Below are 132,105 nucleotides of genomic sequence, written 5' to 3'. Positions count from 1 at the left end.
GTAGGAGAAGTACTCAGATCTTGTACTTGAGTGAAGTAGAAGCACCAGATTGTAGGAATATGTTACAAGTAAAAGTCCTGCATTCAAATATAATTTTATATTTTTAGAATCAAAATATACTTAAAATACCAATAGTCGTTGTGCAGAGTGGTCCATTTCAGAATAATATATGTTTTATAATGATTGATCATTAAAGTGTTCTCAAAGCTGGTAAAGGTGCAGCTAATTTGTATACTGCAGGGTAGCTTGTGAATATTACTCCAGGTGGAACTAAAGTCTGATTTAACACTTGATTATATTTCGCATCATTCATCCACATCTGTGAAGTAACTAAAGGTATTAAATAAATGTAGTAAAAGTACACCATGTACCTCTGAATTGAAGTGGAGTAGAAGTACAACGTAGTATAACATGGAAATACTCAAGTAAAGTCTCAAGTAGGCTAGTACAGTACTTGAGTAGTACACTTACCACCTCTGCTAAAACAAGGTACCCCGTCATTGTAATGTTATTTGTCATGCTGCAAAGTCGGATTAAACTGCGTGTTAAATGTCAATATGGCTGCGAACGTCATAGCTTTTACGCGCACTTATTTGCTTAAAAGCCAGCTCATTTTCTTGCTGCGTGATGTTTGGAAACGCAGCACCAATTTGCTAGGGAGGGAAACAAGAATACTGCCTCCCTGCTGCTGCTATTGCGCAAACACACACACACACACACACACACACACACACACACACACACACACACACACACACACACACACACACACACACACACACGCACACGCACACACACGCACGCACACACAAACATCTGTGTGTTTTGAGGCTATGACACAGAGTTCAAACAGTGTAATTCTGGCCACAGATCCAGTCTCCTGCGGCAGGAAGAGGAATCGCTCCCAACTGCAGTACATTGTAAGTGGCTCTTCCGGAGATGCCGACTCTCAGACTGGAGGAAGCATCAGCTGATGTAAAAAGGATGGCAGACATCTGACTCAGCATCTGGTGAAGTTACACGTCGATAAGAGGAAACTATTTTGATTGTCATTCTCAGCCTGATTGACATATGGCAGCCTCAAACGTTACGCAATCAGTACTGGCTTTGCTTCTGTCGCACTCTCGAAGCCCAAACATGTATCAACACATCAATAGATCTGTCATCGTGTTGACCAGCCTCAGCTTAGTATGACGCAGATGCAGTGCTAGTAACATTTCAATATCCCAACCCAAGATAATAACACTTACCATTCCTTAACAAACCACTGAAGTACCAATTAGGTTTGCTAATGAATCGCTACGTCGATCGACTTTCAATTAACTGACAATTTCATCATCAATACGTTTTCACTAATTCAACGAAAGCTTATATTTATTTACGCATAAAGGGGAACATTTGAAGTCATATTAACGTAAGTCCAATTCAGCTCTCATGTTGCTCTGTTTTGGTCTCCTCCACCCAATGTATGTCTCTTTGCAGCTTCCCTACTTTCCCCACTGTCTTGTCGGACGTGGGTTTTTAGAGAATTTAGTTTCTGCTAAATCAAGGTTATTGAGAGAAGTGATTCAAAACAGTGACGAGAAGGAGTTAAAATAAGCTAAAAACTAAGAGGAACTGCGGAGATGGGTTTTAATTTCCTATGAGTGTCACATTTCAATCACACAGTAGTACACGGCTGCTTCCATAGTAATCGAGGAGGTGCAATACGTGGTATGGGCTTTAGGATCGGGAACAACATTATGTAACAGCCCAACAATGACCCACTAGGGAATAATGGACAATAACAAGCCAGTGTTTCTAAGAATTAGACTCTTAAACCGCGGCATTTTCTCAGTAAACTTCAACTAAACGAAATGGGGTTCAGGGAAGTGATATTAACACCGTGTTGGAAGCTGGTTCCTGTTTCAGTAGACACTTTGCGTCACCTGTGAATTGAAACCTCACCACATCTGTCTTTTCCTTTTGGTGTGGCAATCTTACCAAATGCGCTTTCTCTGAATTAGCTTTCATTCCCCGGTAAACGAATCGACATCCTTGCACCGTGGCAAGTACACCATGAGCTTTGCGGTCCTCCAGCCCTTACATTATAAGGACATTTGCAATAATCCTGCTGTGTTTGGCCTTATTAGCCGAGAACAAATCCATCCGTCTCTTGAAGTGAACTTTCAGAGCTCTAAAGCTGTCGTTTCCGCCTCTAAGGAGCACTGGTTGGCAAACCTATGGGCGAGGAATTCCACCAATGAGCCTGGACCTCAGATTAGTGACGTACGTGTGTGTGTGTGTGTGTGTGTGTGTGTGTGTGTGTGTGTGTGTGTGTGTGTGTGTGTGTGTGTGTGTGTGTGTGTGTGTGTGTGTGTGTGTGTGTGTGTGTGTGTGTGTACTAGCATTACTATACTTGTGGGGACCTACATCTGTTTACATAGTCACGTGTGGGGACTCGCCTCCCTTATGGGGACAAATTGGAGGTCCCCATAAGGGGGGTCATTAATTTTAGGGTGAAGGTTAGGTTTAGGGTTAGGCATGTGTTGGTTATGATTAAGGTCAGGATAAGTCTCCAGGAAATGCATGTAAGTCAATGTAATGTCCCCTGAAGTGATGTATACATGGTGTGTGTGTGTGTGTGTGTGTGTGTGTGTGTGTGTGTCTCATCTGCGTCACAGGCTGCTCGTGAGTCCGTCAGATGTTTGTGCTCACCTCCTCTCATCAAATAGATTTAATTTGAGTATAAAAGTGTGTGTTAATTACTTTCTCGTATTCATTTTCCTTTCATCTTCCCAATGTATGCAGCTAGACCAGTCTATGAGCTAGACCTGTGTTCTCAATTCAATTCAAAAAGCTTTATTGGCATGACCATCATGACACACAGTATTACTTAAGCTTTGTTCAATTATGATATCTATACATAAATATTCATAAACATTTTTGAACAAAAACAGAAAATGAAAATATTCTGTACAAGAATTAGAAAAATATTTTAATAATAATAAAAAAATAATCATATAGTACAATAATAAGAACATAGAAATAAAATGACGATGTAACAGCACTGCTACAGAAACGTTTTATTATTTGTCCTAAGGTATTACGCCCATTATTCTCTGGTCTGCGTTTGCTGAATAATTGAAGTAAACGGTGCATTAACTTTCTTCCTGTCGGTGAATGATCCGCCTTAACGTGAGCTCAAAACAACCAGCTGTGGAAGTTGTATTTCCGCTGTCTGAATGTGGTCATAGCAGCTCCCATGTGACTGTGGCGCTTGTTTTTCTGTGAGAGCTTGTGTTTACATGACAGCCGACCAGGAAGGGAAGTGACGCAGGAAGGAGGCTGCAGACATTGTACCGCTGCAGAGAGAAAGACACAGAGAGAGAGGGAGGAGGGGGGAGGAGGGGGAGGATAACCACAGACAGATAAAGAGTAGAAACTAATGAGCGATCACTTTCTCCGTTTCGCAGCCAGAATCCACCAGAAACCGACGGGGAACAATGAGTCAGTGTCTGCGTAGGTTGGGCTTTGGTGCGCATTTCATTATGAAATGTGTTCACCCTCAGCTCGCTGTTAAAGTGGCGACACAGGCTTTTGTTTGTCCAGAGCTTTGCCCGTTCCAGCTCTGCCTGGTTGCTGTCCTCACACTGCGGCACACTCAAACTTTCTTGGCTCGTTGCACGACTTTCGTAAAAGCTTCGGTAATGGACACTGCTCGAATATTTTCCTGTGGTAAATACTTCCTCGATGCAGTTGTGGGATGTAGTGAAGTACATTTAATCAATTGTCATACTTAAGTACGTTTCCAGGGTACTTGTACATTTTCTGCTACTATATACTTCTACTGTACTCCACTACAATTTGGAAGATAATATTGTCGTTTTAACTCCATTTATTTTACTTTATTTTACTGCAGCACCTCTTTTCACCCTCTGTCTGAAACCAGAGCCCAGTCTGCTCTGATTGGTTAGCTGGACGGCTCTATTGTGATTAGTCAACCGATTAGAGATGTCCCGCCCCTTAGCCTGTCAAGTGAGATTCAGATTCAGATTATTAGCTAAAACCAAATATGAAATAACTAATAAATAAACTATGATATATACTGATTACGATATCCAGCTGCAGTAGATATGGTAAAAATCCAGTAATTTAATATGATTATAAAATGGAATAATATGCACAATAAGTACTTTAAGTATATGTTGATGACCTACTGTATATACTTGTTACAGAGTATTTTTATTCTGTATTATTTCTACTTAAATATCTGAGTGCTTCTTGCGCCTAAGGGAAAGTGGGCATTGGAAGAGGGTTCAGAAAGCAGCTCATGAAAGGCCAAATCAGGGGAAGTGGTGAAGGGAAAACCTGCCCAAAAAAATCAGTTGACTCAACGATTAGGTCGAGAGTGCGGTCGCCTTCGCTGGCTGACATTAACGATGTTGAAACTGGACTCCTCTGTGGCGGCCTAACGTAGCACTGGAAAGCCCTGCAATGGTCACTACAAACAAAGGACATGAATACTATTTGGCTTTCAATAGAGCCTCGCCATTCATGCTCAAATATGTCCACCTTTGGATCATGAATGTGATGCATTAATTCAATGGCAATCTGCCCAGTTAGAGGATGAGATATATCATGCAAGAGCTGACTTTTTGACCTACAGTTAAGTCTCATTCAAACTTATTTCACAAATATGTTTTCTATGACAGCTATTGCAAAGAGCAAAGTGAACAGTTAGGACTGAAATACTGAAAGGAAGTGTCCACCGCGGGCATGAATTCTTAAGTATTTAGGCGAGATATCATGTGTCTGATGTGGCTATTTTGTCCCGTGATACGACAGGGACAAAGAACTTATCCTCTAGGAAGTTGCTTAATACATGTCATGGCTGTCAACGATGCTTTAAAGGACAACTCAAATAAGAATATGAGGCAGTTTAGTGTACTTCTACCGTTTGACACACCCATCCATTACATGCTGTGTAATCTGAAGGCCTTCCCATGGTTCCTAATGCTTCTAAAGTCGTTCAATGCATTGTGTGCCGTCTCCGAGGCGCTGTGATGAAACTGTGAATGGAGCCGGTCTGGACGGCAGATTGCTTTGTTCAGCAGTCTGTGGGATGGAGAGGTTTGGCACTGAGAGGTTTGGCATATACAGACGGCCTGGGGAGGACGGGAAGTGAAACGTCAGCAGGGTAATGGGAGAGAAAACTTCCCACGTCTTTATTAGTGTTGAAATAATTAAGATAGGATAGCAGGATTTGTCCTTTTGTTGTTATTGTCTTGTATCTCATTTGATTGAGCTGAGGCCTGTACTACGAATCCAGTTCAACAGACCCTGGATATGTTTGAGTTATCTGGCTAACGCGATCTCGCTAAGCGGTCCTACGACGCTGGTATCAACTCAAGCCAGGGTTTCTCTGAGTGCACGTTCACATGAAAGGGGCGGGGTTAGCAACATTTGACCAATCACAAACATGGACAAGCGCACTGACAGCGCAGCGTCATACTTCCTGAATGAAAAGAGAACTATAATATTAGACAAATATGAAGAAGTTAAACTTTAAACATCCATGACTTAAGGTGGGGTAGGTCATTTTGGAGAAACCAAAAAGGAGACACATGTCAACGGGTAGAAAAAGGTGTTTATTTGCACAAACAATCCAAATTAAGTACCGTCTATACTCACCAGACCCAGGTGCCCTGAGTCACTGCAATCACTGGAGCCAATGCAGCTCAGACAGAACAGCCACACCCTCTCCACTGATGAACCCACAGGGGCATCACAGCCCCCCCCCCTTAAGACGGGGCCACAAAGGGGTCCACGACACGCCTTGCCTTCACTTTTTTCCTTTCCTTCTTAGGACTGGAGGACGCTCCTCCTCCGCCGCTGTCTTTGAACTCTTGCGATTTCGTACTGCTTCTTCGCCTCCACTGCCTTTATGTCCCACTCCTCCTTGGGTTGCCTGGCGTTGAGCCACAGCTCATTGGCCTCGCCGACCTCCTCTTTTTCGGCCTCCTCTTCTTCTCAGTCTCGATCTCAAAGTCCAAGGACCGTGTTGGACCACTTTTCTACACTCCGAAACAGGTAGGTCAGGAGACATCCTACGGCTCTGCGCAAGCGTAACAGTATAAACTGGAAACACACTTGGAAATGGCAAACCGCTCTCACCTGGCTCCACAGATGCCAACAGCCTGGACACCACCACGGGCGGTGGCACACCCGCCCACACAGCACTACCAGCAAGATCGTTGCCCAAAATCATCTGTACCCCATCAAGTGGCAACGCGGGACGCACGCCGACAGACACAACTCCCCGTACCAGCTCACAATCCAGCCGTATGACGTCGCACAGGAATCAAGCCCATCTCAAAGTGAAAGTGAAAACTTGGCACCACCGCGGGAATAGCCACCATCTTCTCCAATCACCCGAGAACACTTCTCAGTAAAACTGCCCTTATGCGTCAACACAAAATCATCCGCTAATTCAGCAGCTCCAAGCGCGGTGGAAGGTTTCTGCTCATTTACATAAGTGGCCACAGGCTGAGGGATGACATCTTTAAATTGTTCCAATACATTGAGTTCACAAAGACCGTCAAAACTGGCAACCTATGCTGCTGCGCACCACCGCTGAAAATGAGAAGTCAAATCACGGATAAACTCCACGTGTCTGCTTATCTCCCTTGATGATACGCTTCAGGAACCAGTTCGTATGATTTTAACACTGCTGATTTTACTCTGGCATAGTCCAAAGCATGTTCACCACAAACAGCTGAATAGGCTTCCTGTGCTCGCCCAGTGAGTACACACTGAAGTAACAGCACTCTTATCTCTGCTATGCGTTCAAATAGAGTAAAAAAAAATGTCAGGGTCACGCTCATTAAACTTTGGCACTAACCGCAAGTAAGAGATAATATCGCCACTGCCTGATGCCGACCTATCAGAACCATCCCCCACCGAAGGAAGCTTGCCCTCTCCAATCAGCCGTAATCTAGCATGTTCCACCTCACATTTCATCTTTTCCACCTCCAGCACCTTCTCCACCTCTAAACGCTTCTCCGCCTCCTGCTGCTGCTGACCCCTCAACCTCTCCAACCTCAACCTCTCCTGATCAAACTGCATGGTCAAACCAGCTGTCTGAACCACTACCGGCACGACCCCTGCCGCACCAGACTCGCTCTTCTGCAACACCCCCTGCTCAAACAAAGATGACCGCTTTAATCTCATGTTTCCGCTTGCTCCCTACAACAGCAATTTCATAACGATCTGCTATTTCGACCAACTGCGCCTTCCGGCAATCTAAGAAGGACACTGAGGGCGCATCCACAAACGCCGACAAAGAAGCCATAATATATTACCTATACCCAATCAGAAAGCAAAGTATTAAACCGTCAACACGCCTGGGCAGACCCAACAGAGAATGTTCCCTCTAACTGCCTAACCAAAATCGTACTAATCTCCCCTAGTCTTCATGTGGTTGCGGCGGGTAACTACGCACTGGAACCCGGCGGAGTTATGGAGCGACCTGCACGGCAACACTAAGAACTCACGCGGATGTGCCCCCGAGACAGCTGACAGTAACCACAACACTATGGGGAAAACAACCGGACGCAACCCAAGGGCACTGACGCCTAGCGGGGAAAACTCTTTACAAAAGCGTAACAAGCAGCAACATCTTACCTTCTGATTGGCACACAAAGCCTGGCGACACTAAAGCTTCCTGAAACCCAAGAAACATGACGTGTCCCCCAAATAGCAGCGCCGAGCCAGCACACAGCTGGACCACATCAACTACTCAGCTGCGCAATGACGCCATGTGCTCTGAGCACGACACAAACTTTCTAAAAATAACCCGTGGGACGAGCCCCCATGTGTTGCGACCTGGCTCAAAAGGCCACAACAAAAAGGAGATGTCAACGGGTAGAAAAAGGTGTTTATTTGCACAAATCCAAATGAAGTACTGTGTATACTCATGAGAGCCGGGTGGCTGCAGGAGAAAGCAGAGAGAGGCACAGAGAGGCTCTAAATAGCTGCAGGGCACCAGACCCAGGTGCCCTGAGTCACTGGAGCCAATGCAGCACAGACAGAACAGCCACACCCTCTCCGCTGATGGACCCACAGGGGCATCACAAAGCACTTCAGATATTCATTGCTATCGGGATGTTAAGAGCATTCCATGGAATATAACAAAAAGTGTATCTCGAGCCGGTTTCTCAAACGTACCTACCCCACCTTTAAACGCTTTATCCAGGATAAAAGCAACACCGGCAAGGTGAATACAGCTGTTTTGAATGCGTACATTAACAGGTTTATGATATCACTGCCCCGTCTAAGACACGATCTGACTTTAATTACATTTGACTCGAGTGTTAATAATACTTCTGCATCCAGTCTGTGACACTGTGAGTGTTGAACGGCCAGATACGGCTCAGCTGACTCAGATAAGGAGATATATGATACATTATGAAGTGATATGCCGCGGACTGTACTTAATGTCCGGTTACTTATGTTGTGGCCGATATTTTAGTAAGCTTTCTTAACGCTAATGTTATAATAGTCAGATTGCTCTGAAGATGGAGGTGATATTCTATTAATGTTCACGTTCACACAGTCGGTGATTTTTGCCGGCCGTCTTTCCTGCGACGGCAGTTTTTCTGTATTTCCTTTCTCCTGTGATATGACTTGATCGCTTTAAACTCCGCACACTGAGCTCTGATTGGTCAGCAGGCGGTGCTTTCACTGAGTTGACCTCTTAGCCTGCAACCTAACTTGCTCCGGAGCAGACTAGCCGTTCAGCATAAGTTACCATGGAGATCTAGCCCGCTAAGAAGTGAACCAGCGTCGTAGGACCGGAAATCCAGAGTTTTCCCTGAAGTTAGCCGGGTAAACTAAAGTAGTACAGGCCTCAGGCTAGCCCAGTGGTTCTCAAACTTTTTCTGTCAAACCCCCCCTTTGGAGAAAAAAAAAAGTCGGGGCACCCCAACACAAATAGTCAGGCTCAGTGGCGGCGCCAGAGATTTTTTTTGGGGGTGCTGTGGGGTAGTTTGACGTTTCATAGAGGGTGCTCAGACATTTAGGGTTTCCCATTAATGTACCGGGCGCTACAGAGGAATGTTCTACTGCAACAATCCCCACGCACATACACAGTGTTCCCGCAACTGTTACAATGAAGGCTCAGCTCACGGCATATAGGTGTAAGCAGGGGTAAAGTTCTATTTGTATAGGTGGTGTGTGGACCTCACATCGGGGGGTCCGGGGGCATGCTCCCCCGGGAAGATATTTAAATATTGAAGTTAAAAGCATCAATCTGGTGCACTTTGAGAGCAACATGAAGAGATCTATGGATACCTCTCTCAACACCCATTTGAAAAAGAACTGGAAACAGATTTACTTTTTCTTTATGGATATTTTACAAATCACCCTTTTAAACTTTATTCTTGTTTTACTGTCATATAGTATTTCATACCTCTTTTTAATTTATTCTCTTATTTTTTTATAACTATAATGATCATATAAACGTGTGCCTCGGAAATAATTAATGGTGACGAAAACGTTGAGACCCACTGAGATAACGCTGAGAGTCCTTTAGCTCACTGAGGCTCTCAGTCTGACGGCAGAGGACTCTCCTCCACTTGGTTGTTGAAAAGACTCCTTATATCCGTTAGCGTAGCTCGCTAGCACCGGAAGCTAACAACAACGATCTCCGGTATCTGTGCGCTCTCTCTCTCTCGCTCGCGCATGCACACAAAATGGCTCGTTCCACACACACACACACACACACACACACACACACACACACACACACACACACACACACACACACACACACACACACACACACACACACACACACACACACACACACACACACACACACACACACACACACACACACACACACACACACACACACACCATGTATACATCACTTCAGGGGACATTATATTGACTTACATGCATTTCCTGGAGACTTATCCTAACCATAACCAACACATGCCTAAACCTAACCCTAACCAAGTCTTCACCCTAAAATTAATGATCTCCCTCATGGGGACCTCCAATTTGTCCCCATGAGGGAGGCGAGTCCCCACACGTGACTGTCTAAACAGATTTAGGTCCCCACAAGTATAGTAATGCTAGGCCACACACACACACACAACACACACACACACACACACACACACACACACACACACACACACACACACACACATACACACACACACACACATACACACACACATACACACACACACACACACACACACACACACACACACACACACACACACACACACACACACACACACACACAGCCGAGCTTTAATGAAACCCAGACGTAATAGTACTGTACTGTATCATATTATTTTCGAATCAATAATTATTATTTTTTTTTTTTTTTTAAACATTTTTCCTCCTGGTCTCTCGAGCCCCCCACTTTGAGAACCACTGGGCTAGCCGTTCAGCATAAGTTACCATGGAGATCTACCCTACATGTTTTACAGCTGGTTGTTGGAGAGTTAAACAGGAGATAGTTTTATAGGAGGCTCTGCTAAGTAGGCCAAAGGGGAGTGTCCCATGAACCGACGCTGCTATGTTCTCCAGTGTCTCGTTCAGCCGCAGATGGGAAGAGAGGGAGAGTTAGTGTGTGTCACGTATCTCATGCAGCCTGCAGTCTGTGCATGACACTCAAAACCAAACCACTGAGAGGGAGAGTGGACATTTCCATCGGCCTTGAGGCGTTTTATCAACACAGATGAGATTTAACCACGCCCACTTCTGCATTTAAGTAGCTCTGCGTCATGGAGGTATTAAGAGAAGTGAGCTATCTTGGGCAAACAGAGTATTTGTTATCCTCTGACAGTGTTGGAGTGTAACAAAGTGCATATACTCGAATACTGTACGAAACGTGACAAACAAAAAACAAGATTTTAGGCTACAGTTTGTTTGCTAGTTTATTATTCTTAAATACATGGAGAATTAACATTTACACCGCTATGTATAACTGTGATCTTCTTTCATACACAAAAGAAATCTCTATTTTCAGCTATCTACGTTGAAAAAGATGCTTCATGAAGCGACTGTCAAATCCATATTTCCTGTCACTCTGCCAACTCAAGTGAGATACATCCCCAAGGCAACAGAAAGGATGGCAACACCAGCAGGGGAGATACATAGATAGGGGGGGAACAGATGCAAAAGAGGCAGGGAGGGTTAGAGAAATAGTTGTGAGGTCAGAGCGATGAATGGAAAATATAATGAATAAAAGCCAAACCAATCGATGCTGTATTTGTTCTTGGATTAACTCGTGACTGTTTCTACATTGCATCCGTTTCTTGGGTGTGTCTTCTGTCTTTGTCCAGCATCAGTTTCCCCAGTGACTGGAACCAAATAGACCGGCCGTACCAGTTCCTTTTGTAGGAGTAGGTGCCGGGGTTACGCGGGGATAACACGAGATCTCGGGTTGCTACGACTTTACAAAAACAGCACACAGAAGGCTTTGATTGCTCAGAAAGTCTCTTGATAAAGGCCTGGGTCTGCGTAGCGCGTATTACACACAAACTCCACTTATCTTTCTGACGACTTTTCACTTTGACTTCTCACATGTTGAACCCAAATACCTGTACTTTCTACTTCTCACATGTTGAACCCAAATACCTGTACTTTCTACTTCTTACATGTTGAACCCAAATACCTGTACTTTCTACTTCTTACATGTTGAACCCAAATACCTGTACTTTCTACTTCTCACATGTTGAACCCAAATACCTGTACTTCTACTTCTTACATGTTGAACCCAAATACCTGTACTTTCTACTTCTTACATGTTGAACTCAAATACCTGTACTTTCTACTTCTCACATGTTGAACACAAATACCTGTACTTTCTACTTCTTACATCTTGAACCCAAATACCTGTACTTTCTACTTCTTACATCTTGAACCCAAATACCTGTACTTTCTACTTCTTCCATGTTGAACCCAAATACCTGTACTTTCTACTTCTTACATCTTGAACCCAAATACCTGTACTTTCTACTTCTTACATCTTGAACCCAAATACCTGTACTTTCTACTTCTCTCATGTTGAACACAAATACCTGTACTTTCTACTTCTTACATCTTGAACCCAAATACCTGTACTTTCTACTTCTTACATCTTGAACCCAAATACCTGTACTTTCTACTTCTTCCATGTTGAACCCAAATACCTGTACTTTCTACTTCTTACATGTTGAACACAAATACCTGTACTTTCTACTTCGTACATCTTGAACCCAAATACCTGTACTTTCTACTTCTCACATGTTGAACACAAATACCTGTACTTTCTACTTCTTACATGTTGAACTCAAATATCTGTACTTTCTACTTCTTACATGTTGAACTCAATACCTGTACTTTCTACTTCTTACATGTTGAACACAAATACCTGTACTTTCTACTTCTTACATGTTGAACACTAATACCTGTACTTTCTACTTCTCACATGTTGAACTCAAATACCTGTACTTTCTACTTCTTACATGTTGAACTCTAATACCTGTACTTTCTACTTCTTACATGTTGAACTCAAATACCTGTACTTTGTACTTCTCACATGTTGAACTCAAATACCTGTACTTTCTACTTCTTACATGTTGAACTCAAATACCTGTACTTTCTACTTCTTACATGTTGAACTCAAATACCTGTACTTTCTACTTCTTACATGTTGAACCCAAATACCTGTACTTTGTACTTCTCTCATGTTGAACCCAAACACCTGTACTTTGTACTTCTCACATGTTGAACTCAAATACCTGTACTTTCTACTTCTTACATGTTGAACTCAAATACCTGTACTTTCTACTTCTCTCATGTTGAACCCAAATACCTGTACTTTGTACTTCTAACATGTTGAACACAAATACCTGTACTTTCTACTTCTAACATGTTGAACTCAAATACCTGTACTTTGTACTTCTCTCATTTCCCAAACAGCTGGTTCCTTTAGTCTGAGTGTGTGTTGGTGCGTGATCATTATTCTTTAGAGTCATTGCGTGCCTATTGGTTGGAACACGATCCGTGTCTCCATCACTTCCTGGTCTTCTCTAAAGAAGAGGGACCAATGGAAACGTTGTCATGTTGCCGTTGTTCAGCATGGAAACATTCATTAGCTAACAATGACATTATTGTTCTATTAATATAAAGGGAGGTCAGGTACTCTTTAAAACAGCTGCTAGTTATGGGTACTTTTTACTGAAGTACATTTCAAAGCCTCTTTACTTTGACTTGAGTAAAGAAGTTTAGTCAGTACTTCTACTTTTACCAGAGTATTTTGTATCTGTATTTCTACTTGAGTAAAGGAAGTGTGTACTTTTGCCATCTCTGCACACAAACATGCACACACATATTTGTCATCCACCTCTACAGGCTGAGGAAGAACAGCTCCACTCTCCCTTCTGCTTCAAAGTGATGGCCTAGATAGTTGAAAATGGACTTGGTACACTTGCCATTTTTAGCCTTGCCTCTGCCTCTCCCTGAAGTAACAGCAGAGCACGACTTTTACGGAAAAAAGTTCTGTTGCCCTTTCCTCAAAGTGGAACAATCGAGAGAAGACAGCTGCTGCTTTTACGGGAAAAAAAAGAAATCTGTTAAGACTGGCCCTGTTTTGCTGAAAATCGGCAAAAAGCTGCAGAATGGGCCAAGAAAGATATCATAACATTTTGGAGCAGATCTGAATAACAAAGCTCATATCAAATGATGTTTAGCTAATAGAAAGGAGCCTGACTAAGATCTGAGTTCTTCAAGTGTCCTTCTGGTCTCTTTATAGTCTGAAAGACGCTAAAGCGCTCTATAGAACCACACATTACTGTATGATACGCACCATACGATACGAAACGATACCATACCATATGATATGAAACAACACAATCCAATACATTCTGTTAGGATACAAAATGATACCAAGCGATACGATATAATACGATACCAAATTATTTGATTGTCTGTGGCTTTTTTTCGGCGTCACAGCACCTCCATTTACAGCATCAATAGGGACACATATTAAAGACACACACACACACACACACACACACACACACACACACACACACACACACACACACACACACACACACACACACACACACACACACACACACACACACACACACACACACACACACACACACACACTTTAGAAAGCAGAACCGCATTGTCATCTTATTGATTCACTTCTTATAGGCTCTCTCTCTCCGTCTGTCTGGTCTCTGTCTACTCGAACGCCCCCCCCCCTGCCCTTATCGAGCTCCTTTCTCGTTACCACGGCAACACGTGGCTACTGGTTACATAACAGCAGCAGTGCTCCTGGTGTGTGCGCGCGCGTGTGTGTGTGTGTGTTGCCTCCGGGCTCGGGGAATCAAACGCACATGAAAACACGCAGCCTTTTTTGTCCTACTAGCTTTCAGGCTCATGTAAGTGCATAGTGATTTCTGCACCCGAGGCATAAATACATCCTGTTGTGTGTGTGTGTGTGTGTGTGTGTGTGTGTGTGTGTGTGTGTGTGTGTGTGTGTGTGTGTGTGTGTGTGTGTGTGTGTGTGTGTGTGTGTGTGTGTGTGTGTGTGTGTGTGTGTGTGTGTGTGTGTGTGTGTGTGTTTGTTTCAGTTCCACTAGATGGGAACAATGTGCAAGTAGCACAATAAGGTATGCTAAGGTTTGAATATAGCTTCCTTACATGTTCAGTATCAGTAGTTTTGCATATATTAATATATATATATAAATATATTTCACCCTTAAATAATGCTTATTAGTGTCTTGTTCCCCTTAAAAACAACTTAAATCAGATCTGCTGCTTTCATTTTTTGTATAGAGGTGTTGAGGATCATGTCATGTGGACTTTCTCCACCTTCCACTTTGTAATTAAGACTTGTTTGTTCCTCTGGGGGATATCACGTCTATATTTATCTTTTTATCTACACGCGAGGGTCAGACCCTGAAGTCAGATCCCTCCTCTGTCTCTGCCTCGTTGCTATGACTCATGCACCGCTTCACGTCCGCCTGGTTAAGTGAGTGATGGATGGTGGGTGGCGTGTTGTCTTCAGGTGTTCACGGACATTATTTTCTCCCTGCATAATGTGTTTTCACAGCTTCTCCTTTAGGCTAAGTATTTATGAAGCCTCTGTGTGCGGTTTCCTTCAATACATGTCCTTGCAGGTTTGAATATAAGTGTCTGATTAAATAGTGAGTTGTGGGAGTGTCAGGTGAAACACACACACACACACACACACACACACACACACACACACACACACACACACACACACATACACACACACACACACACTACATTACATCTCACTTGTTAGACGCTTTTATCCAAAGCGACTTACATACTCAATACTGTGGGCAATCCCCACAGGAGCACTTTGGGGTGAGTGTCTTGCTCAGCGACACAACGACATGCTGACTGCAGTGGGGTTTGAACCCGTGACCCCCTGATCCGAACACACACACACACACACACACACACACACACACACACACACTCCAAGTGGCTGTGTGACGGACTCAAAGATACTGTGTAGAAGAGGACAGAATCACACTGTCACTTTAACGAAAAAAGGTTGCGTCAGGTCTCATAAGGCAGCCTTTTTAAAGGATGTAGTCATGGTTATAAATTATCCAACAATTAATTAAAAAGACAAAGTTACGGGCTGAATTCCCTCGAGTATTGATCTTTTAAATAAACACCATGAACTACAGACCTGTCAATGTATCACACACACACACACACACACACACACACACACACACACACACACACACACACACACACACACACACACACACTGACCTCAGATCCCCTCTAATGGCATCAGGCAGGCCTCCGCAGGGGAGCAGGGCTGCTGTTGATTTCTATTAGAGCCGTGTGTCGAGGAGCGATCCCACACAGCGTGCTGACTCTAATTGGCTAATCTAATATTCATGAGGGGGGAATTCAACCAATACAGAAACACTCACATGTGCTGAGTAGGGAGGGGGGAGTTTTCAACAGGAATACAAGCTCCATTTATCTAAAGTTCAAGAGGATGAATAGATGCAGTTCCTGTGTGTCTTTTCTTTTATGCAGAGGTGGGAGAAGTACTCAGATCTGGTACTTGAGTAAAAGTAGAAGTACTCAGATCTTGTACTTGAGTAAAAGTAGAAGTACTTAGATATTGTACTTGAGTAAAAGTAGAAGTACTCTGATCTGGTACTTGAGTAAAAGTAGAAGTACTCAGATCTGGTACTTGAGTAAAAGTAGAAGTACTCAGATCTTGTACTTGAGTAAAAGTAGAAGTACTTAGATATTGTACTTGAGTACAAGTAGAAGTACTCTGATCTGGTACTTGAGTAAAAGTAGAAGTACTCAGATCTGGTACTTGAGTAAAAGTAGAAGTACTCAGATCTGGTACTTCAGTAAAAGTAGAAGTACTCAGATCTGGTACTTGAGTAAAAGTAGAAGTACTCTGATATTGTACTTGAGTAAAAGTAGAAGTACTCAGATCTGGTACTTCAGTAAAAGTAGAAGTACTCAGATCTGGTACTTGAGTAAAAGTAGGAGTACTCAGATATTGTAGGCTACTTGAGTAAAAGTAGAAGTACTCAGATCTTGTACTTGAGTAAAAGTAGAAGTACTCAGATCTTGTACTTGAGTAAAAGTAGAAGTACTCAGATGTTGTACTTGAGTAAAAGTAGAAGTACCAGAGTGTAGGAATACTCTCTTACAGTAAAAGTCCTGCATTCAAAATGTTCCTCAAGTGAAAGTAGGAAAGTATTCTCATCAACATATAGTGAAAGTAGCGACAGTAAAAGTAGTCGTTGTGCAGATTGGTCCATTTCAGAATAATATATATATATGTTTTCTAATGATTGATCATGAAAGTGTTCTCAAAGCTGGTGAAGGTGCAGCTAGTCTGAAGTACTTTGTAGACTGCAGGGTAGCTGGTGGATTTACTCCAGGTGGAACTAAAGTCTGATTCAACACTTGGTTATATTTCACATCATTCATCCAGATCTGTGAAGTAACTAAAGGGGATTAAATACATGACGTGGAATAAAAGTACACCATGTACCTCTGAACTGAGTAGAAGTAAAAAGTAGAACAAATAGTAAACAGTGACGGGTTAACCCTCTTCTTTTTGATCTCAGTGCCCCATTGGCTCTCTGATTTGTCCTGGCAGCGTCTGATTGGCTCGTATCTGCAAGTTGTTCTCGGTGACTCAGTCCAGGGAAAAGCACCGTCTCTTATGGGGTGTTTCTATAGCAACCTCATCAGGTGGGGGGGGGGGGGGGGGGGGGGTCAGGCTCCGGTGAAACATTTCCTGATAAACTGGGTTTTATTGTCTCTCTGTTTTCCCCTGTGTGAAATGTAAACACGACAGAGAGGGAGAAAAGGAGCAGGACATCGAGGCTTGTTTGCAGGGAGGAAGACTTTATAAGCTTTTCCTTTTTCATTTCCACACGTGCTGCATTCACTGTCCTTCGGCTTTATGAGACTTTCTCCGTCCTTTAACCCTCTGTCCACACACATTGAACACATGCAAATAAGGTTATACACACACATACATTACATTATATGAGCTGACTTTTCATTCGGTCAGTTGCAAAGTGACTATCAGGAAAAGTTTTTAAAAACATAACGCAGGTTTATTTATTCCTTTTTAAGTGGATTTTTGAGTTTTTTTTTTTTTAAAGTACTGCATAATATAACCTGATGGTTGATTTGGAGAACTTGTTAGCAACAGTAGCCTTTAACCATAGACTCGAAGTGCACATAACGTCACATATTGTGGACGACAAATAAAAAATTGGGATTTCTCTGATTGATATGATTGAATAACTTTCCATATATTCGGTATTTCTTCACGTTATGACCATTGAGTTATTTCACAAAAGCTGTGTCCTTGTATGTCAACAGGTCTTTCATGAAGACCTGGTACATTTTCAGTCATGAAGGGCATAAAGGAATATCCATATGCCTTTCTGTAGCTGAGCATTGAGCAGTGAGGTTTCAGGAGCGTCAAGGCAACGCTGTGTGTGCATTAGACTTTGTGTGCTTACGTCCTTGTGTGGGAGGAACTCTTTCTACCTGCTCAAATGTATTTAATGAAAGGGTTATCTCCTTTCTGTTCATGTGTCTAACTCCTGATAAGATGTGTTGATGCCTGTGAACAAGTCCTGAGGAAACTAGTATTTAAAGGGAACTTATTCTGCTTTTTGTGGGTTTTCCCTTCGAATGGTTTTCTAGAGGTTGCTGTGCACATACTCCTTTGTTTAATTCCTGAACATAGTGACACTCATTGTACGTGATAGGCTAAGGGGCGGGACACCTCTAAGCGGTTGACCAATCACAACAGAGCCGGCCAGCTAACCAATCAGAGCAGACTGGGCTCTGGTTTCAGACAGAGGGTGAAAAGAGGTGCTGCAGCACAGACAGTATGAGAGAAATAAAGAGCTTTTTGAACATTAAAGCAAGGAGACACTACCTACTGATATACACCTGAACATCAGCAGGAGAGGACTCTTTAAAGTAGAGACACTACATACTGATATACACCTGAACATCAGCAGGAGAGGACTCTTTAAAGTAGAGACACTACATGCTGATATACACCTGAACATCAGCAGGAGAGGACTCTTTAAAGTAGAGACACTACATACTGATATACACCTGAACATCAGCAGGACAGGACTCTTTAAAGTAGAGACACTACATACTGATATATACCTGAACATCAGCAGGAGAGGACTCTTTAAAGTAGAGACACTACATACTGATATACACCTGAACATCAGCAGGAGAGGACTCTTTAAAGTAGAGACACTACATACTGATACACACCTGAACATCAGCAGGAGAGGACTCTTTAAAGTAGAGACATTACATACTGATATACACCTGAACATCAGCAGGACAGGACTCTTTAAAGTAGAGACACTACATACTGATATACACCTGAACATCAGCAGGAGAGGACTCTTTAAAGTAGAGACACTACATACTGATATACACCTGAACATCAGCAGGACAGGACTCTTTAAAGTAGAGACACTACATACTGATATACACCTGAACATCAGCAGGACAGGACTCTTTAAAGTAGAGACACTACATACTGATATACACCTGAACATCCACTTGTGAAACGAAACATATCCCTGTTTTATTATCCTTGTCTTTTCATAAGTGCTGATTAAAGTGAGGGGTTTTATTGGATACTTATCTGCTGAGATGGTATACTTCACGACATGAAATCACATCGTCAGGGATTGAAAACACTTTACTGAGAGTTGGAAAAGTGACAGTTGGCCGAATGTGGAGTTCTTTGCAGTGTGCAACCAACCAATCAGCTGAGTAGGTCTTTTTCGTGCACTTTACTTTAATAGTTTTAATCTTTCCAATAGAATTAATGTGTGTGGTCTTTCCTTATGGAATCAAATTGGACCAGAAGCCACCAGTGAAGGAGCGTGTGACAGAAAAATATTTGTTTTATGAAAGTGTCTCACGTTAGTCAGTTAGAAAACGTTCCAACGGCTGACGTTCATTTCATCAGACGGGTATAAAAAAGTACCTGAAACCTGAGTCAATAAGAAACCTTCATCCTGCTCTTTCTCTCTCTTAATGTGTCATCACAAGACATTCATCAATAATGCGTTCTCTTTTAACACGTGTATCAAGAGTTTCTCATGAAACCGACCCAGCTTTGCGACGATTCACGTTCCTGCAGATCCAAGAGTTTATTCAACCGGGACATTTATTCGACATCTAAAGCAGGATCCTTTATTTGATCAAAAAACAATAAGTTTGAGATTTCCCTGCAAAGGTAGGAAGGGAACACGTAAAAATATGCAGTATAAAGTTGCATTAAAGGGAAAAACTAACCAAATTACAAATACCGTACATGTATACTGTTTACAAGACTTTAATAAATACACTTCCAAATGTATTTCCACTTCTAGACGATAATGAGGTTTGGTAGAGGGTAGAGAAATCAGGGAGGAAGTATTTAAGGATTTATGAAAGGGCCTTGGAAGATAATACGTCAAGAACGCAGAACTGAAAACCTCAGACCATTTCCTGTCAGCTTCTGTTTTTACTCTATATCTCACTTCCTGTCAGTGTAAACTAACCAGACCTACCACGAGTCATAAAGGGAACGAGATATGACCCCGCTTTGACTGTGGTTATGAGTTGGCCGTTAGCCCAAAGTGTCATTTAGTTACACGTCGAGCACATGACCGGTGGTGCACCAACGTTTTTCTGCTGCTTCAGGCCTTCCGTTTCCCCTCGAAATGTACGGTCAGCGTGAAAACGGATGAAAAGCATTAAAGGAACCACACTCCTCACCAGGGGCGGTTCTAGGGGGCCAGGGGGGGCCAGTGCCCCTAACACTGACCCCCCTGTGGCCCCCCCCAGTCAAATTGGTCTGGAACCGCCACTGCTCCTCACGTTACCTTCTTTTTTCTTTTACTTAAGTGGCATTGTATGCGCTTTAAAGGGAATTCTCTGCCTTTTAGTCCATTTCATTTCCAAACCTATGTGTTTGAGAGTGTCTTATCATCCAACTGCATGTTCAGTATCAGTGGTTTCGCATATTATTTATTATCGTTTTCCCAAAGACCCCCTTAGATCAGATGTGCTGCTTTGACTGCTTTCCTTTTGTCTTGCTTTCAGAGGTTACGATGACAGTGTTTGGGACTTTTCTCCACCTCATGTTCAGAAAGTGATTATTTTTTCGATTACAAACTTGATTTCACTTTGTAATTAAGCCTTCTTAGCGTATCTGATTGATATGACGTCAATCAGAAGAGTGTAGGTAATGAGTTTCCTCCTCCTACGCTTATACAATCTTGAACACTGAAACTTACTGTGTGTTTGAGTGTGCATAGCTTCATTTCACACAAATGCATGTTCAGAATCAGTGGTTTTGCATATTTGGCCCTTAAACTATGCTTATGAGTTCTCTTTTGTTAAAAAAAAAAACCCTTAGTAGCGAGGTTTGGAGTATGTGTAGAAGAAACTATGAAAGTTTTCACCCCACGTTGAGAAAGTGTTGATGAGGTTAACTGATTATCTTTCACTTCGTAATTAAGGCTTTTTCAATCAAGTGAGACTTCATTTTGTTTGTTTAAAGAACATTTATTGACAGGTGCGCTATATGATAGCAATGTTAATAGGAACTAAAGGGACCAGCTGTTTGGAAAATGAGAGAAGTAGAAAGTACAAGTATTTGAGTTCAAAAGGTAAGAAGTAGAAAGTACAGGTATTTGAGTTCAACATGTAAGAAGTAGAAAGTACAGGTATTTGAGTTCAACATGTAAGAAGTAGAAAGTACAGGTATTTGGGTTCAACATGTAAGAAGTAGAAAGTACAGGTATTTGAGTTCAACATGTAAGAAGTAGAAAGTACAGGTATTTGTGTTCAACATGTAAGAAGTAGAAAGTACAGGTATTTGTGTTCAACATGTAAGAAGTAGAAAGTACAGGTATTTGAGTTCAACATGTAAGAAGTAGAAAGTACAGGTATTTGTGTTCAACATGTAAGAAGTAGAAAGTACAGGTATTTGAGTTCAACATGTAAGAAGTAGAAAGTACAGGTATTTGTGTTCAACATGTAAGAAGTAGAAAGTACAGGTATTTGAGTTCAACATGTAAGAAGTAGAAAGTACAGGTATTTGTGTTCAACATGTGAGAAGTAGAAAGTACAGGTATTTGAGTTCAACATGTAAGAAGTAGAAAGTACAGGTATTTGTGTTCAACATGTAAGAAGTAGAAAGTACAGGTATTTGAGTTCAACATGTAAGAAGTAGAAAGTACAGGTATTTGAGTTCAACATGTAAGAAGTAGAAAGTTCATTTATTTGGGTTCAACATGTAAGAAGTAGAAAGTACAGGTATTTGTGTTCAACATGTAAGAAGTAGAAAGTACAGGTATTTGAGTTCAACATGTAAGAAGTAGAAAGTACAGGTATTTGAGTTCAACATGTAAGAAGTAGAAAGTTCATTTATTTGGGTTCAACATGTAAGAAGTAGAAAGTACAGGTATTTGGGTTCAAAGTGTAAGAAGTAGAAAGTACAGGTATTTGTGTTCAACATGTAAGAAGTAGAAAGTACAGGTATTTGAGTTCAACATGTGAGAAGTAGAAAGTACAGGTATTTGTGTTCAACATGTAAGAAGTAGAAAGTACAGGTATTTGTGTTCAACATGTAAGAAGTAGAAAGTACAGGTATTTGTGTTCAACATGTAAGAAGTAGAAAGTACAGGTATTTGAGTTCAACATGTAAGAAGTAGAAAGTACAGGTATTTGTGTTCAACATGTAAGAAGTAGAAAGTACAGGTATTTGAGTTCAACATGTAAGAAGTAGAAAGTACAGGTATTTGAGTTCAACATGTAAGAAGTAGAAAGTTCATTTATTTGGGTTCAACATGTAAGAAGTAGAAAGTACAGGTATTTGTGTTCAACATGTAAGAAGTAGAAAGTACAGGTATTTGAGTTCAACATGTAAGAAGTAGAAAGTACAGGTATTTGAGTTCAACATGTAAGAAGTAGAAAGTTCATTTATTTGGGTTCAACATGTAAGAAGTAGAAAGTACAGGTATTTGGGTTCAAAGTGTAAGAAGTAGAAAGTACAGGTATTTGTGTTCAACATGTAAGAAGTAGAAAGTACAGGTATTTGAGTTCAACATGTAAGAAGTAGAAAGTACAGGTATTTGAGTTTAACATGTGAGAAGTAGAAAGTACAGGTATTTGTGTTCAACATGTAAGAAGTAGAAAGTACAGGTATTTGTGTTCAACATGTAAGAAGTAGAAAGTACAGGTATTTGTGTTCAACATGTAAGAAGTAGAAAGTACAGGTATTTGTGTTCCAAATGTAAGAAGTAAAAGTAATAAGTCGTCATAAAAATAAGTAGTGGAGTACTGATACTAGAGAAATTCACTTAAGTACAGTAACGAAGTATTTGTACTCCACTTCTTCCCACCTCTGCTGAAATGACAGCTGACTGCAGGAGAGAGGAGAACACATTTAAAGTTTGACTGCAGTGCACTGATTGGCTGCTGGTTAGATGCAGTAAGTTAAAAACGGATGCCCATAATGAGCTGTCAAAGCAATTTGGAGTGAGATGTCTTGCCCAAGGACACAATATGACGTCAATCAGCATTGTGCAGAGAGTGAGTTTCCTCCTCCTCTGCGTACAGTCTCCATACATTGATCTGTTTATCTCTAAATACATACAAGCAAGGCTCAACGCCTGACCTCAGATCCACCACCTTCCTCCGCCTCGTTGCTATGACTCATGCAGATCCAGCAGGTAAGGGTTGTGCTTCAGAGAAATAATCAAATATACCTACATGTATACGCAATATACCAAGAAGTGTTTGTGGTCTGTGAGTGGGACTGCTGCTGTCTGTGAGTCATGTTCCTCTTTTCATTCATAATCACACAAAGCGGAGAGAGCGTCACTGTGAAGTCAAGAGAGAGGAGTAGAGACATCAAGAAGGTCGAGGAAAACATGGATATATCACAGGCTAATGGGATTTGTGTTCCCACTGCATGGTGGGTAATAACACAGCGGTGAGTTCTCGTGATTGTTGAGTTCTGCCTCGTGGCTGTTTTTATTTTTGGATTATTTAAAAGATCACTGTGGCTTGTTTGATGCTCGAGTGTGTGTTTTCAGCAAGTGGTGTACTATTTTGGAGTATTTTGATAGTATGCTACTTTATACTTCTACTCTACTACAATTTGGCAGCCAATATTGCACTTTTTACTCCACTACACTTATTTGACATGATTAGCTACTTCACAGGCTAAATAAACTGTAAATGAACTAATACACAAACTATAACTATAGGCGTTTTCACACCGGAGTACTTTTCCCAGTATAGTTCTGATATAGTTCCGAAAATGTGCGTTCACACCAAACAAATCCGGAACTAGAATTTAGTTCATGAGAACCTTTTCACCCCCTTTTCAGTCCCTGCTAGAGAGCAGGTACTTTCATGAGAGAAAGGTTCCCATTTCTGATTGGCTGGGTGGATTGCAAACCACGCCCCGTAAAACTCCCAAAACGTTTTATGAAGCCGCCATTTTATTTTCCTCGCATTAGCATTATTAGCATTAGCATAGTGCACAAACGCAGAGAGACTAATTTATGGGAACACAAAAGAAAACATGGGAGCGGTGGAGATGAGGAGGTGTCGGCGTTTCTGGCGATTTACTCGGAAGGCTTCAGTCGAAGCTGCTGGGACTCCCAGCAGCTTCTACTGAAGCCAGTCCTCAACTCCGGGGACTTCCGGCCGGGGACTTTGGGCGGCAGTATACGCCGTGAAGTTGTTTGCGGACTGCCAGTAAATCCAAAGCAGAAGAAGAAGAAGTGACGTCAGCGGCTAGATTTGCGTAATCCTCCCTCCCTTTTTATTATAAATCCATGGTGAGCATGCGATTTTATGGAAACCCATTTCCGCCACTTGAAAAAAATAAAATCCCCCATGAAAAGTCGAAATAATGAGATAAAAAGTCATAATTATGAGATAAAAAAGTCGAAATAATGAGATAAAAAGTCATAATTATGAGATAAGAAAGTCGAAATAATGAGATAAAAAGTCATAATTATGAGATAAAAAAGTCATAATTATGAGATAAGAAAGTCGAAATAATGAGATAAAAAGTCATAATTATGAGATAAAAAGTCATAATTATGAGATAAGAAAGTCGAAATAATGAGATAAAAAGTCATAATTATGAGATAAGAAGTGCGCATGTGCTGCAGTGGCGCTGTCTTTAAAGGTCCCTTCATCACCTTGCTGCTCTCCACCATGCAAACAGCATCTAGTCCTAAATAAGGTAACTATTACAGGTGACTTTTGTAAATGTTAGATGTTACATATAGCCTATATTGCAGCTAAACTACAACAATGCAGTTCATAGCTTTGACATTACCTGTTATGAACTATAATATATATGCCTATAGTTTTGTGGTAACGTTCACGCCACTAATGACAATAGTGTAGGCATACTGCCGCTGTGAGTTGCTCTAACTCTAACCCGTGAACGTTACCACAAAACTATAGGCATATATATTCTATTCATAACAGGTAATGTCAAAGCTATAAACTGCATTGTTGTAGTGTAGCTGCAATATAGGCTATATTTAACATCTAACATTTACAAAAGTCACCTGTAATAGTTACCTTATTTAGGACTAGATGGATGTGCATCTCCATCACTGAGGCCGATGCGATGCGCATCTCGATACGTTGCCACGATACGATACATTAACGATACATTTGAAACACCAGGTGATACGATACGATACGATTCACCCCTGTTGCGATACAGTTCGATACGATTTGATTCAATATTATGCGATTCGGTGCGATACGATTCAACACAATGCAAAAATAATGATACTTCAATTTGGTACGACAGAGGATTTTTGTTTTATTCCTTATATGCAGCAAATCATACATTAACAAAAAAGTGCTTTACATATTTGGTACTGCACATCCCATCATGCCGTTTATTTTGTTACCTTTAAAAGCTCTCCAGAGTACAGTACAATTGTATAACACCTCACAGTTAAACAATGTAAGGATGCATTGCTCATGATTAACAATGTGCAAATAACAGCTACCATAGTGCAATGCCCATACAGCTGCCAGCCTGATGTGCTTAACACTCATAGGCTGACTCACCAGTGAGCAGAAAGCAGTGGGTTCTATATGAACAATAAAGAATACAAATAACCTTTCACAAACAGGTATTTCATAACTGCTTACAGTAAGGAAGACATTTAAATTATTATTGGCCGTCACATGCTGCTGTAAACTAAACACCACTCTCTCTGACAGAACACCTCACTGAGTGATTTAACTCATATGTCTAACTTTAAGGTTTCTCTTTTCAGCCGCAGACCCCATGTCGCCTCTTTATGTGCGTCGCTAAGTTCCTCGTACTACTTGTGTACTTTAAAGCGGCTCGGCATCGTTTACAATTTGCGAGCGATTTTTCAAGTTGACTGTAGTATATAGTGCCGCGCACATATACCATCAGGACGTTACTGATGGGGTGCGGCTGCGGAGTGATACTGTGTGTATGCAAGCCCGCATCTAGGACGGATCTATGTATCATGGCTGTAGACCTGTTGAGTAATAAAGATACCTCATACAAAGGTCTACGGATACCTTATTACTCTCCATGACCTGCGGTCAGCTATATAGCATAAAGGATTATTACACCGTCTTTCTTGAACAATCCGAAGTGTTGCCAAACGTTTGATTTGTAGGTATTTTTCGGTGCGCTGTGTTTCTCTTTCTCCTCAACTTCCGTGTGTGTTGATAACTGAGACTCTCGGCCTCGGGCGAAGCAAATATCCAAATCAAAGATCGTCTCTGCTGAGCGTTGACGCAATCGATGCATCGCGAGTTCAACCCGGTTCAACCCAAACTGTAGACGATGTGCACTCTTTCAACCGGTGCACTCGCATCTTGAACGTTTATGCCGATGCGAATCGGTGAATCTTAACATCTCTACTAGATGCCGTTTGCATGGTGGAGAGCAGCAAGGTGATGAAGGGACCTTTGAAGACAGCGCCACTGCAGCGCATGCGCACTTCTTATCTCATAATTATGACTTTTTATCTCATTATTATGACTTTTTATCTCATAATTTCGACTTTCTTATCTCATAATTATGACTTTTTATCTCATTATTTCGACTTTTTTATCTCATAATTATGACTTTTCATGGGGATTTTATTTTTTTCAAGTGGCGGAAATGGGCTTCCATACTAGGACAGTTCGAGGGACTACAAGAGTTTGGGGGGAACAGGTACCGGGGACAAGTACCGGCTAAGCACTTGGTGTGAAAGCGGTTTATAGGTTAAGATATCCAGCAGCAAAATATAAAGCAATTAAAAGTAGCTCCATCTTGATTAATGCATCAAAAAGTCCTTTATATATGATTCGAAATGGGACATTTAGCACAGTAAGTACTTTTACTTTTGGTACAACAAGTATATTTTGATGCAAACACTTAGTAAGATTTTAGATGCAGGACTTGTACTTGGAACAGAGTATTTTTACAGTACAGTTTAGTACTTTGCATGTGTTTCTAAAAGCTCTCAAGAGGCCCATTCACTGCAAGAAAGTGCCTTATTATCCGTGTTAATCTAATTTACCCCAAGGAAGTTTATACTACACTTTTTAATAAGCTGCAACGTAAAGGAAGTTGCTATATAATAAAGCTCTTTTTCTCAGCATTTCATCTGCAGCTTTTGAAAGTAACACATTTTAAAGTGTTGTTACTTTTGCAGTGAATTAAACATATGCGTCATTTTTCAAGCTTCAACATAATTAAGGATCTCATACCAAAACATAATTAAAACTACGCTGTTACTCTTGTTGGATATGTACTCGATTATTTATAAAAGCCTATACAATAGCTTAGCTGTTAATGAAAGTCAAATATATTATCATTTCAGTTTTACTCAAGGTGTGTTTCCCCTTTTCAACACTTCTTAGAGTTCACAGCCATTTTGCTCTAAACTAGGCGGACCAACACTTATAAAAGTTTCAAGTTATTATGTTAGTTTCAGTATAGCTAACTTTCTGTTATGTTGTGACTCGGGGGGAAATAATTGTATTCATTCATTAGACCTTTCTAGCGCATCATCTACTTGCAGAATACACACGAACACACCTCAAATCACTCATGTCAGAAAAAAGGCTGCAGAACTGAGTCCCTAAAACCCTGAAATGACTCCGCTTGTTGCACGTCTCTGGTTGCGGAGTAAATGTGGGGTTTCAGTTAGACGCCTGTGGTTCACACATTGGATCGATGTACCCCACTGTGAAGTCTTTATATGTCTTAAATAGGTGGTTGGTATGCAGACATCGCTGTAGATTTTTAATGGGATGTGTCAGAGCCGTACACAATCCAAATATGGGCAGTAGGTTGGAGGCTCGATCGAGGAGCAAGCAGCGAGCATTGTGATGAGAGACGTGTGTGTGTGTGTGTGTGTGTGTGTGTGTGTGTGTGTGTGTGTGTGTGTGTGTGTGTGTGTGTGTGTGTGTGTGTGTGTGTGTGTGTGTGTGTGTGTGTGTGTGTGTGTGTGTGTGTGTGTGTGTGTGTGTGTGGCAGCCAGAAGCTAAGGTCGATGCCAGGAAGCACATTCTTTGGCAGCACACTGGCAGTCAGACGCCACGCAGGAACACAATGTACGGCACTCTGGATGCAGTAAAACCAGCGGCCAGAGATCAAGCCACACACACACACACACACACACACACACACACACACACACACACACACACACACACACACACACACACACACACACACACCACACACACACACACACACACACACACACACACACACACACACACACACACACACACACACACACACACACACACACACACACACTGCTGAGGTGGTTGGCAAAGTAAAACAGCTTTGCCATAGCCCTGCAGTTACCTCATTTAGGAAACTGTGGTTTCTTATTTGGCTTGGTGGTGATTGACGTCTCCCTCCAGCCAATGAGCTGCTGACTCTGCCCTCCAGGCTGCGGCCCTGTTAACACTGCAGTTGCTAAATTGCATTAATGCTTAAGATGCACTCCACTTGTTCCCTCAGCCAATGAGAAGCTATCTCTTCTGGAGGACACATTTCTCACAACGCTCACACTCTGCGTTCAGGGCCTGTGATTGATCCTGCTCGTATGCTGAGTCCTTTGATATATAAATACTGCGAGAGATCCGAAATGCACATATTCAGAGACTGTGCCTTTAAACAAGGACTTCCTTATCTTCTGATGCTACCACTGGACATATCTAGGTAGAAAGTGCTGTCGCTGTCATTGCATGGCTGATCACATCTGACCAATCAGTGCAGGCAAGGTTATTTCAGGAGGGGTGGCTTAAAGAGATAGGTGCTTCGGAGTGACTATAAGCAGTTCAGACATAAGAAAAAATGCTTAACTTTAAAGCATGAGAACTAAAATATCAGTATGAACCTGGAAAATAGCATAATGATATGTTTTGTTGTACATGTTTGCAGGTGTTATAGGTAGTGATGGCGAGAAGAAGCCTCAGGTTCGTCTCATGAGGCTTCATCGGGGGCTTCATCTGAACACAAACCCCCTGCTGGTCAAAGTGTGTAAAACAGGCAGATGGACATCTCAACAGTGTGCTGTATCTCATACCGAGTTCCCAAAGAGTAAAGCCTTAGAATACCTCTAAACAACGAACATTAAATCATATTTTCATGTTAACAATATTGTATTTATTCCAGTTGAATGATTGTGATTGGAAAGCCTAAGGAGGCTGCTAAACATTGCAAAGAGGGATTTGTATTCCTTAATAATATTCGTAAACTTAACCATGTTGTAGCCTCAGAAAGGCTAAACCATATCAAAGAATACATTTATTAACTACATTATCTCATTTAGCTGTAGCTTTTATAAACAACAAAAAATACGTATAGACGAGTCGTTGAACCAGGGACCCTGCGGTCATGAGTCAACTGCTTTCCAGCTGAGCCACAGCACACACTGAAGCTCCCTGGAAACACTGTAAGATATGTATTCCTGTATTTATTCATTTATTTATTCATGTTTTTATTCCTACATTTATTTATGCTTGTATCCATTTATACTTATGACATGTTCCGACCTCTATATGAGTGAGGGTCTGAGCTCTCTTGACTCCATCGTGCACCGGGCCCGGGTACAGGAGGGTTAATCTGGTTCTTAGTATACATCCATGGGTATTATGAGCGTTGAGGTTCAACGGTTCAACCGATCTGAATCGCTTCCTGAAGCAGTCACGTGGTATCGACAGGCGGCGAGGCTTCGTTTGTCATCGACGACGTCACTGGCCCAAAACGATACAAGCCTCGATACAGGCTTCACAAAAAGCTTCGGGGATTACTCGACACACGCTCCGAAGCCTCGGCGCGATACGTAACATCACTAGATGAATCACCACTGATTGTGGATCAGCTAGAGCTTATGTAGAGTCTACTGTTTTGACCAGTGTGTGAATATTTCCATTCTGCTGCCATTCCCCTGAGCCCGGCTGCTTAGATTGCACTCCGAAAGGGACATGCATACGAAACAGTCTTTAGGTATTCCTACCAACACTATACTCAGCAGATTAGGTTGACTTTTGGCCTTTAAAAGGACTGGCAGATTAGTTTTAATAGACACATGGTGTGATTGGAGGAGAGAAGCAACTCTGAGGTTACACTTTTAATCAGATAAAGGAAGTAAAAGGGAATGCAAAGTGCTTTTTTGGAAACACGAAGCGGCAAGAGGCAGATTTTCTCGTTGTACGCTTAAAGTGTCATTAAAACCTTTGCATTTACTTAAAAAAAGGATTTACTGAAAATTCGTACCCAGTGTAGCTTCAATCCTCTCTCCCGATAGAGTGTACGTTTACAGATGTAATTATTAACAGGGTGTCGCTGCAAGGAAATGAGAAGGAAACACAGTATAATCCTCCTGCAACTTCAACGTAATTCAATGTTTAAAGGTGGGGTAGGTCATTTTGGAGAAACCGGCTCGAGTGCGCTAGAATTTGAAAATACACAGCCGGAAGAAATCTGCCACTTCCTCACAGAGCCCCGCCTCCAACACACACATGACCAATGAGGGCACGAGATAAGTTTGTGCTCAGATGGAAGGCTGACAGGCAGGTAGGCCATCCAGTTACTTTAGCCGGGCCGGCTCAGATGATTGGTCGAGCCTTTCACAGCGACACGCCTTCCACAGATGAAATATTTGAATGGATTTTTGGTCAAAGCACTTCAGATATTCTTTGCTATCGGGATGTTAAGAGCACTCCATGGAATATAACAAAAAGTGTATCTCGTGCCGGTTCCTCAAACTTACCTACCCCACCTTTAATGTAACATTCATTTGATTATGTTTGGAATCTAAAGATTGTAATGTTTAATTGAACTATTCATATTTTAGACTGCACTGTAACTTTTATCCATGTATTTTTCCTTAATGTTTATTTTATTAGCTTTTCTTTTTTAATGCTTAATGTCTTTCATTTTTTTTTTTTTGTAAAGCACTTTGAATTGCCTTGCGTTGAAAAGTGCTATATAAATAAACTTGCCTTGCCTAAAGGTATGTTTGGAAGCATTGTTGATTGAAGTCTCCTGGGTGTAAATAGCATCTGTCGTACATCAATACACTTAATGTACGTCTTATCGTCCTGCTGATAGTATAATGATCTGATGTCATATCAAAGCATCGAGAAGACTGTTTCATATCGAGGTTACAGTAGAAACCAGTGGAAGTCACCTGCTTGATGTGATCGGACCCTCCAGATGATTCCCCATCAGCACTGGACTGTTTACTAAATAACTCACTACACATTCCTGTAATCGACTAAAGCACCGTGTGGCTTACAGATCTGAGGAGAGACGATTTGTCGGCACATGTGTGTGATGCATGGCTTCCTGTGTCGCCTCGCGTGATTTTAGTTATGCTGAATGGCATTTATGTAACGTCTCTCTCTCTCTACGTCTCCTCGGGGATTGTGAGGCTGGTTGGCTGTTCATCACCAAGGACACGAGAGATGCTGTCCACCTCACACACACTTCTTATCTAACGATGTGCTCTCCTTCTCTCACACAGGCTTTCCTGTAACTTCACACGCTGCGGATGGGCTTCTGAATTTGGGATTATGTGACGCACAACTGGCAAAAAAGAGGTATGAGACTCTCGACTGTGTGTGCATGGGAGTGTGTGTGTGTGTGTGTGTGTGTGTGTGTGTGTGTGTGTGTGTGTGTGTGTGTGTGTGTGTGTGTGTGTGTGTGTGTGTGTGATGGTGTGTGTGTGTGTGTGTGTGTGTGTGTGTGTGTGTGTGTGTGTGTGTGTGTGTGTGTGTGTGTGTGTGAAGAAGTGATACATCTGCAAGTCATTTCTTGTGATCATCTTTGCAACTCGCTGAAAGGCAGATTGCATTTCAAGGCGTAGATTCAGGATGGCGTGTGTGTGTGTGTACTAGCATTACTATACTTGTGGGGACCTGAATCTGTTTACATAGTCACGTGTGGGGACCCGCCTCCCTTATGGGGACAAAATGGAGGTCCCCACGAGGAATCATTAATTTTAGGGTGAAGACTTGGTTAGGGTTAGGATTAGGGTAAGGGTTAGGCATGTGTTGGTTAAGGTTAGGATAAGTCTCCAGAAAATGCATGTAAGTCAATGTAATGTCCCCTGAAGTGATGGATACATGGTAATAATATAATAATAATAATAATCCTTATATTTATTATAGCGCTTTATCAATGACTCTCAAAGCGCTTTAGAAATACACATTACACATACAGATCATACATGTAATGGCCATCTACTGTGGACAATACCCACAGGAGAAGTGCCTTGCCCAAGGACACAACGGCCTGACGCAGTGGGGCGGGAGCGGGTTTCGAACTGGAGTTCCCCCACGCCCACTGATCTGATGATCAAACGCACAGACCACTGCGATGGTGTGTGTGTGTGTGTGTGTGTGTGTGGCTAATATCTCTTTGAGCTTCTCCCCTCTGGACCACATTATTTACCTGGCTTTGGAACGAGAAGAATGTGTGTGTGGGCGGACGGCATGATCCTACCTGTTATAAAAGGCGGTGTTTGTGTGTTTTTCTGGCCCTCACACACCGTGCCTCTCCCTGTCGACTTTGCCTCCTAGCCAGATTGCGTGGCCTTTACTGCCTCATCTCGGGTGTGCAGATGTGTGTAGTCACGTGGCAGTGATGTATGTTGGCAGGATGGGAGGACGAGCGTGGTAAGAGATAAACGGAGGAAGATGAGTGCAGGGAGGAACGGAAGAGACTAACGCCTATTGTGTGGTTGTTTTAGTGTGTGTGTGTAATTGATCGGAACTGATAAAGCGAAAGGAAGTGGTCAGGAATCTGTTGTTCGAGTTTTTCACCAAGTGTTGAATCATTTATGTGCCCCTGGTAAATTAAATATGTGTTATCATGTGACCTGATCCAGGCTACTTGTTTTCACTGGCTTGTTGCTAAGCTAAGCTAATCATCTGCTTTAGCCTGCGGTATCAATCTTCTCATACAACTCTTAACAATTGAGCAAATACTTGTCCCCGGTACGTTCCTTAGCATATTTCTAAGCATTTCGCTTTTCTGATCCAGGCTAGTTCTTCTACCTGGCTTTTAGTCTGGTTGCTAAGCTCCTGCTTGGCTTGTGGATATGCGTGTTATCAATCTTAAACTCTTAACAATAAAGCAAAAACCTGTCCGTGCTACATTGCATGCTATTACGTTAGCATATTTCAGATTCACTAAGTAGCAAACAAGCAGCGTGGAGGCAGAATTGAGTGAAAGTTCAAGATGAGTAGGGGATGACACACACACAGACACACACACACATACTGGCACACACACATTATTCAGCTCTATTCATGTTAGTGGTGACGACGGATGATGAATGTTTCGTGGTCTGTGTGTAGATGCATGCAAATTGTCCCTCAGGGGTTTTTCTTTAGCACAACTCAAAGCATTCTTCAGAATTCCTGACCTCTAAATCATTTCCTATTGTGAGCTAGCACCTGTCACACACACACACACACACACACACACACACACACACACACACACACACACACACACACACACACACACACACACACACACACACACACACACTAGATCTATCCTATCGTCCAGTCACGATGACTTGTGTAACGAGTTTCATTCCACCTCACAGTGAGGACTTCCATTGAAATTAGATTCATTTCCCTGTGTGTTATCACTGTCACTTTAACAAACTGAAGGTTGCACAAGGTTTCGTAAGGAAACCTTTATACAGGATTTATATGCTATGGTTATAAATAAACGAATTTGTATTACCTACCTTCAGACACACACACAAACACACCTCTACTTATTATTATTTGATCAGCCTCTCAGAAAAAACACACACACACACACACACACACACACACACACACACACACACACACACACACACACACACACACACACACACACACACACACACACACACACACACACACACACACACACACACACACACACTCATAAAGGTTCGACGCAGCTGTTTGTGTATGTTTGAGGCCATGGATCATGCTTCTTAATTGGAGAAACATTTCCTGTGTTCCTGCTCTCTCTCTGAGCGGCAGTATTTATGTTCACTGCCCTGACCCAGATCTACGGGAGACGGATCTCCGTGGTTTGTTTCAGGGAAAGTTCACCCCAAAACACATCGAAACTGAGTTTTCCCTGAGTCTACTGTATACTAGTCTGATTTGCTACGGTTTGAGTGTTTCATGGTAATAAAGTGCAAAAACATGAAATGCAAACAGTATAACTTTGCCAGCATATTGATAGATGGCACAACTCTTAAAGGGTCCCTACACTTTTGGGGGTTTTCCCTTTCCTGATAGAAGAGCAGGGCTATTAAAGCGTATGCCTTAAAGAAGTAAGGAGATGATCAAATAGAGACAGAAAGAGGGAGAGTGGAGCTTAAGGCCAACGCCTCCTCAACCCAACCCGTCTCTCCCCAACATCCTGTACGTGTCCATCAAATGCACCAACCCATAACTGCTTCACGGAGGTCACGCAAGCGGAGCTTTCAAAAATCATCTCAGCAATGACCTCATCTAGCTGCTCCCTTGATCCTATCCCCACCTCCATCCATTATTCCAACTGCCACCATCATAGTTAATAACAAATCCTTGTTGAGTGGTGAGGTCGTCCCCTCCCTCAAGCTGGCAGCCGTCAGACCTGTCCTGAAGAAGCACAACCTGGATCCTGAGGTGCTCACAAACTACCGCCCCATCTCAAACCTGCCTTTTCTAGCAAGAGTTCTGGAAAAAGTTGTTGCCCTTCAGCTTCACGAACATCTCCATACTCATGAGCTCTATGAAACCTTCCAGTCTGGTTTCAGAGCAGCTCACAGCACTGAAACAGCTCTGGTCAGGGTTCTAAATGACCTGCTGATGGCGGCTGACTCTGGTTCCCCAAGGCTACTCATCTTGCTGGACGTAAGAAGTGCAGCATTAGACACTGTTGATCAACGCATCATATGTCGGCGACTCTAGGAGGTGGGAATCGCCGGCAAGGCTCTGGACTTTTTCCACTCGTACCTCACAGGAAGACAGGAATATTTCCGTCTTGGGAAAAGCACCTCCGACACACACTGTGTCACCTCTGGTGTACCCCAAGGGTCAGTCCTCGGGCCACTGCTTTTTTAAATGTTGCCCCTGGGACAAATACTGAGGAGCCATAACATCAGCTTCCACACATATGCCGATGACACACAGATTTATTTCAAAACTGCCCCGGATAAACATCTGGCCCTTTCAAATGTCTCAAGATGCCTGGAACACATGCACCACTGGATGAGCAACAACTCCCTCCAACTGAATAGCAGCAAATCAGAGGCCATTCTGATTTGAACACCACATCAAACACAAACAACTGGTATCCCTCATATCAGCATCAATGGCCACTCCATTCCCCTCTCCCCACTTGTAACGAGCCTCGGTGTGAAACTGGACTCATCCCTCTCATTCCAAGCACACATAAAGACGGTACATACTACCACCTGAGGAACATCTCCAAAATGCGACACTCCCTCACCAAACCGGATGCAGAAAAACTGGTCCATGCCTTCATCACGTCCCGCATTGATTACTGCAATTCTCTGCTTGCAGGCATTCCAGCAAAAACCACTCCGAGACTACAATATGTACAAAACTGTGCCGCCCGGATACTCACAAAAACACGCAAATCAGAGCACATCACCCCCATCCTTCACCCACTCCACTGGCTCCCTGTAACACACAACAAGTCCTCATAATGGTCTTCAACGCCATCAACCACACCGGCCCCACCTACCCACAGGAACTGCTAACCAGAAGACGTTCCCATACCCTCACGCACACTCAGGTCAGACAGCTCCAATCTCCTGGCTGTCTGGTCACCATGGGAAACCGTGCTTTCTCCTCCCTGGGTCTGTGGAATCAGGAACATACGGACCTCGGCATCACTCTCAGCTTTTAGGAAATGCCTCAAGACCCACCTGTTCCACACCGCATTTTACTGCCTGTCCTTTACTTCATTTATTTATTTATTTTTAAACATGTTATGCTCTTAACCTTTTATTTTATTTTTTTATATTGCCATATTTTATCCAATTTAGATATATTTTTATTTTATTTTTTTTCCTTATAGCTTTGTGAAGCACCTTGAGATGACGTTGTCTTTAAAGTGTGCTATGTAAATCAAATGTATTATTATTATAAAGAAAAACACACACACACCCCGAATACCACACACACACATTCAGTGTACAGTCACACATTCTGAATGCATGATCCACAGTCCGCTCACAGGTGGGTGTGTGCTTCCGGCTCCTTATTCACATGCTGTTCTGCCTTGAAAGACACACCCACTATGTTTTGTAGGAAACACACACACACACACACACAGGAAGAGAGAAGCAGTGTGTAACTATGTCACTGTCAGGACACAGCGAGAGGCAGAGAAGCCACCACCTGAGAGGAGGGGAACACACACGTTGTTCTGAAGAAACAGAGGCCGTCACTGTGGGTACGTTCTGAAGAAGAGGAAGGGTTTGTGAGAAATGTTTGTCATAATGGATTACTGGGAGAGGACGAGCAGACAGACACACACACTCTCTGACACACACCACGGCACATGACACAGTGAGTATCATGGAAATAACTCTTTTGTATGGCTTTATGTAATGCAGTTATGATTCTGTTGAGGTTTGGTTTGTTTCTAGGTGTGTGTGTGTGTGTGTGTGTGTGTGTGTGTGTGTGTGTGTGTGTGTGTGTGTGTGTGTGTGTGTGTGTGTGTGTGTGTGTGTGTGTGTGTGTGTGTGTGTGTGTGTGTGTGTGTGTGTGTGTGTGTGTGTGTGTGTGTGTGTGTGTGTGGGTGTCGGTGTGTGTGGGTGAGAATGTGTGTGTGTGTGTGTGTGTGGGTGTCGGTGTCGGTGAGTGTGTGTGTGTGTGTGTGTGTGTGTGTGTGTGTGTGTGTGTGTGTGTGTGTGTGTGTGTGTGTGTGTGTGTGTGTGTGTGTGTGTGTGTGTGTGTGTGTGTGTGTGTGTGTGTGTGTGTGTGTGTGTGTGTGTGTGTGTGTGTTTAGAGGACAGTCAGAGCTTTAGGAGTTTTATTACTTCACGGTATTCAAAAAAACTCTTTCTAGAAAAGACGCTTCTTTTTTTGTTCAACAATGACAGCTTGACTTCACTTCAACCTATCGATGTTTTTTATGTATCGTATGTTCAGATGTCTGCGAGCTGGTTTGGGATCAGTTTGGTGGAAGTTATTGTGCAACAGGGTGGAAACTGAGAAGTCCTGAGAGTAGAGGATCAACTAGTTTGCACCATGGCTGAGTGTGATTGGCTGAGACATCTTTAGTTGAGGAAATGCTTCATACATAACCCTGCTAACGCCTGATAGCATCTTAAGTTAGCTATAATTGCAATGTGAGCGAGATACGTGCAATGAGGGGAAGAAATGCGAGACATTTTCAGCTGTCAATCATGCTCTCAATGTTGTAGAGCAGCTGTTGAGAGGCTGTGCATTGATTGTAACGGCCCGTCCACAGGGCAGAAGCTTCTGCCCATTCACTTTGAACGGGGTGACATCACGTTTTGCCGAACTGCATTGTGGTTCTGTCGCTTCGCTTTGCTCGAGTTGCTCGCTTCAAAAGTTGAGCAATGTTCAACTTTTGAAGCTTCGGCGGAAGCGTCAGACAATCGAATCATATGCCAGTACGAGCTCTAGCCAATCAAACCGCGTGCTTGTGTGTCCGGGGCGGGAGCTTCATGTGATTGGTTGTTGGTGGAGTTTCAGACACGCCCACCGGAAAGCTTCAACGCACGCCACCGTGTGGACGCTGCGTGAGAAAGAAAAACCCTTCTGTCTTCTCCTGTATTTCTTGTGTTGAGCTGCCTTTTATATTTCACACACATCAATGTCATTTCAATGATAAGAAAACAAAGGTAGTTATACCCTATGTGTGTTTCTACATGTATCTGTTTATCTATCAGTCATGGGAAACCAAGCCGATCATTTCCAGGCAGAGACTTTATTTCCTTAGTGTCAGATTGAAACTTGGACCGAAACACTGATGTTGTCCTTGCTTTATCCAAACACTCAACAAAGGGAATGTCCCTCTGGCAGTTGATTGAGCTCTCTGCCAATCACTGATGCATTCGTCCAATTGCCCAGCCCTAATCCTCTGCACATACCGGCTCTGCCTGTCCAAGTGTCAAGAGCATCTGACACTTGACCAATAAGAGACGTCGGAGGATTGCCCTCAGATTTTAGGACGCACGCCTTACCAACTTCACTTCCTGCTGGGCGGGGAGCATGCAGAGGCCACGCACCCAGCACTTTGTTTGTGTTGGAAGTCGTGGCGGAGAGTATTATGTCACGGCGGGGTGTGTTTACTCACTGCGTTGGTGTTCGGATCAGGGGGGGGCACAGGTTCAAACCCCACTGCAGCCAGCAAGGTCGTTGTGTCCCTGTGTAACAAGTCATGTAATGTAATGTGAAAAGATACATTAAAAAAACTAAAATCTAAGCAGTCATATGTTTTAAGTAAGAATAAAGCTGATAACAAAGCAATGGTGCATAAAGTTCATTGTTCGTCATATGTCGAACACAATAGGGATGATTTTACACATCTACATACACCTATATAAGAAAAGATAGCGGTGGTTTTAATTAAAATGTGTACATGATGATGAGATGGGGTCAGACCGGAACGATTGTATGAAATATATTAGCATGCTGGAGAGTAGCTGCTAACATTATCTGCGGCTAGCAACGTCAGAATCCCTTAATTTGATAATTATACAAAAGAACAATACTTCCTTAAAAAATGGATGTCCATCCCATCCTAACTTGCTGGATTAGTGTCGATTTAAATGCAGTCAAACTGAAGCGAGTTGAACTAAACGGTATCAATTTGCGAGAAGAGATTCAAATAATATCTCCATTGAAATTAATGGAGACTAATAGTCGAATAAAGCTGTGTTTAGATGATAAGAAATGTGCTCCTCGCTTACTGTGAGGTAGGGCGCCGGTCATAGTGCACACACTGGTTTATGATCCATGGGAAAGGCAGGGCCATCCAACCTGCATTATCTGTTTTCTCCACCCATGCTGAACAAAGGAAAGAACAAAGCAGATAAGCTGTACAGTCAAAACGTGTTGGAACAAACTGATACATACCTGAAGGTGAAGCCAGTAAGTTATGTTATTGTTTAAATACATAATAGGGTAGTTGATTGATTATATAGAGTATATTAGCCATGATAGGTACACAACTCTATGAAAAGGTCAGGCAAAGGTCAACTAATCCAAACAATTTAACAGTTGAGTTTAAGTTAGGATCGGACGCCAATATATACGATACAAACTTTTTTTTTTACTAGTGTACACACATGTTGAATTCATTTTTAGATATTTTAAATTGTTCAGTTCAAGAGGATACTCTTTTCACCCTCTGTCTGAAACCAGAGCCCAGTCTGCTCTGATTGGTTAGCTGTCCGGCTCTGTTGTGATTGTTCAACCGCTTAGAGATGTCCCGCACCTTATCACGTGCAATGTGTTGAAGCACTAGCCAATAGAAGCGTGAGTGTTACATAGTGATGTCACAGTGTTACAGAAGTAAACACAAGAGTCCAATGGAGGCGGGAGAAACTATCCCTGGAGGAAACTTTGGGATTTTAGCCTTTGCAGACCATTTACAGCAGGGGGGTCAAACGCAAATACACGGTGGGCCAAAATAAAAAATGGGTACTAGTCGAGGGCCGGACTGGTTCAATGTTTATTACAGAACGTATTGAAATGAACTTATTGCACATATTAAACCTGGAACTAACAAAGCTTCAATTAGTGCCTATAAAAACAACATTAAATAATCGCATTCATTTCTCATGGCTCGATCTGCAGCTTCTCCAGAGTCACTTCTTATGAGTACATTTCCCCACAGGCCGACAACAGCTTCAACAAAACTATTCCCCTCAGAGAGAAACCAAACATGCCCTGCTGTCGTGAGAGAAAGTGCAGAAGGAAGCATCCATTGAAGTCAGTGTGCTGCTCTGAGATGCTAGCTCAGACACTTGGCATCTCATCAGGGTGCAAGGTCATCAATGTTTGGGCTCAGGCTCTGAGCGGAGGAGACCCTCAGGATGGAGTGAAGGTGTCACCGGCGGGCCAGATCTAATAGAAATTAGAAATTATCCAGCGGGCCGAAATTAAATCCACCACGGCCCTGATTTGGCCCCCGGGCCTCAGGTTTGACACATGGGAGGGGGGAAAGCCTAAAAAGCATAATAGGGCCTCTTTAAACGAAAGCTTATGCTTCCAGGAATAGTTTTAATGACGTCCCTTTGATGCCATCACTCCGTCATCGCAGCCATAGCCATTGTTGTCTCCAGACCTCTTCAGACTCAGGCGTCTCAACATGACGTGGCTTTCCGTGCAACACAAGGAGTTCCTTTGTTTGACTTACACACAGTCATGACGTTTGGCTGCCACTTCCTGAAACACAAGACAATGAGATCAAGTGATGGACTGACAGCCCAGTGCATGACATACATGTATCAGACTGAGTAAACAAGATGGATGCACAGTATGTTTGGCATCACACCCACTAAAGTCTCTCACAGTTTCTCGCTGTCATGTTGGTTTTAAGGCTCTTTGAAATGAGGACAAAGGAGACAAACTCGTTGAAATAAAAGCCTCATTTGATTGAAATTCAAATACATTTCGGCTGCGTAAAGATTGGCTGTGTCAAAATGAATAATATGACAAGTAATCAAAATCTAAATATGCTATGCTACTACCTCAATCACTTTTGTTACATCCTGAATGTTTTATGAGAGGCTGTCCAACGGTCAGAATAATAGAGACACATCAGGAAGGTCTTACGAAGAAGCTAGGAGACGACAACCATGGCTTGAAAAACATCCACAGTTTTGCATTTGGACATGATCGGATGTTAGGTCCACATTTTACAAACGGCATCCATTTTGAGTCATTCGTTCTCTGTTTAAAGTCGGCTTGTCCTGCTGAGAGTTTATTGCTTAACGTCCATATCAAGCTGCCTTTCTAAGTAGGAGTTTAACTTGATAATGCTTACTTTTCACGTCTTATGAATAGCTTGAAAACATCCATTAAATACTCGTGTAATACCTTTCAAAATGTGGTTTGCCCTTACTAATAATAACTCCCCATTGTGCCATTTATTGTTTGTGTTTGTCTTGGTTTTATATTTCTAACAATACACTGATATTCCCCTTTTCCATGGTATTTCTTTGTTCGGTTTACTTTGGAGAGATCTCAGCTGGTCCCAAAACCTGTGTGTGTGTGTGTGTGTGTGTGTGTGTGTGTGTGTGTGTGTGTGTGTGTGTGTGTGTGTGTGTGTGTGTGTGTGTGTGTGTGTGTGTGTGTGTGTGTGTGTGTGTGTGTGTGTGTGTGTGTGTCAATTATTAATGAATGTGTAGCGCATGCATACCCACATGGGAGTGTTTCTCTGAAGGTGTGGGCCTTTGAATAAAAACCCTCCTTGCGGCCTGATTGGTTGCCCAGATTTGGACATCCACACGCGGGGTATCGTGTTGTTATTGAGTGATCCATCGATTGTAAGAAGACAAAGTGTGTTGGCAAAGATACTCATGGGAGTGGTTCACAGTTACTGAACGTAAGCTGCTCCACTTTGATGGTAAACTTCCAAGGAACGAAGAGGCTTACAGAGTGAGTACAAGATGTGTCATGTGTTCATGCCGCAGGGTGCTGATGCATTTCAAAGTTAGAAAGCCAATTAGGAGAGGGCCCGATAAATTATTTGGGCGACTCAAAGGGAGGTTTTTAAAAAATATATATCCACCGTTTGGCTAGCGCTCCAACACATTGTACGTGATAGGCTAAGGGGCGGGACATCTCTAAGCAGGTTGACCAATCACAACAGAGCCGGCCAGCTAACCAATCAGAGCAGACTGGGCTCTGGTTTCAGACAGAGGGTGAAAAGAGGTGCTGCAGCACAGGCAGTATGAGAAAAATAAAGAGCTTTTTGAACATTAAAGCATGGAGACACTACATACTGATATGAACCTGAACATCAGCAGGAGAGGACTCTTTAAAGTAGAGACACTACATACTGATATGAACCTGAACATCAGCAGGAGAGGACTCTTTAAAGTAGAGACACTACATACTGATATGAACCTGAACATCAGCAGGAGAGGACTCTTTAAAGTAGAGACACTACATACTGATATAAACCTGAACATCAGCAAGAGAGGACTCTTTAAAGTAGATACACTACATACTGATATACACCTGAACATCAGCAGGAGAGGACTCTTTAAAGTAGAGAAACTACATACTGATATACACCTGAACATCAGCAGGAGAGGACTCTTTAAAGTAGAGACACTACATACTGATATACACCTGAACATCAGCAGGAGAGGACTCTTTAAAGTAGAGACACTACATACTGATATACACCTGAACATCAGCAGGAGAGGACTCTTTAAGTAGAGACACTACATACTGATATACACCTGAACATCAGCAGGAGAGGACTCTTTAAAGTAGAGACACTACATACTGATATACACCTGGACATCAGCAGGAGAGGACTCTTTAAAGTAGAGACACTACATACTGATATACACCTGGACATCAGCAGGAGAGGACTCTTTAAAGTAGAGACACTACATACTGATATACACCTGAACATCAGCAGGAGAGGACTCTTTAAAGTAGAAACACTACATACTGATATACACCTGAACATCAGCAGGAGAGGACTCTTTAAAGTAGAAACACTACATACTGATATACACCTGAACATCAGCAGGAGAGGACTCTTTAAAGTAGAGACACTACATACTGATATACACCTGAACATCAGCAGGAGAGGACTCTTTAAAGTAGAGACACTACATACTGATATAAACCTGAACATCAGCAAGAGAGGACTCTTTAAAGTAGATACACTACATACTGATATACACCTGAACATCAGCAGGAGAGGACTCTTTAAAGTAGAGACACTACATACTGATATACACCTGAACATCAGCAGGAGAGGACTCTTTAAAGTAGAGACACTACATACTGATATACACCTGAACATCAGCAGGAGAGGACTCTTTAAAGTAGAGACACCACATACTGATATACACCTGAACATCAGCAGGAGAGGACTCTTTAAAGTAGAGACACTACATACTGATATACACCTGAACATCAGCAGGAGAGGACTCTTTAAAGTAGAGACACTACATACTGATATACACCTGAACATCAGCAGGAGAGGACTCTTTAAAGTAGAGAAACTACATACTCATATACACCTGAACATCAGCAGGAGAGGACTCTTTAAAGTAGAGACACTACATACTGATATACACCTGAACATCAGCAGGAGAGGACTCTTTAAAGTAGAGACACTACATACTGATATACACCTGAACATCAGCAGGAGAGGACTCTTTAAAGTAGAGACACTACATACTGATATACACCTGAACATCAGCAGGAGAGGACTCTTTAAAGTAGAGACACTACATACTGATATACACCTGGACATCAGCAGGAGAGGCTCTTTAAAGTAGAGACACTACATACTGATATACACCTGAACATCAGCAGGAGAGGACTCTTTAAAGTAGAAACACTACATACTGATATACACCTGAACATCAGCAGGAGAGGACTCTTTAAAGTAGAGACACTACATACTGATATACACCTGAACATCAGCAGGAGAGGACTCTTTAAAGTAGAGACACTACATACTGATATACACCTGAACATCAGCAGGAGAGGACTCTTTAAAGTAGAGACACCACATACTGATATACACCTGAACATCAGCAGGAGAGGACTCTTTAAAGTAGAGACACTACATACTGATATACACCTGGACATCAGCAGGAGAGGACTCTTTAAAGTAGAGACACTACATACTGATATACACCTGAACATCAGCAGGAGAGGACTCTTTAAAGTAGAAACACTACATACTGATATACACCTGAACATCAGCAGGAGAGGACTCTTTAAAGTAGAGACACCACATACTGATATACACCTGAACATCAGCAGGAGAGGACTCTTTAAAGTAGAGACACTACATACTGATATGCACCTGAACATCAGCAGGAGAGGACTCTTTAAAGTAGAGACACTACATACTGATATGCACCTGAACATCAGCAGGAGAGGACTCTTTAAAGTAGAGACACCTACATACTGATACACACCTGAACATCAGCAGGAGAGGACTCTTTAAAGTAGAGACACCACATACTGATATACACCTGAACATCAGCAGGAGAGGACTCTTTAAAGGTAGAGACACCACATACTGATATACACCTGAACATCAGCAGGAGAGGACTCTTAAGGTAGAGACACTACATACTGATATAGCACCTGAACATCAGCAGGAAGAGGACTCTTTAAAGTAGAGACACCACATACTGATATACACCTGAACATCAGCAGGAGAGGACTCTTTAAAGTAGAGACACGAGATACTGATATACACCTGAACATCAGCAGGAGAGGACTCTTTAAAGTAGAGACAACTACATACTGATATACACCTGAACATCAGCAGGAGAGGACTCTTTAAAGTAGAGACACTACATACTGATATACACCTGAACATCAGCAGGAGAGGACTCTTTAAAGTAGAGACACTACATACTGATATACACCTGAACATCAGCAGGAGAGGACTCTTTAAAGTAGAGACACTACATACTGATATACACCTGGACATCAGCAGGAGAGGCTCTTTAAAGTAGAGACACTACATACTGATATACACCTGAACATCAGCAGGAGAGGACTCTTTAAAGTAGAAAACACTACATACTGATATACACCTGAACATCAGCAGGAGAGGACTCTTTAAAGTAGAGACACTACATACTGATTATACACCTGAACATCAGCAGGAGAGGACTCTTTAAAGTAGAGACACTACATACTGATATACACCTGAACATCAGCAGGAGAGGACTCTTTAAAGTAGAGACACCACATACTGATATACACCTGAACATCAGCAGGAGAGGACTCTTTAAAGTAGAGACACTACATACTGATATACACCTGAACATCAGCAGGAGAGGACTCTTTAAAGTAGAGACACTACATACTGATATACACCTGAACATCAGCAGGAGAGGACTCTTTAAAGTAGAAACACTACATACTGATATACACCTGAACATCAGCAGGAGAGGACTCTTTAAAGTAGAGACACCACATACTGATATACACCTGAACATCAGCAGGAGAGGACTCTTTAAAGTAGAGACACTACATACTGATATGCACCTGAACATCAGCAGGAGAGGACTCTTTAAAGTAGAGACACTACATACTGATATGCACCTGAACATCAGCAGGAGAGGACTCTTTAAAGTAGAGACACTACATACTGATATACACCTGAACATCAGCAGGAGAGGACTCTTTAAAGTAGAGACACCACATACTGATATACACCTGAACATCAGCAGGAGAGGACTCTTTAAAGTAGAGACACCACATACTGATATACACCTGAACATCAGCAGGAGAGGACTCTTTAAGGTAGAGACACTACATACTGATATACACCTGAACATCAGCAGGAGAGGACTCTTTAAAGTAGAGACACTACATACTGATATGCACCTGAACATCAGCAGGAGAGGACTCTTTAAAGTAGAGACACCACATACTGATATACACCTGAACATCAGCAGGAGAGGACTCTTAAAGTAGAGACACGAGATACTGATATACACCTGAACATCAGCAGGAGAGGACTCTTTAAAGTAGAGACACTACATACTGATATACACCTGAACATCAGCAGGAGAGGACTCTTTAAAGTAGAGACACTACATACTGATATACACCTGAACATCAGCAGGAGAGGACTCTTTAAAGTAGAGACACTACATACTGATATACACCTGAACATCAGCAGGAGAGGACTCTTTAAAGTAGAGACACTACATACTGATATACACCTGGACATCAGCAGGAGAGGACTCTTTAAAGTAGAGACACTACATACTGATATACACCTGAACATCAGCAGGAGAGGACTCTTTAAAGTAGAAACACTACATACTGATATACACCTGAACATCAGCAGGAGAGGACTCTTTAAAGTAGAGACACTACATACTGATATGCACCTGAACATCAGCAGGAGAGGACTCTTTAAAGTAGAGACACCACATACTGATATACACCTGAACATCAGCAGGAGAGGACTCTTTAAGGTAGAGACACTACATACTGATATACACCTGAACATCAGCAGGAGAGGACTCTTTAAGGTAGAGACACTACATACTGATATGCACCTGAACATCAGCAGGAGAGGACTCTTTAAGGTAGAGACACTACATACTGATATACACCTGAACATCAGCAGGACCTTTTAGATGCCACATAAGAAGATAGTCTCAGCTGTTTTCAATGTGTATGACAGCTGACTGAAAACTTGTTTACCAGACCTGGCTGATTTGGAAAATTGGTTAATTGAAATTCAGCGTCGGGCTTTTCACCAAACCAGCTGTTCTGTCCTCGGTGAATACAGATATGAACACATTCTCAGCTCAGAGGCTCCGTGCAGATCTCCATATATTGAACGCTGGACTGCTGCCAGCTGATTATGAAAGCGAGTCTTCGCCTGCACACAGACTGTTTACACTCTTGCCAGCAGACCTTGATGAGAGAATCTTTCACTGACAATCAATGCGCCAACACTTCATAACAAAACACTGGAGTGCCTGGAGGACCATCAGATGTAAGAAGGGATATCTGGCTTCAGATGAAGAGAGTCATCGTGGCCAAATGCAGACAGATGAGTGTTTCCAGGAAAAGCGGCCCTTACTGTAACACACTGCTCCTTTTGGGAAGCCGTCGTGGCCCAGAGCCAAGGAGGGAGCGAGGGGAAGTGGAAGATTTACAATTCGGCTTGCGGTTACAGCTTTGCTGACTAACCCTGTGTGTGTGTGTGTGTGTGTGTGTGTGTGTGTGTGTGTGTGTGTGTGTGTGTGTGTGTGTGTGTGTGTGTGTGTGTGTGTGTGTGTGTGTGTGTGTGTGTGTGTGTGTGTGTGTGTGTGTGTGTTCTGATAACAGGCAGGATGGATGAGTAAGTGCTGTTATTGGCAACAAAAATGACTTAATAATACCATGTTTTACTGTAAGTGGGTGATGTGTCTACCACACACACACACACACACACACACACACACACACACACACACACACACACACACACACACACACACACACACACACACACCACACACACACACACACACACACACACTTAATCACTGTCTAAAAGCAGCTTCCTCTAAACTCTGATATCAGCCTGAGTCACTCACACTGTTGTCATGACAACACGACCCATCTATCCATCCGTCCCTACCAAAGCACAGAGCTGCAGACTGGTAATGTATTCACTCAATGCACATAAAACACAATATAACCAGTAACACAACGTATGTCTTAGATACGCATGTTATCTAGTTAGCTATCAAACGGCTTTACATGGTCCCATTAAGGGGTTGGGCTTCTCTCGGACCGGAGTTGCGATGTGTTCCCGGAAACCTGTCGGCAAACAAAGCCAGATGTTTGAGATTCTTCAGAAGGAAGGCTTTTTGATTTTTGCCCACTCTCCTTTCCAGGAAGCAAGATATTCTGAGGAGGATTACGTCATCCTTGTAGTGCCTCTCCTGGGACATGCCTCCTTAATGTTCAAAAAGCTCTTTATTTTTCTCGTACTGCCTGTGCTGCAGCACCTCTTTCCACCCTCTGTCTGAAACCAGAGCCCAGTCTGCTCTGATTGGTTAGCTCGCCGGCTCTGTTGTGATTGGTCAACCGCTTAGAGATGTCCCGCCCCTTAGCCAATCACGTACAATGTGTTGGAGCGACGGTACAGCCCAGATTGCCATGGAGTTTATACTTCCCTGGAATATGACTCTTGTGACTTCTGGATGTTGTATAGTCCCAACATCATGTCATAGCTTCACCTATCCCACTTTCTGACTTCTGACCAATTCATTGGCCCTTATCACATCGCATATTTAGAATATTAGTCATGAAATAAACTTGTATCTCACTGGGTAATGGCACATGGCGGACTGGAACACAATCAGAACAAGTTGTTGTGTCTGGGTTAGATAACTAAGTATCATTGCTGTGTTACTTCACTCTCACAGCTGACATCCACAGAAAGAAATGAAAGTCTCCTCCAAGAAACAATGCTTAACAAACTTGCCGCCTTACACACCGCATTGCCTTACTCGTGCCGTCTGGGATGTCTTTGTTTTCCACAAAGGAAGTTAAATATAGACTACAGTTTGAAACCAGGCCAGGAAATAAAGCACAAACTCCAGAGTAAATCTATGCCGCTGGGAACTGTAAAACGCACTGTTACACTACTGTGTGTGTGTGTGTGTGTGTGTGTGTGTGTGTGTGTGTGTGTGTGTGTGTGTGTGTGTGTGTGTGTGTGTGTGTGTGTGTGTGTGTGTGTGTGTGTGTGTGTGTGTGTGTAGCAGCTATCAGCAGTGTTTGAATTAGCATTAATCGACACACTGCTGTCGTGCCGGCCTCCCTCTAGGTTTTTACTTTGCATGACCTCCGTCTGAACCGCATCGCTGACACACATTAACACACCCAGAAACCCGAGGCTTTACGTACACCGTGCTACAGCATCACACGCTTCATGGTAATGTGGTGCAGCGATGGGAGAAACAGCGAGACTTTTATTCATGATCCAGTCGTTGGTGAAATGTATCCGGAGATGAGCTGTGATGTTTGCTGGAAGGATTTGTTATGAGTTGATTTACTTTGCGACGTTTGACGGATCCAGGGTGTAATGCTGTAAAAGAGAATCAATTGAAGAAGCTATGAAAACAGGATTTTAAAGAGGACCTATTCTGCACATTTTCAGGTTCATATCTGTATGTAGTGTCTCTACGGTGACATGTAGCGATGCCTTAATGTTCATGAAGCTCTTTATTTGTCTCAGTCTGCTCTGATTGGTTAGCCCCGCCCCTTAGTTTATCAAGTACAATGTTTTAGAGCACTAACCAATAGTTACGGATAGGGATGTCCCGATCATTTGATTTTGACAATCTGCCGATACCGATTTTTCCCGATCCCATCTTTATGCAATGCATTAAGAGAAAAAAGATAACGGCTGGTCATCCAACGCGATGAGTTCAGCTGTCTTGGCTGTTATTCTTTTGGCCTTTTCTCTGTTCTGGGGCAGTTTCTCTTTCCTTTGAAAGTCTCTGAAAGTGTCGGTTGTTTCAGTGCCGTTACCCGAGTGGCCGCTGTGTACTCGCCGTGTTGTTGTTGGTGTTTGTTTCTCAGGTGGCGTGTTAGATTGGTCGCGTTGAACGTAGCTCTGTTCTTTCCACCACGCGGAACCTCTGCCTTGCAAACATTGCATCTGGCTGTTACACTGCCTTCGCTTTCAATTTCATAACACTTCCAAACTCCTGACATTTTCTCCGTCCCGACTCCCGAGTCACCAGCTGAACGTAGCCTCTCGTTAGCTTACTGCTACTATTAGACACTGCGCCCACTCTGTTGCCAGATTTCAGAGAAAAAGCAACCAGGTCTGAAAACAAGCCCAAAGAAAGCAACACATCCATGATGTTGTGTAATTTTAAACCAAATCTAAGTCCTCAGGATGACTTTAAGACGTGAACATGGTCATTTTTGTTTTGTAACTTTAAAGGTGGGGTAGGTAAGTTTCAGAAACCGGCTCGAGATACACTTTTTGTTATATTCCATGGAATGCTCTTAACATCCCGATAGCAATGAATATCTGAAGTGCTTTGACAAAAAATCCATACAAAAATGTCATCTGTAGAAGCCGTAATACTGTAAAAAGTACAACCTACCTGCCTGTCAGCCTACCTGCCTGTCAGCCTTCCCTCGGGGCACAAACTTATCTCGTGCCCTCATTGGTCATGTGCGCGTTCGTGTGTGTTGGGGGAGGGGCTCTGTGAGGAAGTGGCAGATTTTCTCCGGTTGTGTATTTTCAAATTCTAGCGATCTCGAGCCGGTTTCTCAAACTTACCTAACCCACCTTTAAATAAAAATAATAAAAATATTTTCTAAAAAAAAAAAATCCCGATCCCCGATTTTTTTCCTCCCGATTCCGATCTTTTGAAAATCACGTGATCGGATCGGGACATCTCTAGTTACGGATGTTAGCAAAGGAGTCCAGTGAAGGCTTGTTTGGTGGGGTGGGATTTTAGCCTTTGCAGACCTGAACAAAAACTCACTAAAGGAAAGGGAAAACCGCAAAAAGGGTTATATTATAGCGCCCCTTTAAACCCAACCATGATGCGATAGATTCTTTTCAGTCTTTATTTCGAACAGATTAAAAAATAACAAATGTGAAAAACAGAATACCATATTGTTATAATACAGTATTTATCCACATTCATGGTAATATTTGTATATTCAACAAAAAAACAAAAAAAAGTCTAATAAATCCTATGTGTCCGAAAGGGAGCAGGAGGAAGCAAATGCTTATTAATTCCCACCCCTTACTTGATCAATGATTGTCCTTTAAATCATTATGCAAGTTATTCCTACATACATTTACATTTATACAAACATATACAATCATTTCTCATCTTCAATTACCTTCTTCATTGTTTCTGTACATCCTGTTAAACTGAATTATGCTTTGTTTTAACTCCTGCTCCAAACCATTCCATAAAGTCACCCCACAGATTGTTAAACTCATACTTCTCAGAGTTGTTCTGACCTTGAGTTGTTTAAAATGTAGATTTCCTCTCAAAGGAACAATGTTTTTAATTTCCGAGGAAGTAGATTATGTCTGGCTCTGTACATGATTTGTGCCGTTTTAAATGTAACCAGATCAGTGAACTTCAATATGTCTTTATGTATTTATTAGGATCCCCATTAGCACTAGCATGAGCGTTGGCTATTCTTCCTGGGGTCCTCACACTCTCGAAACATACATAAACATACAACAAAATTAAAACAAAACGGCTCATAATTTCATGCTATTTACAGCGAAATGAAGTGAAACTAAAATGGTCATCCAATTATCGCCATCCTAAGGCCAAACAAAAGTAAATACAAATAAGTGTACATAATAATATATGCATACATAGCCACAGGCACAGTTCAAATGTACTTTGTAATACTTAAATAATTTTTTAGCAACCATTTGAAATGTACTTGAGAATTTTCCTGAATGATGTGAACCGGTGCAGAGTTCCAGCTGATCACGACTCTGTACTGTTCTCTGTCCCATATTTGATTTAGATTTGGGTAATACAAACCTTCCTTCTATTGTATGTCGTGTTTGATAGTTATGTTGTGCATATTGCGCTATAAACCTTTGTGATAATATATCTGGTGAGTGAGTCACTGTAATATTTCTGACAAAATTCAATAAAATATAAGTTGAACTTGAGCTAAGTAGTGTTATGGCACCTACAGCGATGGCGCATTTAGCTTGTGTGTCTTTGCACCCTCCTTCTAGCCATGCTTGTGAGTTTTCACCATCCAGGTGCAGGACTTGCTGTAAAAAAAGAACAAGGCCACAGTGAGAGAAAAGTGACCGTGGGGTTCAGACGGTTTGGTCTGAACAGAACCGTAGCATGTGGAAAGCGCCCTCGCATTGTTAAATGAAAGCGGCAGCGTTGTCAGTAGCTGCTTCTTTAACTGATTGGAGGTCTGCAGCGGGCTCTGGGAAGTCAAAGAGCTCATTGATTCAAAGAGCAGAAGGCGTATTCAAGTACGCAGCGCTATAGATTGTGCACACCCACACATACATACACTTGATAACCAGAGCATGCACGCATATCCCCCACATTGCAGACACCTGGTTTCCCAATGATGAATTGCTCGGTTTGTGCCAACTTTCCGTCCAACCGTCATTTTTGATAGCATCCTATTAGTGTTCTTTATGGGGTCGAGGTGGTATTAATAGATAACGACAGTTCAGGGGTCTCTGCTTTGTGATTCAGCGTCTGCAAACCCCGCAGTTGAGTCGATGAAGCATCTTCTCTAGTCGTTTGAAGCTACTTTTCCTGGAAGCTATATGTGTGAACAATAAGATGGCCCACACCCAGAGGAGGTTCCTTGACGGGAAGGGAGGATCAGTATCAGGTCGGCGGCCCTGACATCTGCCGGCTCAGCTGGGAGGGGGATTCACGTGCAGCCTAGTCCAGTGTTTCTCAAACTCTTTCACACCAAGGACCACTTAACCAATAAAAAAACACGACAAGTGGCAACATGTGCGACGAAGGTGTTGCGCTGGGCTATATCATGCAATCGAAAGTTAAACTTAAGCTCGCTCCGTTGTGGAGATATTCCCGCGAGAGTGCGGAAAACTGAAATGTATTTATTTATTTCAAATGTGAAATTGTACCAATATACTCACGGACCACTAGGGGGCGTGGACCACACTTTGAGAAGCACTGGCCTAGTCTGTCTTCTCTGTCACAGGAAACTATTCGAGGGTTTTATTCCACTTCACCATCGTGCCTACGTCTTTGGCAGCAACGATGATAGTCAGTCAAGGCATTAGTGGGATCCAGGGACCTCAGGCTAAGTGGGAATGTACTGCGAAGAAGACAAAACCAAGACATGAGAGAACTATCCCCTAGTTCTCAACATCGATTAGCTACGAGCAACTCCGTAGTTAATTTCCTTGGGACACAGTCCAATCAAATGTGTGTTTCATTTTCTTATCAACCACTAAATCCTCTCACATCTGACTGGCTCTCTGTCCGTTCCACTTGTCTGTGATATTTGATGGTTTGGTAAAGCTAGTGGTCTGTTAACTCCAACAGTGCGCTTGGCAGGAATACTGTTTGTTAAAGGACGCTTGGAAAATGTGAAATCCTGCTTTATGCTTTGTCAATAAAACACCCAGTTCGCCCACGCACACACACCCACCCCACACACACACACACACACACACATTCTCTCCCTCCTTCCCACCTGGAGGTGTGTGATGATGCGTCCCGTGGCAGGTGGTTCAGACACTGGTGCCGCAGTGTGACCGACGCTTGATGCTAAATGTCGTGAACATCCTGTGCATGTATTGGATTAATGCTGCTCCACCCGCCTTTACATCCGCACATGTATCCATCCCTACATCCATCCACTTACCCCTCGCTTCCTGGGGGTCCACTACCCAAAAACAGACTTGTTATAAAAGGAGCACAGTGGAGTATTGCACCATGACTCAGCAAAACTGTTACGATAATTACATTTTGTATTAAACATATCATCGTCGTTATTTAACTCTCTATCTCTTTCCAGGCACAGCGAGGACTGACAGGTGACATCACTGTAACCCCGTGGGAGCCAGGGACTGCCATTCGTGTGTGTGTGTGTGTGTGTGTGTGTGTGTGTGTGTGTGTGTGTGTGTGTCTGTGTGTGTGTGTGTGTGTGTGTGTCTGTGTGTCTGTGTACTAGCATTACTATACTTGTGGGGACCTACATCTGTTTACATAGTCACGTGTGGGGACTCGCCTCCCTTATGGGGACAAAATGCAGGTCACCATGAGGGGGATCATTAATTGTGTGTGTGTGTGTGTGTGTGTGTGTGTGTGTGTGTGTGTGTGTGTGTGTGTGTGTGTGTGTGTGTGTGTGTGTGTGTGTGTGTGTGTGTGTGTGTGTGTGTGTGTGTGTGTGTGTGTGTGTGTGTGTGTGTGTGTGTGTGTGTGTGTGTGTGCCCCTGTCTCTGTGTGGCACTTCCTGGGAGAAAATAGAACAGGAAGCCGGAGTGAGAGCTGAAAACAAGCGACCGCCTCACCTCCACAAGGAAGCCTTTCTCCCCAGAGAGCAAAAATGGTGTGTGTGTGTGTGTGTGTGTGTGTGTGTGCGTGCGTGCGTGCGTGCGTGCGTGCGTGCGTGTGTGCGTGCGTGTGTGTGTCCTGTATTTAAACTGGTGGGGGGGTGTTGGTCCTGGATTGCCGTTAGCCCCCGGCTTTTTCCTTTTCAGAATCAGAATCGGTTTCATTACCAAGTAGCTTTACACATTCAACGACACAGAAAGAACACGTTTTTTTTTAAAAACATTTGATCAAACATTGACTTCTTCTTCACAGGGGTATTTGCGACAATTACAGCCATTAAAGTGACCTTCTAGTGTGCTTTTATGACCTTTAAATGACCTTGCCTAAACTAGTGGCAGGAGAGATGATCTTCTCTTGTGTGGATCGACAGGAAGTCACATCACCATAGTTCATATTTCACAGGTTAGCATTCTAGATGGCATGTCTTCCCCTTGTGGCCATAGGCAGAATTACAGGATGCAGTAAAGTGCGTGGATAAGTGAATGTAAGGGTTGATTATAGTTCACATCATTAATCCTAAGTAACTAAAGGTATTACATACATGTAGTGAAGTAAAAGTACATGTTTTACCTCTGAATTGTAGTGGGGTAGAAGTACAAAGTAGCAACAAATTGAAATACTCATGTAAATTGTACTCAACTACAGTACTTAGAGTGAATCTACTAAGTTACTTTGCACCACTGTGTTTACGTCTCACTGAGCGGTCCACCCACACGACCCTAATGCCGTCATTAAACCCCAATTATCGCCCCCTCTAACACTCATTATGGGTCATTTTACCTCCATCAGTCACCTGTAAGGACCCACTAGGACAGTGTTTCTCAAACTTTTCATACCAAGGACTTAACCAATAAAAAAACACTCGCGGACCACCTAACTCCAAAAACACATCGTTTTTCTAGAACAGATTACAAATCACCTGGACATTGTACAAACAGGTGGCAACATGTGTGACGAAGGTGTTGCGCTGGGCTATATTACGCAATCGAAAGTGAAACTTAAGCTCGCTCCATTGCAGAGATATTCCCGCGAGAAAACTTATTTATTTCAAATGTGAAATGTTACCAATATACTCACGGACCACTAGGGGGCGCTCACGGACCACCAGTGGACCACACTTTGAGAAGCACTGCACTAGGACAATGGAGCGTTTACTGTAGGCTTGTTGTCATGACGCCCTGTCCAGTTACATAAGTGCTGGGAGCCAGTTCCCACAGCCGAGTGTGTGTGGTGTCTCGTGTCACGGAAACAAAGGCCTCCACACACACACACACACACACACACACACACACACACACACCACACACACACACACACACACACACACACACACACACACACACACTCTGTTTGTACATTCCTCCGATGTGCTTCTCTGAGGTGTGGAACAAGACGTTTGATTTGGTTTGGAGGGGTTCGATCCGGTTTTACTTTACTTAAAGGGAGTGAGGAGACTTCGGGAAGATGTGAAACTGGGGCTAATGGGAATGTTGTTGGATTTGCAGAATTTGGTCTTGAATAAAAGTATTTAAGGGTTAACTTAAGGTGGCGAGGGAGGAGATGGTAGCAATCAAGTGTAATACAATTCACCCTCTGAAGACCATGAATGTATGCACAGATTTTCATTCAAATCCGTCTTATAATAGTGTCTTTCTTTGCTTCAGACAATCGACAATCTATTTACCCAATATGAAAGTAGTTTAAAACCCACTTTATATATCTTTGTTCATTTTAATTCACTTTATATTCGTATATCCCCTCAAAAATCCCACTATTGAAAGGTAGGTCAGGTAAGTAAGTATGCCAAATGATACTGAACCAAAGTGGCACACAAATGTATGTTTTTTTAAATGATTTTCTTGAACTACTTTGTTTATTCTGTACGCGCTCTCAATGGTAAACAGATATATGCTCATGTATACTTCGTCAAGGTAGGGAGAGGATTCAACTGCATGCCATCCTTAATGAGGCAACATTTACTATCCTTTTAATCTCCCAAAAGAGCTGATAAAATACAATATATAAGTGGAACTACTGAGGCTTACACCCTACCTTCTCACCGCTGCTGCAGCCAAAAACACATCTTCCCCCAGAAGCTGGTTTCCCATGGTGGATTAGATGTTCCCATTGTCTAGCACCATTTGAAATCAGTGTTCTTGGCGACAGGAGGACAGCACATGGCAGTGAGTGAGTCTCCGGAGGATCTGGCCTTCCTCCTCATATTTCTCTCCTCTAAAAGATGACTGATTTCTCCTGGTGTTTAGAGCCCGCTGCAGCCTTCTAGCACCATTAGAAATCGGTTATAAAACTGTGGGTCAAGGCATCTGGGAGGCGGACACAGGACAAGAAGAAGGAAGTACTGTGTCTTTGTTTATTGACTTTGAAGGATACTTATAAATGTTGTTTTTCACTTCTACCATGCATGGATTATATTTTGAGCTCAGCTATATTACATCGTCCTTGTTTTTTGTGTAAAAGAGTTATCATTTACACTGCCAGCAACAAGTGGGTGTTACTGCAGTTCCTCCTGATCACCACTAGAGGGTGATGTATGTAAAGTAATGAGCTGCTTGAAGTGAATAAAAAGGCCAGATTTCACAGGAAAATGCTTCGTGTGTTTTATTTCCTGTAACCCATGAAATGTTTTATACAAAAATCCTGTTAGAAAGACAGGAAGAAGACTTTTGTTCAGGTTTTTACCATAATAACAAATGTTTTTTTCTCTGCCATTGATGTAAAATTGACCTTTTTCCTTGAAACAAAGGTAAATGATTGTGTTATAGATAAATATGCAGTTTTAATAGAACATTAATACACAGAAATGTTTGTAAACTGACCAACACAATCAATATATGGAGTATATTTTACACTAAATATGATTTCAGTCCGACAACTCACGTGTTTATTAGAAGCAGCATATAGTTTGAGTTTGGTCTCGGCTCGGGCCTCATCACCCCACAGATTTACAAAGAACATTGGGTGATGATTAGATAACTATCCCCCGAGCCTACAGGTGGAGCTGGGGTGGTGGGGGGGCAGGCGAGCAGCAGCAGCATGAAACACAGCAGCAGGAACATGAACGCAGCAATAGCAAGTGAACACAGCAGCAGCAGCGTAGCGAGGAAGGAAGGAAGACCTGGCAGCTTCAATAGAGCGCCATGTTTAGGAGAATGTGTTTGGTTGGTTGTCAGAGGGACGAGGTGCGTCACGTGTTCATGTATCATTGGTGCTCGAGTTGACTGCCTGAACTAGCTCGCAGGCTTCGCCCCATATTTGTTGTAAATGAATGCTAACTTACTGGATGCACACTTGCATTTTTACCCATGCCTTTTTGTGAGATATTCTAGCAGCAGATACGTGAGCGTCACTTTGTTAGAAAAGTGGTGGGGACAATCTCTCCAGATTTAACATCCGCATAGCAGAAGACAACACATGTCCCCTCCCCGTGTTGAACCTTGACCTCTGGAGTCTGGACCACCAATGTGTCTTTAAACCAATGAACGCCCAACTATAGGTCTCGCTGTGATGTGATTTGGATTTAATTCGTACCTTTATGCACACAGTGACGCACAGGTGTGGAGGACAGAACATGACACACGTAAACAATAAATAATTCATAAATACAGGAATACAAAAACAAATAAATGAATAAATGTATAAATAAAAATATATAAATTGAGAATAAAACAGAACACACATTATATATATTTAATGTTTTTACTTACATTTATATATTTATGAATGTGTGTGTGTTTCACATTTTTTTGTTTTACTTGGCAGCCTCCTTGTTTTCTGTGGATACGACAACATTTATAACAAATGTACTTTCAACGTTTCAACACGTGCACGTGTCTTTGACAATATCTTTGATGCTATCATATTTGTGGGTGAAATGGTGAAGATTGTGTGAGTTGGAAGGGCGGTCAAGTAAAATGCTTTTGTGTGCACAAACTAGAGGGGAACAGCAAACACCAGTGTTTCAATAATGTTCCCCCTTTGAAAAAAATCGGCGCAAAAACATTTTGTTAGGGACAAAAAGCCTATAAAGAGGTGCAGTGCAGCGCTGCACCATCAGTGTCTGATTTATTAAAACAACAACATTGTAACTGAGAAACACTTAAATGCTACATTTCAAATGTTTACAATCCATCACTAAATTCATGGCAAACCAATTCTAACATCATGCAACAACACAGAGACGACATTAGTTGCATTGAACTGATCTTTTAATAAGTTGTACTTTCAGTACAGTGTGAAACATGGGCTCGTGCTTCACTGAGGATCTTTGTCATTCTGACAGGGAGGCTACTGCAGTTATTACACTTTGAAATATGTGTAACTGTTAATATAAAACCCACACTGATCAAACTCCCTTACTTTTCCTAAAATTGGTTTCTTTATTTAGGGGCGGTGTGAATGAAGAGAAAAAAATATATGAGCATTTTATGAGCATGGGATTTTGACCCCTCCTATAAACATATGCATAATGCTGCGCTATACTTTGCGGCCACAAGCCGTTGCCAAGCAACGTTTATTGTTTAGGTGTCCTTTGATAAGCAGGCAGTCATATCATATAACTAGCTAGATTTGGACATAAACGCGAGTGATATGGAGTCAGATTTGGGTTAGGGTTAGGGTTCCGTTTCATATACATGTAAATAAAATCCAATTACAGAAAAAGGTTTTACATAATGTATTTTTGATCCTCACTTATTTGTTTTCCGTTTAAAACCTGCACCTGCAACACAAACCGCTTTCTGTGCACGGATCGCTGTGGATTCGTGTGTGGGTTTTTGAGACTCCCCTGACGGTCAGCCGATTCGTACTTGTAATTTTTTCTATCTATAGCCAATCAGATCTCTCCTCCATTCTAAGCCAATCACATGAGCGTGCCCCCACGAGGGTATGATTTCTAGCGTTCATGACGTAGCGCTTCATGTACGCATTTTGTTGCATGGAGGAATGACAGTGAAAGACATTTGCACTGCTGCATCTTGGTCTTCCCCCCGTTCTTTTATTCATTTGTGTTTGAGGGATGTCTCCCGCCCTCTCTCCTGCCTGTCGGCACTTAGAGAGCGGCCTTTTGTTCCCCTCTCTTTATCGTTTTTAACAAGTGAGACTCGATCTCTACTTTTTATAAACGACAGGTAGCCTGAGTAAGCCTACCTTCGTTCCCTGATGGAGAATATCCATTTTGTAATGCTATATTCCCTGGGAACGTGATGCTCCATTTACACACGGCGAAATGGACATGGGTTATTAACTGAGTAGGTGTGGTTTATGCTTCTGGTAACGGACGGAACCAGTGGGGCGGAGACTAATAATAATAAAATAATAATAAATGATATTTATATAGCGCCTTTCAAGGGACCCAAGGTCGCTGTACATGGTGGACAAACAAAGCAAACAGACAATCAACGGGCAAACCAAAGAAATAAATAAAGGAAGCCGGGGGACCAGAAAAGGGCTCGGGCCCGAAGGCCGGGGTGATCAGGTGTGTTTTTAATGATGGTTGAAGATGTCCAGGGAGGCAGCATTACGGATCTCGGCAGGAAGTGCATTCCAGAGGGTGGGGGCCGCAACACTGACGCCCTGTCGGCAACAGCTCGGAGGCGAGAGCGGGGGATGGAGAGCAGGCCCGTGTCTGAGGACCGCAGACTCCGAGAAGGGGTGTAGGGATGGAGGAGGTCCGATAAGTACTGGGGGGCGAGGGCATGGAGGGACTTGTACGTGAGGAGGAGGGTTTTGTACTGAATCCGGGACTCGACCGGCAGCCGGTGGAGGTGGATGAGGGTGGGGGTGATGTGTTGCCATGGCTTGGTGAGAAGCCTGGCGGCAGAGTTCTGGACGTATCGGAGCCTGTCCAGGGTTTTGCTGGGAACCCCGGACAGGACTCCATTGCAGTAGTCCAGACGGGATGTGATGAAGGCGTGTACGAGGGTTTCTGCCACAGAGTCAGAGAGTGAAGGCCGGAGTCTGGCAATGTTTTTGAGATGGTCGAAGGCGGATTTGGTGACAGATTTGACGTGCGCCTGGAAAGAGAGGGTGGTGTCCAGGATGACTCCCAGGTTGCGGACTTCAGTGGACGGGGAGATGGAGCAGCCTTCAATGGAGAGAAGCAGGTCTCCAACCTTCTGGGCTGCGCCTTGGGAGCCACAATCATGAGCTCTGTTTTATTGCTGTTGATTTTGAGCAGGTTTGATGACATCCAGTTTGTTATGTCCTGTAGGCAGTTGACAAGGGATTGAGGGGGGAGCTGAGTGGACGGTTTGGTGGAGAGATGTGTCAAACTCAAGGCCCGGGGGCCAAATCAGGGCCGTGGTGGATTTAATTTCGGCCCGCAGGATAATTTCTAATTCCTATTAGATCTGGCCCGCCGGTATATTGCACCTTCCCTCCATCCTGAGGGTCTCCTCCGCTCAGAGCCTGAGCCCAAACATTGATGACCTTGCACCCGAGATGAGACGCCAAGTGTCTGAGCTAGCATCTCAGAGCAGCACACTGACTTCAAAGGATGCTTCCTTCTGCCCTTTGTCTCTCACGACAGCAGGGCATGTTTGGTTTCTCTTTGAGGGGAATAGTTTTGTTGAAGCTGTTGTTGGCCTGTGGGGAAATGTACTCATAAGAAGTGACTCTGGAGAAGCTGCAGATAGAGCCATGAGAAATTAATGCGACTGATTATTTAATGTGTAATGTTGTTTTTATAGGCACTAATTTAAGCGTTGTTAGTTCCAGGTTTAATATGTGCAATAAGTTCATTTCAATACGTTCTGCAATAAACATTGAACCAGTCCGGCCCTCAGTACCAATTTATTTTTATTTTGGCCCACTGTGTATTTGAAATAACACAGTGTCTGACTATATCATATATGTGATGTCATTACTTGTCATTTTTTCATATTATGTATTCGTGGTTATCAAGTATCAGACACTTAAAGGTCCCATGCCATTTCCACTGATCATAATTCCATTGTTGAGGTCTACTAGAATAGATTTATATTGAGCAATTTTCCAAACTCACATTGGTTTCTCATCCAGCTCCTGCCCCCCCCTCCCTATGAGCCCAGTGGCCGTCTGCGAGACAGTGAGACACAGCGAAACCCAGCGCGAAACCAGCCCGAACACACACACACTCACACACACGCAGCCTCGGCGCGTCCCGCCGTCAGGGAGGAGAAATCGGCGGAGCTGCAGCTGAGAAAAGATTGAGTGTGTGTGTACGTAACGGCTCCACGGATTGGTCCAATGGGTCCATTTGGGTATGGACACGTCACTGTACCCAGGAAGAAAAAGAGGTGACGTTCTGGGGCAGCATAGACAGGTATTTTCTGTGTTAGTGTATTTTCTTTGAGGGTTTGAGACTCTGCAGACCGTTTACATGATAACAACCTTCATAACACACAAGGGGATGGGTAATAACCGGAAAAGCATGACATGTCACCTTTAAACAACAGAGAATGTTTTATAAAATAGTACTAGTACTGACAAAACACATCTTATCCTTTCAGCATGTATTCTAGGAATAAAACATAAAAACACTGAAGTTTATTCCAATACGAAAAATGTTACGGAGTAAATCATTTATTTCGTTCTTCCGCTTAAAACTAGACGAAACGCAGACTAATGGAAATTACGTCAGCCTTGCGTGTCCGCGCACAACATTGTATTATTATTTTAATGTTTTATTGTATTTTGTCTTTATTTTTACCTTGTGTGAATCCTGTTTTTAACTCTGACCCTGTTGCTGCTATAAACGCCTGAAATTCACCAAGGAGATAAATAAAGTTCCCTCTTATCTTATCTTCTCTGGCTAAAATATACCTGTTACTGGATGTGTGCGTGTTTTTTGATAATAATAATAAAATCATGCAAGCAAGACAGGATTTAGTTAAATTGACTTATGGTCTAATTAATAATAGCAGTGTCTTTGCTTTTCTGTGAATATGAACAGGATCAAAATGAGTTCATTGATTCAACCCATTGCCACGGAGGATTAGGAATAGCCTCTGATTCGCTGATTCAATACATGTCGAATGAAGTTCAGGTTAAACCGTGTTATTATGTAATTCCTTAAATGTATTTAAATCACTCCAAACTGTTGATTGTATTATTTTCATTGTGTTGTCAATCACCGCTCTGGTCCCGCCCACTTAACCTTATATCCTAGCAACGACTTCCTCCGCTCTCTTCTCATTGGTCGATTTCTGGACTTCCGCCATATTCAAAAAAAGTCACTTGTCTCCGCTGTTGTGGTAGATAAGTAGAATATATGTGTTGTTGTTATTCTGTTAAACCCATTCAGTAGCAGGTAGTAACAACTCTAACATGTCAAATGGGAGAAACCGGTGAAGCTCCAGAGAAACTAAAAAGACAACAAAGCTCCAGAAACTGGAGGAGGAAGTTTTCTGTTGATGAAGAAGAGTCTCCCTTCGCGAAAAACAGCAGCAGTCTGAGACGGTAAGTGCTTATTTAATCTTACACATCTCCAGTGATAAACCGAAAAACAAACCGCCATTGCCAAAAACAGTCTATTAGTCCGGTTACAGTTGAGCTAAAGGTGGCTAGCATGCTAAAGTCTGACAGATTGTGGCAGTAAATTCAAGTTACTTAGCTGTGTATCGTCTTTAAACTAAGGTTTTTAATGTCATAAATAAGCAAGTTAGTATACGTTTTGTTTAACAACCTACCAAATAATCCACATCCATCCATACGATGAGTTTTATGTAGTTTAAAACAGTTTGCAGATGTTGTAGTTGCGTCAAAACGCCACTAGATGTCAGCAGTGCGCCACTAAAGGAAGAGCTGGTTGTCGGCTGTGTCTTTTTCTATTGTATTTAATTTCCTGTTGCTTGTAACACATTATTTATAGTTAATTATCTCCACAAAAAATAATTGTATTATCTGTATTGGTTTATTTTCAGTCGTGTGCTTATAATTCATTTTTGAATTGATGTATTTCTGTGTTGTTTCTGTCTATATCAGCTGGTAATCATATATTGTTGTGTTAACTTAAATATATTTTCAAACAGGATTAGATAAGTAAACCACAGAAAAAAGCTCGTCTATAAAAATCCATACTTGCACAACAACGGTTACTATACTCTATGTCACTGTGGGGAAAAAACCCTCAAATTTAAAGGAAAAATTAATTGGGTAACACTTTATTTTGATAGTCCATCGGTTGACACTTTATAAGTTGACATTCACAGCACTTTTCAAACAGACAAGTAACATGTTTTTTGCAACAGGTTATTAACCACTGTTCAACCTTACTATCTGTAGATTGTAGATTGTAGATTTTGAGTTGTTGATTGTCAATTTAGAACATGCTGACACAATCTACAGATAGTAAGGTCGAATAGTGGTTAATAACCTGTTGCAAAAAAAAAAAGTTGACAGACACTTTTTGTAAAATCTATAGATCAACACTTGAGATGGACCTTATGGCAGGTAGTTGAATGTATGTTACTCGTCTGTTGAAACGGTGTTGTTGAATGTCAACTGATGACTTATAGGGGGAGGCTGTGGCTCAGCGGATAGTGTGCTGGATTTCGAGTCAGGGGATAGCAAGTTCGAGTCCCACTTCAGTCAGCATGCCGTTGTGTCCCTGGGCAAGACACTTGAGTATGTACCGTACTTTTCCGACTATAAGCCGCGACTTTTTCCCCCATTTTTTTTTTGTACAGCTAACGGCCACCTCCTAAATCTATGCATTTCACAGGTAAAATTAACCACCTTTAACGCTATGGGCTCTATGACCGGTCCGCGCCCGCCACCTTTAAGCGGCGGGCTCCAGCAGGAAGAGCTGGAGGCCGGAAAAGAGTGAGACAGGTCGCGCGCCAAAGTAAAAGTGGAACCGAGAGACGGAACGAGAGCAAGACAGACGGACAATCTAGCTGCTGTGGCTTATATGCAGGTGCGCTTTGTAGTCCGAAAAGTACGGCAAGTCGCTTTGGATAAAAGCGTCTAACAAAGAAATGACATGTAATGTAATAGTGTCAACAGATGGACTATCAAAATAAAGTGTTACCATACATCGTACGAATAACTGTAACTTTGGAAGTTATCCACTTAGTCTGACTCGAGTTTTTATCAATTGAAGGTTGCATTTCGGCACAAAACCATAGATTTTACCCCAATCTCGACCACCTATTCCCATGTAAAATCCCTAAGAATTAATTTAAAATAATGACAGTTCGCTATGGGTGAACTTTCCTTCTTTGAACAGTAACAATTGTTGCTCTGCAGTGTTTTTTTTAACCCTATCTCTCTATGTACTTTTTGAGATTCTGCATCCAGGCAACCCAAACACTTGTCTCTTTCATTTCTTCAATCTATTGCCCACAAATGGGACCAGTACTGGAGAGGGGCTCATTTGAATCAGTCAAATTAGATTATCTTGTGAGTTCTCAGACTGGCGGCCAACTTCAATAACAGTAATCAGTATGCTTTGGTATAATAAACCCCTGCCATCGTTTACATTGGACTCCTTTCAAAGGCTTTCCATGTTGTGTGCCAGCCCTGCCCCGTGCTAACCGACTCTGCAGACAAACATGGAAAAACATCACCCAAGAGTTGACCTCGGGAACGATGTTTACGGGAAAAAACATCGGCTTTGACTGCAGAGAAAATATGACCAGAGTGACTTTTGCATTTCGTACTAACTCCACTGGCAGGGGGTTTTCTTTGTTATTAGCTGGTTAAAGGCAGCAAGGCAGAATTCTACAGAATGGTTCAAAACTTGTGAACTCCACATTATAAGTTCATTGTGCTTGTAAATCGTCAAGACACGGTTTTTTAGGGTGGGTTTTGGCCTCATTAAAATTAAAATGTTTTTCACTTCATAGAACACTTAATAAAACATGTAAGTGAGGTCTTACCGTCATACAAATCATGATATTAACTGAGTGTTTGTGCGTGCCTTCTTAATACCAGGACAAAAGGACAAACTGTCAGTTTTAGAATGTTCTAGCAAAATGGCTACTAGCATGCTAATGCTAACGCCGTAGCTTATTAGCAACACTTCCCTCAACATACGGAACCAGGTGAAGTGTCAAAAGGCCGTTGTCCCCTGGGTTGGTGAGTGATGAATATTCAGAGACAATTCATGAACGCGTTAGACGGACTATCAGCTTTCAGAGTAGATCATATCATGGGTAACAGGATAGTCTTCATGCGATGAGTCACGTTATGAGGACAAATGTTTTTATGAACTGATAGATTTCTCAGGTGTCTTCCTTACACGAGTTTCAGAGCTGCATAGTTTCACAGGAGCGGGGACGGATGCGAAGACGGGGATACCAAATAGCAATGGAGTATTTTACCCCAGTAGATATTTATATATCTAAATCATGTCTTAGACGGTTTTGACGTGTGATAATTTAATTTCAGGTTTTTCTAGATCATAGTTCATTGCCTCGGCTCTCAGCGCATCAACGCTTGGTGACTTCCCAACACTCTCGTTACATAAACGCTCGTCTGCTCGCTCTATAAATCGTTGAGATAAAGCAGTGAGGAGTCACTGGGCGGAAGACCGGTTTAGATTAATCGCTGCAGGCTCTCATCTCCTGTGTGCTTCCCAGGAAGGGCTGAGAAATGACTGTGTGTGTGTGTGTGTGTGTGTGTGTGTGTGTGTGTGTGTGTGTGTGTGTGTGTGTGTGTGTGTGTGTGTGTGTGTGTGTGTGTTTTGCAGCCATGAGGCACTGCTCTGCAGAAGCCTCAGCTTTCCCATCAGCCAAACCCTAAAGTTACTGTCACTATATTACAATAACACTTGAATAGCTACACAACACCCAGTTATTGAGACATCCGAACTCCTCCTGCGATAGATGGATAGATAGATAGATGGATAGATAGATAGGTAGATTACTTAATGTATACCGTACATTTTTGTCTTGAAAATACAGTACATAAGAAGTACATAAATGTCTTAGAAATTCAATAAAACATGAATAAAATAAACATTCAAAGCAAATATATACATTATCACAGTTGAAAATACATATTCAGATGGGTATTTATTTACACACTATCAAATATACAGAATACATTTGAATACTGTCCAATATACCGATCTACTTAAAGGACAGACACATATACACATAGCGTACATATACAGTGCGAGGGAGTGTGGTCGTCTTTCAACCAGAAGGCTGTGGGTTCGATCCCATCCAACATGTCGATGTATCCTCGGGAAAGGTACTTAACCCTGAGTTGCGCCCGATGGCCAACGGTGTGTGTGTGTGTATGAATGTTAGGTCCTAGAGTAAGGTACACTGCTGGGTGTGAATGGGTGAATGACATGTAAAGTGCTTTGAGGGGTCGTAAAGACTGGATAAAGCGCTTTATAAGTACCGTCCATTTACACATAGTCTACTATAAACATTTGTGCAACAGTAGCTTGTGAGGTAGTGTAATAAAAACAATAGTACAGTATGTGCAAGGTGTGCTTGATTATACGCTGTGTCAGCTGATTTCCGTACATAGGATGATTTCAATAGAAGTTGCTTTTAGCAAAGAAGGGGCCAACCTTGAACCTGAGTTTATTTCCCAACCCCATCCATCGCCTCCTGCGAGTTTAAAGAGGCCCTATTATTCCTTTGTGGGTTTTCCTGTACTGTAGGTTTGTGTGCATGTAAATGGTCTGCAAAGGGGGAAATTATCCAAGTTTCTACCGCCTGAAACGCCTGCATTGGACTCCTGAACATATTGACACACTTCAATTGGCTCACATTGTACGTTATAGGCTAAGGGGCGGGACATCTCTAAGTGGTTGACCAATCATATCAGAGCCGGTCAGCATAACCATATTTTAACCGTAAAATAAAGAACTTTTTGAACATTAAAGCATGGAAACATAAAATGGAGGCACAACATACAAATATGAACCTCAAAATAAGCAGAATATGGCTTATATTAACTTTTCAAATGTCCAAATTGAAGACACTTAGACAGGACATACTGCTCTGTAAGAGATAAGAAAGGAATGTGTTGTGTTGCAGCAGCATAAAAGCATGGCAACATTAAAAAGACTAGAATGAAACAAGAAAGTAGAAAATATACATGTTGAATTTACAAATTAACAAAATATAAAGCAAGTTATTATATATGCATAAGTACAGGAGTGTCAAGTGAACTTAGCACCATGACGGTTAACTCTGAACACCACCTGTAGTGACCTTTGACCCCTGACCTCTCTGCAGGACACCCAGGGAGTCATTTCCCAAATCTCTTTCTGCTACTGCACGACACATGCTGCTTATTTAAAACGCCCTACAGTAGCATGCGTTTCCAGCATGGGTGGTCCCGACAGGAACTCTCAACCTGACAGAGTTCATTAGTGCGTTCAGCGCCACTTAGCTCCGCAGGACCTGTTTGCGCCTTTGTTCTCTTTCATTGGCTCAGTCAAACATGCCTGACGTCGTTTAGTTTAATAGGCTACGGCGGTTTTAACACTTTTGATTTGTGGTTCTTTGTTACTGGGGTTTCTCACTAAGCTTACCAGAGATCACTGTTTGTCGAATATAGCCATTTTGGATGTTCAAAGTTAATCCGTTTATGTCGCACACTGCTGTGCCGCATGTCCAATAGCAACTGCGAGGTGTATAATGCAAGTTCATTATCTTAACATATTATATTAAGCCCTTTAAAGGTGGGGTAGGTCATTTTGGAGAAACCGGCTCGAGTGCGATAGAATTTGAAAATACACAGCCGGAACAAATCTGCCACTTCCTCACAGAGCCCCTCCTCAGTGGCGGTTCTAGACCAATTTGACTGGGGGGGGCAGTTATTTTCTGAGGGGGACACAATAAATGCAGGACGAAAAAGAGAACTAGACAGTATGAAGTAATTGCGCATAAGAAAACAATGCAATCCAGTTATTGGTTCAGTACACTTGTTTATTTCAGATAGATCTTATAGTTATTACTGTTAGCTTCAGCTTAAGTTATAGTGCAATGTTTGCACTAACACCATATCATATTTATATAAAAATAAAGGCAATGAACAGTTACATCTCTACTTTACATAAGGGTGTCTGCACAATCTCACATTACAGCAACAAAATCCTGCGGTTTTTGACAAACCGAGTACAAGAAAATATACATTTAAAAAAAAAACTTTTCATTGTTAGAGGGGCCACAGGGGGGTCAGAGGTCAGTGTTAGGGGGGCACTGGCCCCCCTGCCCGCCCTAGAACCGCCCCTGCCCCACCTCCAACACACACGAACGCGCTCATGACCAATGAGGGCACGAGATAAGTTTGTGCACAGATGGACGGCTGACAGGCAGGTAGGCCATCCAGTTACTTTAGCCGGGCCGGCTCAGATGATTGGTCGTGCTTTTTACAGCGCTACGGCTTCCACAGATGACGCTTAAAATATTAATTGCTATCGGGATGTTAAGAGCATTCCATGGAATATAACAAAAAGTGTATATCGAGCCGGTTTCTCAAACGTACCTACCCCACCTTTAACTAAGGGAAATTATTTGTATTAAGAGTTATCCACAGGCTTGATATTTCTTGCACAGACTGATGACCTCCGGCTATAACTACCATCTCAAATTGTATTTTTACATTATCATAGCACCAGGTGCAGTAGAGGAACTTATTGCAGAAGTCTGTCTGTATTTTCCTGCACAAATCTATGGATGGGACTTGTAGTATTTGAACAGCTTGATTCTACATCTACATGTCTAAATAGAGTCTTTCTTAGTATAGCATTCCTACCAATTCAATTCAAGTTCATTTCTAAACACAGACATTATTTCACCAAAATGTCTCCCATTTCTCCGGTTCATTCAAATCTTCCCAGACACATTGATCTGCACTAATTGTTATACGCGTTATAATAGGAATATTACAAATGAGATCTGTAGTGATTAGTAGACTAAGACGAGTGCAGCTGCCTGTAGTGCTGACTATAAGGGACAGTTGTCTGTGTCACTGGACCGAGGCCAGCTGGAGCGACAGTAGTAGCGCTGCACTATAACTGGAATGACTCAGCCTTACGAGCAGCACTTGTTGAACACACACACACACACACACACACACACACACACACACACACACACACACACACACACACACACACACACACACACACACACACACACACACACACACACACACACGCACACACACACACAGAACAAGTGTTTCTGAGCAGCTCTGCATTCTCCGCATGCTGGAGCCTTTTTAGGTCGCGCCTGCTAAGACCCCCGCGACGTCGTATATCTTCCATATTATCAACTGTTCTGACGGCATTTATAATAATGTGAAGGATTTGGTTACGAATACCGAGCAACACGGGAGGCTTTGATTCATCAGGATGTCATGTCGGCTGAGTGTGATGCACTATCGTTGAGTTCAGTCGAACAAACTCAACAATGTCTTTTAATAATTTGACTTTTTGGTGCATTTTCATAGCGTTCGAGTGTGCATGATTAGGAATGAAGTAGGGACATGCTGTCAGTTTCAATGCTTCATCAATGAAGAGCCATCACGATAAAATATGTTAACCCTGTTGTGTTCGGGTCTCCCGTGACCCGTTTCAAGTTAAAATGATATAATAACTACGCTCGAGTGTTTTTTATCGGAGCAAGGCTTCATGGTATCCTCCACAAGTCTGAAGCTCTCTAAAAAAAAAAAGGGTATAATTTGGTGTTCGTGTCTGGGTCAAATTTGGCCCAATCAAGTTTCATCTTTGACTTTAGAGGCCCCCCCCCCCCTCCCCCCCTTCATCCACTGTAACAATAATTTCGCAACATGCACCTGGTCTCCCCTCCCTCTGCCCCTCCCCCCACGGGAACTCCACCTTTCTCAAAGACTACGTGCACTAACACTTGAACCTGAACACACACATGTGCAATATGTGGTGTAATGTGTTTTTGGGCCATAACATTAAATAACAACAGGATTGTACGGTTATGAATGCATTATAAGTTAGTTACGATGTGGTTACAACAATATTGGATGATAGTAATTTTTTGTGTGTGTTTTGGACTGAGATAAATCATGGGTCAAAGCTGACCCGCGAACACCATGAAGGGTAACAGCTTTCGAACACAACACAAGGGTTAAACATGATAGTCGGGTGGCGCAGTGGTCTGTGCATCCGATCATCAGATCAAGGGGGGTGCTGGGGAACTCCAGTTCGAAACCCGCTCCTGCCGCCACTGCGTCAGGCCGTTGTGTCCTTGGGCAAGACACTTCACCTGAACTTGCTCCTGTGGGTATTGTCCACAGTATCTGACCATTGCATGTATGATATATGTGTAATGTGTGTATATGTAAAGCGCTTTGAGTCATTGAAAAAGCGCTATAATAAATGTAAGGAATTATTATTATTATTATTAGTCATCTTTCTGCAGAATCTGTGTCGAGGCTTTCTGAGTTTCATAACCTTCCCAGTTGCTTCCCAAACATGATCATGTGTCAATAGAATTCCAATTGATTGTTGCCACACGACAGATCGTAAGCTTTGATGTTGTTCTGCTTCCAATCACTGAGCTGGATGTGTTGTGTAATTGTCCTCCAGCGGGGCCTTATCGGAAAGGCTCTGTAGTAACACTTTAATAACCACAAAGGTGGAAGAAAAAACTGTTTGGCATGAGAGGGATTCACAGTATGTGGGCTGCTCTAGGGGGGGTGTTTTAGTTCCCACTGTGGAATCCCAAAAAAGGCAAAGCTGTCCGCTTCCAGAAAGTCCCAACAACTAGAGACGTTTGGTCGAGGACTCCTCCTTCAAATCTCACAGGGGTCATAGCTCAAAGAACAACTTGGAAGGGGCTTTCTTTTGAGGCATGTTTCCTGACCGAGAGGATAATTATCTGGTCTGAGATCAGCGCTTCAGCGACACCATGCTGAGCCTGTGGGAGGTTATGAATGTTTTCTAAGGAAACCACGAGTCACAGTTCCCCTCTTATCACCCTACGGTCACTAAGTCACCGGCTTTACTCACTCTTCGCTTAGAGTGGTCTCCACTGCGGGTTTAAATCAACTTACGGTTGTTTCTGAGTCATGATTATTCACAGTGTTGTTGGGTTTTAGGGATTAAGTTGGAATTGGTCGCTACAGCACGCTGAACAGGCCCTGTAGATGTTGGTTTTTAAAGTGGAGGATGCATTGCAGTTCTTTTGTAATCTTGACCCTTCCCTATTGTTGTCATTCAGGTCACTTCGTAGAGGAAGCTCCTTCTCCTTCCTCACGCCTAGACCACAATGGGACTTCAGTCTGGTGAGTACAGCAGGGCCACGGACAACATGTTATCTCAATTTCTTTTTGAACTTCACGTGTATTTATTTTTTATAGATCAAATTTGTATTGAATTTTCCATTCAGAGCAAAGAAACATTGGCGTACATTGCATAAACAAATCCCTCTCCCCCATTGGTCCTGGCATTGACATTAAAAGACATGGCATGGATAAAATAATAATAATAAAAATTAGGTACATCAGCAATGGAAAAGAAAAAGTGTCCAATTCTTGATAAACATTCAAATGAAATAGTCTCCATCTATTTATGTGTGTCCAGAAACGCTCCCAAGGTGTATCCTCAGCCTTTTCAAAGCCTTTCATCCTAGTGAGCATAGCCTCATAGCATTAACCCATTCCTACACATGTCTATTCTCCAATGCCTCAATATAACCCTTGAAGCTGTAATCAAAGCAACCGTATTGTATTCTCCGTGCGAAATAACCCCAAAGAAACCAGATTGTTCATCATGCATCGTTGAGGGTTGAACAGTATTTACTACACTTCTTGTTTGCAATGTCACACAGTAATGTATCCGCTGTTTCAGATCTGTAACGACGATGAAGCCACGTAGTAAGGCAAGGCAAGGCAAGTTTATTTATAGAGCACTTTTCAACGCAAGGCAATTCAAAGTGCTTTACAAAAAAAAAAAAAAATGAAAGACATTAAGCATTAAAAAAGAAAAGCTAATCAAATAAACATTAAGAAAAAAATACATGGATAAAAGTTACAGTGCAGTCTAAAATATAAATAGTTCAATTAAACATTACAAGAAAAAGTACATGGATAAAAGTTACAGTGCAGTTTAAGATATGAATAGTTCAAATAAAAGCAGCGACAAAAAGAAAAGTCTTCAGCCTGGATTTAAAAGTAGTAAGAGTTGCAGCGGACCTGCAGGTTTCTGGGAGTTTGTTCCAGATATTTGGAGCATAATAACTGAACGCTGCTTCTCCAGGTTTAGTTCTGACTCTGGGGACAGAAAGCTGACCAGTCCCTGAAGACCTGAGAGATCTGGATGGTTCATAGTTTAGCAGGAGGTCAGTAATGTATTTTGGGCCTAAACCATTCAGTGCTTTATAAACCAGCAGCAATATTTTGAAATCTATTCTTTGACACACAGGAAGCCAGTGTAAAGACTTCAGAACTGGAGTGATGTGATCCACTTTCTTAGTGTTAGTGAGGACTCGAGCAGCGGCGTTCTGAATCAGCTGCAGCTTTCTAATAGATTTTTTAGTGAGACCTGTGAAGACACCATTACAGTACTCCAGTCTACTGAAGATAAAGACATGGACAAGTTTTTCCAAATCCTGCTGTGACATTAGTCTTTTAATCCTAGATATGTTCTTTAGGTGATAGTAGGCTGAATTAGTAACTGCTTTAATGTGACTGTTGAAACTCAGGTCAGAGTCCATGACTACACCTAGATGTCTGGCTTTATCTGTTGTTTTGAACATTGCACACTGAAGCTCAGCGCTAACTTTTAAACGTTCTGCCTTGGCTCCAAAAACCATTACCTCAGTTTTATATTTGTTTAATTGGAGAAAGTTCTGACACATCCAGTCATTGATTTGTTCAATGCACTTACTCAGTGTTTGAATTGGAGCATAGTCTCCTGGTGAAATTGTTACGTAAATTTGTGTGTCATCTGCATAGCTATGGTAACTTATTTTGTTGTTCTTCATTATCTGAGCCAGTGGTAGCATGTAGATGTTAAAGAGAAGAGGCCCCAAGATGGAGCCTTGAGGAACCCCACATGTCATATTTGTCAACTCAGATGTGTATTTACCGATAGAAACAAAGTTGTTTCTGTCCTTTAAGTAGGATTTAAACCAATTTAGAACTGTTTCCGAAAGTCCCACCCAGTTTTCCAGTCGGTCCAGTAATATGCTGTGGTCAACAGTGTCAAACGCAGCACTGAGATCTAATAATACTAACACTGAAGTTCTGCCACTGTCTGTGTTTAAGTGGATGTCGTTAAAGACCTCTACAAGAGCAGTCTCAGTGCTGTGGTTTGGACGAAAGCCTGACTGGAACACATCGAAACAACCATTTAAATGCAAGAAATTACTCAACTGTTGAAAAACAACTTTTTCAATGATCTTACCTAGAAATGGCAGGTTTGATATGGGCCTGTAATTGTTCATTACTGAAGCATCTAGATTATTCTTTTTTAAGAGCGGTTTAATGACTGCAGTTTTCAGGGCCTGTGGAAAAATACCTGAGTGAAGAGATTTGTTTACTATATGAAGTAGATCTGAGGCCATGCAAGGCAAAACATCTTTGAAAAATCCTGTTGGAATAATATCAAGGCAGCAGGAGGAGGATTTCAGAAGTTGTATAATGTCCTCCAGGTTTTTATCATTAATCTGATGGAATTGTGTCATGATGTCTGAATTGATGTTAAGTGGACACAGAGACAGCACATTTGCTGTTCCTGATGCAGAGGCACTGACTGCTTGTCTGATTTTCTGAATTTTGTCAGTGAAAAAGGAGGCAAAATCATTGCACGCCCTAGTAGGCTCGAGTTATTGGTTGTTCGGTTGTAGGCAGGATTATAGTCATAAGAAATACATCTCCCAACTTTATCAGATCATATCATGCAACTATTTTAAGATGGTTTTATCAGCCGTCCCTAATATAGGCCTCATATTCTCCAGTTTGCAGGTCACATCAGGCCGCCTGCATAACAGGAAAATACAGTTTGGCAAGTTTATAACCAGAGATGGCAAAGGTACACACATCCTTTACTCAAGTAGAAGTACAGATACTCGTGTTTAAAAATACTCTGGTAAAAGTAGAAGTACTGACTAAACTTCTTTACTTCGAAATGTACTTAAGTAAAAAGTACCCATAACTAGCAGCTGTTTTAAAGAGTACCTGACCTCCCTTTATATTAATAGAACAATTATATCATTGTTAGCTAATGAATGTTTCCATGCTGAACAATGGCAACATGACAACGTTTTCATTGGTCCCTCTTCTTAAAGCGACACTCTCCCGAAATTGACACCAGATGGACACGATAAAGGAAATGTTCAAATTCGGCTGTGATTGTAGCAACATCGGGCCATTCGTGAGGGCATCTTAAGCCATCGTCTGACCGCCGGTGGAGATTCTCAGGCTCCGGCGGCAACTTCGTGAGCGGTGGCAAAATCTTTGGCATGCCAAAAAATTGCCGAAAGACCTTGCGAAGGTTAATTTTCGTGTTGAATTTGTGCGTCCATTTTGCCCTTCGTAAGGCCAGCGTGAGGGCATCTCGTCATCTTTGTCTTCACTTCGTGTGATCATCGGTGCCATCGGGCATTTTTCGCCTCACGAAGACAATACGAAGGAAACAAGAAGCTGCCCGATTGTCTTAGGAAGGCAACGCGACTACGTGAAGCCCTCGTATTATAGTACAATTTGTGTTCCGTGAAACTGAAAAGGATATTACATTGTTTTTGTTACTTTCGTTGCAGTTGTATGTCTTAAATGTAATTTAGGTTAACTTCCTGTTTTATTTAGATGCTTTTATTTTTTAAGCGAGTTTACGCTGTTGACGGGAAGTTGTTGTTGCTATGGAAACAACATGACGGAGTGTGTGGTTCGGGTGCCATCGTGTGGCCTTCTCGTACTTGCTTCGGCCGTTGCTTGGCTGTTGACCAAGTTCGGGGCCATCTTCGTGCGAAATTCACAATTCCATATTCGTGTGTCCATCCGGCGTCAATTTCGGGACAGTGTGACGCCAGCCAAGACCAGGAAGTGATGGATACACGGATCGTGTTCAAATCAATAGGCACGCAATGACTCTAAAGAATAATGATCACGCCACAAAACACACATTCAGACTAAAGGAACCAGCTGTTTGGAAAATGTAAGAAGTAGAAAGTTCAGGTATTTGAGTTCAACATGTAAGAAGTAGAAAGTACAGGTATTTGTGTTCAACATGTGAGAAGTAGAAAGAAGAAGTCAAAGTAAAAAGCCAAGCATGTGGGGTAAAGTACTGATGCCAGAAACATGTACTTAAGTACAGTAACGAAGTATTTGTACTCCACTACCTCCCACCTCTGTTTATAAGTAATATAAATAACCTAAAGCCGAGTGGTGAGTGTCATTACTGGAACATGGCAGGGAGGTCCGTAGCAAAGAGTGCCAAGAAGCAGGAGATTGTCCTACCTTTATGGACTTCATACAGGATATACAGATGTTTGCATTCTGTAAACACATTCAACATCTGCACATTTCTCCGAGCTGGCTCACTTCTGTCCCGTAATGCAGACTGGGACTGCACTTGAGCAACGATTCCCGACACTATGTTTGAAATCTCCCCTCTGAGTTTTCATCTTGGAATTAGTAGCACTGGTCTTTGTCACAGCGATGGCGGGGGAACCGTTGTTGGCTCGGAGCCACCGTAAACCAGTAAAGCATCCCGACTGGAGGACTAATGTCTTATTTACTTTACCGTCCTTGAGCATATCAAGCATTTTGCGCAATACAAAAGTTCCATGTTGTCAATCCTTGGGCTTCACCTGGCACCTCTTTTGTTGTTACCGTTTGTTTAAGTCATTAGGTTGAAAAGTTATACAAAAATCTAATTGGGGAAAGTGGGGTTTCGTAGCGGGAAAAGTCAGTGATTGATAGGCAAGCTGAAAATGTAAATAAGAAAAGATACTTAACAAGATGTAGTGTACACTTAAAGTCCCTTTAAATATATTTTCTAAATCAACATTACTGTAAGCGAGGGTGGTAACACGTTTTTTGCCCATAAAAGTTTTATCAGAAACAGACTATATCATAATTTGACATCCTGATGAAGATGCCTGGAAACTTCACCTCCCGAGACTTCAAAAAAGTCCTTATTTTATATCTTCAGGTTCATTTATTTTATTGTGAATTGAATTTGTATATTTGTTTGTAATCTTTACAAGTTAATCAGCCATTGTTTCACATGCATGTGAGCACCAATATACATTGTCTGGTTCTTCTTCTGACTGTAACTAGGCAGGCAAGGCAAGTTTATTTATATAGCACTTTTCAACACAAGGCAATTCAAAGTGCTTTACAAAAAATGAAAGACATTAAGCATTAAAAAAGAAAAGCTAATAAAATAAACAGCAATATTTACATATGTAACTAATGCAACAGATGTTAAAAATGTAGCTTATTTTGCTCACCATATTTCGGCCCACCAATAGCAACTATAGGCAAGGCAAGTTTATTTATATAGCACCTTTCAACACAAGGCAATTCAAGGTGCTTTACAAAAATGAAAGACATTCAGACAAAGGCATTTAAAAACAGTCATTAAAAAGAAAAGATAATAAAAGAAACATTTAAAAGAAAAAATACATGAATAAAAAGTGACAGTGCAGTTTAAGATGTGAATAGTTCACACAGAAGTTCCACTTTACTGATGCCTTTCCTTAAGGTTTCTCCGAACATGAGCTGTGTACGCTCGTATGGCACACACGGAGAAAAGCAGCCCGGACAGAGTCCCCAGACTCTGATTCCCTGGGGTTACTAGCGCCAAATGATCATTAACCAAAAACGAAACACAACCGCTCAGTTTCAATTAAAAGCAGCGGCAAAAAGAAAAAAACTATCGGCAAAGAATTGGATGCAACTTGGAGACCAATACTGCCAAGCCACGCGATATACTGTCACAGCCTGAGAAGTGATGTGTCTGAGGAACAATTCAAGACGTGTGTGACTGTAGAACTATTTGAGATTTATCGACTGTCTGTGACATTTCAAGTTATTATGAAATATAACCGTGTTGTTGCAGATGCAGCACTATTTCAAGAGTTATCATCCTGCGGAGAAAACTATAGCGTACGTCCAAACTCTGTCTGCTTACGATCTGGATCTACAGCCCTCTTTTCGACATTCAATCACTAGCCTTGATCCTCTGCTTTGGAGTGGAGGGAAATCTACAAAGTGTTCCACTCCTGGCCGGCTTTCCCCTTTGGCAGCGTACGATAGCTCCATCTAATGCCTCACTTGAGGGTATGTAGCTGCTTCACGGCCTGTTCGTGTAGCCGGAGAACACGCGCTGGATAAAGGGAATCCAGGCCCCTCTGATTCAGGGAGGAACATAACGACCGACAAAGTGCTGCTGTCTGTAATAGACTGGCTTGCTTGTGGTTTACAGCCAGCCTCTTAAACGAGACGAGCTGATTAGAAACATGAGTAGAGCGAGGCGATTAGACGGCATGACGAGTGTGGAGGCATGCCGGGGTCTACAGCTGCCTGAAACGCGATCCGTGGAGGAATAAAAGCAGGGCTAGAGGGAGAGGAGGCCAAGCACTCTTTATCTCGTGCCAGCCTGCTGCCTTTGATTCGCTAACATGGCACGCTTAGATCATCCACGATAGCCATGTGGAGCTTGTTAGCTCACCCTCAAATACTCAAGTACTCAAGTACTTAGGTCACATTTTGAGGGAATTGTTTTCTGCTTTGTACTGCAGTTCAGAGGTACATGGTGTACTTTCACTCCACTACGTATTTAATCCCTTTAGTTGCTTCACAGATGTGGATGAATGATGTGAAATCTAATCAAGTGTTGAATCAGACTTTAGTTCCACCTGGAGTAAATCCACCAGCTACCCTGCAGTCTACAAAGTACTTCAGACTAGCTGCACCTTCACCAGCTTTGAGAACACTTTGATGATCAATCATTATAAAACATATCATATATATTATTCTGAGATGGACCAATCTGCACAACGACTACTTTTACTGTTTTTCACTATATTTAGATGAGAATACTTTTCTACTTTCACTTGAGGAACATTTTGAATGCAGGACTTTTACTGTAACAGAGTATTCCTACACTCTGGTACTTCTACTTTTACTCAAGTACCAGATCTGAGTACTTCTACTTTTACTCAAGTACAAGATCTGAGTACTTCTACTTTTACTCAAGTACAAGATCTGAGTACTTCTACTTTTACTCAAGTACAAGATCTGAGTACTTTTACTCAAGTACAAGATCTGAGTACTTCTACTTTTACTCAAGTACAAGATCTGAGTACTTCTACTTTTACTCAAGTATAAGACCTGAGTACTTCTACTTTTACTCAAGTACAAGATCTGAGTACTTCTACTTTTACTCAAGTACAATATCTGAGTACTTCTACTTTTACTCAAGAACAAGATCTGAGTACTTCTACTTTTACTCAAGAACAAGATCTGAGTACTTCTCCCACCTCTGCATAGGTCCTCGGTCTCTGTCTGACATGTTTTCAAACTCCAACCCTGGAACTGGCCAACATGTTGCCCTTTCCCCCACTATGAAACAAGAACAACATCTGAGTACTTCTACTTTTACTTAAATACAAGATCTGAGTACTTCTCCCACCTCTGCTTTCAAAGTACTCCCCCCAACCGTTTTATCTGTCACTTGTAAATCTACCAAACGGCTTGAAATGAAAGAACCCTGGAGGTGTCTTTTCATATCTCGACCCTGCCACTTTAGGCTTGAAGGTTTTGCCAACGCTTTGAATAAAGTCCGGCCAAGTCCTCGCCTTTGAAGTGGTTCGAGGGGTCTTTTTTTCTAGGTACAGGTGGGGGTGCATTCGCCTCGAGGCCAAACCGTGGAAAGAGGCAAGGCAAATTCCCCGGGCGCTTGTTGAATTCGCTCAGACTACATCAGGTACGAGGCTTCGGGGGGGCTTTCTGTCTCGGTAAGAATGGGAGTCAGGTTTCGACCTCAATGCCGAGGTGAAGCAGATCAAACCAGACTGCTTGTTTGGTGGAATGTGGAGGTGGTTTAGGGCCAGATTCAGTGTTTCTTTTTACCATTTAAGCAACATGTTGAGGCGGAGGAGAGATGCCAGGGGGATGAGCAGCTTTTCATCCCAGGATTTAATACGACTGTCAGCTGCTGGAATCCCGCAAACTTTGATAATTATTGCGGCTAGACCGTGCCCATATCCACAGCCATTTATATTAAAATAAGACCGACTTCTTCAACCACCGACTGTCTGAAGATTCCTCGGCATTCCTCAGACGCCAGGGTTTATATCAGCGATCCTTTGATATCACGTAATGCCTCCAACGTCCATTCAACAGCTGTATCATCCGTCTGCAGATATGCTTTGATCTAGCTCCGCAGCGTCTTCCATTAATGCCTCTCTTAATAGTTGACGGCAGTGTGTGTAAACTACATTTTTGCCGGTTTTTAACTGCTCTCTGTGATGTTATACAGGGTTTAACAAGGGGTCATAAAAGCACGTTGTAATGTCTCTCTCGTGAGCATTTCAATCTCATTTTCAAAGCACAAACAAAATCCAAATTCTTTTAAACAAGTACTTTGCAACCACATGAAGTATGAAGTATGACCATGCAGTGAATCTGGAGTTCTCCATCTCTCCTTTGTTACTTTTTGAATAGCAGAAGGAATTGATGAACTGGTTTATTAAGACCAATGAACAGCTAAAGTTAAACCCGTTCCAACTGTCCTCACACGCTTTGATACTTCGTTTGATACAATACAAGGATCCAATATGAAACGAGACAATTGAATGCTGTCAGATCAAGTATGGACTTTTCCTTGCTTTACAGCAGCTCCATTTACAGCATCAATAAGGACAAACATTAAAGAAAAGAAACGTACGATCCTTTTGTGAGGTTCATATGATACGATGCGATACGATCTACTTTGTTGTCCCCGTAAGGACATTCGTTTTTAGCAAGATACAAATGATACTACATGATAAAACACATTAACAACGCGATACAATACTTTAGCAATGAGACGGTAACGCTAGTGGCGACTGGTCATTAGGCACAGCCCCACCTAGTGTCAGCAGGAAGTATTACAAATAATGATTAAAAAAAAATGCATAAAATATATTTTAAGATCATGTTTAATTATCTGATTCGTCTCATTGCTGTTTTAGTCTGTTCTTCTAATTAGTGTCTACAGTGTGTGCCTATTGAGCTGTTTAGAGCCATGTGGGACAACACCCGATCCTGCCCCTCCCTCTGACTGTCTAAGTGAACGGTGACTGCAAAAACTACACTGCGCATGCTCAGAGTATTTTCCTATTTAATGTGTGTGGCAAAAACATAATGACCATAGGGGCATAGAGCTGCCATCCCCACCATACGTCATCTCACATCATTCAGAGCTAATTGGCTGTAAGTACGTGTGCCGCGAAAAGTGTGGTGTGTGAAGAGGAGACGAGAGAGCTGCAGTGAGGCGTCTTAAAACCAGGAAGTAAGCTGCGCATGGCTTCCCTCGACCTAAAAGCAATGACATTTCTCCATAGGATTTTAGAAAATAGCTCAAAATAAGATCTGTGGGAAACGTAGCTGTTAGATAAATGCACGTTTTGTTCAGCCGGATAATATCCACATGTCTACCTACTTTTATCATTTTCGAATCATAAATCTATTGATTAGATTAGATTTATGATAGACTTTTGAAACTACAAGACGATAAGGAGGACTTTTACAAAAAAGTAATAGAGATTTTTGTCCAGAAGGATAGGCAAATGGACTTCATCTTCAAGTCAAGGTAAGACTGCAATTGTATTGAAAATGGGATCTTACTAAGAAAGAACAATTCAATATTTAAATGATACAATTACATGTTTTGGGTATCCTTCTGTTGAACTGTCTGTTTAAAATTAATTGAAGCATCAGACAAAAAAAGCTTTTGAAAATAATATTATATTTTGATTAAGTCGAAATATAATATTTGTAAACCTGAAGAGTCAGAGCAAGAGCCTCACCAGCCATGAACCTATCTGCAGAAGCTTATAGACATCTACGTTTTTTGTGCCCCACCACTTTGCACATATAGAAACGCCACTGGGTAACGCTATCCTATCCTCTGTAAGGATGTAAGTGGCTGCCTTTCTTCCCACACGGTGCTAATTTAAGTCACTGCTCTACGTCTGGCCATTGTTGAGATCTATCCTCATGTGTCAGCAGACTGACACGGTTTGACATCATTTACATGAGACTGAGAGGACAATGACGCTTCTGCAAGCCCCCCATCCCCTCGCCAAACATTAGTCTCAATACACTTAAGCAGCAATACCAAAACTTTGAGTGTTTCAATGCTTATTAGACTCAAGTTATTCTTTCTCTCTTTGTTGAAGTGTTACTTTTCGCTCCATCTCTACGGGTGAGACATTTCTTGGCTGGTTGGGCTCCTTTCGGGTTCCAGTCGTGGCTCAGAATGATCAGTTTGTGAAGTTAGCAGATGGATTTTTCTTCTAACAACCATCCATAGCCATTGTCACGTGAAGCTGGGAACTTGTTAACGACGTGTTCTTCTCCGTGCCGAATCCTATCAGCAGGCTAGAATCTAAAAGTCAGTCATTGTTAGTCTGAAAGTGACGAAAGTTGTTTAGTAGTTGAAGTTGAAGTGTTCCTTTTCCATCCAACTGTTAAATATTTATATTAATGTTCCCAAAACTGTACGAGTGAAACATTTCCTGGCTGGTTGGGCTCCTTTCTGATCAATGCCTCGGTCAGATTACGAAGTGTGTGTGAGGTCAGCGGATGGATCTTTCTTCCCACACGATGTCAGTGACACATGAAACTGTGATATTGCTATCGTCTTGTCAGCACCCTGGTATCTGAAAGCCACTCGTTGTCTGTCTGGACGGAAGTCACGAGAGTTGTTTGTGTGTTCATGATGTCTGTGTACATTTTCATGCTTTTATGTCATGTACAAATCTCTGTGTGTGTGTGTGTGTGTGTGTGTGTGTGTGTGTGTGTGTGTGTGTGTGTGTGTGTGTGTGTGTGTGTGTGTGTGTGTGTGTGTGTGTGTGTGTGTGTGTGTGTGTGTGTGTGTGTGTGTGTGTGTGTGTGTGTGTGTGTGTGTGTGTGTGTGTGTGTGTGTGTGTGTGTGTGTGTGTGTGTGTGTGTGTGTGTGTGTGTGTGTGTGTGTGTGTGTGTGTGTGTGTGTGTGTGTGTGTGTGTGTTCTATCTGTGAGCGGCTGACAGAGGCATTTCCAAAGGTCGTCTAATTTTTTTTTTATTTGTCTGTTTTCGAACAGAGATTGCTCTCGTGTAAATATTTAACTTGGAGGGAGATTTCACACTTCGCACGCACACTTTGTGGACACACTGACCGTCACCTCTGTGCAGGCCTTTCTTTGTTTTAGAGGGTTTTATCACCAAGTCTGGATGTTTTTCTGCTCACAAACACAAATACTGTCAAATCAGCAGCGTCTGGGAAATGTATATTCTCCAAAGAGAACCATATATTTACCAAAGAGAAGGCCTGTATTTAAATTCAGACTGTTTATATGCTTTACTAAACCATGGCAACTAGGCAGTGTCTTTTTTCATGATTTTAAGATCAATGGATGAACCAATAACAGACCAGTTAATTGCAGCTAATTGCTTTTATACATCTGTTACTATGTTTTGTTTTAAAACCAAACTACAACCACATTTTTATGGAAAGTTTTCATAATTGATGTTTCCTTTGATCCCATTCACAGCATCATTTAGTTTGTCTTTTAATTTAAATTAGTTTTAAATTCATAACTAAATAAGGGTATAAAGTACATCAACATGATCTATTGTATTCATAAAGACATGTATTAACTAGTGGTGCACGATAATTATCGGTCCAATATTAGGAATTATGACGTCATCCCGATAAACCCGATAACAGTATTAATAGCCCCGATAATATACAATATATTTTTTGGGTAAAAAAAAAGAAGAAAATACTGCGGTGTGGGTGGATTGGGATGAGGGGCGCTTGTTTTTCACTCGGCTCCTCCCGTTTTGCCAGTACTGTGGTATTAGTGGTTTAGGAAGAGGGGAGTTCTTCACAAAGCCAGCGCTCCCTAACTCATGCCTGGCTGTGACATAAACGGCGTGCGGCCGTGAAGCCAGGACAGTAAACAAACATGTCGTCGGTTGTATGGGACTATTTCAAAGTTTCAGAGTTAGATAGTTCGCTTGCTATTTGTATTAACAAATGCAATGCAGAAGTTCCACGAGGAGGGAAAAAGGCAACGAGCTATAACGGCCCGTCTACACTACAGCGTCGACAGCGTCGAAAACTCCAATCTGCCCATTCACTTTCAATGGGGTGACGTCACGTTGCCTCGCTTTTTCGCCGAACTGAATTGTGGGTAGCAGAGCGGTCCGTCTCCGCCGTCTCAGGCGACAGAAGTTGAACAATGTTCAACTTCTGTCGCCTGAGACGCCGGAGTAGCCAGCGCCAGCCAATCAAATCCCGTTTCTGAAAATCTGACAGCTGAAGCCGTAGCCAATCAAACCGCGTCTAAGCTGGGAGAGATATCCCGCCGTTCATTTCTATACTTCAAAAAAAGTTGGAGGAGAAACTAACTATCGCCGTAGCAATCACCCGGTTTTGTATGACCAGACCCTCTTCACCTACCGGGACACAAACCGGAGGAACCAGGCATGGAGGGAGGTGGCAGAGACAGTGGGGAAACTGGTAGGTTTTCGCCTGTTTGGGGAGTTTATATATATATTGCTCCCATAAAATCCCCGGGGTTTTTGCTTTGTATGTCGGGGGCGGGAGATGCATGTGATTGGTTGTTGGTCGTGTTGCTTGAATAAAATCCCCAAGCTCCAGACACGCCCAGCTCCAAGCTATTTTTGAAGCTGCCGTAATACTTCCAACCTGATGAGTCACCTGAAACATCGCCATGGCTACAATGGTGTGTTAAAAGCGTACGAAGACGCCTGCGCTGCTAAACGAGCGGCGAATCCAAAGCCAGCTGCAAAGGCACCGGGGCTTTTACCTATCGACGAGGCTTTTGAAAAAGGCAAGAAGTTTATTTGGGAAAATAAATATGGTCACTTTGAAGAGTCAGAACTGTTCTTGGCTTTGTTTTGTTCATAGTAGTAATGCTCATGTCATTTGCTCACTACTAGTCTTTTTTTACCACCAGGTGTGCAAAAACTACAGGTACATTAATATATATTATATTATATTACCGGGTATCGGTCTTGAGAAGCAGGAAGTTATCGGTATCGGTTTAAAAAAAACAATATCGTGCATCCCTAGTATTAACAATGCATAAAATACAAATACATTTGAAAAGGTGTTTTTAAAAAGTCTTAAAAAGGACCAACAGATTTTGAAATGAAAAAGTGGAGGGACCTTAATTTAAAAAATGGTATACTCTCAAACCTTAAATACATGTTCTAATAAAAAGCAAAGCATTGTGTTTTGTAAAAGGCAAGATGTAATTAGCTGACTGAAAAGGTGTTATCCTTTGAGTCGAAAGGCGTCATAAAGGAACACTAAGCATTCATTAAAACGTCCTGTTATCTTTTATCTTATTGCTACATGTCTGATATGTGTAATACGTCATGTAACGCGCTTTGAGCATTCGGAAAAAGCGCTCTAATTAATATTATCTTGCTGATCAGTATCTTCAGTTGTTACGTCCCCACTGAGGCCGAGGGCACCTGGAGACAATAACATACAACCAATACAAATGAGGGAGACAAGGCAAGGCAAGTTTATTTATATAGCACTTTTCAACGCAAGGCAATTCAAAGTGCTTTACAAAAAAAATGAAAGACATTAAGCATTAAAAAAGAAAAGCTAATAAAATAAACATTAAGGAAAAATACATGGATAAAAGTTACAGTGCAGTCTAATATATGAATAGTTCAATTAAAAGCAGCGACAAAAAGAAAAGTCTTCTTGCTGGATTTAAAAGTAGTCAGAGTTGCAGCGGACCTGCGGGTTTCTGGGAGTTTGTTCCAGATGTTTGGAGCATAATAACTGAACGCTGCTTCTCCATGTTTAGTTCTGACTCTGGGGACAGAAAGCTGACCAGTCCCTGAAGACCTGAGAGATCTGGATGCTTCATAATTTAGCAGGAGGTCAGAAATGTATTTTGGGCCTAAACCATTCAGTGTTTTATAAACCAGCAGCAGTATTTTGAAATCTATTCTTTGACACACAGGAAGCCAGTGTAAAGACTTCAGAACAGGAGTGATGTGATCCACTCTCTTAGTGTCAGTGAGGACTCGAGCAGCGGCGTTCTGAATCAGCTGCAGCTTTCTAATAGATGTTTTAGTGAGACCTGTGAAGACACCATTGCAGTAGTCCAGTCTACTGAAGATAAAAGCATGGACAAGTGTTTCCAAATCCTGCTGTGACATTAGTCTTTTAATCCTAGATATATTCTTTAGGTGATAGTAGGCTGATTTAGTAACTGAACCTCCTCTCTATCCCCACACGAACCAAGCTCCGAACCTGGGGCGACAGAGCCTTCTCCATCGCTGCCCCCACCCTCTGGAACTCCCTCCCCCAACACATCAGAGACTGCACTGACCCCCCCACTTTCAAAACACTGACCAAGACACACCTCTTCAGACTGGCTTTTAATCTGTGAATTATGCTGTGTTGCTGTTTTAATAACTTTTAAATGTTATTTTATCATGTTCTTATACATTTTTAAATTCTATTTTATCATGTTTTATCACCACTGTAAAGCGTCTTTGAGCACCTGGAAAAGCGCTTCGAAATGAAATGTATTATTATTATTATTATTTAATGTGACTGTTGAAACTCAGGTCAGAGTCCATGACTACACCTAGATTTCTGGCTTTATCTGTTGTTTTGAACATTGCAGACTGAAGCTCAGCGCTAACTTTTAAACGTTCTGCCTTGGCTCCAAAAACCATTACCTCAGTTTTATCTTTGTTTAATTGGAGAAAGTTCTGACACATCCAGTCATTGATTTGTTCAATGCACTTACTCAGTGTTTGAATTGGAGCATAGTCTCCTGGTGAAATTGTTACGTAAATTTGTGTGTCATCTGTGTGTCATCTGCAAGCTATGGTAACTTATTTTGTTGTTCTTCATTATCTGAGTCAGTGGTAGCATGTAGACGTTAAAGAGAAGAGGCCCCAAGATGGAGCCTTGAGGAACCCCACATGTCATATTTGTCAACTCAGATGTGTATTTACCTATAGAAACAAAGTTGTTTCTATCCTTTAAGTAGGATTCAAACCAATTTAGAACTGTTTCCGAAAGTCCCACCCAGTTTTCCAGTCGGTCTAGTAATATGCCGTGGTCAACAGTGTCAAACGCAGCACTGAGATCTAATAATACTAACACTGAAGTTCTGCCACTGTCTGTGTTTAAGTGGATGTCGTTAAAGACCTTTACAAGAGCAGTCTCAGTGCTGTGGTTTGGACGAAAGCCTGACTGGAACACATCGAAACAACTATTTAAATGTCAGCGTAACCGTTGACAACAGTTCAGTTCATTCCTCAGCTAGCTGTAAACCCATCAGTGAAGGAATGGATGGAAGTCAATTACGTTACATGTGACTTGTTAGACACAACGACATGCTGACTGCAGTGGGGTTTGAACCTGTGACCCCCTGACCCCAACGCACAATCTACTGCACCACACGCCTCCTTAACATTAATGACACGGTCTTTTGTCACTGCTAACAGCCTCCTATTATCATCCAGTGTAACCCCTGAGCAGAAAGCTTTTTACATTTGAATGCATGTGGGAAAACTAACAGGTTGGAGAGGAAACAACCATCAGTTCTTCGTCCTGTGTGTCCACCCAACAAGTTAATAACTAACTGCGGTAATATAGATCCCCAGGGGTCCCAACCCCACATGCCAGACTGCTGCTCTCACCTGCTTTCTGACCCGGACTGTCCACATGCAGGTGTGAAAGCCTCCTGCCACCTCATTAACCCCTTCCTGTTCTCACAAGGACGTCCAGCTGAGTCTATTGTGGCTTCACTATATAGAAATACGAGGGGCAATGAGCATAATTGGCCTAGCGTGCGAGCGTGGAATGGTCTGGTTGTAAATTGCTCGGCTTGTTAGTTTAGAAGTAGCACCCAGGCGGGGATGTGTACTACTGCACAAAGAAATGTGCTGATGATGCTGTGTGGAACTCCAAGAATGTTTGCCCGAATTACAAATCAGAAACAATTGAGTTAAAGATCTCCTATCATGCTGTTTTTCGGATATATACACATATATAAAAAACATGTCTACAGGTTAGCTCTGAGTGTTAGCGATGCTTGCTGATGTAAACAAAGACCATATTACGTCTAACACACGTCGTGCTGATAGCAACGTTTCTGATAGGGCCGTGGGTCCGCATTTCCGATGTGACGTCTTTAGAGATTTCGGTACGGAGGAAAAGAGAGAGGGTTTTGTTTTCTGATACTTTGAGAGTTCCCTGACACACCGGGACACATATTTATGTATAAAAGACACAAAGACGTGCATTTTGCATGATAGCAGATCAATATAGGAATCAGTAGGTACAGTAGTACAAGTAGGTTTACACATACGAGCAATTTGACTAGCGTGTACTGAAGAAACGTGAATTGATTGTGTATTCAAGACTCGTTTTTGCGACGGGACTTCTTAAAAAACGCATCATAATAAAGTTGATTATTACATTAACGTGTTTTAGTGATGCTTGTCGAGTCCTCGAGCTCACTTCCTTCCTTGTTGATCTCTCCACAGAAACGGAAAGGCAGAGAGAAGGATGGCAGCGACGCAGTCAGCCTGTGCAGCTTCGACTTTAAGGTAAAACACGTCTCTTAAGTTACACGAGGGCTTTCCACATTCTCATTGAAACAGAACAACATGCGGGATCTAAAGAAAACCTTTCGTAGGTTTAGTTAAATGTTTTTGTGTCTTTAAATAAGAATTGAGGAGTCCAGACTTAGTTGTATACACAATATCGAAATGTCTTATAACATCAGATGGTGAGAATATGCATTAAAGGACTTTAGACAAGTTGAGTTGGGCTATTAAGTTCACGTTAAGGCTTCAACTTGGGATTCCAAGTCTGCCACTGATAAGCTCGAAAAGTCTGTTCAATTTTATTCTAGTAAATAAAATCAGTGCCAAATTGACGCCAATGGTTTTAAGCGAGTTGCTTTTCATTTGCAGGCTATAGGTGAAAGTAAACCGGTGCTATAATCCAAACAATCTTGATGAAGCCAGAGAAGCAATTATCTAAGGCAGATCTGGGGTCAGTTGTACTGTTATGCATGGGTATGGTGCACAACATGTTTTTCCTGCAGGGTTTGAGTCATTAGAAAAGGAGTATGCTTTCCATCTCCTGTCTGTCTTGTTTGTTGTGTTTAAATGTTTAAAGGTAACAATAAGTTGCTTGACTACTAACTGGTGGCCATATCGGATGTCCTGCCTGAACACACAGTCTTTCCTCTGTGTATTCAGGGCATATCATTCAGGTGACTCGGCTTATCACGGAAAGACATCCAGATAAAGCCCGTGTTGGTTTGGTGAAGCGCCCGTTGCAGTCTGCTGCCAGACCTGTGTGTAAAAACCTGCTTTGGTGCAGCTGAAAGGCGGGGCTGGCCAGGTTGGAAAATACACCTCATGGGTGTGAGGTTTGAGGTTTGCAGAGAGATCAGAGTTATTATTGTAGGATGATCTTGTCATAACTTAACCTTAACTCCCTTTAGCTTCAGGCTCATTTAGCTTATCACCACGTATGCAGGTTAAAGTCTGTTCGACAGTCCTCTTGTGAACCTGGAGATGTTGAAACCCCAAAGTGTTATGATAGAAATGTGTGGTACGGGTCTCCAGCACATAGAAACTGCCAGATGCTAACTTGCATATGTTGGGCAATTTGCACAATTAGCATACATTGCAACAACTAGCATATAGTTACAACATGTCTTTTTGCCGATTTGAACAATTATGGAGTGGTTTTGGAGATAATGGAGAATGTTAAATGCTTTTCTAAATTGTTCAGGCTCTAAAATGACATTTTTAACCAGAAAGTGGCCGTATTTGTACATTTTGGGCAGACTTTGGGTGAATTTGGGAGTTTTATGGGACTCCAAGCCTCCATCTTTGATCCTACGAATGTCAGTAATTGATTCAACATCCTCACTAGCCCTCAAAACCACTTCCAAAATTGTCAGAATCCACAAAACCATTTTTTAGCTATTGTCTGCATATGCTAATTAATGCTAATTAATGCAATTTATTCCAATTGCGCAAATTGCCCAATATATGCAAGTTAGCATCCAGCAGTTTCTATGTGCCGGGGAACCGTTCCGTACTTTTCTAACATAATAATAATAATAATAATAATAATACATTTTATTTTTAGGCGCCTTTCATGACACCCAAGGACACCGTACTTTAAAAAAAAAAAAAAATTAATTAATTAATTAAAAATAAATAAAATAAAAGCTAATAGGCAACAGAACAAGATAAAAACACAAACAGGAAATCATGGAGGAGATACTTTGGGGTATTCAACATTTCCGGGTTCACACTGCTGGCACGTACATTTAAAGTGAATTAAAGTGTTGTACCGGTAGTATGTTTGGGAGTACATCTCCACTCCGATCACCCGTACAGATTAGGATTACCTGTCGCCTCTCTCCATTTATTCTGTCTCAACTTCTGTGACCAGTTGGATCAGTTTCTCTGCTTTAACTAAACAAAGCTTTATGAGTGTTGTGGAGAGAGTCAGTCCCGGGGCGGGGGGCCGGGGGGCACTCCTTGATTTATAGCCGAGCAGCGTGCCGCTTTCTGCCTTTCTTCTTTTCTTGCAGCTGTTAAGTCAAAGATGCAAGGTATAAGAAGGCCGTACTTTTAATGTACAGTTACTTTCATTATTGATCAATCTGCCACTTTCTCAGAGCCAGGGGATTTCAAATAAAATGACATGACATACAATCCTATGGCAAAGACAAACGGCGTGTTCTTCTCCGTGCCAGCAGGCTAGTATCTAAAAGTCAGTCATTGTTTGTCTGAAAGTGACGAAAGTTGTTTAGTAGTGGTGTTCATTATACGTTTCCATACCCCTATTAGACAATGCTAAGAAGAGTGCTTAAACTTGCTTTGCAGACCTAAATGCTTATTTCTGTCTTTGTTGAAGTGTTCCTTTTCCATCCAACTGTTAAATATTTATATTAATGTTCCCAAATCTGTACGAGTGAAACATTTCTTGGCTGGTTGGGCTCCTTTCTGATCAATGCCTCGGTCAGATTACGAAGTGTGTGTGAGGTCAGCGGATGGATCTTTCTTCCAACACGATGTCAGTGACACATGAAACTGTGATATTGCTATCGTCTTGTCAGCACCCTGGTATCTGAAAGCCACTCGTTGTCTGTCTGGACGACAGTCACGAGAGTTGTTTGTGTTCATGATGTCTGTGTACATTTTCATGCTTTTAGGTCATGTACAAGTGTGTGTGTGTGTGTGTGTGTGTGTGTGTGTGTGTGTGTGTGTGTGTGTGTGTGTGTGTGTGTGTGTGTGTGTGTGTGTGTGTGTGTGTGTGTGTGTGTGTGTGTGTGTGTGTGTGTGTGTGTGTGTGTGTGTGTGTGTGTGTGTGTGTGTGTGTGTGTGTGTGTGTGTGTGTGTGTGTGTGTGTGTGTGTGTGTGTGTGTGTGTGTGTGTGTGTGGTACATCTCTACCAGTTTCACAGAGGGTTGGTGGTTTCACTGATTCTTAGTTACTCCTGTGTTTGGTAGCAACCAGCGTTGCTATGGGTGTGTGAAAACACTGACACATGTATAGTTTCTTCAAGTAGTTGTACGATTACATCACCGTCGTCGTCTTCTTCTTCTTCTTGTGTGCGTAGAGGAGTGGAGGTATTCATAGTCCTGTGCCCTCAGAGCATAGTGGTGGAGATCACGTCCTAACTGGGGTCTGATTTAAAACCCGACGGGCTCCTAACCCCTTTGGGAACGGTGGCTCTGACCGTCAGAGCAGGGAAGAAGATCCTCTCTCCATAACATACAGTGTTATATTCAAGCTAGACATTGTTTACAAATCCAGCTGCCTCTACCGTAAACATTTCAATTCATGCCAACTACATAAATATTGAGTTGAGAGAATAACATTTATTTAGAAAAAGGAGGAAAGTAAAATGAAATGTTGTTGAGTCCCGGGAAATTAAAGAGGCCCTTTTCTGCTTTTTGGGGTTTCCCTTTCCTGGAGTGTGCGTAGGTTTCTGTGCATGTGAATGGTCTGCAAAGACTACAACTAACTCCTTTGTTCACTTCTGTAACAGTGACATCACTATGTAACACTTGAGCTCATATTGGCTAGCGCTCCAACACATTGTACGTGATAGGCTAAGGGGCGGGCGTAGAGACACTACATACTGATATACACCTGAACATCAGCAGGAGAGGACTCTTTAAAGTAGAGACACTACATACTGATATACACCTGAACATCAGCTGGAGAGGACTCTTTAAAGTAGAGACACTACATACTGATATACACCTGAACATCAGCAGGAGAGGACTCTTTAAAGTAGAGACACTACATACTGATATACACCTGAACATCAGCAGGAGAGGACTCTTTAAAGTAGAGACACTACATACTGATATACACCTGAACATCAGCTGGAGAGGACTCTTTAAAGTAGAGACACTACATACTGATATACACCTGAACATCAGCAGGAGAGGACTCTTTAAAGTAGAGACACTACATACTGATATACACCTGAACATGAGCAGGAGAGGACTCTTTAAAGTAGAGACACTACATACTGATATACACCTGAACATCAGCTGGAGAGGACTCTTTAAAGTAGAGACACTACATACTGATATACACCTGAACATCAGCAGGAGAGGACTCTTTAAAGTAGAGACACTACATACTGATATACACCTGAACATCAGCAGGAGAGGACTCTTTAAAGTAGAGACACTACATACTGATATACACCTGAACATCAGCAGGAGAGGACTCTTTAAAGTAGAGTCACTACATACTGATATACACCTGAACATCAGCAGGAGAGGACTCTTTAAAGTAGAGACACTACATACTGATATACACCTGAACATCAGCTGGAGAGGACTCTTTAAAGTAGAGACACTACACACTGATATACACCTGAACATCAGCAGGAGAGGACTCTTTAAAGTAGAGACACTACATACTGATATACACCTGAACATCAGCAGGAGAGTACTCTTTAAAGTAGAGTCACTACATACTGATATACACCTGAACATCAGCAGGAGAGGACTCTTTAAAGTAGAGTCACTACATACTGATATACACCTGAACATCAGCAGGAGAGGACTCTTTAAAGTAGAGACACTACATACTGATATACACCTGAACATCAGCAGGAGAGTACTCTTTAAAGTAGAGACACTACATACTGATATACACCTGAACATCAGCAGGAGAGTACTCTTTAAAGTAGAGACACTACATACTGATATACACCTGAACATCAGCAGGAGAGGACTCTTTAAAGTAGAGACACTACACACTGATATACACCTGAACATCAGCAGGAGAGGACTCTTTAAAGTAGAGACACTACATACTGATATACACCTGAACATCAGCAGGAGAGTACTCTTTAAAGTAGAGTCACTACATACTGATATACACCTGAACATCAGCAGGAGAGGACTCTTTAAAGTAGAGTCACTACATACTGATATACACCTGAACATCAGCAGGAGAGGACTCTTTAAAGTAGAGACACTACATACTGATATACACCTGAACATCAGCAGGAGAGGACTCTTTAAAGTAGAAACACTACATATTATATACACCTGGAAATGTGCATTATGTGTCCTCTTTAAATGTCTTCTGTTGCTGACCTCCATCAGCAGAGGGCAGCAGCTCCTCCACTGCCCTCTCCTGTTGTTTTAAGTCAGTCAGCACTCTGCAGTGTTTCTTCCCCAAAGCTGCTGCTGCTGCTGCTGAAGTTGAGCTCCACCTCAGGACCCCGTCGCTCTCTGGCACGGCATAGTTTAGACAGCGGTGAAACTGCATTACTCATCCCGCTGCAGCACTGAGACAGACAGGTTTGGGAGGAGTGTAAATCAGGCTGAGATCCAGCTGCAGCTCGGTGTGACTGCAGGCCGTGAGGCAGGCAGGCCGGGCCATGTTGCGTTTAGTTTTTATAGCTGCCGGGCCAGACATGCAGCTGATTCAGCCCGTCTTCCCGTTCAGGATGAGTAACAGCAGGGCTTCACACGGTGTCTTCTCTCGGCACGCGAAGACGACACACAGACAGACAGTTCGTGCTTTAATTGGGTCCTCTCTGACTCCTCAGTCTGCATAGTTGGTCGCTCTGCTTTCACTTGAAACCCTAATCCCAAATAATCAGAATCAGAATGCCTGTATTCGTCCCACAGAGGAGAAATGTACTTTGTTACGGCAAGTAAAGAGATAGCTTCCTATTAATTAAGGAGCATGCATAACATATAAAATATAAGAAAATAAAAGAAATAGAAACGACACGTCCAGGACCAGAAACAGTTGAGATAGCAGTATTAGAGATTGCTGTTAAAGTAACGGATGGACTTACTAAGAAGTAGAAGTTTTAATATAAGCGAGGAACATATTGAACACCGAGGTTGTTCTGATACTGAAGTTAATGGGTCCAGTTGGTCTGCAGCTGATGAGCCCTCCGTCAACAAAAGAGAGAATGAGGCGTCAACATCAATACGTGTCAATCAGCATCTGTGTTTTGTCTCACACACACACACACACACACACACACACACACACACACACACACACACACACACACACACACACACACAGCACCCGCATGAAGCCTCTGTCCTGTTTCACACCTCTGTGTTGACCCAGGAGGGAGATGGAGAGCCATGAACAGGCTGGTCCATCTGCTCAGAACACACACACACACACACACACACACACACACACACGTTGTGACACCCTGGTTTGCAGCACGTCCACACATTAGCTGCTCCTCAGGCCTAACACCTTAACTTTTTTGTCTGTGCACGTGTGCAGCAGCTGTGTAGAGTCTGTGGGCTCAGGTGTGCTTCTCCCTCAGCCACGTGTGCATCCGCCTGTCTGGTGGATCTCTCCCGGTGGTGCGCACACATGAAGGAAAGGAGACAACAGTTTGATTATCAGCTAAAACACACGCTTCAATGGCTACCTCCACAGTCTCCACACCAATATGCTTAAAACAAATATTGTTTGTTGGGAAAAATGTGACGAATAAAGGAAGAAATGATTTGTTTCATAGATCCAGTGGTGTTTAGTAAGTACATTTACTGAGGTACTACTTTATTGAGTATCTGCTTTGTACTTCTACTCCACTTCAATTCAGAGGTACATGGTGTACTTTTCATCCACTACATGTATTTAATCCCTTTAGTTACTTCACAGATGTGGATGAATGATGTGAAATATAATCAAGTGTTAAATCTTTAGTTCCACCTGGAGTAAATCCACCAGCTACCCTGCAGTCTACAAAGTACTTCAGACTAGCTGCACCTCCACCAGCTACCCTGCAGTCTACAAAGTACTTCAGACTAGCTGCACCTCCACCAGCTTTGAGAACACTTTCATGATCAATCATTACAGTGTTTCTCCCCCCCCCCCCCCCCCCCTGCAAGAAAAGCCAAAGGCCCCTTAACCAATGTGGGTTATCAAATAAGAAAATACATGCGAGTTCATGGCTACTGTAGACAACGTTCTTGTTGCTCTGTGTTGCGTTGCTAATGAGTGAGTGAGGATCTGTGGGGTTTATTCTCCCAACAATATAATTTAGGCATTTAGCAGTCGCCTTATTCCAAAGCGACTTACAACGACCGATTACAGGGACATTCTCCCTGGAGTAACTGAGGGCTAAGTGCCTTACTCAAGGGCACACTAGTGGTGGTGTTCCAGGCGGGAGTTGAACTCGCAACCTTCCGATCATCAGCCCACCTCACTATCCGTTAGACCACCAAAACAAACAAAAATAATAATAATAATTTTTATTTTTTATGAGATCAATTTGTGGCAGACGATATTTAATTGTGGCGGTTTGCCACAAATAAATCAATGTATGGGAAACACTTCATTATAAAACACAAATGGACCAATCTGCACAACGACTACTTTCACTGTCGCTACTTTCACTATATTTTGATGAGAATACTTTTCTACTTTCACTTGAGGAACATTTTGAATGCAGGACTTTTACTGTGACAGAGTATTCCTACACTCTAGTACTTCTACTTTTACTCAAGTACAAGATCTGAGTACTTCTACTTTTACTCAAGTACAAGATCTGAGTACTTCTACTTTTCCTCAAGTACAAGATCTGAGTACTTCTACTTTTCCTCAAGCACACGATCTGAGTACTTCTACTTTTACTCAAGTACAAGATCTGAGTGCTTCTACTTTTCCTCAAGTACAAGATCTGAGTACTTCTACTTTTCCTCAAGTACCAGATCTGAGTACTTCTCCCACCTCTGCTTAGGCCCTCGGTCTCAGTCTGTCAAGTATCGACGCTCGGCATAAACCCAGCAGCACGAACATGTTTTCCAACCCTGGAACTGGCCAACAAGTTGCCCTTTCCCCCACTGTGAAACCAATCAACATATTGCTGTGGTTTCCCCCCTCCCAGTGGAATTGAATATATAGGTTTTAGTTCAAGCATCTTGTGAGTGTGTCACAAGCCCCCCACCATTGATATTCTAATTGATCACCTCCCCCAGCTGATCAGCCTGATAACCCGCCGCTCAGCTGAAACTGCTTTGATTATTATTTCACAAGAAACGGATACGCAATAACGACGTCGTAGTTTTATCAGTATATTAAACAAGTAGTGGTTTTAATACCTGATGCGAGACCTGACATGAGATAAGACGACATAATCCCTACTTTATGGTCGGGATGCAAAGGTGATTTGATTTGATAAATATGTCAGATTTAAAAACGGTGGAAAGCAGGGTTGTCGAGATAAAAGGCCATTTTAATTACATTTGAAAAATGCATTCAAACATCAATAAAGAAACATCTTTTAATTGTTCAGGCTATAATGGTAATCAAAAAGTATTTCCACAGAAGTTGAACTGTTGAATAATTAAGTTTCAGTATTTTTCCAACCCGTATCAGAGATGTTTTGTGTCAACTTCATTGAGTAGAAAGCTTTCCTCGTGATCTTAGAAATTCTCACTACTGTTTGAGTCTTGTGGACGGATCAACAGAGCCTGCGGGCAGCTCCCCCCCCCCCCCCCCCTGCTTCCACATAAACCCGATCCCACATCATATCCAGCCATGAAGCTCGCCCCTCCCTGTCTGCACTCTCAGTATAAAGCCCTCCCTCTCCTAGTCCACCTCAGAACAAAGTTTAGAACCAGTGCGAGTGAGCTTAGCCCTGACTGAGGGGAGCAGAAACCTCACATGGAGAAGGTCTATTTATTTATTTAACTCACCGTCTCCTCTTTCCTCTCGGATGTGGATTACTTGAAGCTGACTCGTCAAAGGATTAAAAAAAGGATATTGTGTTTTTTATTGAAAGCTATGGTGGCTTACGATGAACTGGGTAGCTTGGTGCCTATCAAACGGACTCTGCAAGTGATAGACTGCCAGAACCAAGCCAGCAAAGACTCCGAGGTGAGCAGCACACATGTGGTGATATGTCTACTTTTAAGATGTTTTAACACGGATGTCCTTTTTAATGGAGTCATGCTCTTGTGGCTGATTGCGAGTGAATCAGCGCCTATCCCTGTTTTTATCTCACCTATGCACACAGTGTTTTGTCCGTGTGTGTGTGTGTGTGTGTTCTTCTAAGGTGAACTTTGTGCCTAGGCTGAGGTTTGAGATACTAAAGTTAATCATTGAGTTTCGCCGCACCTACGAAAAGGTTAACACGTCGATTGACCTCTCTTAGGGGTTGTGTATTCCCTGTCGTCTTCTTAAATATGCATCCCGGCAGAGGTGGGATATGGACACAAACAGTGAAGCAGCGGGGGGTAAACTCCCAGTCTACAACTACTTTGTTTCTTTTGACCTCTGACATTAGAAAAAGCCACTTATCTGTCATGCAAATGCGGCAAAGCAGCCCGAAAGCATTCCTTAAGCTGCAGAAACAGGTGGAGAAACCAAGGTGTGCTACTTAAAAAAAAAAAAAAAAAATCACGGCTTTCGCTACTTCCTTTATCTTTTAAGGCGTGCATTGTTCCCTTTTGGATTTCAGGAAGATGTGCTTCCATTGACAGGAAACCTCTTGATAAAAGAGAAGTCAATTCAAGAAGTGAGTCCTGTTCTTCACAGAACTGCACTCTGAGTTTCCACATTGTGCTGACTTGCCGGTGACCTCGAGGCATTAGTTTGCGGTGTGACTGTTCTGGTCTCCTATCGGCTGTTATCCCAGAGTCACATCTGGCGTATTTGCTCACCAAAGGGAGAGCACTTTGGGGGGGAAACTCCTGACATTTAAAGGGTTGTAATCTCGGGTTAGAAGTTGAAACGAGTGCACCACACATGGACAATACGTTTGTCTGGAAAGTGGTTCCTCTGATAATCAAAAGCAGCCGCTCCGACCCCGGGTCTGTCTGGTTTCCTGAAGTCATCCAGACTCAGCGTAACTTTTTGGTCAAACTGCCAGGAATAGCAACTTTCCCTGTCCGTCTGCACACGGCGTCACTTTACTGCAGATAAACAAAGACCGCGCGCGACTAGTGGGCTTTTGTTATTCTGGGGCCAGTTCACAAAGCACTACTGACATCCAGGACACTGCTTTTTAAAATACTTTCTTTTGTCCACTGAGATTTAAAGGTCCCAAATCAAAACCCTGTCCCTGCACGTGGCACAGAGTCAAAGCTCCTTTTCCTGCCACTAGAGGGCTTTTGCAACAATCCTCACCGCTTTCTGTCTGCAGGCTGTGAGGCTGCATGGCCGCCGCAAACCAGACGGAGTGGATCTGTTTCCCAGCTGTGTCCGCAGAGCCGAAAAAGCCTTCAATGGCTGCTCTGTTTCCCAGATTCGCTGAGCCAAGGCAAACCCCCATTCGGCCTGAGTCAGGAGAAAACATATCGGGCCTTTTTAGCGGTGCGGTGTTCATTTCAGAGCCTTCATTCGTGTGAAGATCTGGATTGCAGGGGGTGTGATGCTAATTATGGCTGTGGCTGTCTCGCGGTGTTTTTTAGTTTTTTTTTTTTTGAAGAGGCTCTGAAATCATTACCTTCATTTCTGTGTCGGTTGTTGTTGGAGCGAGGCCAAGCACTTCTCTTCTTTCTGACAACCTCAGGGCTGGGTGGTGGTGGGGGGGTCCAGGTGTAGTGCTGCTCTCACGCGAGGCCTGTCTGAACTCGCAGCCGGTAAAAGTGCCGTGAACGCTGTGTAAACACTTCAAAAGGGGGCATTCACCGTCTGTTTATGACTACCGTGGGGGTCTTTTCTACTCTTGACACACTGTCCCTACTGCCTTTAAAGAGCTGGAGCAATAAGGAAGCACACTAAATGCTGATTGACCCCCCCCCCCTGTTTAACTTGGCTTTATTAAATGCTAAATATATATTCAGACGGATAAACAAAAAGGGAAGCATTGATAACACACTGTTTAAGTTAAGGAACAAATCCACCCTCAGGGGAGTTGTAGCTGTTGTCAGGTCGGTAGCAGAGTGTGTGTGTGTGGGGGGGGGGGGGGGGGGGGGCGGTGTTGAACAGCTGAGAGAAGGGTCTCGTGCATTCCTTGCATTCCTCCAGGCCCTCCTTCCCCTCCGTATCAGAGTCAGAAAGGCTCTTTGTGCTCGGAGTCTCTTCACATGATGGAGCCAACAGCTGCTGGATCTGCTTCTCACTTTTTCTGTCCGCCAGTCTGTCTGCCGCTGCTCGACCTCGGCTCAGGCTTCTCTCGTTTCCTCGCCCGAAAGAGAAGTCAATTATGAGGATTTATGGCTTGACTCGGTGTGTTTTATCACAAGGAAGTCACAAGGGAGCGTCTGGACTCACTGCGTAGGTCTGACAATGGCATCACTGATCGATTGGTTCAGGGTCGTTGCGTGCAGAATGATCGGAGCTTTATTGGCATGCCCATATCAAACCATAGTATACCAACTTTTACGACGACCAAATAAGAACAGTTACGATACATGTGGCACAACAGCAACAAACCGTTTCTTAGACATGGAGATATGATGGAATAGCCTGACTAAGCTGATTTTCTCTTTGTTTTCGCAGGAACCCAGCACAAAGCGTGTCCGTCCTCTCGGCAGGGTGACGTCGCTAGCCAATCTCATCTCTCCGGTGAAAACTGGGGCCGTCCGGCGCTTCGGCCAAACCATCCAGGTAAGCTCCCGTTACGTCTCGTAGAAAAAGGGAGCTCCTTGGGGCGACTAAACAACCGTGGCTTCGAATTGCAACGTGTCTGACTTCTGGGGCTTCCTGTTTCCGTTCTTCAGGCCTCTTTTCGGGGCGATGGCAAGTCGCCGGGCGTTCCCCAGAAGCCTTGCAGCAAGGCAGCGGCCCCAACACCGCCCAAAAGGAGGAACAGCATGCTGTGGTCGGAGACTCTCGACGTCCACCAGAAGGGGACTTTCTCCACCAAAGAAATCAAGCGGCAGGAGGTGAGAATCGGCACCGAGACATGAACTGTTGAGGATTAATCGGAAGTCAGAAATCCAGACGGTGGTGATCCCTCCCGTCTCGCAGACTAGCTTCACATATCCCTGCAGTATTTGTGTCAAAACAAGCCTTCCTGTGCTCATCTCCCAGTCTGTGCGGGGTTCACATTCACCTGAGAAGCTAACAAACGTCTACACACCCACTTGTCCTGCATATGTCAGACATCTTAGCCAACTGTTAGAAACTTAGCATAGCTTTAAAGAGTAAGCAGGAGAGGGAGAGACTTCAAATTGACCTCATTCAGTGGCAGCAGTGCGGTTTATCATTTAGTCCATCAGTTGCTGTAACGTAATGACATCTTGATTTATGTGTTGTGCTTAAAAACTATCTTTCTGTGCTCCTTCCTCAGGCCATATTTGAGCTGTCTCGTGGAGAACAGGACCTGATCGAGGACCTCCAGCTCGCACGCAAGGTTTGTTCTTTAACATCGCAGAGAGAGTACACATAACACAAACAGATTAAATCAAAGCCTGGCAGGCCTTCAGCTCGGCCACGCCAGCAGCTATTACAAGACGAGGACGTATTACTCCGTCTTTTCTCTTGCACGGCTCTTCACAAGCTATTATTAGCCTTTTTGGGATGTTTGTATTTGACGTGTTGGCTCTCCTCTCGTACACAGGCGTACCACGACCCGATGCTGAAGCTCTCCATTATGTCGGAGGAGGAGCTCAATCATATTTTCGGAAACCTGGACGCTTACATCCCCCTGCATGAAGATCTCCTTGTGCTCCTGTCGAAAGCCACAAAGAAGGATGGGACTGTGGGACAGATCGGACAGATTGTCGTAGACTGGGTGAGATTTCTATCAAAACAATTAACAGGACCCTTTATGAACACACAGCTAGAAATACATTTATACAATATTGTGCATTCAAAGTCAATTTAGACGGGACCGACAATATATAATTCTTTGTTACAAAACACACCTTTTCTTTGTATCATAATTACGTAATCCTGTTGCATGTAATCCATTGCCTGGTTTCCAGTGAGAAAGACAGCCTTATTAAGTGTCTCATCTTCCCTCCAGATGCCAAGGCTAAACGCCTACAAAGACTACTGCAGTAACCAGCTGGCCGCCAAGGCGCTTCTGGACCAGAAGAAGCAGGACCGGCGGGTTCAGGACTTCCTGCAGCGCTGCCTCGAGTCGCCTTTCAGCAGGAAACTGGACCTGTGGAGCTTCCTGGACATCCCTCGCTCCCGCCTGGTCAAATACCCCCTCCTGCTGAAAGAAATCCTGAGACACACTCCAGCAGAACATCCAGACGCCGCCAGCCTGGAGGAAGCGGTAAGTCAAACGCAGAGACGGAATAAGACGGGGAGAAAACAGATGGTAGAAACCAGACACAGGTGGTTGATGGTAGAAATTAATATTTGGACTCCTTGTGTTTTGTAGATCACCATCATGCAAGGTGTGCTTTCCGACATCAACATGAAGAAGGGAGAATCTGAGTGCAAGTATTACATCGACAAGTTGGAGTATCTGGACGACCGGCAGAAAGACCCTCTCATCGAAGAGTGCAAGAGCCTGCTGTGTCACGGAGAGCTGAGAAACAAGAGCGGCACGGTAAGAAAAACACTTAATTATCAAGAACATTACATCCCATATAAAGCATTTAGACTGTAACTGCTCCTAGAGTTATGAGTTTCACTTTGATCACAGCTTCCAGAAATCTTAGTAAATAGTTACGTAAAATATCCGATTTTAATTTCTCCAAACATTATTTTAGACCTTTTTTTTTTTTTTTTAAGTTTTACTTTTTTATATTCTAAAATCGATCTTAATTGAAGATTTGAGCATTTTAATTAGGCATCCCTGAAACTGATGAGATGTTGGATCGCACTTTCCAGAAATCTAAGTAAATGGCAAAATATCCTGATTTTAATTCCCCCTTGTGTTTTTGTTTTCCTTCCAGAAGCTGCACGTGTTCCTGTTCACCGAGCTGCTGGTTATGACCCGACCGGTCACCAGGAACGAACGCCAGTGTTTCCAGGTTTACCGTCAGCCACTCCCGGTGCACGATCTGGTTCTGGAGGACCTGCAGGACGGAGATGTGAGGATGGGCGGATCCTTCAGAGGCGCTTTCAGCAACGCAGACAAAGGTGAGGCTCGGATTCATTCAAGGTTTCAAGGCTTTATTGTCATTAGTACATAGCTACAGTGTAGATATGAAAATCTTAGGTCACAAGTTCCTCCAACAGTACAACACAATAAAACAGATACAATAGTTAAAAGTATAAGTAAACTAAATGTAAATTAAAATGCCGGGCAGTTAGTGGGTAAAGACTTGGGTTTTGTCAATTATAGCAGTTAGCTAACTCCATTTTCCCCCCCCCCCCCATTTTCTCCTCAGCTAAGAACATTTTCCGAGTGCGATCCCCAGACCCGAGCCAGGCGCAGTCGCACACGCTGCAAGTCAACGACATTTTCCACAAGCAGCAGTGGTTGAATTGCCTCCGCAGCGCCATCTCCGTCCACCGGCCGCTCGGCGAGCACTCGACGCCGTCACCGCCTGCGAACGTCAGCCGTTTCAAGCGCCGTCCTTCCTCAGTGTCGGCCATCGTACACATGGAGGAAGTGAACGAGAACTGCCCTCAGCGGACGACTCAATCCGCCCCCTGCTCGCCTAGCAACAGCACAACCCCCAGTCCCACGACGCCCCCTTCCTCACGATCGTCGTTGTCATCTTTGTCGACGACATCATCAACCTCGCCTCTTTCCTTAATATCCACAACGAACAAATCAAAAAAGGACAAGAAGTCTCTCTGTTCTTTAGGGAAGAGAAAAGAGACGATGGTGTGAATCGAGGAGATAAAGAAAGGACTCCTTGGTGGACATTTTGTTCTTTTTGTAAGACAACGTGGAGAAGTGTGGGACTTGTATTTATGTGTTATGTGTGCGTATTATTATTATTATTATTATTATTACAACAGTGTTCTGTGTTACTGTCCTCTTCGGCAGCTATTTACTTTACCCCTCCATCCAAGTGCATCCAAGTATTGTGGAGAAATGCACAGCTTCCACCAGTTAAAAAAAAAAAAGGGAAGCAAACACACACATTTCACACATGTATCTGTGTGTCTTGAGTGTGTTGATTTCTTGAAGATAGAGGTGGTGCATTCAATCGTGTTTACTATTAATTTGATATTTAAACATTATTTTAGACCTTTTCGGGGGGGCTAATGAAAGTTTTACATTTTTATATTCTAAAATCTATTGTAGTATTTTTTTAGGTATCATAAAACAGCACTGTTTTAGCTTTTTAGGTGAAGTTAATTGAAGATTTGAGAATGTTAATTAGGCGTCCCTGAAAATGGTGAGATGTACTACACAAAGATATACAAATTATCTGTTAAATTCTGATTTTAGATTAATCAGATGACATGTCTTATTTTTATACATTCCTTTAATGACAGATGTTTAAAACCTGGACACTTATTTTTATTTGTATGCATATACTGCCATCAGAGGCATTTATTTAAATCCAGAGACAGATGCAGTCGCTGTTTGAACAAATATCACAATGAAAAATAGTGGTAGCAAATCATCTTTATGTCAAATCATGTCGGGAAGAGATGACGAGTTTTGTTTTGAAACAAAATTTTGAACTGAGCCATGTTGGTTTTCAAAAAGCTGACTTTTCAAAATGAAACAGATCACTTTTGAGTGTACAGTAGCAATTTGCATGGAGATTTATTTGTGAACACTACAGTAGCAGGATGTATTTACCTGTCCTAGGAAATGGACAGATTATAAGTAAAAGACTGGTTAGAAATGGAAATAAGAAAAGGTTGTTGAAGGCTGAAGAGTAAAGAGAACAGATGGATAAAAGAAGACTGAAATAGATGGACAGGGCAAGATATTAAACTTGTTGAAGTGATATCTTGCCCAGAAGGATAAAGGTGGTTAAAATACCACGAGTGAAGTTGGAAAAAAGTATGTAGGGGAAGGAGGAGAAAAGAGAAGGTTTTTGGACATGTGCATAATATGAGAAGAAGAGTAAAAGAAAAGGGCAACTCGCTTTGCTACGAACTGTATGTATTTAAAGAACAATAAAGATCTGTGTAAGATTTGCAACTGAACTTCTGGTTTCATGTCTTTATGTTTTTGCCTCAATTACTGATTTTAAAAAAGGTGATTTCTTTTCACATGAGCATTGAAACTAGTCTGACGTCTTGAGCTAAATCCTGAGCCATTAGCCGTTTAGCTTAGCTTAGCAAAACAACTGAGCAGATCACACACATCATGTTCATACCAGAACCTGTAAAGCTCACTAATCTAAAGGTATTATGTCATTTGTTTACTAAGTTTAAAGCCAATTAGTGGATTTAGCTGGAGTCATTGCTTGTTTATCCTTTTACGTTTTGGATTAGCTCGTAAACTAGCTGTTTCCTTGCTAATCGTTAGCATGAAAACTAGCAGCCATTTGTTTTAGCTTAAATTAAATTGACAGGCTCAATTTGAATGCCTAACTAAATGAAGAGATGCTTGAAACGCAAATAAGTGTTAATGTTTTTGCCTCAATTACTTATTTAAAAAAGGTTATTTATTTTTACATGAACATTAAAACTAGTCTGACGTCTTGCGCTAAATCCTGAGCCATTAGCCGTTTAGCTTAGCTTAGCAAAACGAATGAGCAGAGAGAACCTGCTTCGTCTAAAAGTAATTCATGCACATACTAGCACCTGTAAAGCTCACTAATCTAAAAGGTATTATGTCAGTTTAAAGACAAGTAGTGGATCGTCTCTGCTTGTTAATACTTTTAAGTGTTGGATTAGCTCGTAAGCTAGCTGTTTCCCTGCTTTCGGTCATTAGCATGAAAACTGGCATTCATTTATTTTAGCTCAAATTAAATTAAAAGGCTCACGGTTTTTCATGCTAAACTAAATGAAGAGTTACCTGACACTCTCAGCCAGAAAGCAAATAAGTGTTAATGTTTTTGCCTCAATTACTTATTTAAAAAGGGTTCTTTCTTTTTACATGAACATTGAAACTAGTCTGACGTCTTGAGCTCAATCCTGAGCCATTAGCCGTTTAGCTTAGCTTAGCAAAACGAATGAGCAGAGAGAACCTGCTTTGTCTAAAAGTAATTCATGCACATACCTGTAAAGCTCACTAATCTAAAGGTATTATGTCATTTGTTTACTGAAGTTTAAAGACAAGTAGTGGATCGTCTCTGCTTGTTAATACTTTTAAGTTTTGGATTAGCTCGTAAACTAGCTGTTTCCCTGCTTTCGGTCATTAGCATGAAAAAAAGCTCACGGTTTTTCATGCTAAACTAAATGAAGAGTTACCTGACACTCTCAGCCAGAAAGCAAATATTATAAGTGTTTCCCAAAATGTTCCTAAAAAGGAGATACCCCTTGATTTATGACCGTGCTTAAAGTTCTCCTAACTAAACAGTATGTTGGTGCCAAGAGAAACATTTCCAAAACAGGATTTTGTTTTTCAACCAGATACACAGCATCTTTATTAAAAGAAAAGCTCCACTTTGTCAGGTCTGTGATTTTCATTTGGATGACCTGGCAAACGGTCCAAAAGAGCCTCTTAAATGTTTTAGTTACAGATTGAATGATTTAAAACGGGAATGTAATGTGTAGCTGTGATGATTATAGCAGGCCTTAGCAAAGTGATCACTTGGAAGAAAGTAAAGTCAGACAGCTTCATTTTAGCCATGGGCTTTTGAAGTGTGTTCGAACTCGGCAGATTTCCATCCCTTTTATTTTGTCTCTTGGCTCTCGAGACTGCCTCAGTTATCATTCCCCAAACATTTGCTCATGCTCTCCGCACACTCATTTACTTTAATGGACGTTGAACATGTACCAGTGATATTGTAGGTGAAGTTGGAGCTGCTGAGTGAAGCAGCTCCACCACATATTTTCTTTAATTTATCATAATGAAGTTAATGTGTATTGCACAATGTGATGGATGCAGGATAATGACTTAATCATTTCCAACATATCAAGTCTTTCAAGTATTAAAATGCATCAGTTTATTTTACAAATAAGGCTTAATCTTTCTTGTGTTATCCCTAATTTGTTATCAATTATGGAGAAACTGTACTCATCAATGTATACACAACATTTTACACTATGTCATTTATTTATATATTTATCGACTTTTCGTGCCCTATGTCGTTTTTGGGGGGATTTTTTTCAACATATTATACTTTTTTGTTTCTTGTGTAAAATACTACAGCATGACACTCTCCAGAAACATCCCTCTCAGCAGTTCATCGATTGAAGATCTTTGGGAGGGATTACTGACGGACACAGACAGCTGAGCCTCCGTCAAAAACACATCCTTCGACACCCATTTGTCTCCCACCACCAAAACTAAAATCTCCAAAAACAAACCTTGACAGCCCTCGAGTCATTATGAAGCATCAGATAAAGGAAGCAGAAACTTCCCTTACTGATCTGACACTTTCACCGTAACCATAATGTGGAAGTGACCTAATTCTGGGGGCTTGCCAATGTGACAACGAGCTGAGGTGGCAGGATTCACTTGTGTTCATTTTAAGGAATAAAGTATATTTCTCAAGTATGCTGTGTTCACTGCTTTGGATTTTCCAAATGACAAATCAACACCAAATCGAGGTCAGCATTTGTCATGAAGGCCAAACTGTTTTATTTCAGTCTCTCAGTCGGTCACATGACTCCTTTGGGCCAAAAAAGACGTTCCCACACACTTCAACTTGAAAAGAGACGTTTGTAAATCAGCAGATTGTTTAAAGTAATAGTGTGAGCAGCTTGAACAGCCTTTTTAAATCACTAGGTCCTTGGAAAAGGTAGAAATAGCCGAATCCAGAGTTATTTTTAAAGGAAACCCTTGTTTTCTTGCTCTAAGGAAGCAGAAGATTAACATCTTCATGTTTAATCAATTATGCAAGATAGACCTAAGCATGTAGTTCATTTTATCTGGAAAACAGTTATTTTATTTGACTGATAACGACATCAATATCTTTAGTTCTAAAACTCATGAACTTCTTATGGTAAAAGGTGGTTTGAAAATGCTTAAAGTATCGATGTGCAGGGATTTTATAGTTTAATTCTTTCCATCATTTTTATAGTAATCTGTCCTGTTAAAAGAAGGGGATAATTTCGCTGGTTAAAACTGCTTTGCCAGCGAAGGCTATGACAGACTAAGTGGGTGACATACAAGGACTATTGTAACTAAAATGGTCGGTAAAACAGCTGGAGAAAAGCAACCTCTGCAACATATTTAAATGAGCACAACGACAAACAACCGCTTGTTGTAGAGGCTCTGTTGGACACGTGGGCAATGAATTCATTCACTCACGGCTCATGCATGATAAAAAGGCCACACATCCCCCACACAAAGTGGAGATCATATAAAGAGGGATTGTCTATGAAAACAAGAGCTAGCTTACTTTGTTTGCAATTGTACTGTGCAATCGGCACTTTAATGTGAAATTATACATTTAAAAAAAGCCCCAACATGTCATTTTTATAAAATTCTTTTTCTGATTCTGATTACAAGATGTGTTGTTTCTCCTTATCTTCTAAGGCAGGGGTGTCAAACTCAAGGCCCGGGGGCCAAGTCCGGCCCGCCACTTCATTTGATGTGGCCCACAAGAGCTTGCAAAGAATATAATCAGTTTATTATAAGGTTACATGCCACTTTACAGGAGAACGTTGCCCATAAACTACATGTCCCACAATGCATCTGACATTTTTCTCAGAATTTGATTTTTTTTTTAATATGCCTTTTTTCTTAGAATTTGCCTTTTTCTCAGAATTACAAAATGTTACTTTTTAAAAAAAATGTTTCTTATTTTTAAAAAGTCACGTTTTCCCCCAAAATCTCACACATTTTTTTTTTATCCAGAATTTGGCTTTTCTTTTAAAATCATTTTGTGACATTCTCACTGAAGAGACTTGCAATTATTTGCCCTAGACTTCTGTTTTCAGACGTAGTTAATTATGAAGCGTTTAGCTTATCCGATAATAATCCAAAGCAGAGGCAGTAATGTCAAATAATATATTATTTTATATATATTAATATTTATATATGTATTTTTATATAGTCTTAAAGTTACAACCGGCCCTTTGAGTGCAACCATGCTGATGTGGCCCGCGATGAAATTGAGTTTGACCCCCCTGTTCTAAGGTTTCTGTTTCACATCCTTTTCTTAATCAGTCAGATGCTAGGAGGCACTGGAAACTCCCTGGATACGAAACTTAAGGATCAGTTTACCAAATTAACACCCACTAACAAAACGTGAAATCTGACCAGTGATAGCGCTCGGGGGCATCTTCAGAAGACTGGAGGTCAAACCGGTTCACAGCACTCCTCCGTCAAAACCTGGACTCCATGTTTATGTCAAAATACACTCGGTTGTGCTCGTCGTGACAGATCGGCAGCTTGTTCAGTCATCACTCACGCACCGTCGAAAGGAGCTGTCGGCTCAATGTGCTTTCCTCTCTGACAAATATCACTTTGTCTCGTGGATTTCCTTTTGCCTCAGGTGACGACATGTGAGTGTGGGAAAGAGGATTCCTTAATGGCTCACTAACATAGTTTCTAAATGAGGATTTTCTCTCCGAGATGTCTTACACGAAACAAAAGCAGGTTTTTATCTCATAAACCGCAGTGTTGTGAATACTATGTTTTTCAATAGGGCCTCACAGGGGAAGCTATGTTAGCAGTATGTCTGTATAAGTAACTGCATCACAATGACTCGTTTTCAGCTTTGCTACTAGACAATGCGAATGTGATGTTTTCCCCTGAGGCTAACGAGTGAAGAAAGCTCCACATCAAAACCAAAGACAAACATCAGCTAACCTAGCCGTTGTGTGCAATGAGCCTATTAAAGGACACTGGAAACAAGTGTGTGATGTTCAGTAAAATAGCATCCTCCATGATATTGCTTTCTGTCAGCCTTTCTTTCATTTCCTCCTAGAGGCCCGGGGCTTTGCGGGCTAAACACTGACCGCTAACTCTGAGCTAACTGGAGTTTTGCTTGGATGTCAGTAATGCCAACGTTTTCCCAAGTCTTTGTGAGTGAGTAATCTCTCTTTATGTTATGATGTTGGCTAAGTAAAGCGCTTCAGGAAACACCACTGCCAAGAGTTGTATAATACCTCCCAAACAAAGGGTAATATAGCACCTTAAAACCTGCCTGTTTCCATGAGTGAGAGCAGTTACATCTGGAAGGAATGCTTTCATTTGATTTCTCTTCAACAGGAATCTGCTCCACGTTCACTCACAGTCTAAAATAGTGCCCTGGCATCCTCTGCGCTTGCCTCACCACACTGACTCACCCCTTCAGGTATTGAATACTCTTCGGGTGAGCGCTTTGTTTTAAAGTATGTCACCGGGTTGTTTACTGTTCTCTTAAAAGAGATTAGCGGAGCAAACCAAACTCTCTGGTCCAGATGAAACCAGAGAACCTCAGATTATCTCCGATCGGACTGAGCGTGTGTTACTCTGCTTTCTGACTGGCACCACAACCCATAAAAGGTCCTGCAATTGTCCGCGTCTGCATCAGGAGCCACACTTCATTTCCCACGTGAGACGACTTCCTGGCTGCGTGCTTTGGTAGAGTTGGATATCAATACATATTCTCCTGTGGGAATTACAGCAGCAACATTCCCAGGTAATAGCTTCGGTTATGAAAGTCCTCCATGCCACGCCATTACGACCACATTCCTTGGAAATAGTTGGACCCTTCTCCGTTAAGTACAGGGATACCATGATACCTTTAATATTCAGATAGCGTGATCACACTCAACGTAATTACAGGTTCCCGTTTGCAGCATGTTGGCAGGACCTGCCTCCTGACTCACCGAGGGGAGAACAGACATTTACCTCACCGAGATATTATGTCAGAACGTGCGTGTGTCTGTGTTTATACTGCATATAAAAGCAGGATTTGCAAAGTGATTTGTGAGTGTTTCGAGTGACATCAGCATATTCTACTTAAACATTGTTTTGATCCGATACAAAGCGTTCTCATTGTGCCGAAGCTTACAGTACTATACTGTAGGACTGTAATGATTTGGCTTCACTTTGTAAATCTTTTACGATTTCATTGTTTGATACACATTTATTTGAGTTTCCTTTGTGCAGATTCCAAACATCACATGCGCTTATAAGGGTTTACATTCAGGTTTTAGGCTTTTAGATGACGTTACGTACTCCGAATGTGGCTGTATAATAAGTTTAAATCGTGAAATCACTGATATAAATCATATTGCATCGAAACAAGGCAGTTGAGAAGACTGTAAAGACCTAAAACATAAGCGAACAAGCTGAGGAAAGCAGAACAAGAGGTTTATATCAGGAGTCAGACAGAAGGGGATCCAGTGTTTCAAACCTACCATCTGTCACGCTTTTTAAAAACACAATTCCACAGTCAAAACACACAGAGGAACAAGTGGAAAAGCTGGAGTTGAATTAACAGATGCATGCGTGATATCGAGTCTCAAGACCACACAGATCTGCGTCTGAACGACGACAGGATGAGATCTGGAAGATTGTTTCGCCCCAGAGGCAGTTCCTCCGAGCTGTGTGGTCCCCCTCCCAAGGAAAGACTGAGATCTATAATCAAAGCAGAGGCCGATCATCATAATTACGAGAGACGTTCAGCACGGATCCCTCTGCCTGATCTCGCCCCGCTGCGTCCAACGGGTGTTAGAAGTTCAGGGAGAGGGGACGGAGGGTAAACTTGAGACGGAGGGATTGGTGTCGAGTGAAATCCTGCCCTCCAGGTTTCATGTTGCCTTTGTTGCTTCAACACCTCCCTTATCCCCTTCCTCCTCCTAACTCCAGAGGACTCATGCAGGGCAGAAAGGTCAGAGCGCAGAGGATGTAATATCGAACCGCTGAAATGTCTTTAAGCCATACTGACGCGTTAATCCTCCTCATGGTTTGCGTTAGGAAACAGTAACTCAAACTAAAGACTTTAAGTGGGGAAAACCATTTGTGGACATAACATTTCATGAGAAAACAACGACCTACCGCGCCGGCAGTGGACCGCTGTGAACCGTCTACGAACTGGGGTCGGTCGCTTTCAAACATCGATGAAGACGTGGGGCTTGGCGGACAGTGCGGCATGCGAGTGCGGTGACTCTGAGCAGACCGCTGTCCATATAATCACCATCTGCCCCTGATATAGACCGCCCTCGGACGCCAGCCTCTTCGACCTCGGACCAGAGATGCGGCATGGCTACACGACACCGAGTTGGACCTCTGACGTTATACGAAAGAGAAAACAACATAGGGCTGGAGAGCTGATAGGACATAGGACATAGGATAAGACAGTTTCTTTGTCGGTTAACCAAGACATCACAGAGCCAGGCGAAACAAAGCAGAAAACCAATACCGAAAGTCTCTCTCTAAATACTTTCAACATCAGGACTCTGACAAAGACTGAGAGAAAAAGCAGAACAAGACGAATCACAAGAACAACAACACACAGGTGGAGAGAGAAGAGCAACCAGGGGATCACAATCAGGTAAATAAAACCAAAACGGATTATACTGTGTCGAAATATGAGAACAAACAACCAGAGGAATGACTTTTAAGTAGTTAATAATAGTCAGACGAATATAGTTGTATTCTCATCCATTTCCAACACACATCCTAATCAGCGGCCGCAGACCCCGTTAGCATGTAAAGGTCTGGAAAGAGAAACATGGAAAATGCGTTGGAGGCCAGCCCGTCCCACTCCTCACTTCATAACAGAGTTCCTGTCAGACAAAACCGCGCAGCGCCAGAGAAGCAGGAACATTGTTGTGCTGTAATCCCATGATCCTCTGCTCTCCACCCACAGCTCATGCTAACACGGTGTGGACATGGACTCAATAAGAGCCTGCGAGGACAATGTGAAGGCCAGCCTCGAAACACTGTCAAAATAAAAAGCACTGGAGACAGTATCTTTACACGTCACAATAAAACGAACAGAAACTGGTAAAAAAAAGCGAAGCAATACGATACAAATACTTACATTATACACGAAAAGGATGCTTGTTGACGGGCATTTTTCATTTGACTAAAATAGACATAGCAGCTGACTACGACGCAATAAATGAAACAGTCGGATAGTGTTCTTAACATTCATATAGTCAGTAAAAATAAAGATCACAGAGGTGTTTATGCAGACATCAAACCACAGGTATTCCCCCTCCTTCCTCCCTGCTCTTCCTCCCAAGTTAAACGAGGTGACTGGGAGTGTGTACACTCTTTCTAGACGGCGACATCAAAGCGAACCTGACTTTAAAGTAATGATGCACTGATCCTCCATTAAACCTGGCGACATGATGTCCTTACCGACCCCATAGCAGGTATAAATAACCCTCTCGGTGTGTCGGCACCAAGGGACGGACATGTTGGATATGTCAGAGTCACTTGGGGACAAACGAGAATTCTTGGGAATGCCATTAAAGTACACATGCCAGTGTTATGGCTGCTTCTTCATTGACGTTCACAGCATATGCTTGGACAACTGCAGGGCTAAAGCTGGGCAGAAAGCAAGCAGAACATATTCAGCAGAACCGATTATGCTAACGTACTTTGCGGGTAAAAGTAATATGGTAAAATAATTCATTTCCCATCATGTCTTGAATTGAATAACATAGCCGTTTTAATTCCCAGCTATTCAAGACTTTTGTCACCCTCTGTCTGAAACCAAAGCTCTGTTGTGATTGGTCAACTGCTTAGAGATGTCCCGCCCCTTATCCCGTACAATGTGTTGGAGCGCTAGCCAATAGAGTGTTACATAGTGATGTCCCTATGTTCGGAACTTTTGGATTTTAGCCTTTGCAGACCATTTGCACAAACCTATAGAACACACGACTACAGGAAAGAGAAACCCCCACAAATCATAATAGGACGCCTTTAAACTGCCTTGTTAACGGGAGACTTGATGAATACTTTCATCTGCAGTCAAACCGAGGAATGTGTTTCAATTGTGAGGCGTAGTTCAGTTCAGAAATGCAGCATCTTAAAAGGAATCTGTGGGAAGCCAATCCAACTCTGACAAAAGAGCCCATTTGGAAAGGTGTATCATTTCCAAATGGGCTCTTTGGTGTATCATTTCAGGTGGCACTGATCCTGACCTAACAAGAAATACAATGTCAACTATGTTCAGTCATTGTAGTTCTTCTCAAACGCACTTTCAGGCTGTACAGTCAAGGATTTCCGAGCAGCGTGGGAAACCCTGCTGAAGGCTGTGACCAAATGCCTGAAATTCAGATGCGAAATACCACCTGTCATTGTGTCGCTTGTGAAAGCACTGATTGGAAAACGATGGGTGACACTGAACCCCCCCTCTCATACCAGAGCTCCACCTTGAATGCGAGTTATTTCCTCAGCAGTGAGAACATCACATTCGTCAGGGCGTGGAGAGAGTGAAGCTACAAACTGGGAGTAATTACGCTTCAGTTCGGATTTGCATAACATATTCACTGCTGCGTGTTGACTCGAGCATGTCGAGGCATGAAAGAACCACTGCATTAAAAGACATTAGGGATGCCTGGTGGTTATTATTTTTTTGTTTAACCACACAACCCAGGCGTGTCCTTAAAGGTGGGGTAGGTAAGTTTGAGAAACCGGCTCGAGATCGCTAGAATTTGAAAATACACAACCGGAGAAAATCTGCTACTTCCTTATAGAGCCCCTCCTCCAACACACACATGACCAATGAGGGCACGAGATAACTTTGTGCCCCGGTGGAAGGCTGACAGGCAGGTAGGCCAGTATTACGGCTTCTACAGATGACATTTTTTAATGGATTTCTTGTCAAAGCACTTCAGATATTCATTGCTATCGGGATGTTAAGAGCATTCCATGGAATATAACAAACAGTGTATCTCGAGCCGGTTTCTGAAACGTACCTACCCCACCTTTAAGCAACACATTCACCTGGACAACAAAATGTGTGCAACAGATGCAGAAAGATTGGTTTCATAACACATACGCATCGCACCGCAGGGGGTGAAGTCATACTGTTTGTTTGGAGAAGGGTTTTGAGAGGATAATGTAGGGAAATATATGTGATCATGTGAAAGTCGTTATTGAATGATTGATTAATACGACAAAACCACCCCACATTTTTCTTGATGGAGGAGGTTTTTAGTGACAACTTTCCTCACCTGCTCTAATGAACCAGATTGAAAGTTAAATTGCTCCAGGGCTTTAAATGCTATATATATTCTTGGTGAAACGTGTCTTAGCATGCAGTGTGAAAAGCAACAGCTGATTTTGTCTTTCTGACCTCACCTGAGTCGAGGGTCTCATGCGTGTCAGGCTCCTGCTGCCTTACACCTGGATCTCCTTCACCATGCACGCCATGTTATTTTAATCCATTACTCATCACCGGTGCTTGATTACTCACACCTTCGCTCTCTTTCCTGCCGGCTGCCGTCAGGAGAAGCAGATCCCTGTCAAGTTTTCTTACCTGCAGCGATGCAGATTCGCCACACTTGGTCAATAAAAGGTTTGAATAGAGATGCGTGTTGGGACAGTTTGAGGAGCCTCTGGGGATGGAAGTCAGAGTGCGATTTGTTGTTAAACAGCCTTAATGACAACATCCAAGCTATTGTAAGCTATGTCAAAATGTAGCATTTATCTTTGAAATGTTGTACTTTAACTTTTATCATGGTCATGTATAGTGCTTTCTTGCATACACTATAAAAAGATAAGGAAAAAGTCATTTAGACCTTGAATATATCATTCAAGTCAGTAGCATCTCGCTCCATTTACGGTTGCAATAACAGCTAACATCTCAAATCTAACAGAGTCTCACGGCATTTCGTGTTATATTAACGAAATGTATTTAATCTATTGATTCGTGTTCACCAACACGATTTTCACATTTTTTTCGTGTGACACAGAACGCTTTTAAAAGCAATGTATTTCTATTGGTAGTATGTTTCGTGCCCGCACCACGTCTTTGTGTCCGGTCGGGTCTTGGAAGACCGGAAGCTGTGTGGTTCATAAAAACATTTTCTTACTCAATATCTTACCCTAACCCTATCCCTTTTATTTTAAATAGTATAATGTCGGAGTTTTTTTGCCGTCCGCGAGGAAAATAAATGGCTCGGAGCCTCAGAATACTGAAATCTGTATTTTTAAAATCTTTTTTTCCTTCTAATTTGTTATTATTTGGTGCAGGCACGAAACATGCTATAGAAATACACTGCTTCTAAAATCGTTCTGTGTCAGAATACTGAAATCTGTATTTTTTTGAATACATTTTCCTTCTAATTTGTTATTATTTACATTGCTTTTAAAATCGTTCTGTGTGACACGAAAAAAATGGGGAAATCGTGTTGGTGAACATGAATCAATAGATTAAATGTCATGACTATAACACGAAATGCTATGAGACTGTGTTGCGTAACCTACAGCTAACAGCTTACATCTAACAGACAGCTAACATCTAACAGCTAACAATTAACATTTAATAGCTAACATCTAACAGCTAACAATTAACATTTAATAGCTAACATCTAACAGCTAACATCTAACAGACAGCTCATAGCTAACAGCTTACATCTAACATATAGCTAACAGCTAACAATTAACATCTAACATCTAACATCTAACATCTAACATCTAACATCTAACATCTAACATCTAACATCTAACATCTAACACATCTAACAGACAGCTCATAGCTAACAGCTAACAGCTAACAGACAGCTAATAGCTGACATCTAATATCTAACAGCTAACAGACATCTAACAGCTAACAGCTAACAGACAGCTAATAGCTAACATCTAACATCTAACATCTAACATCTAACATCTAACATCTAACATCTAACATCTAACATCTAACATCTAACATCCAACATCTAACATCTAACATCTAACATCCAACATCTAACATCTAACATCTAACATCTAACATCTAACATCCAACATCTAACATCTAACATCTAACAAACATCTAACATCTAACATCTAACATCTAACATCTAACACATCTAAAAGACAGCTCATAGCTAACATCTTACATCTAACAGACAGCTAACAGCTAACAGACAGCTAATAGCTGACATCTAACATCTAACAGCTAACATCTAACATCTAACATCCAACATCTAATAGCTAACATCTAACAGCTAACATCTAACACATCTAACAGACATCTAACAGATATAACACCTAACTTTAAAATCCATTGCTGTGGATGAAAGCTTTTTGAGTAGTGTGACTGCTGCCCGAACAAATGATTTATTCGGGCTCAATACCAGTCAGTTACAAAAGGCCTTGCTCAGCCCCAATTCTAATCTATGAGGCAACGGGACATCCCCAATGAGAATTAAATGTATTCTACACACTTTACTGCAGAGGCATTCCCATACAAATACACACAATAGGAGTCGATGCAAAGATTTGAGTGTAAACAACAAAAGCACAGAAGTTGTTGGTGATCAGTCAGGGCCTGAGCTGTCAATCAAACACACTGCACTCACACAGCTAACACCTGAAAAGGATCCTGCATGAGTGGGAGCACGTTTCCACAATGAGGAGTGTTTGTTTTCGTGCAGTCTGACACACCTTTAGGGCCATTACACACCCAAGGAGAATAATGGTGCACCTAACCTCACCCTGAATGGCAGGTACACCACGGGGCCAGCATAAAGAACATACAGGTGTGATCTTAAGCCCTCTAAAGACAAGGTTTACCTATTCTTCATTGCAATGAGGTTACCCAAGTTGAAGTGCATGCTCACATAACATGATGATTTTCAGCATGTGTAACGATGACCGTATTTACTATCGTAGTGTTTTGGGTTAGCATGCCAACATTAGCTTATTAGCAATAAATCAAATGGCTGACGAGGGTGTAATCATGTGTTGCTGTTATTAGGTCATAAACCAAAGTGAACTTTAGATTTGATGATGTCGATTGGTTTGTATTCCTCTTGAGGCTATCCATGTGTACACAATACAACGTTGTTGTTATTATTATACATGGTTAGGAATTGTTTCTCAGGTTTCTTTCCAATCAGATCAAATCTTTAAAATAATTTTTGAAATGAGTTCTGATTTCACGTTGATGTCTGCCTCAAACAAATAACTACTTTCTGTCATGTTGAACATCTCTGCCCGAGGGCGATGTTCCTGCTTGCTTCTGTTCCTGCAGAGGCTCACATCACAGAGAAGTTCAAAGACTGTGTGAGGAGGAACCGACTCCTCCACACCTGGCTCAGGTTGTGTTTTGGATTCGAAGCCGCTTTTTGTGTCGCTGGACGTTTGTGGGACAGGTTTGAACAACGTGGCCTTTGTCTTCCAGCCGATACCTCATCTTCTCTGAAGTGACAGAACAGGTGACGAGTTAAGTAGTAGGAAGAGAGAAAAAAAGCCTTAGATTAACTTGACAGATAAAGAGCCACCCTGTGGGGCAACAGATGTATCTAACTGATGAGCAAAATGTTTGAAAAGGGAGAAGAAAGCGACTTCAAAGACATGAAATTACTCTAAAATGGAGCATTCATGTCATTATTTCACATCTGGGATTTTGAGAGTTCTACAGTACATGGTACAAGTGTTTGCCCATCGCTTTGAAGTCAAAACGGTTCCACCAATTTCTAATCTGCTCAAAGATTGTAGTGAATTAACCTACCATAATAATAATAAAAATAATAATAATAATACAAAATTCGATTTGTAAAGCACCTTTCATTGCTAACAGCAACCCCAAGGTGCTACAGGAGGCATAATAAAAAGAAACAAAATAAACAAAAGTTTACTTAAAGGTGGGGTAGGTAATTTTGGAGAAACCAGCTCGAGTGCAACCGGAAAAAATCTGCCACTTCCTTACACAGCCCCTCCCCCAACACACACGAGGCAGGTAGGCCATCCAGTTACTTTAGCCGGGCCGGCACAGATGATTGGTCGTGTTTTTTACAGCGCTACGGCTTCCACAGATTACATTTTTTCTATGGATTTTTTGTCAAAGCACTTCAGATATTCATTGCTATCGGGATGTTAAGAGCATTCCATGGAATATAACAAAAAGTGCCGGTTTCTCAAACTTACCTACCCCACCTTTAAAGGCTTTTTTTTAAAAGAAAGGTTTTTAGGCCTTTCCTGAAGGCGTCAGTGGTCTGGGAGTCCTCAGGTGGTCTGGGAGGGAATTCCACAGGTGAGGAGGAGCAGCTGCACAGAAAGCCCGATCCCCCATTGTGCGGAGTTTGGTCCTCGGGGGGCGAAGCCGATGAGGAGGTTTCGTGTGGAGGTTTGTGATGTGAGAAGTTCCTTCAGGTATGGAGTGGCGTTCCCGTGGATGCACTGATGGCTCAGTAGTGCGATCTTGTATTCGATCCTGAATGAGACAGCAAGCCAGTGGAGGGAGTGAAGGACGGGTGTGATGTGGTTGTATTTTCTCAGAAGTCGAGTCAGAGAGTCCGATGGTGTGTTCGAGACGCTGAAGGAGGACAGTGTCGAATGCTGCAGTCAGATCCAGGAGGATGAGGAGAGATGGGGATCCAGTGTCAGCCGCCATCAGCAGGTCGTTTGTGACCCTGACCAGAGCGGTTTCTGCGCTGTGGGCGGAACGGAAACCCGACTGGAAAGAGGCCGTTTAGGTGTAGATGGTCCTGAAGCCGGGCGGCAACTACTTTTACCAGCACCTTGGCTAGAACTGGGAGGTTGGAGATGGGCCTGTAGTCGGCGAGGACATCTGGGTTTTTTGAGAAGGGGTCTGATGACGGCGGGTTTAAGAGCCGATGGAACACGACTAACCTAACATAATAACATGTTAGCATCATCTCTGGCCGCAACCATTTCCTAAAAAGACAGCTTCAATTGTTTCCATGAAATCAGAGAAAAGAGGTTCCATCTTTTAACAAGGTCTCTTCTGTGCAGCAGTAAATAATAAAATGAAATCATAGATCAAATGAACGTTAAAGGGTCTTAATCCTATCATTGTCAGTGATTTTAATTGTATGTTTAAAGTCTGCTTCTTGTCTTAAATAGTTGTCCTTCTTGATGTGGTAAATGGAGCATTGTTCAAACCTGATCTGACAGTAAGTGTTTGCATAATATTGATTACCCTGTCTAATCATATCAAGCTGAAATGGATAGTTTCCTAAGCTGTCACACAGTGTTAATTTGACTCACTTTGAAGGCTGTGACTTCATTGTGCTGCTACAGTACCAGCTGAGGATTAAGAAATGATTGACAGCTGATAGCGTTAGAGGTGAGCTCGTCAGATAGATCAAAGTCTCACAGACAGAGATCGATTTATGGTTGTTTTCAAGTCGGACTTTGAAACGGAAATGGATCTATCATGTGCTCCATGCGGGGTTAAACTGAACCCATTATGTAATTAAGTTATAGGACTATCCCTGTTGAACAACAACAACAACAACACGTTGATGCTGTTATCATAGCAGTATGTGTGGTAAAGTATGGAGACATGTCCAAGTAGAGACACTAAATACTGATATACACCTGAACATCAGCAGGAAAGGACTCTTTAAAGTAGAGACACTACATACTGATATACACCTGAACATCAGCAGGAGAGGACTCTTTAAAGTAGAGACACTACATACTGATATACACCTGAACATCAGCAGGAGAGGACTCTTTAAAGTAGAGATACTACATACTGATATACACCTGAACATCAGCAGGAGAGGACTCTTTAAAGTAGAGACACTACATACTGATATACACCTGAACATCAGCAGGAGAGGACTCTTTAAAGTAGAGACACTACATGCTGATATACACCTGAACATCAGCAGGAGAGGACTCTTTAAAGTAGAGACACTACACACTGATATACACCTGAACATCAGCAGGAGAGGACTCTTTAAAGTAGAGACACTACATACTGATATACACCTGAACATCAGCAGGAGAGGACTCTTTAAAGTAGAGACGCTACATACTGATATACACCTGAACATCAGCAGGAGAGGACTCTTTAAAGTAGAGACACTACATGCTGATAGACACCTGAACATCAGCAGGAGAGGACTCTTTAAAGTAGAGACACTACATACTGATATACACCTGAACATCAGCAGGAGAGGACTCTTTAAAGTAGAGACACTACATACTGATATACACCTGAACATCAGCAGGAGAGGACTCTTTAAAGTAGAGACACTACATACTGATATACACCTGAACATCAGCAGGAGAGGACTCTTTAAAGTAGAGACACTACATACTGATATACACCTGAACATCAGCAGGAGAGGACTCTTTAAAGTAGAGACACTACATACTGATATACACCTGAACATCAGCAGGAGAGGACTCTTTAAAGTAGAGACACTACATACTGATATACACCTGAACATCAGCAGGAGAGGACTCTTTAAAGTAGAGACACTACATACTGATATACACCTGAACATCAGCAGGAGAGGACTCTTTAAAGTAGAGACACTACATACTGATATACACCTGAACATCAGCAGGAGAGGACTCTTTAAAGTAGAGACACTACATACTGATATACACCTGAACATCAGCAGGAGAGGACTCTTTAAAGTAGAGACACTACATACTGATATACACCTGAACATCAGCAGGAGAGGACTCTTTAAAGTAGAGACACTACATACTGATAGACACCTGGAAATGAGCAGAATATGTCTTGAAATGCTGACTTTTCAGACTTTTGGTTGCTTTGCATTTGTTGAAAATGTTTAGGGAGCAAGTCTGGAATAATCCTATGCCGTCTCCACGTGGAATCTAACTTTACAAATTGTCTGGGCAGTTAGTTCCTTATTTTTCAGGGTCAAGTCACAAAGACGCCTCAGTCCTTACATACTCAATCAGATATCTCTACATCCTAAGTGGCCCAAAATGTCACAAGCCATTACCAGGAAAGCATAATGCAAACATTAAGTCAGGAGACCTGGTTTTAAGTTGGCAGACATCGATGGAAACATTGAAAGCTGCGAGTTCCTCATCAGTAATAATGACAGTGACCTCTGGAGTGCACGAAACAACATAATGAGCTCATTAATAAGCTGTCCAGAGGTACACGCTACTTTCACAGGAGCCTGGAGGATGCTTATAAAGCTAGGAAGAGGAAAGCAGCAATGAAAGGTTAAGAATTGTATTTCTCTGCCCGCAGATCGCTGAGATACACACCATGCTGTTTTTCATTAAGTGCTCGTTAGATGAAGTCATGGCTGATGGATGTTATTATCTTTAATTATCAGAAGGTAGTCATTGTTCATTTCCTCTCGGCTTTACAGCAGACACTTGGCAGCACTGCTCTGATTTTGTTTATGGAGGAGTGTTGTGGAAAAAGGACCCCCCCCCCCGGCCCCTCTTTACGGGGAGACCTTTGCTGGAGACTCGAACATTTACATAATCAGTTGGTTCTTTGGAGTCAGAGAGGGACTTCTGATGGATTCCTCGTGCTGAGTGGGAGGGATACTATCTGAAAGATGGGTCAACTTTTAGAGAATTAAAGGGTCCATCCTTAATTGTCTGAAAATATTAGGGATAGGTAAAAATGCATCTAGCTGTCTAACATACTTTATATCAGACCATGCAGTTTTATACATGTCCGGCAGAGGCTCAGGCAGTAGGGGCTTGGACTGTGAGCCGTAGGGTCGCCGGTCCCCGACCACACCTAAAATATGGGGTGTTTCTCAATGTCGAGTACGCTTGCTTGGTAGCACATGTCTTCCGAGTCACTTGCTTCAGAAGCGAGGCAAGAATCCTTCCTGGCGTTCGGAAAACGAAGAGTGGAACAGGCGAGCGTCATATGAGAGGACCCGCCTTACATTTTCCGCCACAGATTTGGGGATATTGGTCCGTGGGGATTTTAAGACCGCGGAGTCTACACATGTGCGGCCTCGAAGTTTCTCGCTACGAAGTTCGCCGGGCTCGGTAGAATTCCAAGTATGCTGGACATTGGAACAGTCCTTGGGCGGCACTCGATGCTTGAAATGGTGGCTCTGGAGCAGCATTACTCGACATTGAGAAACACCCATGGAGTGTGGACTGCTACTCGGAGAGGTCCCAGTTCACCTCCTGCCCTGCCGTGGTGCCCTTGAGCAAGGCACCGGACAACCCCCATTTGTTAGTAATGTACTCTAGTTACATAAGCTATGTTGCATGTTTGTACCGGTTGTACTTGCTTGCTAGTTCTTAGGGTGACTTACAACAGATGAAAAACAGCCTAATGGCGGATTAATATAAAAGTTGTAAGAAATGTGCACTGTTAGATAAATAAAATAAAACATGGAAGCGCAACTTGTTTTTTTGTGGGAGATAACAAAGACAAAATACAATGTATACATATAATACATCCTTGTTGTCCAGCCTAATTAAATGTGTGCTTTTTTTTAAATGTATTTCTTTGAATCCGTTGGGGATAACACTTCTCTGTATCTGGGAGCAGTTGTTTTCATCAATATTAAATAAAATAGTCCCAACACAAATTGGTTTACTCAGAAGTACATTACGCTGCTTAACTTGTTGCGCTTATAAGCAGGATAGCTAACTGAGTTACTTGGTGTACTTGGTTCTTGGAAGGAATAAAGAGTAAGAGACCTTAATTCAGGTGAAATCCAATTAAAATGTAAAGTAATATTTATAGAAAGGGCCTTTTTTACTAACCTCCTCAGACCTGCTGTGCTTGCAGCGACTCTCAGTGCTGGGACTTTCTGAGCAGCTTCATTCACCGCCTGCTCTCACGTTTCTTCAGATCACATGACAGCTGCGGAGAGGTGAGGGATCCGGGTCAGCAGAAGTGTGTCTCAACCCTGCAACCAGAGAGAGAACCACAACCAACTATGTATCACTGATTGATCGACAAACTACACTCGGGCCTTTTTCCAATTTTTGACATAATATACGATGACTTTGTTTGGCCTAGTATATAATGACTTTCTTCCAGATGTTTTAAACATACGATACTCTGATTTATTTTTGCGAAACTGTATATCACGATTACATATTTCCACATATTGTACTATGGTTTTTCTTTCAAATGTTTCGACATGACATGCAATGTTTTTTAGTTTCTTTTTTGACACCATAACTGTCTTTCCGATTTTTTAAACACACTATTCTATGACATATAGATGTGTTGACATATGATATACAATGACTTTTTTCATGATTTTTCAACAGACTATACTATAATGTATCTTCAAATCTTCCTCTTGCCTTGAAGACAGAAGAAAAACTCAATCTGTGAAATGACTCTTCTTGATACAACGACTTATTTTCTGTGCTCGTCCGTTGCTTTCTCTCAATCTCCCCTGAGATAGCCCTGTATGAAAACTAGCAGTTTGAACTCTGCTTCAGAAACACGTAGACGATACCTGCACCATCACTGATGTGTCAACAGAGTCATGGTGGTCTGATATTTTTACTCCGCTGATTTTCTGAGAAAGTGAGCAATAAGCGAGTGGGAACTTTTCTCAGAAACCAGAAGGTCATCAGCTGCTTGGATATAAACAATAAAACCTTAACTCCTCACTGTCCAATAAATGGAAATTCACACACATGGAACAAAGGTTGGCGCCATTAACAGCTACTTCAAATATGGGTTACCGGAAAAGCTGTTCTTAAAAGCTTTACATTGGTAGCATCTTACAGACGAAGCCTTTACTCAGACTAACTAACTCAACCTAATACAATACAGACAACATTTACTGATAGTTTTACACCTGATGTACACCTATCATGATAAAGCACTCTTGCTAGCCTACACACACTCACTTTGAACTAGGGCTGCTCGAATATGGCAAAAATCATAATCTCGATTATTTGGGTCAATACTTGTAATTGCAAGTAGTATCATTGACTTTGAAAACATCCATTTATTGGAGAAAAAATGTTTGAACTGCATGTTTTTAACAGTTGATTACCCTGAACTTTAAGAATAATTCAACTGAAAAACCAAAAAAAAAAAAAAAAATTATAATAATAATAAAAAAACAATTGTTTTATTTCGATTACGTTGTTTTCGTAATCGTTGCAAGCCATAATCGTAATCGCGTTTAAAATACGATTAATTGGGCAGCCCTACTTTGACCCTTAGTTATACTCTATTAAAAAAAGTTAATTATTCACCCTTATATCACACACACTATGACACATAAACATAAATACTGACCCACCTATCCTCAAGTCTGTAAACACACAGTAAATATTCAGTTTTGTTTTGATGACACACGTGCACTGTAATCTTCCACCTTTTATGGACAGATGATAACATAGCCTTAAGAAAGTCATCTTTAAATGAAAAGACAACGCCTCTGACGCCCGTCAGACTGAGTCAGTGCTAACCGTCCTCCTCTCTGTGCTCTGATCAGGAAGGGACAATGCTGAAGCTAACGGCTCCGTCAGCGTTTCACAGAAAGGAAAACGAGGTACTTTTCATTATCTGTATTTACAATATCTATATCTTTCTGAAACTCACTTTTATGTCTTAATGACAGTGTAAAGCACTCTGTGTCTCAACTGTACTAAATGATATAACTAACCTTAACCTTTGAGCTGAGGGCTAGCACCAACATGCTAGCATTCTCATTGAAACATGCTAATGCTAAGCATGCCTGCATTTGCTAATACACACTCAACGGATGGAAAGTGGATGAGATAGCTATTCAAATGAACCTGATGGAGGCGCTCGAGTAAACTTCGAAGTTCCCCAACACTTCCAGAATTGATCCTCTGGGAACCATGAATATCTTTAAGGAATTTCATGGCACCAGTTGATGATATATGACAAATATATATTTCACAAAGAAAGTGTGTGTTTGCACTCGAGGAACGGTCAAAGGATCACCGAATGAAGTCAATCAATCAATGTTTATTTATAGCCCAATATCACAACTGTTACATTTGTCTCAGTGGACTTCACAGTGTGTACAGAATATCAGTATGACAATACGACACCCTCTGTCCTTAGACCCTCTGTCCTCAGACCCTCTGTCCTCAGACCCTGTGTCCTCAGACCCTCTGTCCTCAGACCCTCTGTCCTCAGACCCTCTGTCCTTAGACCCTCTGTCCTCAGACCCTCTGTCCTCAGACCCTCTGTCCTCAGACCCTGTGTCCTCAGACCCTCTGTCCTTAGACCCTCTGTCCTCAGACCCTCTGTCCTTAGACCCTCACATCGTACAAGGAAACACTTCCAGAGAAAACCCACAGTTTAAAGGGAACATGGGAGAAACCTCAGGGAGAGCAACAGAGGAGGGATCCCTCTCCCAGGACGGACAGACGTGCAATAGATGCCGTGTGTAAATTGAAAAGATAATACATTTTCAACATAGGTAGTCCAGATGTTTGGAAATGCATGTGTGTATAATAGGAAGATGAATCCACGAGGACATCCATCCAGGACACAGGACAGGACCGCAGGATCATCCATGACTCCGGATCCCGGCGTATATAGACACCAAAAAGAAAGACATGTGGGGAAGCTGGGTTAATGGGAACATGAGAGGACACAGGTACAGACAGAGAGAAGGAAGAAGTAAGATGTCCCCCGACAAACTAAGCCTCTATCAGCAAAACTAGGGGCTGAATCTAATCAGCCCTAACTATAAGCTTTATCAAAAAGGAAGGTCTTAAGCGCACTCTTAAACACGGATAGGGTGTCTGCCGCCCGAACACAAACTGGAAGCTGATTCCACAAATGTGGAGCTTGATAAGAAAAGGCTCTGGCTCCCATTGTACTTTTAGAGACTATACAACCAGCCTGGCTACAGGGCTGAAGTATGAGTCATCCTCTGGGAACCATGAACGTCCTTCAAGATTTGGTCCAACATTTGACTTGGTTTAACTTGAGCTTCTGTTTACCTCATCGTGACGCCATGAAGCCTAAAGCCTTCCACTTTAACTGTTTCTGTCTGTAATCTTTAAACACAATGGTTGTCTGCATACCTTCACTGTCAACGTTAGTATGTTGTGTCAGAAAACAGGTTTATTGAGTTAAATAATCCTGTTAGTGAGCTCATGTCTTCCTCAAACAATGTGTCCATTGTCCCGTTTGTCTCGCCACGAGTTCAAATATTTATTGCTGATAATGAGCTTGTTGTTAAACTGTGGTAAGACGTCGAAGACAAAACTTCAGACTATGAGAAACAATGAGGGCCCAGGACAGTCAAAACAAGGAAGCGAAAAGCCCACATGCAGAGTCACAAGGGGTTCGTCAAGCCAGACCAACATATCATACCACGGGTCGTTGCAATGTAATTGAATTACAGACTTCATTAGTTGTGCATACAGTAAAGCAGGAAACAGAAAACTACCAGAAAAAATACAACAATTGAGCAACAGAGAAGGAAATGCAACTTTAAGATTCAGCTGACTTATTTAAAGCAGATGTGTATCTCTGTATTTAAAGGGCGGTATGAACATCTTTAAAGGTCCCGTGTCATGGCCATTTCTACTGATCATAATTCCATTGTTGAGGTCTACTAAAATAAATGTATATTGTGCACTCCACTCCACTTCCTGTGAGCCCAGTGGCCGTCTGCGAGACAGCGAGACACCGCGCGAAACACACACACCCGCAGCCTGGCTGGGAGTAGTGTGTGTGCCCAGGCTGAGTTCCGCGGTGTCTCGCTGTCTCGCTGACCCCACAGCCAGCTCACAGTGTCCCGCTCCTCGCAGCAGCGAGCCTCGCAACGTCCCGCCGAGTGTGTGTGTGTGTGTGTGTGTGTGTGTGTGTGTGTGTGTGTGTGTGTGTGTGTGTGTGTGTGTGTGAGGAAGTCCGCGGATTGGTCCAAAACGTAACGGCTCCACGGACTTTACGTAAGGTTACTATACCCAAGAAGTAAACAATGAAAAAATAGAAATGTCCAACGAGGCGTTCTGGGGCAGCAGACAGGTATTTTCTGTGTTAGAGTTGTACTCGCTACAGAGTGTACTTTTACATTACATTACATTACATTGCATTTAGCTGACGCTTTTATCCAAAGCGACTTACAATAAGTGCATTCGACCCGGAAGACACAGCCTTGAAGAAAACATAATCATAAAGTACATCAGGTTTCAAAGAGCCAAGTATTTCAAGTGCTACTCAACTGGCTATAGATAAGCCAGTCCTTTATTAGTATATAAGTGCTCTGTTAGCAGTTCTTTGTTAGTAATTCTACTACTTTGAGGGGTTGTGACTCTGCAGACCGTCTACATGCAGAAAAACCTTCATGACACACAAGGGGACGGGTGATAACCGGAGAAGCATGACATGGGACCTTTAAGTTTAAGAAAATGTATAAAGAAATAATAGTTAGACAGTATGGAGGAGTCACTGATGGTAGATTGTTGTGTTGACCTTTGGTCGTGTTTCATTTTAAGTATTGTAAGCAGCTGTGATTGATAGCTATTTTTGAGTAAGGGGTCAAATAAGACTTTCTTCCCAATGCTCAAAGTCTACATGTTTTATTTTATAATAATTGCCGTGAGGAGAATACAACTGAAACTATAAGTCTGATCCAGCGCAGTGTGAATAATCATGTCATGGTTTCACTCCTGCATCTCTTCCTTTTATCTGGAGCTTTTCACCAGTACTTTCCAACCCTCTCGATTCCTCTCTTCTCCTGCAACAGCTGCTGGATCCATTACTTTCTCCTTCTCTCTCTCTTAGACATAACAAGGCAGCACAGGAAGCCTTGATTAAAGCACATCCTGTCTGACTGGCTCGGAGGATCGAGGCGCTCGGAGGGAATAACTTTACCCTCATCGACCCCCAGTGAGGTGAACGGCCTGATTAGAGAAGTGGCTGCTGGGGAGATGATTACAGAACAGAGTGCAAAGGTGTGTGTGTGTGTGTGTGTGTGTGTGTGTGTGTGTGTGTGTGTGTGTGTGTGTGTGTGTGTGTGTGTGTGTGTGTGTGTGTGTGTGTGTGTGTGTGTGTGTGTGTGTGTGTGTGTGTGTGTGTGTGTGTGTGTGTGTGTGTGTGTGTGTGTGTGTGTGTGTGTGTGTGTGTGTGTGTGTGTGTGTGTGTGTGTGTTTAGTGTAGATAAGGAAAGGATATCATCTTTGGACTTTGTGTATTAATACACTTTTTCAGTCTCTCGCAAGGAGAAGTTGATGACACTACCATTCACTACTATAAAGTAAAAGGTTCCTAGAGCTAATTTTCAGGTATATCAGTATGTAGTGTCTCTACTTTAAAGAGTCCTCTCCTGCTGATGTTCAGGTGTATATCAGTATGTAGTGTCTCTACTTTAAAGAGTCCTCTCCTGCTGATGTTCAGGTGTATATCAGTATGTAGTGTATCTACTTTAAAGAGTCCTCTCCAGCTGATGTTCAGGTGTATATCAGTATGTAGTGTCTCTACTTTAAAGAGTCCTCTCCTGCTGATGTTCAGGTGCATATCAGTATGTAGTGTCTCTACTTTAAAGAGTCCTCTCCTGCTGATGTTCAGGTGTATATCAGTATGTAGTGTCTCTACTTTAAAGAGTCCTCTCCTGCTGATGTTCAGGTGTATATCAGTATGTAGTGTATCTACTTTAAAGAGTCCTCTCCAGCTGATGTTCAGGTGTATATCAGTATGTAGTGTCTCTACTTTAAAGAGTCCTCTCCTGCTGATGTTCAGGTGTATATCAGTATGTAGTGTATCTACTTTAAAGAGTCCTCTCCAGCTGATGTTCAGGTGTATATCAGTATGTAGTGTCTCTACTTTAAAGAGTCCTCTCCTGCTGATGTTCAGGTGCATATCAGTATGTAGTGTCTCTACTTTAAAGAGTCCTCTCCTGCTGATGTTCAGGTGTATATCAGTATGTAGTGTCTCTACTTTAAAGAGTCCTCTCCTGCTGATGTTCAGGTGTATATCAGTATGTAGTGTATCTACTTTAAAGAGTCCTCTCCAGCTGATGTTCAGGTGCATATCAGTATGTAGTGTCTCTACTTTAAAGAGTCCTCTCCTGCTGATGTTCAGGTGCATATCAGTATGTAGTGTCTCTACTTTAAAGAGTCCTCTCCTGCTGATGTTCAGGTGTATATCAGTATGTAGTGTCTCTACTTTAAAGAGTCCTCTCCTGCTGATGTTCAGGTGTATATCAGTATGTAGTGTCTCTACTTTAAAGAGTCCTCTCCTGCTGATGTTCAGGTGTATATCAGTATGTAGTGTCTCTACTTTAAAGAGTCCTCTCCTGCTGATGTTCAGGTGTATATCAGTATGTAGTGTCTCTACTTTAAAGAGTCCTCTCCTGCTGATGTTCAGGTGTATATCAGTATGTAGTGTCTCTACTTTAAAGAGTCCTCTCCTGCTGATGTTCAGGTGTATATCAGTATGTAGTGTCTCTACTTTAAAGAGTCCTCTCCTGCTGATGTTCAGGTGTATATCAGTATGTAGTGTCTCTACTTTAAAGAGTCCTCTCCTGCTGATGTTCAGGTGTATATCAGTATGTAGTGTCTCTACTTTAAAGAGTCCTCTCCTGCTGATGTTCAGGTGTATATCAGTATGTAGTGTCTCTACTTTAAAGAGTCCTCTCCTGCTGATGTTCAGGTGTATATCAGTATGTAGTGTCTCTACTTTAAAGAGTCCTCTCCTGCTGATGCCTTAAAAAGCATTAAAGGGTCCTCTTTAAAACACCACTGCATGTACAGAGAAGTAGAGTGCAGAGTGAGAGGTCAGGAGGTGAAGTAAGATCTCTCCTGCAGCGATGGTATTTTTATCCTCTATTCATGAGTCACTCTGAAGTCTGCTTTTCAAACAGCAGGGAGGCGAGCGAAGCCAAAAGACGGCCAAGTCAAACACTTGAGGTTGAAACCAAAGATTCAAAGAGAGCTCAAAAAACCCTGAGCCTTTCATATCGTCATTCAAATGTTATTCATGATGTACTAATGAAACTGACCACATGGGGTTTGTGATGAACTCTTCGCCCACACGCAGAATGTCAACACACATGAACTCTCGGTGTAAGTTAAAAACTAGTAGCTAATATTAAATTCCCAGTCGTAATATTTCTACTTGTTTCTAAAGAAAATCAACTAAATTCAAATTTAACATTTTAGATTATAGTGCAGCAACATTTTCCGTATTTTTTCAAGTTTTAACAACTGGAATGTCCCCGGGATACTCTGTTTCAGACTTTTACGCAAAATGGAAAAAACATTACAATAATACAAAGAAAGGACTGTACAGAATGTATTGAGCAAAAGCATTAAACAAACATTTACTACTTCATCTCATGACTTGAACTATTGTGACTTGTTTTGGAATAGTGTGATTTCTGTTTTTAAATCCTGACTCTCATTGCGGCCCCGTGAGTCTCATAATGGCTCTAGGAGAAGGAGGTGATTGGCATCGTGACCGCGAACAACAACATCTATTTGCAGCCATTTCTATTCTGTATGTTTTCCCTCTCGTAATCACCTCGTAAAATAAGTGTTGCTTCATTATGTTGGACGAGTAGCAGAAGCACACCCCCTGCGCACACGCGTCCTCTCGCCTCATCGGCTGATAATAGCATCCCAAATGGCCCTTTCAAAAGGAGGGTTACATCACACACTAATCTCTTTTTGTTCCATCCACTTGTGTAGTGTTTTTAGGTGCTGAACACACACACGCCCCCACAATAACAATCTGCATGAGCTCACTGTTTATAAATGGACACATTGTGCAGTGTCGCCTCTGTGTCACCAGGCAGGATATGCCCCCCCCCCCCCCCCCCCCCCGCGCTGGTTTCTGTCTCTTATCCTCCCATCGTTTCGCTGTCTGCCGCTTTACAAACGACCCGCTGCTGTCTCTGCAGGTTACCCGTGAGCCCTCTGACTGCTGGGCACAGATACAGTACAACAAGTCTAGAGGAGATGAGGTGAAACAAAGGAAGTGTCCTTGTCACCTGTGATCATCTGTGGAGACAAAGACAGCCCACATATACAGCTGGTATCACCACGTACTGTACACACAAACACTGATACACAGAGGGATAAGAACTCCAGAAGTCATCGAGGTGGAAACGGATTTAATTACAGAATTATCTTTGTTTTCTTTATCCTGCAACTGGATGACTAACGGGAGGGCCACCTTCTACACATGTTGTTTGTTTTTCGGAACTGTCTAATTGTAGAATAAATAAGAAAAAAAGAAACCTGATAAAGGGGAAACACTACAGTTGAAATAGGTACATGCCATCATGTTCCTCTTTATAAAGTATCTTTAGCTATTTCCACAAGTTGTATTGAACTTCATGTGTAACATAAATTGGTTTACATGTTGTCTAAAGTGGCTCTGGAACAACCTGGAGCATTAAAGGTGGGGTAGGTCATTTTGGAGAAACCAGCTGGAGATCGCTAGAATTTGAAAATACACAACCGGAACAAATCTGCTACTTCCTCACAGAGCCCCGCCTCCAACACAATAACCAATGAGGGCACGAGGTAAATTTGTGCCCCGATGGAAGGCTGACAGGCAGGTAGGCCATCCAGTTACTTTAGCCGTCTCAGATGATTGGTCGTGCTTTTTACAGCGCCACGGCTTCCATTTTTTAATGGATTTGTTGTCAAAGCACTTCAGATATTCATTGCTATCGGATGTTAAGAGCATTCCATGGAATATAACAAAAAGTGTATCTCGAGCCGGTTTCTCAAACTTACCTACCCCACCTTTAACTTTATAGAAAAAGATGGACGTTAGATACTTTACCAATGAAATACACCAGGGAGGTGCATCATGGGAAGTGTATCCATTTGTGAAGATCAACACAATGAACATATTTTACCGTGATTTAATTGTAATACACGTTTCAAAAATGATGCCGAAGTAACAACATACTGATACCGGTTAGTAAAAACCATGAATTAATGCTTTGACAAGTCTGCAGACAGACGGCAGGCGAACAACCTTTTAAAATGCGTGTTTTCTGAATGGAGATCGGCTAAGCTAACGTTATATATGCTCCGACCGTCCACACTCACAACAACGGCCTCCAGACATAAATAAACCAGCGACTGTATTCGCCATGACACAGAGAGTCTGTGATTTGTACTTGTTTAACTTCTGTCTAGTTTATGAACGGATATTAGGAGCTGAGAGCTCTGAGTGCTAACAGCTAACATTATTACTATATATACAGTGAAAGCACGTTTGATACCTGAGGGAAGAGGTTGTCCTCACTGTGGGAACTGAATGTCCCGGGGATCGTTCGGCTGTCACCCAGGAATTCCAGGTCTGGAAGTCGTCAGGAAAAACCAGTCGAAAGGTGAGCGGCCTGCCATTAATCTGCAGCTCCTGAAGGTTCAACCCTCTCTACGGGTTAATTTCTCCTCCTCTCAAGCTGTCATTCCATCTCTACGACTGGTCGTCACGCTGTGTGGTTTCTGTTGAGTCCTGTTTAAAGACTTTAAAGGGTCTACTTTTTTTACGATAAACATTTTAGCTGCTAATGCATGTTCCTCAAATGGCAAGATATGATCTACTCACCAGGTGCAGGCAGTGGTGTCAAGTATCTCAATACTGCACTTCAGACAGATACTTGTACTTTACTTGAGTTTTGCTACTACAATTCAGAGGTATATCTAGTATTTTATTTAATACATTCAGTTACTTGGCATATTTGAGTTAACAATATGAAAACTGCACAATGACTACTTTTA

General features: G+C 42.2%; 1 protein-coding gene across 3 annotated transcripts; it reads left to right on the top strand.

Moving 5' to 3' along the window:
- Positions 1–36,721: 36,721 nt before the first annotated feature.
- Positions 36,722–103,658, top strand: net1 (neuroepithelial cell transforming 1). 3 transcript variants are annotated; one of them, XM_034074753.1, is made up of 11 exons: positions 36,722–36,744; positions 71,138–71,201; positions 87,678–87,740; positions 99,135–99,242; positions 99,356–99,520; positions 99,928–99,990; positions 100,198–100,371; positions 100,606–100,863; positions 100,972–101,142; positions 101,492–101,678; positions 101,930–103,658. In XM_034074753.1, exons 1-11 carry the CDS (start codon positions 36,737–36,739, stop codon positions 102,376–102,378), a joined length of 1,710 nt encoding a protein of 569 aa, XP_033930644.1. In that variant the 5' UTR covers positions 36,722–36,736; the 3' UTR covers positions 102,379–103,658. The 3 variants fall into 3 exon arrangements, with proteins under 3 accessions (XP_033930644.1, XP_033930643.1, XP_033930645.1); XM_034074752.2 differs by lacking the exon at positions 36,722–36,744 and adding an exon at positions 62,213–62,423; XM_034074754.2 differs by lacking the exons at positions 36,722–36,744; positions 71,138–71,201; positions 87,678–87,740 and adding an exon at positions 96,309–96,566.
- The last annotated feature ends 28,447 nt before the right edge of the window (positions 103,659–132,105 follow it).

Source organism: Pseudochaenichthys georgianus, chromosome 23 (genome assembly GCF_902827115.2).
Source record: "Pseudochaenichthys georgianus chromosome 23, fPseGeo1.2, whole genome shotgun sequence".
Classification (NCBI taxonomy): Eukaryota; Metazoa; Chordata; class Actinopteri; order Perciformes; family Channichthyidae; genus Pseudochaenichthys; species Pseudochaenichthys georgianus.
This window is presented reverse-complemented; position numbering and strand designations above follow the sequence as displayed.

What these genes read in the sequence shown, in the direction of transcription:
- net1 (XM_034074752.2), top strand. Translation starts at nt 62,299, where the DNA reads ATGGGAGAAACCGGTGAAGCTCCAGAGAAACTAAAAAGACAACAAAGC. An exon ending in TGTGCAGCTTCGACTTTAAG is followed by an intron (nt 87,741 to 99,134) that starts GTAAAACACGTC and finishes TTGTTTTCGCAG; the next exon opens with GAACCCAGCACAAAGCGTGT. An exon ending in TTTCAGCAACGCAGACAAAG is followed by an intron (nt 101,679 to 101,929) that starts GTGAGGCTCGGA and finishes TTTTCTCCTCAG; the next exon opens with CTAAGAACATTTTCCGAGTG.